This window comes from Mus caroli, unplaced genomic scaffold, assembly GCF_978045245.1.
Source record: "Mus caroli unplaced genomic scaffold, Mus_caroli_1 scaffold_6, whole genome shotgun sequence".
Taxonomy (NCBI): domain Eukaryota; kingdom Metazoa; phylum Chordata; class Mammalia; order Rodentia; family Muridae; genus Mus; species Mus caroli.
Genome location: NW_028227261.1, coordinates 34,787,582 through 34,917,075, shown reverse-complemented (window position 1 = coordinate 34,917,075; position 129,494 = coordinate 34,787,582). Strand labels below are relative to the sequence as shown.

General features: G+C 44.5%; 3 protein-coding genes and 1 long non-coding RNA gene across 8 annotated transcripts in view; 1 reads left to right on the top strand and 3 right to left on the bottom strand.

The window, feature by feature from the left end:
* Positions 1–8,988: 8,988 nt before the first annotated feature.
* Positions 8,989–31,847, top strand: LOC110293291 (palmitoyl-protein thioesterase 1). The gene is made up of 9 exons (XM_021161179.3): positions 8,989–9,260; positions 16,894–17,003; positions 17,318–17,445; positions 18,842–18,912; positions 21,126–21,228; positions 26,360–26,450; positions 27,149–27,247; positions 28,655–28,726; positions 30,379–31,847. Exons 1-9 carry the CDS (start codon positions 9,137–9,139, stop codon positions 30,499–30,501), a joined length of 921 nt encoding a protein of 306 aa, XP_021016838.1. The 5' UTR covers positions 8,989–9,136; the 3' UTR covers positions 30,502–31,847.
* A 63-nt stretch (positions 31,848–31,910) lies between these two features.
* On the bottom strand, positions 31,911–56,931 carry Cap1 (cyclase associated actin cytoskeleton regulatory protein 1). 4 transcript variants are annotated; one of them, XM_021160370.3, is made up of 13 exons: positions 56,746–56,931; positions 43,606–43,730; positions 42,624–42,724; positions 40,928–41,005; positions 39,069–39,212; positions 38,903–38,988; positions 36,827–36,932; positions 36,232–36,409; positions 34,539–34,723; positions 34,259–34,382; positions 34,041–34,123; positions 33,583–33,726; positions 31,911–33,058 (listed from the first exon to the last, which is right to left on the bottom strand). In XM_021160370.3, the coding sequence occupies exons 2-13, from the start codon at positions 43,715–43,717 to the stop codon at positions 32,975–32,977; spliced, it is 1,425 nt and encodes a 474-aa protein (XP_021016029.1). In that variant the 5' UTR covers positions 43,718–43,730; positions 56,746–56,931; the 3' UTR covers positions 31,911–32,974. The 4 variants fall into 4 exon arrangements, with proteins under 4 accessions (XP_021016029.1, XP_021016030.1, XP_021016027.1 ...); XM_021160371.3 differs by having other exon boundaries at positions 43,606–43,727; XM_021160368.3 differs by having other exon boundaries at positions 56,727–56,930.
* A 7,474-nt stretch (positions 56,932–64,405) lies between these two features.
* LOC115030890 (uncharacterized) lies at positions 64,406–75,876 on the bottom strand. The gene is made up of 4 exons (XR_003836483.2): positions 75,815–75,876; positions 70,892–71,009; positions 65,135–65,268; positions 64,406–64,503 (listed from the first exon to the last, which is right to left on the bottom strand). It is a non-coding gene; the product is annotated as an uncharacterized LOC115030890 (long non-coding RNA).
* Positions 75,877–115,528: 39,652 nt separating this feature from the next.
* Positions 115,529–129,494, bottom strand: part of Mfsd2a (MFSD2 lysolipid transporter A, lysophospholipid) — a 16,221-nt gene continuing 2,255 nt past the window's right edge. For both annotated transcript variants that reach the window (XM_021160044.2, XM_029476573.2), the window contains exons 3-14: positions 127,305–127,429; positions 122,572–122,710; positions 122,372–122,450; positions 121,747–121,904; positions 121,217–121,307; positions 120,970–121,091; positions 120,708–120,791; positions 120,021–120,104; positions 119,797–119,909; positions 119,331–119,474; positions 119,062–119,238; positions 115,529–117,798 (exon numbers count right to left, since the gene is read on the bottom strand). In XM_021160044.2, coding sequence (XP_021015703.1) covers positions 117,735–117,798; positions 119,062–119,238; positions 119,331–119,474; positions 119,797–119,909; positions 120,021–120,104; positions 120,708–120,791; positions 120,970–121,091; positions 121,217–121,307; positions 121,747–121,904; positions 122,372–122,450; positions 122,572–122,710; positions 127,305–127,429 — 1,380 coding nt within the window. In that variant the 3' untranslated portion in view covers positions 115,529–117,734. The remainder of the gene's footprint in view (positions 117,799–119,061; positions 119,239–119,330; positions 119,475–119,796; positions 119,910–120,020; positions 120,105–120,707; positions 120,792–120,969; positions 121,092–121,216; positions 121,308–121,746; positions 121,905–122,371; positions 122,451–122,571; positions 122,711–127,304; positions 127,430–129,494) is intronic.

Below are 129,494 nucleotides of genomic sequence, written 5' to 3'. Positions count from 1 at the left end.
CCTTCCTAAAGCTAAATTCACCACTGTTGATGACCACAGAAGCTACAACACAATTTATGACCTTGTGATAACAGCTCCCTCAGCTAAGGTCCTTGCCATTTTCCCCACATTATTAACCCTTTCCTGTCCTGGTGCTATCTTTAGCTTAAGTCTACCCATACAAACACTTATTATAAACTATTAAAAATAATTAAAACATGCAAGCTAATTATCAATTACCTCACACATAATCATGTTATTTAATATATTCATAGCTATACCTATAGTCATGATTATTTACTAAAATAACCTTTATTCAGTCTACTAAAGTTAAAAAGTAAATAAGAACAAACAGTGTTTGTCTATTTGGCTAGTCTTTAGATAGATATGTGGTCCTTAAACACTTCCTAGATCTACAGAATACGGCATTATAAATGTTTAATGTTAAAGCTCTGTACTCTGGTCTCAATACAACAGTAGTACAGAGCGATCTGAAGAATTTTCATTCCTCCCATATACCTTATATCACTTTCTTATCATCATTTATGTTTTTCATGTTCTCTAACTTTTATAACTTGTATTTACTGAAAGAAAGATGAAATTTCAAGACCTGTAAGTCATATAAAGTACTCAGAAATTGCTGGTTGTTTGTGAGCCTAGAGGCTGCCTGGGGCTGAGAAAAGAGAAAAACAAACCTGGGTATGCCCCTAGTTAAAACATTCCTGGGAACATTTTGACCATAAGATAAAGAGGAGTGTGAAGACATAACAGGGCTATCTGAACTGAGTCAACAACTCACAGAACTCTGACACCCTGCACGTACATGTAATTTTTCTGTTGATGTTTGAATAAGCCAATAGTGTGTCGCTATGCTGAATTCCACACCCCTAAGCCCCTTACCCCATAAAACCCCCTAGCTTTCGAACCTCATGGCCGACATCCATTATCTTCTGTGTGGGATGCATGTCAGTCCGGAGCTCCGTCATTAAACAACCTCATGTAGTTACATCAAGATGGTCCTTCGTGATTTTTTGGGTACCCGCCGAATCGGGAATTGAGTGGGGGTTTCGCCACTAGGTTCTATCATTTACCAACCTCAAAACACCTTCCTAGACCTCAGACATTTTCTTAGTTCCTTACTCTCTTAGAAGGTTTCATATCCTCAGACCTTACATAAACTTTAAACTTTACATCTTTTCCTATCCAATTACTCGCCATGAGACACAGGTGGCTGATCATTGTGGGGTTTAAAGACTAGATTAGTAAAAGGAGCAACTTTAACTATTCCTTTATGCAAAGGAACTCACTTTTCAATGACTGTTTTCACAGAGATCCTTTATTAAGTGAAGAAGAAGAAGATTCAAAGCGGCTGCTTTCTGGCTCAGGCAGAAAAACAGCAGCAAATGACCTTGCAGGTGTAATTTTAAAAAGTGAAAGGGGGCAGTGGTATATTTTGATTGGACATGTTAATTAGGTGAGCCAAAGGGGGCTTGTCTTAGTCAGGGTTTCTATTCCTGCACAAACATCATGACCAAGAAGCAAGTTGGGGAGGAAAGGGTTTATCTGGCTTACACTTCCATGCTGCTGTTCATCACCAAATAAGTTAGAACTGGAACTCAAGCAGGTCAGAAAGCAGGAGCTGATGCAGAGGCCATGGAGGGATGCTCTTTATTGGCTTGCCTCTCCTGGCTTGCTCAGCCTGCTCTCTTATTGAACCAAGACTACCAGCCCAGAGATGGTCCCACCCACAAGGGGCCTTTCCCCCTTGATCACTAATTGAGAAAATGCCTTACAGTTGGATCTCATGGAGGCATTTCCTCAACTGAAGCTCCTTTCTCTGTGGTAATTCCAGCTGTGTCAAGTTGACACAAAACTAGCCAGTACAGGGCTGGACTTCAATACTTTGATAGCTGTACCTCAGTAATCAGCCTCAGGAGAAGAAAGTAGCCAACTAATAGACCTTAAAGGCTAGTTTTAGGAATGCAATCTAATGGTTTTTAGCAGAGCAGAGGAAATGAAAGAGAAGTGCAAGGCTTGCCAGAACCATGTTTGCCATGATCGCTCGTCAAGCTGGCCAGAGTCTCTTCAACTCCTGCCCTCATGGAGCCCTGGGAGAAGGGCACAGTGGTTCATATCTGTAATCTCAGCACTTGGGAGGCTGAGATATGAGGATGAGTTTGAGGCAAACCTGGTTGACACAGTGAGACCCAATTTCTAAACACCAAGGGCTAAGGACCTAGCTCATTGTAACTCAGTAGTGGGGTTTGACTCATCAAACCAGCAAGAGTAAGAAGGGCAAGGTGTGGAGGGGAAGGACAAAGATGAGACAATAAAGAAGGCCTGGTTTGGATCAGAAGATCTTGCATAAGCTGATGGCTCATGGCAAACAAGTTTATTAAGAACTATAGCATCGTATATTTTATTTCCGGGGGGTGGGGAAAAGGGAATAGAGGCAGTAGAAAGCTAATTAAGCAATGTTAGCAAAGAGAACAAAGAATACCTCAGGCATAGCTACCTCAGGGCTGATAACCACAACCAAGGAGGAAGTGCACGGTTCCCAAAAACTATAATATTGATTCCTTCTGGGCTCTGGCTCAGCCCCAGACTGACCTTGCCAAGCCTGGCCCTAGGCAAAGACACAAATTAATGTTCCCTTTGTTCTTTCATCAGACCCTCAGAGAAAGCTTTGGATAGGCCTAGCTCCCAACACCTGACAGTCATGCCCAATACCTTATGTTCAAACCCCAGTGCTGACAAATAAGGGCAAAAAACTATCTGTTGCTTAACAGTTACCTCAAAATTTAAACATCCAGCCTTAAGCGGGAAGGTAAACAACTCAAACTAGCTTTAGGAAGTACCTGAAACTAACCAGATTTACAAGGCCCCTGCCTACCAGAGTAAACAATACTGGTTGAGGATCCTTCTCAGAGGAAGGGAAACTGAGCTGCAAAGAAGACTCTGAGACCAGACCAGCTGCTTGAAGAGAAATCATCTGAGCTGCCTGGAAGTTTAGACCAACTGAGGTACCTGGAAAGGACACTCTCCAATCTGCTGTACTGCCTGCAGGGTGTGTAGTAGATAAGCTCCCAGTTACCAGCTTTGTGAGCTGTCACCCATGATGGACTTTAGTGATGCAGCTGTTTGAGTCATTTTCATTCCTGTAATCAAGCCTTCCCCCATATTCCTGTAAGTAACCCCAATAAAACTCACCAAGTTGGACTTAAGTATACTTTGTTAGACTGTACTTTGGTCTGTTGTGGACTTACTATTTAGGTTAAGTAGACATGTGTTGTGTCTCTTCAGGAAAAGCTTTGTCACACAACACAATGCTATAGGATCATTCAAAAGACACAGAGCCATGCCAGGTGATGGTTGTGCGTGGCTTTAATCCCAGCTCTGGAGCAGCAAAAGCAGGCAGATCTACAGCCTGGTCTACAGATCAAGTTCCAGGATAGCCAGGACTACACAAAGAAACCCTGCTGTCTCAAACAAACAAACAAACAAAGCTAGGAAGACACCCTTGACTGTAGAGTGTCCTAGGATTTTCCCTGTCCAATTACATTAGAGCAACAGGAGGCCTGTGATTGGACAGGGAAAAGAGAGGCAGAGTGAAGAGGTGCAGAGACAGAGAGTGTCTCAAGAGAAGGAGAAGGCAAGATGGCAGCAGACATGAACCAGTATGGCTTTAACCAGCTACAAGTAGTTATCTTGTTATTACAAGTAAGGCAATCTCAATAACAAAATGGGGGTGGGGGGATTGGAGACTTGAAGATAGTTGAACTTAAAAGTTCTTGCAGAACAAGGACATAAGTTGAATCCCCAAGTCTAACGGTGCATGTTGTGAGCCCAGTGCTAGGGAGGCAGAGAGTGGAGGCTACCTGGGACTTACTGACCAGACAGTTTGGCCTAACCAATGAGTCCAGGTTCCAGGCAGATGGCTACTGAGGAATTACACTCAAGGTTGATCACCGGCCTCCACACATGTGCACACACACCTGCAGCCCCCAAACATGCTTACATACTTGCACATACTACACATCAAAAAAAGAAAGAAAGAGAAAGAGGAAAAAGGGAAATATATATTCAAACACAAAGGCAATAAAGACACATTTTATTCAGTATTACTTCAATAAGGGAGATGAATTCAAGAAAAGTTCAACTCTAAATATACCAAAAACATGGTGAGGGTGTGTGTGTGTGTGTGTGTGTGTGTGGTTTCATGTGTGCAAGGCTGGCCTTGAATTCATTATGTAGATAAAGATGACTTGAATTTCTAATTCTCCTGCCTCCATCTGTCTAATGCTGGTGTACAGGCATGCACCACCACGCCTGGTTTGGAAAATTACTAAGATCAGGCCTTTCTTCTTTCTTTGTCTATTTCTTTCCTTATTAATTTCCTCTGTGTGTGTGTGTGTGTGTGTGTGTATGTGTGTGTGTGTGTCTTGGTTATTTGCACTTTGAACTCCTCCCTCTATTCCCCTGGATGCTTTGAACACATGCCCATCACATTTCCATTACCACCACTGCCTTCTCTTCCTCCTCCTCCTCCTCCCTCCTCTCCTCTTTCCAACCTGAGTTGCCTATTCCCTGATCTGCCAAGCTGTAACAAGCTGAACTGCACACTCTGCTGTAGTGGACAAAAGCTGCCCTTTGGTACCTCCCATGAGTGCCACCACACCTTCCATCATCACACTGAATTACTCTTTCCCTCCTTCTCCCTCCTCCTTCTCCTGCCCCACCCCCATTCCTTTTCTTTTTCTTCCTTTTCTACAATCTATTGAGTCCAATTAGTGCTGCCTGTGTGAGCATGGGTAACCTAGCAACAATTACACCAGAAGAAAAGTGACTCCCTCTCACCCCTGCAGCCATCAATTGACAATAGTTCCTCAGCTAGGGGCAGAGCCTCATGAGCCTGTCCCTCAAAGAGCCTGGAATTTTTGACTAGCTCGATCATGTGCGGGTGAGCATAGCTGCTTGTGGACATGCTATATACAAAAGACAGCATGGCACAGCAGCCCTCCCCATCCTCCAGCTCTTACTCTTTCCATCCATCTTCTGAGTTACTCCCAGAGATTTATGGGTGAATACAGATGTCTCATTTAGGGCTGAGCATTCAATAGTCAATCTCAGGACCTTAAGAGTCATGAATTTCCACACTGTCTGCTGGCCAGGGTCCACAGCAGCACTAACTTATGAGCATGAACATAAGCATTTAGTTTGACAATGTTCGTGTCTGTTTTGCAAAACAAGAGTAGTGAGTTCCCCTTTTAGGGCCCATAAGCTCCTATGACCTTATAACAGTGGTTCTCAACCTTCCTATTGCTGCAACCCTTTAATACACTTCTTGTTGTGCTGACCCCCAACCATAAAATTATTTCATTGTTAACTTCATAACTGTAATTTTGGCACTTATGAATTGTAATGGAAATATCTGATATTCAGGATCCCTGATTTGTGACCCTGCAAAGGTCATGACCCACAGGCTGAGGACTTCTGCCTTAGACTTTTTTCAGTACTACTGATAGCATTCTGCCAAAAGTAGGCCAAAGACTTAGACATTGAGGGTAGGGAACATGGAACAGGATCAGATAGTGTCAAGGGAAGAGGGTGATTCTCATTAAACTGACTCAGTGGGATTCTTGCTCTAAAACTGGACAAGAGATTTAGAGGTTTATGTAAATGGTAACACTCTTGCCTAGCATGGAAAAGACCCTGGATTCAATCTCAGGTGGGAAAAATCGGCAAAATGAAACCGGATAGGAATGTAACTCAGTCTATACAGTGCTTGCTTAGCATGCATAAAGACCTGACTTCGGGTATCAATAAGTGACTTATTTATAAAAGCTCTAAAGTACTTTTATTTCTTGTGTACAAAAAAAAAAAAAAGAAATCTGAAATTGGAGAGCATTTGGGTGCTTCTCAGTTCCCATAGTTTCTTGCATGATACAAATTATTTGGGGAACTGTCAGGGAGTTCAGTACTCGCTTTCAGTTCTATTTGAAGTTAATATGGAAACTAAGACTTTGTAATATTGGGGGCTCCTTATTAAAATCACAACTTAAATTAAGAGAACTGTACTTATCTCCCACTAGACATTTCCTCCTAAAACCAAATTCAGAGGAAGTAATAACTCTTGTCAGTTCTCCTGTAGACAATTTTAACTATCTGATTAAAATATTTGAACATGGGACTGTCAAGAGAAGAGATGGGCCAAAGAGAGCAAAACGCACTATTATTATAACAAGAGGAGACTTTAGCATGTCTTCCCCAAACTCAAAAATGAAGAACACTAATGTTACGTGGGAAATCAGAGAAATAGAAACAACCTACCTCATGGGCATGTGTGGAAACTTCAATCCAACACACACACACACACACACACACACACACACACACATACACACACACACACTGTCTTCTTCCCCTTTCTCCATCCCTCTCTTCAACCCATGCCTTGGATCCAATTGCTCTGCCTCTGAGCCACACCACCAACCCAAGAACATACTTCTCATACATAGAATACAAACAAAATACTTGGGCCAGCAAGATGGCTCAGCAGGGAAAAGGCACCTGCCACCAGTGGGCAACCATCTCTGGGACCCAAGTGGTAGAAGGAGAAAACTGACTTCTGAAAGTAGTCCTCTAATCTCCATATGTGCAACATGAGATTTGTGCATTTACACACATAGCTACACACACACACACACACACACACAAATAAACCAAAATTCTACTTTAAAAAAAAAAAACTATCCCTGATTTAATATGCTTCTCAAATTATTCCATTTTCTAAACTAATAATTGTTTTTCCTTCTATTCCATAGGCCTTTGAAATATGGTGTGGTTGCAAACAGTAGGGAGAAAAAGGTTGCTTTCCCCACGTTTGCCACCAGAACACACCTCTCTTCTTGCTGCTGAAGCAGTTTATGTGCAATTTTCAATGTCTACATATATCATTATATTCTGGTTTTAGAAGTTATTTCCATAGATTGTATGGTGAAAAATAGCTGTAATTCTAGCAAGGAGGCAGAGGCAGGACAGCTGCCTCAAGTTGGAGAGAGAGAGAGAGATAGAGAGAGAGAGACAGAGAGAGACAGAGAGAGAGAGCAAACCAGCCTTGCTATGTATCCTTGATATAAAAACACAAATCGGGCTGGTGAGATGGCTCAGTGGTTAAGAGCTCCGACTGCTCTTCTGAAGGTCCCGAGTTCAAATCCCAGCAACCACATGGTGGCTCACAACCATCCGTAACGAAATATGATGCCCTCTTCTGGAGTATCTGAGGACAGCTACAGTGTACTTACATATAATAAATAAATCTAAAAAACACAAATCATACAGCAATGTATAAAGTAAAGAGTGAGCTGAGTATGGTGGCCCAAGCCTATAATCCCAACACTTTCGAGGCAGGGGCAGGAAAAGCAAGAGTTCAGTCATTCAAAGCTACATAGAAAATTCCAGGCCAACTTGGGCTACTGAGACCTATCTGGTTTCTTTCTCCATCCCTCTCACCTCATATCTGAGTCAGAGGCTCCCACTGAACCTGGAACCTGGTGATCTGATTAGACTGGCTGGCTGGCGGCCAGCAAACCCCAGGGATCCCCTTGTCTTTGCCTCCTCCACACTGGAATTACACTTCCCTACACCTGCGGGTGTGGCCATCCAACTCAGGTTCTATGCTGAAGCAGCAAGCACTTTAAAGACAGAGCTGTCTCCCTGGCCCTGGGCCTATTTTTGCTTTCCTTTGTTTTCACTCTGATTTATTTGTTTATGTTGTGTGTTTATGAGTCTCTATGGGGACATGTGACTGTCGGTGTGTAGAGCTCAGAAGACAGCTTGCACAACTTGGTTTTTTTTTTTTTTTTTTTTTTTTTACCTCAAGCTATCATAGTTCTCAAGAGGATAGGATCAGGAATGGCTTAGTGGCCATTGTTTTATCCAGCTGAGCAATCTTGCTGGCCCAACGCTTATCAGACTGTGCACTGTATAATGCATCCTAATCCTGTATTTTAATTGGCTTTCCAATTACTAAGTAACTGCTGGTTTCAGTGGGATGGTACAGAAGGGTTTCATGTGGGTGCACAACCGGTTATTCTTCTAGATTTTTCTTATGTCACTCTCTACAAGACTACTTCATCCTTTATAAAGCCGGTGTCAGAGAGTCCCACTGTACCGTGAATACACCCTATTTAACAGATTCCTTTAAACATTTTTAATGTTTTTTAGGGGAAAAATTTTTGACACTGTCATTGAGGTGCCGAGACCGCACTGAGGGAATCTAGAAAAGATGTGGGAGCATAGACAGGAGCCTCTGGGCTATAATAAACCAGAGTGGAGCTTGGATAGGACGTAGCTATGTTTCCCATCTTTCTAGTACATGAAACACCTGAGAGTCCATGACAGCCTGGAAGTCCTGATTACATCTTTAATAAGATACCTTTCCCCCCTTCAGGAGTTCAAACTTCCTCCTCCCTAATTACGTCTTTAGCTTTTGAAACCCCGTCTTAGCTTTACGATCCAAACCAAAACTCACCATGATATAACTTGCCCTGGATGAAAATCAAGTCTCCCTTCCCCAGTCCCAACACTGAGCCTTTTCTTCCAAGGGCTATAGTACTATGACACTGTGCTGAAGAGTTTTCTGCCTCCGAGGACCTTACCTAATTTCTCACACATGTGCTAAAATAAAAACAGTCTCCTAGGGGAAAAGCACCTGCTGCCAAGCCTGATGACCTCAGTTCAATCCCTCTGACGACGGAGTGGAAGGCCAGAAGCCGCTCCTGCAAGCGGCTCTCTGGCCTCCACACATGCGCTGTAGAACGCGAGCCGTACACATATGAAACGCCCACACATAGAATTAAAATTACGTGCAAATGACATAATTGTTAGCGAATAAACAGCTCTTTTCTGCTAATACACAGCTGAAAGAGAAGGCAAAGTTCCGTAGGGGGAAGGGGGAATTGTCACCTAGGCGTCCTTGGGTGTAAAATGAGAGCAGTGCATAAGATCAATTAAAAGATGGAAAGCCCTTATATAGTAGAGTCTGGTGGGTGTTAAGCAATGAATAAACGTCTCTGTCAGGACGCTGAGCCCGGCAGGGGGCGTGGCCACCGGAATTACTTTGGTCCACAGTCCCCGCGGTCATGTGATTGCTAAGATGGCGTCGTCCTGTTCTCGGAGGCTGCTAGCTGCCGCTCTGCTGCCTTGGTGCTGCGCCGCCTGGGCCCTGGGGCATCTGGACCCACCTCCACCACTACCGCTGGTGATCTGGCATGGGATGGGTGAGTGGGCGTGGACGGGGGCATCCTTTTCCCCCCTCGGTTCTTAAATCTGGAAAGGCGATAGAGATTCCACAGCACCCATCTAGTCCAAGGTTTTCGGATTTGGGGGTTGCTCTGCACGAAAGGGACGGCAGCCAGGTGTCTTTAGTGAGTGCTCAGTGAGTATTGTGCACGGCTGAGTTTATGCTTTGTTAAAATCCTGGCAGCAGTAGCATCAGCCTGCCCCTGCAAAGCTGGGCTGCACACTCAGGCTTTCATTCCTTCACATGTGAATAGAGATCTACCAGGGACCTTCATGTCCTTTATACAGTTACCTCGGAGCACCTGCTACATCTGAGCATGAAGCATTTTTCATCTTTCTGGAACTTGCTGTCCAGTGGGGGAAACGTATTATAACGAAATACGGGAAACTTGTCAAATGGCCATGAGTGCAGTGAAAACAGATAGAAGATAGAGCCTGAGGTGTGAGCTTGTGCTTCTACAGAGCAAGTTAGAACAGGAAACGGGATTCACCCAAGAGTGACAACTGAGTAGAGCTTAAGAGGATGCAGCCCCATGGAGGGAGCAACTGGCCAGACCCCCCCTCCCGCCCCCCCCCCCCCCGGAGCTCCCAGGGATTGGACCACCAACTAAAGAGTACACATGGAGGGACCCATGGCTCCAGCTGCTTATGTGGCAGAGGATGGACTTGGACACCAGTAGGAGGAGAGGCCCTTGGGCCTGAGGGTGTTCCATGCCCCAGTGTAGGGGAATGCCAGGGAGGGAAGAAAGGAGTGGGTGGGTGGGGGAGCACTCTCATAGAGGCAGGGGGAGGGGGAATTGGATGGGGGTTCCGAAGGGGAGACCTGGAAAGGGGAAAACATTTAAATGTAAATAAAGAAAATATCCAATAAAAAAATAAAAGAAGGAAAAAAAGAGAAGAAAAAAAAAGAGGACGAGGGAAGATGCCATATGGACATGGGGTCACAGGAGCAGCAGGTGTAAAGGCCCTGAGCTTGGCAGACCAGCATGCAGATCAGTGTAGCAGGAGCAGCGGGAGCAAGGGAATAAGAGGGTGAACAAGTATGTTGGGGCTTTTAAGATTAGTGTAAGGACTTGGAATTGGACTGGGAACTTGTGAGGTAGTAGAATTTACATTTGTAAAGAATTGTTCTAAGCCCATTGTGCTAGCTAGCTACTGTAAAGAGCTAGTTTAAGAAAGTAACTCCCCAGCACTCCGGAGGAGAAGCAGGAGGAACACCCCGAGTTTGAGGCCTGCATGATCTCCATGGAAAGTTCCACATCAGCCAGAGCTACGTGGGAAGACCCATATAATTAAAATTAAAAATGAAGTGAAAGGATCTTTCTATTTCTGACACTAGATTTTCATGCATACCCTAAGTGATCACTGAACAAAAGCTGTGGCTATGAGCTCTGGGGAGAAGTTGTTGTTAGAAAGAAGGGGATTGAGAACAGTCAGCTGAGAGATCACAGGGAATTCAGGTGCTTGTCAACAAAACCAACAACAGGCATTTTCTTTAGGAGCTCAGATTTAAAATCTTTTTTTTCTTGAGATATATATATATACACACACACACACACATACACACACACTGTAGTTGTCTTCACACACCAGAATAGGGAATCAGATTCCATTACAGATGGTTTGTGAGCCACCATGTGGCTTACTCAGGACCTCTGGAAGAGCAGTCAGTGCTCTTAACCGCTGAGCCATCTCTCCAGCCCCCAGGGAGCTCAGATTTATTAGCTGTGAAGATTGGTTTTCTTGAAGAGTCTTAGGGAGATTCCCTGTATAAGATTCAGCTCAATGGCCTCTTTGTCCTCAAGAGTTCCTGGCTTTATCCTGTAGCTAGTCAGTTGTTTCTTTTTCTCTCTGGGATAAGGTGACGAGGGATGGAGGAGGGAGACCTTACAGGATTGTGCTTTATGGATTAAAGGCACGAGTGCCTATCTGTCTTGTCCCACCAGTGTCCTCATTTCTGTTGTAGTTGCTGTGTTGAGAATAGATTGTAGATGTCACAGGAACTGCAAGGGGACACTGCAGACTTAAACCCAGAGATGCCTGTGACTCAGAGCTGTATAACAACAGCTGTGTGGTAACAGGAAGTGTGGTGGAAGTTTGGCATACTTCAGTGTGGCATCAAAGAATTAGATATGGCATGAGAGATGGAGGTGGCAGAGATGACTACACAGGCTTTGGCTTGGACAATTAGAAAGTGAAGTTGTTGGGCTGGTGAGATGGCTCAGTGGGTAAGAGCACCCGACTGCTCTTCCGAAGGTCCAGAGTTCAAATCCCAGCAACCACATGGTGGCTTACAACCATTCGTAATGAGATCTGACTCCCTCTTCTGGAGTGTCTGAAGACAGCTACAGTGTACTTACATATAATCAATAAATAAATCTTTAAAAAAAAAAGAAAGAAAGAAAGTGAAGTTGTTTAATGAAAATAGGGTTGCTTGGACGATGAGCACACTTGGGGGGGGGTCAGAATTTTTTTAAACCAAAGTAACGCACACTGTACTTGCTGCCCTCAAGAAGCTCAAAGAGTAGGATCCCAGTCCTCGGCCAGTTGAGGTTCATAGCCAGACCCTGTCTCAAAACAGAAGTAGAGGTTCTGCTTTTGGACTTAGTAACTTAAAGAGTATATTGTTATTGTTTTGGTGTGTTGCTAAGTTTAATTTTTGGGTCTTTTTTATTAAAGTTTTTGGTGGTGGTGGTGGTGGTGTTTTCTTTGTTTTGTTTTGTTTTCCAAACAGGGTTTCTCTGTATAGCCCTGGCTGTCCTGGAACTCACTTTGTAGACCAGGCTGGCCTCGAACTCAGAAATCTGCCCGCCTCTGCCCCCCAAGTGCTGGGATTAAAGTTGTGTGTCACCACCGCCCAGCTAAAGTATTTTTTATTAGTGTGTGTGTGTGTGTGTGTTGTAACCCTTGCACCATTACAGACCTAGTTTTTGGCTGAGACCAGGTCTCATTTGGTACAGGCTAGCTCAGAATTTATATGTGTTGTCTAGACAAGAGTGATTTTGAACTTTGATCTTATCCCTTCCCCCACAGTCCCCAAAGAGCTAGAATTATAGGCATGTGGAAATATGCAGGGATCATTTGATTGTTTTGTTTTGTTTGAGACAATAGCTTTTGTAGGCCACGGTATCATTGAACTGTGTAGCCAAGGCCTCTTTTGGTCTTTACTCATTACAACATGGTGGCTATTAAGAAAGAAGTAGAAGCTTCTCTAAGGCAGAGTGTTTTCCCCTTAACCTTCCCATCCAGTTGAAATGCTGGGATTCAAGTGCAAAGTGGGATACCACGTCAGCCCACGTTTCTACTCAGTGGTCCATTTGCTTCCTATTTTTAGCTCTGGTTGTTTCCGGAAAAGGAAACAATTCTAGGGCTAGGCTGAGGCTCTGAGCTCTGAGGCTCTCATTCCCTGGTTTATACAAGTTGGAAGTCAGCCATTTCCCAAAGCTCACAGCAACTGATTACATTCTGTGCCTCAGGCATTTCTTGGACCTTAATCCTAGTCCTAATGTTACAGATCTATGGCACTAGACTTTCATCCTGGTCCCTGACATCACAGATGTGTGGCATTAGACCTTCATCCTGGTCTCTGACATTGCAGATGTGTGTGGCACTAGGCCTGCCTCCTCTTTTTTTCTTTCTATTTCTTTCTTATGCAGCTCAGACCAGCCTCAAACTTCGCTAAGAAACCGAGGATGACCTTGAACTTCTAATTCTCTTCCCTCTGCCTTCAAAGTGCTGAGACCATATCTGTGCACCCTGTCTAGTTTATGCAGTCCTGGGTTCCTACCCAGGGCCTGGTACATGTTGGGCAAACACTCGCTCAGCAGGGCTACTTCTCCAGCCCCACGTGGCCTTCGGAAGCGTGTTAGCACCTGCTAGACAGAGCTTAAGCTTGTGGGGTTTTGTCTGTTATATTGAGGTGAAACTCATGTAACATCAGGTTCACAGTTTTCAGTGCAGAGGCTTCCTCGTGATTTCAGAACTTGTCAGCTCCCAGGAAACCCACCATATGGGTTAAGTCAAGGTTTCCTTCCCCCTCCTCTCATTCCTGATAACCTCCAGCCTATTTCCTATGCTTGTGGGGTGTCTTATTCTGAACATAACAGGTAAAATATATTGGATAATTAGTCTTTTGTGCAGGGTTATTTTACGATGCATGCTCTGAGGTTCATCCAAGTTGTAGCATGCGTCAGCACTTCATTTCTATTTATAAGTAAATAGTATTCCATTGTATGAATATACCACAGATTATTTATCCAGTAATGGGCATTTGGCTTATTTCTGCCTTTTAGCTATTACCAATAATACCACCTTAGACATTTGGGTAAGGTTTTACTGTATGTCTTCATTTTTCTTAGTTATCTAGTATGAGTAGAGTTGCTGGTCATGATAATTGCATGCTTAATTTTTTGTTTGTTTGTTTATTTGTTTTTTTTTAAGACAGAGTTTCTCATGTATCCCTGGTTGTCTTGGAACTTACTCTGTAAACCAGGCTGCACTTGCCAACGAATTCACAGAGATCTGCTTGCCCCTGCATCCCAAGTGCTGGGATTAAAGGCATGCACCACCACTACCCAGTGCTTAATTTTTTTTTAAGTCATTGCAATACTTTTCCACAGAGATTACATTGGTATAGTTCCATTAAGAGGATACCAGCATACCTCAATCCCCGTGTCCTTGCCATCACTTATTTACTAATTTTTAAAATGTTCTTTTTTGCCAGATATGGTGGTACACAGCCTTTCATCTCGGCACTGAGGAGACAGAGGTAGACAGATATCTCTGAGTTTGAAACCAACCTGATCTATATGGAGAGTTCTAGTCCAGCTAGGATTATGTAGCAATACCCTGCCTAAACAACAATGTTAGGTTGTTTTTAAGCAGTCTAGATGGGTATAGATTGACAGTTCATCATTTTAGCTTGCATTTTGTCAACAGTGATTCTATTGACCATTTTCTGTCAATAGAAATTTTCTTAGGCAAGTGTCTTTGCATCTTTTCTCAATTTATTTTTTAAGATTAAGGAAAATTGGTGAGACAGAGAGAGAGAGAGAGAGAGAGAGAGAGAGAGAGAGAGAGAGAGAGAGAGATTAGAAGAGGGCATCATTGGATCCCTGGAGCTATAGTTATAGGTGGTTGTGAGGCACCCAACATGGTTCTGAAACTGAATTTAGAAGCTCTGGAAGTGCTCTGAACTGCAGACCTTTTTCTCTAGCCTCTTCATTTCTTTTATTTTAAAATTATTTATTTTTATGTATATGTGTGTGCCTATGTGAGTATATGTCAAGTACACATAGAGGCCCTAGGTGACAGATGATGGTGACAGCATCAGATTTCCTGGAGCTGGAGTACATGTACTTGTGAGCCATCCAACATGAGTGTTGGGAATCAAACTTGGGTCCTGTGTAAGTGCAATCTCTTTGTCATTGTTCTGTTGCTATGAAGAGACACCATTACCAGGGCAACTCTTAGTAAATAGGGCACTTCATTGAGGGCTTGTTTACAGTTTCAACGATTGAGTCATCATGGTGGGGAGCTTGGTGAAACTCATGGTGCTGGAACAGTAGCTGAGGGCTGCATCCTGATCCAGAGACAGACAGATGGACAGGCAGACAGCACCTGGCCTGAGCCTTTAAAACTTTAGAGACCAACTCCAATGACACACTTCCTCCAACAAGGCCAAACCTCCTAATCCTTCTAATCCTTTCAAAGAGCTTCATTCCCTGACTAAGCATTCAAATATATGAGCCTATGGGGACTTTCTTATTCAACCTACCACAAGCAGCCAGCTCTCCAACACCCCTCCATTTCATAATTATATTATTTGCCTTGTTGAGTTGTAAGAATTACTTGTGTATCTGGACACTGAATTGAGGTACATGTTTCACAGGTAATTTTCTCTCCTTCTAGAGTCTGACTGTCTTGACTTTTGGTTTCCGGCTTCTTACATTTTGAGTCAGAACCCCACATGGGATTATGTTACTAGATATGAGTATCTAAAAAGACATGGCAACAGTGTTCTGAATGCTCAATGAGCAAAAATGTATTCAAAGTCAAGAGTGAAGTGAACTGCATGTTTCTGTCAGTGTGTGCATCTCCCACTCCCTGGGTTCTGAACACAGAACACTGTGCACTGTGCAGGCTGCCCTTCATGAACACCAACAAATGCTGCCTCCAAGCACTGTGCACACTGCCCTTCATGAACACCAACAAATGCTGCCTCCAACAGTCTGCTCAGTCTCCAGCCTGCTGGGCGTGGTGAATCCCGGTGCTCTTATTGTATATACAATGTCTTATGCTTTTCTAGTGGTTTTATTGCAAGAAACAAGGACTTAATATTTTCATCAGCATGTAAGTACCAAATTAGTTTCTCTATCATATTGTGTCCCAGTGATTACTTGTAAAGTTGCCATTTGGGAGGGCTGGAGACAAGGCATAGTGGTTAAGAGAACCTCTGACCTTCAGAGGACTTTAATTTTGTTTCCAGCACTTACATGATAGCTCAGTTGCCTGAAACTCTGCTTTCAAGGGCAGACACCCTCTTCTGTACTCCAGAGGCACCAGGCATGCATATGGTGCACATATACATACATGGAAGCAAACGTTCATACATATCAATTAAAAGAAATACAAATTTCAGAGTTGCTAACTTGAGTTTCATCTAAAATAAAAACAAATCAGTAAATGTTTGTTTTGTGATTAGGATAGAATGTCCAATCGTTTCTGAAATAACCCCAAGCATGCTTCTGACATTTGTACTATCTCTATTTCTGCAAGCAGTGTTTCAGTACTTATAAAACCGAAATCTTGATTGACTCTGAAAAACACCAAGATCTACTTATGTCTTCTATTATCAGCTATTCAGCTAGAATGAATTTTAGGGGGGGGCATTAGTTTGATTGATTGATTGATTGATTTCATTGTTTGTTTGTTTGTTTTTAAAGAGAGTCTGTGTTGTCATGGCTATCCTGGAACTCATCTGTAGACCAGACTGGCCTGGAACTCAGATATCCACCTGCCTCTGCCTCCTGAGTGCTGGGACTAACGGTGTGCGCCACCACTATCCCTCTGCCCTCAGTTCTTTCTAAATTTAAAGCTAGGGTCTCAATATGTAGGTCTAGCTAGACTGGAACTCAGTGTGTTGACCAGTCTGGTCTCTCAATTTTACAGAGATCTGCCTGCCTTTGCCTCCGGAGTGCTGGGTTTAGACAGTGACCTACTCTGCTGAGGTGAAAATATAATTCTTTATGTAAAAATAAACAAGTAGAATGTTTACCATTTTGTAAAATTAATTTTGCCCTTAATAAAATGGTAAAGTTTTGTGTATACCGAAGAATTACCTTATGATTCATTGTCAGTAACTGTTTGATTTGTATATATGCTGTATGCACCCCTATAACCAAGGTAGTGTTAAGAATTCCTAAAGTGAGAAGGGCGTTGTGTAGGAAAAGCTGGAGAATCCCCACATTAGACAATTGTTTACTAGTTCCCTCCATTCCGCATGCTGCCCTTTCTCGTTCATTTATGCCCTTTGGTTTGAGACATAAAAGATTTGTGTTTCTTAAATAATGTTTCAATTCACAAATTTCCACTGTTGTTTTTCTTGCCTAGGGGACAGCTGTTGTAACCCCATGAGCATGGGTGTCATTAAAAAGATGGTTGAAAAAGAAATACCTGGGATTTACGTCTTGTCTCTAGAGATTGGGAAGAACATGATGGAGGTAAGATCCCGCTCGCTCCCTGAGGGGTTTGAACAACTCAACCTTGCATTTTTAGCAGCAAACTATAGCCCTACTGGTTTGGTTTTATTTTATTTTGGGATGTAAGCTTTTGCTCTGTAGCCCAGGCTGGCCTAGAACTTGATCTTCCCACCTCATCCTCCCAAGTGCTTGAGCTACAGCATTGTTTCAGCATGCTCAGCTAACTAACAGTCTAGTGGCTATGTGAGGGTGCTGACCCATGCCAGCCCCCATCTTAGAGAAGATGCTATTTATGCGCAGTTCCTTCTTTTCACTCCTCGCTACTCCTCTTTTAGGATGTGGAGAACAGCTTCTTCTTGAATGTTAATGTCCAAGTCAACATGGTGTGTCAGATTCTGGGAAAGGACCCTAAGTTGCAGCAGGGATACAATGCTATTGGCTTCTCCCAGGGAGGCCAGTTCCTGTAAGTACCCCTCTGGGCCACGGTGCCTGTTACATGGAATTGATGTTTCTTCTATTCAGATGAGTGGACTTTAATTATTTTGGTATCTTCCCCGGTCATAGAAAGGAAGTTATTCTTAAAACGTGGCTGCATAAAAAGCTTTGTGGAACTTAATTTCTTTCTTTTTGATGTGTGCAGATGTGTGAGCATGTATGTGGAGGGCAAAGGTCAATGTTCAGTGTCTTCAACAACTCTCCACCCTACTTTTTTTAGAAAAATTTAAAGATTTTATATTATTTTTCATCAAGTATGTGTACATTGGGGGTATGTGCAGGTGTGAGTGCAGTGCCCACAGAGGCCAGAGCGGGGCATCATTCACCTTGAGCCTAAGTTACAAGCTGTGAGTGACCCATTGTAGGTGCTGGGAGCCAAACCTTTGTGAGCTGCCAACACTCTTAACCACTAAATCATCTCTCTCCACCTCTTATTTTCTTCTTCTTTCTTTCCTTCTTTCTTTTTTTCTTTCTTTCTTCCTTTCTTTCTTTCTTTTTTTCTTTTTTTCTTAGTTTTTTGAGACCAGTTTTCTCTGTGTAGCCCTGGCTGTCCTGGAACTCACTCTGTAGACCAGGCTGGCCTGGGACTCCAGAGATCCACCTGTCTCTGCCTCCTGAGTGCTGGGATTAAACATGTGGGCTGCCACCACATGACTTAACTTAAAAAAATTTAAACTATATTTGTTTCCTTCTCTCTCTCTCTCTTTCTCTCTCTCTCTCTCTCTCTCTCTCTCTCTCTCTGTGTGTGTGTGTGTGTGTGTGTGTGTGTGTGTGTGTACGCTCACGCCTTGGTGTATGCACATAGGTCAGAAGACAGACAGCTTTGAGGAATCAGTTCTCTTCTACCAGGCCTGGGAGTCAAAACCTGGTTTTGGTATCGAGTGCTTAACCCTCACTGGACAACATTTTATTATTATTGTCATCATCATTGTCATCATCATCATCATCATCGCCAGCACTGAGAAAAGATTTCTCCATGAACCTGGAGCTCAGTGTTAATAGACTGGCTGTTGGCAAGCCCCAGAGACCCTCTATCTCTACCTCTCCCCACCCCCCACATGCTGATATTACCAGATTACTGTTGTCTGAGCCTTTTCTTTTTTCTTATTAAGGGAGGGTATGCAATCCAATCCAGGCTCAGTTCCTCATGGTTGTATGACAAGCCCTTCATAGGCTGAGCCATCTCCCTAGCCTCTCTTGATTTATTTTCTATAAAATAAGATTTGAATTCAGCCTTAGGGAAGGAAGATCCTGTAACTCTGTGGTTTGGGGACCCATGGTGTATTAAACAACTTAATCTGTGAAGTGACTTGATAGATTCTAATCTGACCATCAGAGCTGACAACCATCCTTGATTTCTCCAGGAGGGCAGTGGCTCAGAGATGCCCAACACCTCCCATGATGACCCTGGTCTCAGTTGGGGGACAACATCAAGGTAATGGTCACCTCTTCTTTCCATGATTCTCTTCCCCTTTCCTAACCCATGTCCTTCTGATGTTTTGTATTTCCTTTTTCTTTCATTTTTCCTTCTTTCCTTTATTCTTTCCTTCCTACCCTTTGTTTGTTTCTTTCTTTGCTCTTCCTCCTCCTTTTTCGATAACGTGGGTGGGGGGGCACATGAGGAGGACAGAGGTATTACATTTTTCTGGACCTGGAGTCATGGGTAATTGTTGAGCCATCTTGCATGTGTCTTCTGTAAGAGTTGTTGCTGCTCCTAACTATTGCGAGATCTCCACAGCCTTGCCTACTTTTTTAAATTGTAGTATTGCCAGGTGGTAGTGACTCATGCCTTTAACCCTAGCACTCAGGAGGCTGAGGCAAGTAGATCTCTGTGAGTTTGAGGTCAGCCTGGTCTACAGATGAAGTTCCAGGACAGCCAGGGCTACACAGAGAAACCCTGTCTCGAAAAGAAATAAAGAAAGAGAGAAAAGAAGAAAAGATGTGGTAGTTGGATTTGTACCCTGCATCAGCCACTCTTGTCAAATCCCATTTCTACATAATGGGACAGAGTAACTATCACCAATGGAGGAGTAGGGATTGCGAAGCTCTGTAGCACAGGCAAGTCATTAGTAGCCATCTCTTCTACGTAGTTGATTAGATTTCATAGAGATAAGAGTCTCAGCGCAGGGGCTGGAGAGATGGCTCAGTGGTTAAGAACACTGACTGCTCTTCTGAAGGTCCTGAGTTCAAATCCCAACTACCACTTGGTGGCTCACAACCATCCATAATGAGATCTGGCACCCTTTTCTGGTGTGTCTGAAGACAGCTACAACGTACTTACATATAATAAATAAATCTTTAAAAAAAAAAAAAAAAGAGTCTCAGCCCAGTGACAGTTGATAGTTGAGGATTTGCAGAACTAAGTTGAGCTGTGTGTGTAGCCTGGTGGTGATAACAGTTGTCCAACATGTGCAAGGTCCTATGCTAGCACTACCAAAAAAAGGGAAATAAAACGGTGTTCCTGTTCTCTGACAGTTGTGCTGTACAACTAACATTAATTAGGGTGGAGGCTTTTTGTTCTAATTTGTGGTTCCACTTAGAAATGCCCATTTGAGGGGAAAGGCGCATCACTGGATTAGAACTCCTCTCATGCTGTGTGTTATTGTCAACATGATTGACAACAGAAATTAAAGCTTGGATGCAGGCTTTAATATTCTTTTCATTTTATGTATTTATTTTAGTTTTTCAAGACACAGTTTCTCTAGGTAGCCCTCCCTGACTGTCCTGGAACTCACTCTGTAGACCAGGCTGGCCTTGAATTCACAGGGATCCACCTGCCTCTGCCTCCCGCTTGCTGGAATTAAAGGCGTGTGCCACTGCCCAGCAATTTTTTATTTAATTTTTTTAAAGCTTTATTTTGTATTTATGTATTATATTCACATCATTTCCAGCTCTCTACCCTCTAACTCCTCCCACTCTCTCCCAAATTCATGGCCTCTTCTTTAATTATCATCAGTGTGTGTGTGCACGCATATTGTTGGGGATAAAACCCAGGGTCTCCACATGTGAAACAAGAACTCTGCCACAAAGCTGCACCCGAGCTCACATTTGGCTTTCTGAACCCAAGGTGCACCATATCTGTGGATTCAAAGATCTACGGCTAAGAACTATGGGAAAGGCATTTGTGTGTGCCTAGAATCCCAGAATTTAGGGGTTGGGGATAGGAGGATTGAGTTTGAGTTCAGCCTGGGCTTTATTAGCCCCTACCCTATCGTCATAAAAAGAGAAAGGGGAGGGGTGGCAAGGGAGGGCAGAGAAAAGTATTCAAGAGACCATTGAATCTGTACTGTTAATGTAGAGTCCTTTCTCTCTCCCTAAACAACACAGTGTAATAACAACCCGTGGAACATTTGCACTGCAGTAAGTGTCAAAAGTAATTCACACAGGAAGGGGAAGTGCACGGAGGAAAGTATGACTGGGGAGAGGAATGGCGATGCAGAACCAGATGAGTTTCCCAGAAAGAGGATGGGGTAACCATGTGCTGCAACAGCCACACATGGGAGGCTGGGGCAGAGGTCCCTGGCGGACTACCAGAGGGAAACTGGCAGTACTTGGATGTTTTTATTTTTCCTGTTTCACGGTGCCTGCTACAGTGGCACTCAACATGTGATTATTAGAGTAATAGATGGCTGTCGTTTTCCTACCCAGGTGTCTTTGGACTCCCCCGATGCCCAGGAGAGAGTTCTCACATCTGCGACTTCATCAGGAAGTCACTTAATGCTGGTGCTTACTCCAAAGTTGTGCAAGAACGGTGAGTGCAGCCAGCTGTCAGGTGCAGACTGTGGGAGTGCCCTGCTAGCATGCAGTGTGAGCGGCTGCTAGAGGTATCACCACAGTTCATAACTCTAGTCTCGGGATCCTCTGGCCGCCAGGAGCATTGCCTGCACATGGTGTGCAGACATACATGCAGGTAAAAAACCCATATACATAAAAATAAAAATAAATAAATGTGGGGCTGGAGAGAGCTCAGCAGGTAAGAGGCTGTTCTTCCAGAGGACCAGGGTTCAATTGCCAGCACCTACATAGAAGCTCACAACTGTCTGTACCTCCAGCTCCATAGAATCTGGCTCTCTCAGGTACACAGACAAACATGTAGTCAAAACACCAGTGCACAATTAAAAATAATTTTTTAAAAAATTTAAAAATAAACAAATAAACAAATCTTAAAAAAAAAAAAATTTGGCTCCATGTAGTGGTAGACTCGGGACATAGGGACAAAGGCAGGCAGATCTCTGTGAGTTTGAGGCCAGCTTGGTCTACAGAATGAGTTGAGTTCCAGGTCAGCCAGGGCTACACAGAGAAACCCTGTACAGAAAAAAAAAATTTTTAATTAATTAAAACTAAATAAAAAAAAAAAAAAAAAAGGACTTGAAGGAGGCACAGAGAACAAGAGAGGAGCGCAGAGCCAGCACAAGATCTCAGCATGTTTTTGAAAAAATACAAACAGAAGGCCGGCTGGGCTGTAAGAACTGTGTGGCTCAGCCGAAAGGTCTTACCTCCCTCCATAGAAGGCTCATTGCAGAAAACCATGCTCTAGAGCCCCAGGAAAGCCTAGAGACTGGGGGATGTACGGTAAGTGGGCAGGTCCAAACTAGGGCCTTTTGGAAACCTGAGGCAGGCACAGTCTGAATCCCCAGCTCCCTGGGGAGGGGACGCCCAGGTGACTGCTTTTCTCCACCCTGGACCCTGACAGGAGACACAATCCACTCTCTCAGCGATTTACCTGGACGACCCAGATTTAGAGCTAAAGTTATGTCCCAGGCAGGAAGTAACTAAGGGAGAATTCTCAGGGGGGTGGCAAGGGGGCGGGGGATGGCACCTTCCTTTATTTAATCCTAGCACTTTGGAGGCAGAGGCAGCTGGATCTCTGAGTTTGAGGCCACCCTGCTTTACATAACAAGTTCCAGGACAGCCAGGGCTACAGAGATTCTGTCTTGGAAAAAAAAAAAAGTAGCAATAAAAAAGACACCCAAACCATTACCATACTTGAGCTTCCAGACTGAAAGCTTGCTGAGTACTGTGTCAAGGACAGAAGAAAATGCATACTGCCGTGCATTCGTGTTACACGTGAAGAACAGATCCCAACCAGGAAGGATCTGCGAAGCATGCCCACCCAGAAGGCAGCGATGCCGAGCTTTGGGATCTGAGGGAAGCTGTTAGCTAACTGTAAATCTGTGTGCCTGCACCAAGGACCAATGGGGGATCAGGGTCAGGGGCCACCTTCAAACATGGAAAGTAAAGGAAGATGGCCTCTTGTGTTCTCCTGGGGGTTGTTGGAGAGCTCTCATTCTGTCATTAGCTAGCTGTGTGGCCCTAGGCACTCTGAGCCTCTGACGTGTGGTTAGAAGCATGCCTTACTGGAGAATCATTTTTCAGGTTAAGCAAGTTGAGTAAAGACTATCTAGTGTAGCCTGAATTCCTAGTAATTAAAAGGTTTGGACTGGACTTAAATCCAGTAGGGCTGTATTTAAAACATTGAGCTATTTCTTTTGTTGTTGTTGTTTTTTGTTTGTTTGTTTGTTTGTTTGTTTTTCGAGACAGAGTTTCTCTGTGTAACCCTGGCTGTCCTGGAACTCACTCTGTAGACCAGGCTGGCCTCGAACTCAGAAATCTGCCTGCCTCTGCCTCCCGAGTGCTGGGATTAAAGGCGTGCGCCACCACCGCCTGGCTGAGCTTTCTATTTCCTCTCCAGGTGTTGTCATTTGTTCTCTCTTCCAGTTGCAGCTTTGAAGTCTTTTATTCATAGTCTCATCAAATATGAAATACTATTTGCCACACCTGGTGGCACGCTCCCTAGATACCATGGCATAGAAGCCAGTTGGGCACACTGGTCTCTTGCTAGGAGGGGAGGGGAAGCGGGCACCTTAGGTGGAGGCTGCTAAGATGCAGGTGTGCACGTGATGGTGGTGTTTCCTACGTTATTGGTACTTTTATTCTGGGGTGTGAAGGGGGAGGTGGAAGGAACGTGGGAGAAGTCAAGAAAAGAATGGCCAGCACTAAGGCAGGGACAAGTTTGGCTTGTTCTGGGCTGGGGTGACTTTAGGGACAGATGGGAGAATTGAAAAGACAAGGTGGGGCCCTACCTTGGAAGGAATTGGCCAGGAACATGGAGTACTAAGAAATGCTGTTCTCTCTGTAACAGCATGTGAAGCAGAAGACTAGCGCGACGTGGTCGTGTTTTCAGAAGGCCTCCACTGCTTTGTAGAAAGTGGACTCCGAGAGGGCTCGAAGAAAAACAAGGAACTCTTTAGGGTCTGAGCAGTGGTCTAGGTGAGAAACAGTGGTGGCTGAGATGCTAAGGATGAGTTAGGCCTGTGAGCCAACAGCATAGCACTAACTCAGTCTCCCTGCATTGTGTGTTCAGAATTCTCAACAGCCGGTAGCACGGACTTAACTTTTAGGCCACCATTTAATTTTGGTCGGGTCGTTTGCTTTTTCTTTTTTAAATGTATATGAGCGGAGCCTCATCTGCACAGGTGGCCAATAGGACACAAAATGGTGGGAAAGCGTGGGAAGGGTAGACAGGGAAAGTTTCTTCTGCCTTCATGCAGGTTACCTTTTGTATAGGAGAGGATGTCCACAAGGAAACCAAATCTAACCAAACTTAAAACAGGCATTGCTGGGGCCCAAGAAGTGGCTGAATGTTTAAATGCTTGCTGTGCAAGCATCCAGACCAGGTTTAGGTTGCCAGCACCTACATGCAAAGCTGACAGCAGTATCTGTGACCCCAGCCCTAGGAGGCAGAAAGAAGGTGATTCTGGGAAGTTGCTGTCCAGCCAGCAGTGCTATCACACTGTCTCAAGGACCATGGTGCAGTGATAGAGGACACCTGGTGTCAGTCTCCACAAGAATAACAGGATCACCCACACATAGACCTACATGAACACATGCATATATATACCCACACATATACACTGAAGTAAATAAATGGAATTCCCTAACAGTCTGATTCCCAAAGCCTCAAAGAGCATGGTGGTTCACACCTGTAATGCCAGAAGAGCTCAGGAGGGCGGGGCAAGAGAATTGCTGCGAGTTTGAGGACCCCACTGGCTACAGATGGTGGACCAGGCCAGTCAGAGTTACATAGCAAGAGCTTTCCTGATAAAACAAACCAAAAAAGTCAAGTGTGGTGGTATATGCCTGTAATCCTAACACTGGGGACACAGAGGCAGGAAGAGCATCTATTTGAGTATATCCTGGGCTACATAGTGAAACTGTCTCAAAACACCAAAGTATAACTTAGATCAGTTAGCCTTTCCCAATCTACTTCTCAGCAGTACAAGTAGTGAGAGTGTACACTAGTTCTCCTTCTGTTTCACAAACCTCCTCCCCCCTTCCCCTCCCCTCCCCCTCCCCCTCCTCCTCCTCTTCCTCCCAGGCCCCTCTGCTTCTGCCCATCCTCAGGCCTCCTCTGGGCTGTACCACTTACATCAAGCTCCTTGCAGTGGGATGTCCCTGTATCTTCCTGTCTGCTCCTCTTAGCTGTCTCATTTTGATGGCAAAAGCTTAGGTGATGATCAGCCTCATGCTCATCCTTTGTCATCAGCCTCCTGAAATTCTAGGCCACTGAAATTCTGGGTCACAAATTTGGACCCAGCTTGACTGGGTCCAAAGACTTTCCTCACCATCACTTTGCATTATTGAGTGAGCCATGATCAATCACCCGGGGAAGTTGTGTGATGTTTCTACCCCCCGGCCCCCTGCAGTCTTCTCACCACTCCAGCCTCTAGCACAGCTTGTCTCACACCCTGTATGGGCTAGCAGACCCCTAGTATAGAGTATCTTACTGTCTTATCAAGGGCCTTAGGATCCTATGTGGGGAAAGTAGTGAGCAGCAGTACTGATGGTAGGTAGTATTATATATGTGTTCACAGTCTATCTGTGTTTGCAGAGCTTCTCTGGATCAAACCCAGAGTCATGTGCAGGTCAAACAAATACTATTATCTGGGAACTATACCTTTAACCCTGAATTTTATTTATTTATATACTAGATATTTTTCTTCTCTGTTTGGGTGTTTTATTAGCATGTATGTATGTATGCACACCATGTGCTGGCCTGGTGCCCAGGAAGCCAGAAGGTGGCACTGGATCCCCAGGAACTGGAGTTATAGATGGTTGTGAGCCACCATGTGAGTTAGGGAGAGATCAAACCCAGATCCTCTGGAAGAGCAGCCAGGACTCTTAACCACTGAGCCATTTCTTCTGCTCCTAGCCCTGAATTTTTAAGTATCAGTGAAGTTAAACATTTTAGGACTTCCAAATACTTTTTTTTCATGGCAGGGTCTCATATTAGCCCAGACTGACCTCAGACTTGCTCTGTAGCTGAAGATAACCTTGAACTTCTGAACCCTATGCCTCTACCTCCCATGTGCTGCTACTACAGGCGGGCACCACCACATCTGGCTCCAAACACATTTATCAACAGATTGGAAAGGGTCATTCTGATAACTGATAGTCACTCTGAGAAGGCTCAGTCTCCATTCCAGCCTGAGGAAGACGAGGAAAAGGATAACAATGGAGAGGAAGAGACAAAAGGCGGCAGAGTCTTATGGGATAAAGAGGAAGCAAAGGAGAGTGGGAGAGGTGGAACTGTGAGAAGGGACAGCCTAGACCACCATATTAGAAGGTCAAATATTGATGAATCTCTTCCCCAATTCTTTGGCCTTTCTGTATCTGCCAAATGGCCTGTCGTTCTCCCAGCGAGATGTTTTGTTGACAGGTCTAAGAAGTATTCCCTATTAGCCCTATTAGAAGGTTAGGCCTGGGACTTCAGGCTTTGGTTTTTCATCCTTTTGAAGTCTCTTGGTTGCCTAGACACTGGAGTATGTTCCAGGCATACTGACTGAAAGCACCCAGTCACCTTCATTCCTTCTCTTTCTCAGCCTGGTGCAAGCACAATACTGGCATGACCCTATCAAGGAGAGTGTGTACCGAAACTACAGCATCTTCTTGGCAGACATAAATCAAGAGAGGGTAAGAGCCCAAATAGGCTCCCATGGCTAGACATTCCTTTCTGGCCATCAGAAATCAGCAGTGGCTATTTAAAAAAAATACCCTGAGCAGAAGCCAGGAACCATGGGTTTTGTTTGTGTGTGGCAGTGCTCACTGAGTTTCAGTTCTTTCAGGGTGGCTGGGCTGGAACTCATCTGGCTCTCCTCCTCCCTGAAGTCCCCCCCCCCTTCCTTTATGTTGACATATTACAATAGGTGGCAAGCTGGGCAATGTGGAAATTTACAGCTGCTGTCTTCACAAACGACATTCTTCCAGGTGGGGCCCTTCCGAGCAGGTTTTCTCAGAAAAGACTTACTTGAGAGACTCAGGGAAGGGCATAGACTGTGCCCAGGCATGAGCATGGTTTGGGACATTCTGGTAAACTTAACGGTTCATTTTATATGATTGCCAACTTGAGGGTGTTTGTTTTAAGCAAAAAAAAAAAAAAAAAAAAAAAGTTGAAGCAGATAACAAACAGAACAAAGGTCAGAATCAAAAGCCAGCGCCACCCAGAATTCTTATTATTTTGTCATGTTTGAAGCCTGTGACCTAAATGAGTAAGGTATATATAGAGTGGACAGAACCCAGCCCATGGCTGATGACATGCCAGTCAGACAGGTTTTAAGGAAAGGCTGAACTTGACAATAGTGACCCTGTGTGACTGTCCCCTCTTCTTCCAGTGTGTCAATGAATCCTACAAGAAAAACCTGATGGCCCTCAAGAAGTTTGTGATGGTGAAATTCTTTAACGATTCCATTGTGGACCCTGTCGACTCTGAGGTAAGACGTGTCCACAGAGTGCCAAGAGATTGTAGGAGGTCAATGATTCTGACGATAGCTGCTTTGTGGGCAAAACCTGGTCTCATAGCCAGCCTTCACCTGTGAACAGGTGTCCCATAAATGAGATACCAAATCGGCTGCAACCCCCTAGTTGTACCCAGAAATTTATGAAAAAGTTATGTGGTTACCTTCTGTGGGGGAAGGGTTTATGGTTTTAATGAGCCTGTCAGAGATCTGTGACCCAGAAAGGCTCAGAACCACTAGCCCTATCTATAAACCCCGAGCTTGACATCCAGGCCTGCCTTGATTCAGAATGACCAATCTTTCCAGCTTCGTCACCTATATTTTAGTACTTGGAAAGTCCCAAGCCTCTCTCTCACATGCCTTGTCTTTTGAGAGCTTCTCCCTGGCTTCTCCATCCGACTACTCCCATTCTTTGTTCAGGCCACGTACATCATTCCTCTAGGACACCATCCCTACTCCCAGATTTTGGTTCCCTCCTTTTGGAAGAGTCCTCATAGTTTGGTCTAGCCTTGAACCCAAAGTGATCCTTCTCACCCTCTTGAGTGCCAGGATGACAGGTGTGATAAAACGCTGGCTGCTTCTGCATTTGAAGCCACAAACTGAAGCTCTGTTCACACTGTCGGATCACAGGGGAAGAGGGAAAGGCAGCCTAGGGGCCAAATTCCACTATATTTTTGAATGACCTGTGAGCTCAGAATTTCTACATATATAGAGAAAACAATTACAATATTTTACTGTGAATACTATCTGAAAGCCAAATTTCCATGTCTCTACAAGCCTTTCATTAGAAAATCCCTACTCTCTTCTCACACACTCTGTTGCTCCTTTTGTGTCATGGTGGCGAGTAGCCGCAACAAGGTTGATACAATCTGGCCTCAACAGAAGTCTACTGACCCAGTGCTATACAATGAATTGGTTCTGTGCCTTCTAGACTAGGAGGCTTCATGGGAAAGGGGCTGGTGTATTCACCCTTGAATGACTGGGGCAGCACAGGGGCTTTCAGGGCTGATACACTCAAGGAAGGAAACACAAGTTCCAGGGAAATGGAAAATTTCCGGATTAGCTCAGCCCTTGGGATTGACCTTTAAAATGAGCTCACTCAAGACACATCTTTACGTTATGCATGATGACACATGTCTATAGCTCTAGCATTCAAGAGGCTCAGACAGATAGCCTTCGAGATCAAAACCAACCTAGGCTACACAAGTGAGTTCCAGGTCACCCAAACCAAAAACCCCCTTCCCATTCTCCCTTCTTGCTTGCTGTCAGATATATTACAATGTTCATTTTGCTGGTAGTTTTAGGTACTAGCTAGCCTCAAATGATTTTTGAAAGTGTGCTGGGTGCATGATCTGACCTGGTTTTCTTCCTTCTCTCCTAAAGTGGTTTGGATTTTACAGAAGTGGCCAAGCTAAGGAAACCATTCCCCTCCAGGAGAGCACTCTATACACAGAGGTAACGGAGGGACAGATCTGCTGTGGGAGGTTCAAACTATTTCTCTCCACCCTGGTTCCTGGAGCTGCTGTTTCATGGAGCTAGACTCCTACCTTGTCTGTCCTAGAGCACTAAGAGCTTACAAGCCATCTAATTAAAAGGTCTAAGTAGGCTGTTTTCACACCAACTTCCTGGGTGCTGATTTCTAGATAGGTACTAGATCCTAAGACCTCTTGCTCATGGTTTTTAAACACACAAGAGAAACATCAACTCTGAGGTTTTACTTTTGAAGAAAAGGTTTGGAACTGGCTTCCCTTGCAGAGTTAAGTTTACTACAACTCCCCGAAGCCCCTAAGTAAATGCAGACATGGGCGAGGTGTTATGTCATGGCAGCCATGAGGCGTGGACTTTGGCAGTCTAAGGGTATGCCTCAGTGGTAGAAATGAGCTTAGCATACAGGATGACTTTCGGGTTTGTGCCCCAGCACCAAGAGTAAACCTGTCAATCTGGCATTGACAAGGGGGAACTCCTCGGCCAGTCTCTCAACTGGGGCTGTCAGGCATCCTGTCTAGCAGCAGGTCCTTTATCTCAAACAGAAGTTGCAGTGTCTCACCACATCCAGTTATTGCTTGCCATAAACTGGAGATAGACACACAAATGCCCAAGTACCATATTGAAACCACCTTTTATTATAGGCCCCTGCCCCAATTTCAGAGGTGCGCTTTCCTCCGCTTTTTTTGTTTTGGTTTGGTTTTTTGGTTTTTTTCATGTGTGTGGTGTCCTGGTTTGGATGAGGTAGAAATAAAGGGAAGCTAGGTTCTGGCAGCTTTGGAAATTACAGCCAAGATCTTCCTTATCATGAAATTCAAACCCAGGGTAGTCAAGAAGTGGCACTGTTCTAGCATGCTAGATCTTCTCTTCTCAGCAAGAGCCTGACACCTTGGCTATTGGGGGATGACACTGTAAGATTCTAACACGTCCCAAGTTCATTATCCTAAGAATCAGCTATGTTGGATATTAAACATTATTTTCACCTGACTTTGGCTGAGCTCTCCTTCACTATGATGTTGTGTGCCAGTTTTGCTTGCCCCGCTGCTTTTCAGGAAGCTGACTTATAGGCACTGGGGGATAGCTCAGGAGCAGGCCCTAGGTTGACTTCTAGCATCTTGCTGGAGTTGAGGGGGTGGGGTGGGGCAGAACATAAGTAGAACAATCTCAACAGTACTTTTCTTTTTTTTTTTTTTTTTTTAAGATAGCATGTAGCCCTGAATGTCCTGGCTAGCCTTGAACCCACAGAGATCCACCAGCCTCTGCCTCCCAAATGGTGGAATTAAAGGGACCTGACACAATGTTGGCCTTGCATATGTATATCTATTGCTTAGAAGCAAACTGAAGGAACCAGTTTAAAACATGCTTATAATCCTGGCACTCGAGAGTCTAAGGCAAGATTGCTACAAGTTTGAGGCCAGCTAGAGCTGCAAAGCAAGACCCTGTCTCAAAAAAACAAACAAAACGAAGATCTGAAAGGAGGTGTCATTTTTTTTTAACCGTGTACCTCTAGTTTAATACTGAAGGGAAAGTGTGTATCTTGAGAATAATTGTTAATATTCTACTGGGTTAGTCTAAAACCTTCAGTAAGCCTCTTGGATTCATTATGGCCTTTCTCTCTACAGGACCGCCTGGGGCTAAAGAAAATGGACAAAGCAGGAAAGCTAGTGTTTCTGGCTAAGGAAGGGGACCACCTTCAAATATCTAAAGAATGGTTTACTGCCCACATCATACCTTTTCTTAAGTGAAGCCCTGGCACTTTACAGCAGAGTTCATGAAACCACAGCTCTTCCAAGCCATGTACATAGTTCATGCTCAGCCCTGAACTCGAATCTAGCCTGCAACCAGCCCTTCTCCTCTTATCATCTAACACACCCTACTTGGAAAGATCTAAGATCTCAATCTTATCCTTTGCCGCCTGCTATCACCATATGGTGTTGAATTCAAGTTTAATTAGCTAATAAGCATGGAGATTGTTTTACAACTTTGTGATATGGTCAAGCTCCCGTTTAAGAAAGGGGAGTCTGTTGTTGCAGATCAGTAATTGTGCCTAAAAGAGACAGAAGTGAAAAAGAGACAAGCTCTGAGGGCAAAAACCCATACAAATTTGGAGCAAATAAAAGCCCAGGTCTGAGACGTTCACACAAGCAATTTCTCTGCACTGCTGTGTGGGCCGTGCATGTTTCCCCATCATTTCTTAAGGCTGTTTTCCTGTGTAAGTGTTGCCCTCTAGAGGTACCTAGCAGTCACTCCACAAGCCTACCATCACGCCCCCTTCAGAGCTCACCTTGTATCCTTAATCCTCAGTAACAGAATTCGTCACAAAGGGGGGAACCGCCAGCAGGGTTGCTTAGGAAAGGAAATGTACCTTTAATTCTCTTTTTTGAGACAGGGTTTCACTCACTTTGTAACCCTAGCTGGCCTGGAATTCACTATGTAGAGCAGACTGGTCTTGAACTCACAGTCTCAGAGATCACCTGCCCCCTCTGCCTTTCAAGTACAGGGATTAAAGGCATGCACCACCACAGCCTACAGCAGTGTGTGTCTTATATACTATGAGAGAGTGAGGGAGGATAGAAGTGAAAACCAGGTGTCTGTTCTTGCCACTGCACTCTTGGCTAACTGCCCTTAATATTATAAGTGGCATAAATATCACACCATTGCAAAGAATGGGAGAAATAGTCTAAAAAGGTGGGGCTTTGACATTCCTACCCTACATCCTATTTACCAGCATACATCAAACTGCGGCTGACTTGATTCCTCAAGAAAACGATTGAGGAATATTGTAGACTTTTCCCTCTGAAAATCAACTCCTATTAAACGGATTATAACTATCCCCCGTTTCCTACAGTTGAGCATGGACTCCCTAGCCCCCATGCTGAAAGATCTCAGCATGTTCTAGATGGGTCCTCTAGAGCACGGGTTTGGAGAAATGACTGTTTTCATGAAAGCACCATTAGCACCACAGAATTCACCCACTGCCTGTTTTTATCCTTTTCCTTTCTCAAACCTACTCAAATAAAAGGATGAAAGTGGGAGGATCTAAAAATAGTTTTGAGATTGTCTTAAAAAAATAATAAAGAGTAGTTTCGTATCCTTGGTGTCATTTTCGGTATTTTCACATCTCTGTACAGAAAACATCAGGTGAATAACTAAACAAGTTTGGTATTAACTTTATTCTATTTTCTGTATAATTTTAAGTACATAAAGGTTTATTTCCACAGGCCTCAGGTAATGGGCAGAAGTCACAGGACAATCTTTCTTCCTCTTTTCCCACCAAAAAAAAAAAAAAAGGAAAGGAAAGGTTGCATATTTTGGTCAGTGTGTCCTAGAGGGAGCACTGGGATTTTGCAATGCTGTGCAAGATTCTGATGTAAGTCAAGACCTAAACAGCCGCCGTGGAGGTCGTAGTCCTAGTCAGGTTCCTGCGCCGAGGCCCTAAGCTGCCGAGTGACAAGCAGAAGGGTGAGTGGAGGCGATGACAGTCATCTGGCAGGGAGGAGGAACGCCAGACTCCTTGGAATGCTGTGGTGGTTTTTTTAAAGTTGTTCCCCATGGGAATCAAGGCAGTCATCCCAGGGGGTGGGGGGAAAGGGTTTAAGACTTTCTTCCTCAGAAAAGGACACTGCTACTGTACTGCAGCTGCAAAGGGAACGCCTGCTTTGTTGTGGTTGATGCTGACCCAGGATGGAATGCAGATGAAGGATGCTTTTAGGAAACAAGTCTGCTTGGAATGCTGGATGGCAATCCTTAGCTTTTGGTCGAGTGTAAGCCTGGCCTCACTTGTCAACAATGAAAACTAGGTTGGTTAGAACCTAATAGACTCCCTGGCTCCTGCCCCCATGCTCACTGTTAGGAGAATAGTATGCATTCTGATGTTTGGTTCCAGGATGTTTTGAACCCTCAGGGACTGTTTGTTGGTAGGATGACCCCCAAAGCTGAAAGCTTCAGTGCCCCAGTCTGGGCCGGAAGCTCTGTAAGCTCAGCCTGTGGTGCAGCTGCGCTGATGCAGAAAAGCTGCACCTTCCGGTGAAGATCCACTGACCTGCTGTCCCGCCCGTCTCAGCCTGAGGTATATTTCAGTGAAGGCAGGTAGCTGGGCTTCTCAGAGCAGAGAAGCAGTTTAAGAGCAGAAAGGTAGAGGAAATCTAGAAAAGAACCGTCTCCATACAGATGTATCCCATGGTGTGAAGGGAAAGGGCACAGGACCCATGTATTCGCTTATCCAGCGATTTCTGTCACTGTAGTGACCAACTTCTGTCCGTTCCACAGGGTCTTGAACTGCTCGGGGACTGGGAACTCGTTCTGCAAAAAGGAAGTAACAGGTTGATGGGGCTGGAGAGATGACTCAGTGGTTAAGATCACTGACTGCTCTTCCTGAGTTCAATTTCCAGCAACCACATGGTGGCTCACAACCATCTGTAATGGGGTCTGATGCCCTCTTCTGGTATGTCTGAAGAGAGTGACAGTGTACTCACATATATAATATAAATAAATAAATCTTTAAAAAATTAAAAAAAAAAAAAAAAAGAGCACTTGCTCTTAACTTGTGCTACTCATGGAGTGGCTCAGAACCATTTGTAATTCCAGTCCCAGGTGACCGGGCACACACATGGAGTGAGACAAGCTTAACCTCCCCAGCCATGCTGCTTGCACTGTTCACTGTTGAGTGATCTGTGGTCCTGGACAGACTTAGCTCTAGACAACAGCCTGATCTGGGGGGTTAGTGCTGTATCTCAGCACTTAGGAGGCAGAGGCAGGAGAATCACCACCAGCCTGGGATACAAGAGACACTGTGCAAGGAAGGATAGGAAAGGAAGAAAACTTACAAAATCACCGCCTTCTGTAGGAATGAGGACATTCATCTCAGAAGATTTGGCACTGACTATCTCACAGTCCAGGGAGTTCTTGCTCAGGTAAGCATGGCAGCCATCTGTTTTGTTAATGGAAATGGTTGGCACTTTTCCCATTACCTGCAGAAAAAAAAAAAAAAAAACCTGAGTTCCAGCACGTATGAGCAGACTAAGCTGCAGAATATTCACTGTTTTAAGTGATTACACTACTTCACAAAAGCCCCCAGTGCACACCAGTATTACAAACTGGGGATGGGCTGGGCTAGGTCCTGGAAAGAGCTCCCTTAAAGAGCCAACTTCTGCCACATCCAAAGTAGCTCAGCTTACAGGCTTTGGAGAATCAGATTCCTGCCCAAGGAACATCTGCGAGTCTGCTGTGTCTCTCTCAATTAATTCTTCAGGGACCAAAAGGAGAAGCCAAGACATCAAGTTACCTGAACTTTGACATCCCTACTATTGATTATCTCCACAATGCCCACCACGTCATCAAACACCAGGCCAAGCTTCTTACAGTTATCTAGAAGAAAGGAAGCAGGTCAGCAGTGGAACTGAAAAGGCTAAGTGGTGTAAGAATTTACAGAGATGTGGAAAGAGGCTCTAACCCTCTCCGGCTGCAGGTCAGAACCTGCCTAAGGCAGCAAGGGGGACTCACCTACTGTAATGGAGTTAATTTTGCCCTTGATTTGCAATGTTGTGTTGACACACTTGTAGATGTAAGCCACCTGCTTCAGCTCAGTGTCATCAATCACCAGGTTGGAAACATTCTCCTGGTTTTCCTGATGAAGACACACCCCAGGATTCTTACCACAAAGGTCACGTCATCCCAAACCTTTGTTCTCCCACCAAGAGCCAGACCCCCACACTCTTCAGCTAAGCTCTGCTGAAAGCCTTCTTCCTAGTCCCTTCCCGGAGTCCAGGCTGCTTTAACTCACCACTCTCCATTTCTTGCCTTCCAGTTCCAGCAGAGCTGGTTCCTTCTTTGTGGCTGGTTTGGGGGAGGGGCTAGTTTGGGGTTTAGGTGCAGAGAATGGTTTGGGGCCACTCCGAACTGGACCACTCTGAGCTTTCAGGGCAGGGTTCTTGTGAGTCTTCATGTCATCAGATACATGTTTCAGGGCTGTAAGAACACACCACAGCTACCTCGTTCCTGCTCTTCATACCAGAGCTTCGGGCTGAGGCAATAAACAAGGTCTGCTATTACTAGTCCTTAGCAGAAACTTCAAAGCAAGAACTCAAGCTCTTGAGAGACCATCTTGCAAACCTTTGGAGAACTGCTTTTATGGTTTCACTTGTCCTCTAAGTTATATAGCTTTATTTTAAAAAAAAATGTGTGTGTTGAAGGTGAGGAAGGAGCAAGGATATGTAAATGCACAAAAATACATCTAGAAAGGTATGTAATATATACACACAGAATGTATGTGATAACAGAAAGGGGAAAGTACATCACAGTGAAAATTCAGTGGAAAGAAAGCTAGCCCTCCTAACCATGTGCTGGCACTTGCCGTTTCCTACCTTTCTCTTAGCATGTATTAATTACACACACCGCTGTGCTCCGCTGTCATTCTTCATACACGGATAGAATGTGTTTGTTCATCTTCACCCCATTACCTTCTCTTAATTCCCTTCCTCTCCTGCTGGCCCCTTCCTCTCCCCACAAGTCCCCTGCTACTTCATGTCTCTGTGTGAGACAGTGAGTTTCATCAGGCATGCTTACAGGAGCATGGGGAAGAGGTTATTTACTGGATCTCTTCTGTCACCTAGGCTCTACTCATACAGCTAACAGCCATTTCCCTTAATGCTGAATATTTCCCTAAGTACACCACTACTGGTTACTATAAATAACAGTGTACATTCTTAGTCAATAAGTCAAGTAGGAATTCCACTAGTGAGGTATAGAAGTGCCTACTTTTTCTGTAATGGTGGGTCCCTATTTGGCAAACTTCCCATGTGACAAGTATACATCCTGAGAAGTTAGCATCCCAACACAATGACTCAGAGACCATGTGGGACTGTGCCACGGGCTCCGGGAAAACGGCAGCACTGTGAGCTGACTAAGAAGGCGCCCTGTACATACTACTTAATGACTTCACTGTCATTACCCATGTGCAATGTCTACTTCTTAAAGTTACGTACTTAGTTATGAATTTATTGTAGGGCAGAGAGAGTAGTCAGGGGACAACTTGCAGGAGTTGGATCTCTCCTTCCACCAACTTGGTTTCAGGGGTCAAACTCAAATCATCAATCAGGCTTGGTGGTGTGCACCTTTACCCACTGAGCCAGCTGCCCTTTACTGAAAGTTATTATTGTAGATAGGAGGAACTCATGCTAGTGTGCATGTGTCTGTCCTGTGAGAGGACAGACAAAGCAGTAGTCAGTTTTTCTTCATTTTTTGTGGCTTCCAGGGCCTGAACTCAGAGACTACCAGGCTTGGCCTACAAACATCTTTTTATCTACTGAGCCATCTCACTGGCCTGTCAGTCACCAAACTTAAGTTTGATGTTCCTTTAGACACCCCCAAATGAATGTTGCCACATGCAAGCCAGGGTTCTGGTTTAGACTAGTGTCTGGTTGATGAAATCTAATGGAATCATTTGCTTTAACAACTGCCCATGCCAAAATACTCACCATGTGTGATGCTTTCCCCCTGATTAATCTGTGCAAACAGTGCTGAGCGTGATGCAGAGTCGTCAGAGCCAGAACTGGTAGGGATTGGGGGAGGAGGCGGGCCCGGTGGGGGAGGAGGTGGGCCTGATCCCACAGAGGGTCCAGATGGCAATCCACTCAGTTCTTTTGCCACAGGTCCCTGAACAGAAATGCAAGAATATAGTCATACCCTCCTTAACCTCTGTATTGTTCTTTATTTGCTGTGGGCTGTGTATTTATTATAGCATTTTAACTTGTTAATTTATAATTAACAAGGGATCTGTCTTTGTATTTTTTAAATTGACTTTATAACTTACTCTTATTTTAATGTGTATAAGTATTTTGCCTACATGCATGCCTGTGTCCCACAGGTGCACCTGGTAATTAAGGAGGACAGAAGAGAGTGTTGGAGTTATAGACAATTGTGAGCTGCCCTGTGGGCACAGGAATTGAACCAGGTCAACCAGAGCTCTTAAATGCTGGACCATCTATCTCCACAGCATTCCTTTTCTGGCCTTGGTGATTTAAGTCTCCTATCCTGGAGAGAGGAAGAGGGAGAGAAGTAAAACGCACTAACCGTCTTGCTCCAGGCCAGGCCAGTGGTATGAAACTCCTTGATGTAAGCCTGCAGCTCCGTCCATATACTCAAGTAAGCTCTGACCCAGTCCACATGCTTCTTATCCCTGCAAAAATTAAAAAAGAATTTGAGTATGGTACTAACTCCAGAACCCATCCTGCCCACTGGCTCACATCCTCCTGCTGTGGCACTTCTTAGGCTCATCAAAAATATTTTTTTAATTAGTTTATGTGTATGGGTGTTTTGCCTACAAGTATATCTATGTGCCATGTGTTTGTCTGATGTCTGAGGAGGCCAGGATAGGGTGTTGGATCCCCAAACTGGAGTTATAGATGCTTGTGGCTGTTGGGAATCAAAGCAGGGTCCTCCATAGGAGCAGTGAGACTCATAACTGCTTAGCCATCTCTCTATCTCATTAGTAATGTTTTTTTAAAAAAAAAGAACATGCTGGCCATGGTGGTGCACACCTTGATTCCAGTGCTTAGAGGTAGAGGAAGTGGATCTCTAAGTTAAAGGCCAGCCCAGCCTGATCTACAGAGGGAGTTCTAGGACAGCCAGGGCTATGAAGAGAGACCCTGTCTCAAAACAAGTAAACAAGCAAACAAACAAACAAACACCTTACCCTCTTACCCTAATTAGACCAAACTCCAGCAGAGCAGGGACATTGGGTTACATGTTTATCTTTGACAGCAGTGTTTATCAATGTTTTTGTTAGGACCAATTTTTTGTTTTTCCAAAATACACCATAAGCAGAACCTAACAGTAAAGTTGTTAAAAACATTTGTGTAGGAAGCCACAGTAAAACCAAGATTAGTGAAGCATTGCCATGGGATTGAGGGACTCCATGAGCCCAGTGCCTTGTGTCAAAATATGCTCCCAACTAAAGGTGTTTCTTTAAGAGAAAACCATCAGCTGTGCAATAGTGGCACATGCCTTATCCCAGCACTCAGGAGACAGAAGCAGGTAGACTGAAAGCCAGCCTGGTCTACAGATGGAGTTCCAAGACAGCCAGGGCTACACACAGAGAAACACTGTCTCAAAAAACAAATATAAACAAACAAAAAAGGAAAGAGAGAGAGAGAGATTGGGGGGTCAACAATCAGCATTTGTTATAGAAGATACATTGCATTGTATGTCTAAACCTTAGCTGGAAGGTTCTGTGATTACTTAGCCCAAGACCTAGTTTCTTCAGCTATAAAATGACAGGGTAAATTCCAAAGAGGGTCTGAGTAGGTCCAGGCATCTAGAAGGATTTTTAAAAGTGTGTGGTGTTGTGGGACACATTACACACAAATGAAGGCTTATTTCTTACACAGCTTCATCAAATGTCTGCTGACTAATGACGTCTGGAGAGTTATACAGCTAAGTAACTGTAGTCACTCCAATTCAAAATTAGCAGTAGAGAAGTCATTTAGGACTAGCATGGTTATGGGTAGAACACCAAGACCTCCTTTCTTCACACCAGTACTGGCTAGGCCGCCTGTCAACTTACCTAAACACAGGAATATACAAGTACTTTACTCGTTAAGTCTGACTGACCCCTTTGCCATAGCACCGTCAAGACACAGCAACAGAAGAACAAAATCGGATACAAACAAGCAACTTAAAAATCTGGAGAGATGGCTACATAGGTAAGAGCAGTAGCTGCTCTTTCAGAGGGACCCTGTGTCAATTCCTAGCACTCACATGGCATCTCACAAGATCTATAATTCCAGTTCCAGAGGAGTTACACAGTGCATAGATTTACACCCAAGCCAAAAAATAAAAAACCATACACATAATAATAATAATACAGTAATTTTTTTAAAAGAAACTTAAAAAGTATTCATCCATTTTACCTCTAACATAACCCCCTTAACCTGGGCAGGCAAGGACTAGGAAACTAAAGAGCATCTAACATTCAGAGTCAAAAAAGAAATGGAAGCAGAAATATTTCCTGCCTGCAAATACAGTTTCTATGAGATGAGATCTACCAAGTTTCCACGAAACAGCCTTGAAGTGAGAAGACCAACACAGAGGTCACTCCAGGAGGTGACATCTACATTTGTCCTCCACCTGGGGAAAGGCTAGACTCACACATCTCTGTACTCCTTGAGGACACGATTTGTGTAAAACATGGCCGCATCATTCATCTCTTTCACAAAGGGGCCAGGTTTCGCAGCCTGTAGAGGAAGAAGCAGCCAGTGACACAGTCTCTGCAGCCATACCTCCTTCCCTGCTTACATCCTCCCCTCCGTCTTACCAGAGCCACCCAGCCCAAGGCCTGGATGCTTTCACTGACAGCAGATAGATGATTAAAAAACTTGCTGCCTCGGTTCTTCTCCCGGAAGGTTATAACTTCCTGGATCTGCTCCGAGATAGGTGCCAACAAATCAGAAAGTTTATTCTAGGAGAGACGGGAAACAACTATGGTTAGCATTTCTACATATGCAGACCAACTGTTGACTCTGAAGGCAAGTGATTCCCCCTCTCCAGTTTATAGGGACAATATCCTATGTAGTCTAGAATCCAGAATACTCCTGCCTCGGCTCCCAAGTGTTGAAATTATAACCATGTACCCAAAGCATGGCAATGGGAGAATTTGTTATGACCTATAATGAACACTTAGGTAAACTTTGTATCCACCCCACCATGACTCACATGGCTAAGATACTGCTCACATCCTTCCTCTGCATAAAGTTTCAAGTCCTCAAGAGAGATTTTTGTGCTTGGAGCCTATATTCTATATCTGAAAAGCCCCTCCCTCCATTCAAGCCACTTGTCTCTTTTCTGACCCACCAATAGAAGACACAGCTTATTTTTGTTCCTTATACTCTCTTTCTCCACTTACCTAATTAACTTCATGAGCTTTGAGCTTTTAGCTTTTAGCTTCATGTGGCAGCTTTTTTACCCCAGCTGCCACAGCTTCTGTATCATATGTCAATATAACCCACCTCGATACCTTACCATACAACACTGCAAACTACCCCCGACCCACGTATGTCCTTCCTTTCCCTTGTTTCTCTGTAAGACAGGGTCTCTCTCATGCAGTCCAGGCTGCTGTGTATGTAGCCGAGGATGACTTTAACGCCTCCTGATTTCTCTCTCCACTTCCCAAATGCTAGGATTAAAGGTACACTACCAAGCCTGGTGCTTGTTTTTCTGTTAACTTTTCAAAGGCCAGGGCTTTGTCTCAGTTCTCCTTTGTCCTCAATGCACCCTGAGCCACACAGCAGCTGCTTAGTAGAGATCTGGTGATTCAAATGCAATCCGTGATGCTGCCATTCAAAGCCACTGAGCAAAATGGATGAGCCTTGTGTTCCAACGTTTTGATCCTCCCTTCAAAACTAGGTTTCCTAACCATGTCAGTTCTCAGGTCCTGTGTGCACAGTCTAACGAGAAGTGTGAAAACTTCTCTAAAGTACTAAACAGTGAATATTTGTTCCCAAAAAAAAACTTCATTTCCATACATTGGAGGAAATCAGCCTATAGTCTGTGGTTTTGCTAACCTTAGTCTAAAACATGACAGTGTCTCAGCCATTTTATTCATCTGGGAAAGTATGAACTTGGAGAGAAGACTTAGATACAACACTCTTGTCAATCAAGACAGATATTTAAATTATCTGCATTGTTTCCACAGACTTAGGCATGACAAGGATCAAGGATTTTATAGCAGGAACACTTGTTTTAGCATCTTCTGTGACCAAGAAAACCTAAGACAAGTTAATAATCTTTCCTTCTAAGAAAGCTCTCATTTCTCTAACTTAACTTTCCGTATCAGATTGCAGAAAATGTTGAAATAAGAGTCAAGCTAAAGGGAGGTAAGGGATGAAGGGTGTCCCAGTGTCAAAGGCTTAGGATCCCCACCACAGCTGTGCCACCTGTCAAACACCAAAGCTTCCTGACAGAAGCAGTGACGTCCCAGGGGCATCTAAAGTAATGGACAAAATGACAGAAAACAAAAAGTCATTGGGGACTGGTAACTACCCAAGGCACAGTCCCATGGGGCACTTGAGTGCTTTTATGCCTGTACACTGCTGTGTGTTATTGTAGCACGCTGTGACAGCCTCTTGGAAATTTCTGAGCATCAGAGCAAACTCGCGAACTATCTAGTAAACTTACACCAGCTGGCTGCTGACACTGAGAAGCTGTAACCAGGAGAGCTCGCTCCAACTTCAGGCCTGTGTGGACCATCTCCGCCTGCAGGAAAAAACAATCTGCTGTCCATGACACATGACATTAAGGATAACCTGAAACTTCACATCCACAAGCCCTCCATGTTGTCTGCCTCATGCATTCCAGAGTTCAGGGACTGATACCAGAATCACATTCACTATCGTTCCTGTTGGAACTGTCAAGGACAAATAGCCAGAACTGAAAATGAAGATAGCCCATCTTAGGTGAAGGCAAGGTAGTGAGTTCCTATGAAGTACTTTTGGGATCTATCTGTTTGGATTTTTGCTGCGGGTGAGGGGTTATTTGTTTGTTGAGGTACTAGGGATAGAATCCAAGGCTCTTGAATGGTACAAAAAAATATTCTACCACTGAGGTAATAATATAGCCCAGGCCCAAGTAAAATTTGCTTAAATTTACTTTTATTTTTATTCAAGTATCTCTGTGCAGATCCCACTGTAGGCCAGCAGAGGGTGTTGATCCCCTGAACTGGAGCCATGAAGCACCTGAAGTGGGTGCTGGGAAGAGAGCTCAAGACATCTGCAAGAGCATCTCTCCAGCTCCTTATTTTATTTTTAGATCTTTTGAGACAGGATCTTAAATGTGTGACATCCTCAGGCCATAGTCTCCTAAGACTAAAATGACAGGCAGGAGTTACCACACTGCAGCTAGACTTGTACTTTCAGAGATAAAAGTGACATGTTTAAAAAACTTTTTCAAGGGGCTGGAGAGGGCTCAGCAGTTAAGAACACAAGCTGTTCTTCCACGGGACTCAGAGTTGGTTCTCAGCACCCATCATGGCTCACACCATCTGTAACTCTACTTCTAGGGAATTCAATGTCCTCTTCTGGCCTCTCTGGGCACCATGCACACAACTGGTATATGGACATGCATGCAGGGAAAACACATGGTCATATAATAAAGAATTTTTTTTAAAGGTTGCTTAAATTCTTTTTAAAATGTTAAACAATTGACTGAAGTAAAAATTATACCACCATTCCCCTACCAATGGAAAGTCCCAGCACTGCTCCACAGAGTTCCCACCTCTCAGACACTGCCAACGGCTAGTGTATAAGGGGCTCAGGGTCAGTTAGAAAGATCCTAAATATGGTTACTGTTTATAAATGATCATTCCGTGCTGGGCTCCAGAAGAGATGCAGAGTGTCAGTGAGTGTGGGATGCAGGTGGTGGTGACAGTGTAGGAGGCAGAGCATGAAGGGAAGTGGGAGGACAGGCATCTGTCATTGCCTACCTCATTCTCACAGGGCTAAATGTGAAAGTAATCCATATTAGCATAACTAATAACTACCATCCTTGGTTTATAGTGCTAAGTCACGGGAGTGATTCTTTTGAATAAGCCACCCTCCACTCGGTTACATAACATTAAGACAGGACCTTCTCCACCACAAAGATGAACACAGTTGTATTTTATGACCAAACAAGCTTTGTCATAAAAGAAACACACAAAATATGTAGTAAAACAGGAGACCTAGAAAATTGAACCCCATTTCTGTTCCTGGACCAATAAAGGAAGAAGAAAAGGAGTCAGGAGGCTCCCGGAGGCCGCTATGCTGAGGGTGAAGAGATGTGAAGAAAAGTTCCCAGTCCTTAAATAGGAGGAGAAAGAAAGGCCCCGCGTCCTTACGTGTTTCTGCACATCTCCCCCGATCTCCTTACTCATCTTCAAGTACTCTGCCACGGGATTGGCAAGCAGCGAATCAAATGCTTGCACATATGGAACTGCTCCTGGGGAAGGCAAACACACGCAATAGGAGAATCAAAGAGATACTGAGTGATGTGTACTGGCACTTATGTGGTCATCAGAGGACAACTTCAGGTATCAGTCCTTTCTGCCTTCTACTTTGACAGCATCCCTTCCTGTTCACCACTACACACGCCTGGCTACATAGTCCACGAGGTTCCCAGAGTCTCCCGTCCTTTCCTCCCATCTCGACACAGGAGCACTGGGATTACAGACACATGCTACTGTGTTCAGCATTAAGAGGGTTCTGTGGATCTGAACTCAGGCAGGCCCTCAAGCTTGTACGGCAAGCACTTAACCCAATGAGCTGGGTCCCCAGACAGAAGATGTTTCTTGAAAGAGAAGAGCCAATAAGACCCAGTGCACAGAAAACTAAAGCAGGAGTCGGACAGCAGAGCTCTGTCTCTAAGCCCATCACTAACTGAATCCATGACATCCTTACTCTCTGGGCTTAATGTTCTTCATCTATAAATTGAAAATAAACATGAAAATCCTCCAAGATCCCTTTCATCTCTAACATTCTATGTTTGGCTAGTGTATAGGCAAAATGGATAATTGTCCAAATCACTTAGAGAGAAAAAACTAGTTTCACTTGTCATCTGACAGAATGACTAGTCATTCTGCTAAAGAAACGACAGGAAACATCACACAAGCAGGAAGTTCTTGTGTTAAAATTACTTAACCACAGGGAGGTCTGTACTAAGTCACTTCCTTCCTTATCTGTTCGCAGGAGATGAGCTACCTACATCAGTCAGGGAGGTGAGCTCCAAAGAAGAAAGTTCACCAGGACAGAAATACTAGGCCAGGATCACACAGAGCACCCCACTGGGGAATCACACAGAGTACCCCACTGGGTCTGGCTTACCTTTTGAAGGACTGTCTCCATATCCACAGTGCATGTCAGAAGTATGTGACACTGCCTCCAGGCGGCCCACTGCCCTCTCCAATCTTTCTACAAGATTTTGCATGTCAGCCATAATGTTCCACCTGCTGAAACAGATCAAATGTCTTATGTTAATATTATGCCTACATGAGGTGAGGAAGATGCCAATTCCATAGAACAGGGTAATTTAGTAATAAAATACAGGGGGAAAGTCATCTAGGACATTTGCAAAACCATGCAGACTTCATTAAGTAAGAAAACTACTCAGGAAAAGTGTTCGCTAATGCAAATCTTACTCAAATACTTGAGGACTTAGTATATACCAACAAATATTTGTGTAGGAGCTTAGAATGTACAAAGTAGGTAGGCCATACATGGTTTCTCAGGTTAAACCTCCCTACAACTATTTGGGATAATTACTATACTCCTTTTCGGGGAGGGGAGGTTTAGCCCAGGTCTTCATCAATGTTAGGTAAGCGTTCTACCACTGAGTCACACCCTCAACCAATTACAATACACTTAAAACAGAAATTTAATTTTTAGTAACATTTAATAACTTGTCTCTAGTCACCCACTAGTCACCACAGAAGCCAACACTCAAGCCTGCAAACTCTATGTTCAATATGGTTTCCACCCCACCCCCAACTCCCTGTCTACAGTGGGACATCACATACCAGGATCAATACCATCCTCACTAACTTCTTACTGAGGATGGGGAGAGGGTGTTTAACTTATATACTAATAGCCACCAGACAAGTAGGGAAAAAGCTGAAGGTGACAGAAGCTGCGGATAGAGAGGCATGGAGTTTCAGAGGCTGAATACATCAGCTGGGAGATCAGATAAGGGTATCATGAAGCTGCCATCTGAGCCAAGCTCATAAGGGAATGGGTGGGATCTGGCTATGCTGCCAAGAAAACCACAGGCCTGAAAGCTTGCTATACACTTTTCAGAGTACCTTACCTGAACCAGCCTCATTCACTGTCTAAGAGGCTAAAAGAGTAAGCTCCAAGAGAGGAGCAAAGAATGGTTATCTAAGTTGACCCTACTCTACTCGACCTTCTAGACCACTAACTACCAGGCTGGTTAGGTAGAAAGTGTGCAGGATTTCACATTATGAAACCACAGAAGAACAAGGATCCTGACAAGTGTGAAACATTACCTATCAGCACCTGTACAAGGTAACTGTGATTGCAGAATTTCAGTTAAAGCCTTGACTTATAGTCTGATTCATCAAAACATTAGGTAATTCAAGTAACTGAAGCTGATGGGATTCAGTGACTCCTACAACAATTAGAATCTTCCCCAAAACGATAGATAACATGCCAGAGTATCTCACTCTTCCACATTAGCTTCCCTGTGCGGGAGATAAGCAGCTCACCAGACAATGCAATCTCTGTTCATTCTTCTCTGTGTGCAGGTCCTATCTCTCTGAATCCAGTCACTTGTTACCAAGTGTTATTTACGAGTGCCAGTGGGGGAGCAGGGGGGAATAATAATAATAATCGTGAGAAACCACCTTTTCTGTTTCCTGAGCTGAAGCAGCAGCAGGAGCCTCTGGGTCTATTCCTACTCACATGGGAACAGGCCTGGGACAGCAAGACCATCAAACAATATACATTCTACTTCTTTGATCCAGTCTGGGTACTGGCCAGGGCAGACTCACATGTAATCCACACTATAAATCTAGGGGAACAAACTAAATCCCAAAGCTACCATCCATGCAAAGCACTCAGTTCTGCTATATAACATGTTCTGTCACACATAAAGGCAGGCAGTGAGGCCAGAGCTAACATAGAAAATTCAATACAAACTGTGTAGGACGGTACATGCTACCACAGCTGTGAAAACTAAAGTCATTTTATCTTAAGATTTACGTTTATTTTACATGAATGGGTTTTTGCATACAAGTATGTCTGTGTGTTTTATATATATGGGTGGCCCACAGAACCAGAAGAGGGGGTCAGATCTCCTGGAACTGAAGCTATAGACATCTGTGAGCTGCCTTATGGGTGGATAAATTGAACTCAGGTCTTCAGGTAGTACAGCCACTGCTCTTAACCACTGAGAGCAGTGCTGGGAAGAGGAGGAATGGTATTTCAGTTTGAGGTGCCTTGGGGACAGCCAGGTTTAGATGTCTAGATGGAAGCTGGATCTAAGATTCTGAATCCCACAAGAATGGCTTGACTTGAATATGCTGCTCTGAGGTCTCCATCTCTCCAGCCCTGACAACTAATTTTAAAATTTTAATAAGTTTTAGGGGCTGAAAAGAAGCATCTATGGTTTAAGAAATAAATAAATAAATGACCAACCCTCAGAGGACCTGAGCTCTGTTTCTAACATCCTCTTCAGGGAACTCACAACCACCTACAATTCCAACTCCAGGGGACTTAATGACTTCTGGCCTCTGGGGACACTTATATTTACATGCAGATACTCATACAAATACACAGAATTTTAAAAAATAAATCTTGTAACTCCCAAATTGCTAAAGATGATGCTGAACTCCAAATCCTCCTGCTTCTACCTCCCACATGCTAAAAATACAGGTATGAACACCTTACCTGGATAAAACTACCATTTATAGATAATTTCTTCCTACCACTAAACAAATCTAGAGCAGTAACCAGGGCTTTGGGGTTGTTCTTGTTTTGTTTTGTGGGAATAGAGTGGGATTTGATAGGTTATGGGAAAGAATGTCCAAAAACAAAGACAAGCCAAACGACACGCCTTTCTCCTCCCCAGTGCTCAGATTACAAGTGTGAGCCACCACTTCCAGCAAGACACACCCCTTCTTGCCCTACACACTCTCAGGGTGATCATGTCCACTTCTTCCTAACCCTCAACTGCCATTACTATGGAAACACATCCAACCTGCTTGCAAGCACCTATCCGTTAAGACCTCAGAGCAGCATATTCAAGTCAAGCCATTCTTCTAGGATTCAGAATCTTATAGATCTAGCTCCCATCTAAACATCTAAACCTGGCTGTCCCCAAGGCACCTCAAACTGAAATACCATTCCTCCTCTTCCCCAGCACTGCTTTCCCAAGCCCTCTCCACACTGTCTCAGTGGTCAGCACTGCTGACAGTCACATAAGTGCCCAAGCTGGAAACTGTCAGCTATAGACCCTGTCTGTACAAATAAGAGTGGTTCTTCTGTTGTTCTGTTTTGTACAGACAGGGTCTCACACAGGACAGGATGGTCTCAAAACTCCTGGTTCTCCTGTATACACCTCCCAAATGCTGCATGAAAAACTGTCTTAAATAAACACATCTACAGGCTATATTTTGCATTCCTCAAGAAGAGATGTCCCTTGCCTTCATCCTGACTTTAACAAACAAAAAATACCCATGGGGCGGGGGGGGGGGGGAATGGGGGATCACTTAAACTTTGCCTTGGTTAGTGCTATAACTTCCTAGCTAGTCTCCCCTAAATTCAGCAACATACCCTTTCTTCAGCCATGTCAAATGCAAATATAATTAGGATGTATATGTTGTTAAACCTTGTGTGAGTGGGTGTGGAGATGGGAGGGGTGCTGAGAACAACTTTCCGGTGTTTCTCTCCTTCTACCTTGTTTGGGGCAGGGTCTCTCAGTGTTTCTTGAGTTTGCACTGTGTATGTGCTCTTTGGTTGATTCTCTTGTCTCTGCCTCCCATCTTGCTGGAAGGATGCTTGGATTACAGATACTTGCTCCAGCATCCATCTGGGTTCTTTTTTCCAACATGAGTTCCATAATAAAAACTCAAGTCAATAGGTTTTGTACATCATGAGCTTTCCCTTACTGCATTATATCCTATTTAATACCATTCAGTATTGCCCATAGCAGTCAGGGTAAAGTCCAAATAAGCCTTCCCATCATCTGGCCCTGCGTTATCACCTATCCTCACCTAGTCCGACTTCTCATCCCATCTACCTTAACCACACTTCAGCAACCAACTTACTTGGACTTCCATAAAAAGCCATGTCTTCTTTCACTTATTAAGCTACCCACCCTGCATGGTGGCACTTTGCCCCATCTCAGGAATTCTTATTGTCCTTTAAGTCTCAGGTAAGATATCACCTACCTCCACTTATGTACTTCCATGATACTGTGCCACTTATCTCTACCACCACAGAGGGTTAAAACCACTTAATAACCAACAAGCAGGAGTGGGTGAGATAGCTCATCATATAAGGGTATGAGATAGCTTATCATATAAGGATACCTGCCACCGAGCCTAAGGACCCAAGTTAGATCCCGGAAACCCTCATAATGGGGAAAAAACTCCTGAAAGTTGTTCTTTCACCTCCATGCTTCCGCACAGATGTACAGGGACACAGATGAACAGATGGATGAACACACACAACAGATAGATAGATAGATAGATAGATAGATAGATAGATAGATAGATAGATAGATAGATAAACAGATAGATTGGTAGATAGGTGGGTGGATGGCTAGATGGATGGATGGAAGGAAAAGAAAGAACCAACAGGCAATTTGCCGCCTTACGGCAGGAATCTTGGCTTGTCTTTGTAAATCCAGCATTAGGAAATTAACAGGGGCTAAAACTATAGTGGTTATAGTGGATCTTTGGACAATGAATGAACAAATGTGAGTAGGACCTACCCACTGACATTTAAAACAGACCTAGCCTCTTTCCCTTCTGTCAACTCTGCGGGTATGTGTTTCTTCCCCCTCCTTAAAATTCTTTGCTTGTCTTTGTAAAAATATTACAAATAATGTTAACCTGAAAATAAATGCTGCTTTCTCAGGCACAAATCACATGGATATCTTTATAGATATCTTGAAACTAAGTAGCACAGGGAAATAGTTTTGCTTATTAGAATATGTCATTTTAGGACTGGCAAGATGGCACAGAGGTTAAAGTACATGCCACCCAAGCCTGACACCCTAAGTTCAATACCCAGGACCCACAAGACAAGAAGAGAACCAATTCCAGCAAGCCATCCTCATCATTAAAAAAAAAAAAAAAAAAAAATTTAGTTGGTGCACATCTTTGATCTCAGCACTTGGGAGGCAGAGGCAGGTAGATCTCTGAGTTCGAGGCCAGCCTGGTCTACAGAGTAAGTTCCCAAACAGCCAGGGCTACACAAAAAACTCTCTCTCAAAAAAAAAAAAAAAAAAAAAAAAAATTTGTGTGTGTGGGGGGGGGGGATAAACTGAGCCATTTCTCCAAGTCCACTTATAAGCCCCCCCACACACACACACATATATACATATTTGGGGGGAGAGGTAGGGTGGAATCTATGTGAGTTTGAAGCAACCTGGTCTATATAGTGAGCTCAAGGCCAGCAAGGGCTACAGAGTAAGATCTTTTCTCAAAAATAATAAAATTAAAAATAAATCCTTTTAAAAACTGATGGAAATAGACTATGCTTTAAAAAAAAAAAGTTTAGAATGATGCAGTATGGAGATAAGGCTGGCTAAACAAGCTGGGTCAGATATCCTAGAAAAGCCAGCTAATGTCTGGCTTGCTATAACGATGGAAATGAAAAAAGGACTACAGATGAAAGAAAGCAACACATTTACAAATACTATCTGGTAAACAGAATAAGGTTTGAACGAAAGGGAAAATATCAAGGTCTGTAAGGTTGCTCACCTATCTAGCTGCTCCAAAATGCTCAAGAAAAGATGAAGGCTACTACAAAAGACTAGGGACTTAATAAGTAGCATTGGCTGGCACAGAATTCACTGTGTAGACAGACCTGCTGGCCTCAAACTTATAGAGACCTACTTGCTTCTGCTTGGAGTGCTGAGATTAAAGACATGCGCTACCATGCCCCAATTCATCAAAATATTTCAAACAAAAAAACAAAAAACCTATAATAACTGGTAACTGAAAACCATCAATTGGTCTACAATCAGTCCTCTTTTGGCAACTAAGGAACTGGCACCTGAATTAACTGCTGGGTTTTTTGTTTTTGTTTTTGTTTTTTTTTAAAGGATGAAATAGTTTCCCTGCCCAAAAGGGGAGAGGCAAAGCTACCTCCCATAGAATCAGCTTCTCTGGATTAAAAGTAACTGTAGAAATCACCTTATCAAAACTCCATTTGATGCCAGAACAGTCCCTTCAACATTCTTAGCAATTAGTTGGGCAGCCTGTGATCAAGCACCTTCAGGCATAGAGAAAGAACCCTAGACTGAGACAGCCCATTTCTATGCAGACAGCTCGAAGTACTCCTTATATGGAGGCAAATTTGCCTCCCTGAAACTTCCACCCACTGCTCTCAGCTCTGCCCCTGGAGGGCACACACGAGTGTGAACCAGACAGAGAACAAGGGTAACTGGTCCTGGACTGAAAGCACTATAGCAATCAGAAGGCTCTGAGAGAAGGGCAATTCTAGAGTCACAAGAATGGGGGCCTTACAAGAATGATGGCATTAAGGCAGTAGCAGGTTCTAGTTACAGCAAAAAGATGGTGTCTGCTTTAGATTTACAGAATCTGAAGAAAAGATGAAGATTCTAAATAAAAATGTTCAATAAGTATTTAGAAAGAGAGCCTGAGAAAGAATCAAGACTGGAGATGATGTTTACAAGTCACTGGCAAGAAAAGCTTCATGACATCACCATGCAGGGTGGAAGGAAACTATGAGCCTGATTCTCCAGCAACTTCTTTTGCAGTCCAAAACCAAGAAAAACTAGAAATGGTTCCAGACCCTTGCAAAACTGCTTTGTTTTCATCCTTCTATATTTTGTGGTACTAGGGATAGAACCCACAGCCTGGCCTTGTACACACTACATAGACACTGTGCCACTGAGCTATGTCAGCAACTAGCAACCTCTCAATCTCCTCATTCCAACAACTTCTTACTATTCATTAACTCATGCAGAAGGCCAGGGGCTAGGTTACCACAGCAGCTCTGGTCACAACTCAAGAGGCCATAAGCCAGTAGTGAGAAATGGTTTCTACTTTATCCCATGGGAGTTCTAAGTCATCAATTCATATAAAACAAAAATGAAAACAATTGTCCAAGTCAGTCTATATTCTTAATAAACCAACTGACCTTAAAATTCTTCTCTTGTCTGGGCAGTGGTGGGACACGCCTTTAATCCCAGCACTTGGAAGGCAGAGGCAGGTAGGTTTCTGAGTTCAAGACCAGCCTGGTCTACAGAGTGAGATCCAGGACAGCCAGAGCTACACAAAGAAATCCTGTCCCAAAATTGACAAAACAAAACCTAAGAGAGAGAGAGAAAGAGAGAGAGAGAAAGAAAGAAAGAAAGAAAGAAAGAAAGAAAGAAAGAAAGAAAGAAAGAAAGAAAAAAAATGCTTCCTTAGGCTTGTCTTTGAAACCCTGTTGAGATTTTATCCTAAGAAAATATACTATCATAATGTCCTGAAAGTGATGATAACATGAAGATATTCACTGCAGTGTTACATATCCATGCACCCATCTATAGTGAAAGTACCTTGGGTTCCTAATTATGGGAAACAGCTTAAATGGACTGGGGGGGGGGGGGGGGTAAAGATAAGATTTACAATAGCTAGCACATTACAAAGTTGTCAGCAAATTCCCCTTTTTTCTAAACTTTGACATAGAAGTACAGTGAATGAAAGAATAGGAAAACACCTTTAATCCAGCCCCCAGGAAGCACAGGCCTACATAGTGAGGCCCTATTTCAAAAAGGGACTAGGGGGTGAGCGAGAACACTGCCTCCTGGGTTGCCTGTTTCAAGCTACCACAAAGCTACATATATTAGTTAATTCTATCCCTAATAATATAGATTCTTAGCCTCTAAACACGCTAATAGGAAATACCTACATGTAGACTTGTTCTGGTTGGTTTTATGTCAACTTGACACAAGCTACAACTATCAAAGAAAGGAGCCCCTCAATGGAGAAAAATGCCACCATAGGATCCAGCTGTACGACATCGTCTTAATTAGTGATCAATGGGGGACGCCCAGGCCATGTGGGTGGTGCCATTCCTGGGCAGGTGGTCCTGGGTTCTATAAAAAGGCAGGCTGAGGCAGGCGTGGGAAGCATTCGGGTAAGCAGCACTCCTCCTTAGCTTCTGTGTAAGCTCCAGCCCTGTTCCTGTTCTGACTTCCTTCAACCATCAACAGTGCTCTGGAAGCTCTGAGCAAATAAATAAATAAACTCTTTCCTCCCCAACTTGCTTTTTGGTCACAGTGTTGTTGCAACAACAGAAATTCTAAGACAGCTGGCTTAACCCAGAAACCAAAGAATCAACTCTGTAAAGATGTCATCTACATCTAACCCAAATCAGGAGCCACTGTTCTTCCCTAAGATTTTGGTTTCACTGATGAAACCAATGACATTTCGTGCCCAAGTCACTGCCGCTTGAGGATTAGATTAAAAGAGAAAAGAAAGGCCTATCTTCTAGGGAGGGAGAGGATCCAAGTCAACGTCAGGGCTTGGCTCCTATTCCCCTCTGCCACGGTCCTCTAGCTGAGACTCCAGGAGAGGGAGGTGAAACGAGTAATATCTCCCAGGCTGAAGTCAGACTTGGGAACTAGCTGTTTCAATGGTTCAGGGCTAACAGATAACTCTGTGTGGCTATGAATCCTCTCTCCCTGTAGACTGAAGAGTATTATGAACATTCAGCAGGCCCTTGTTATTTCCCTGTGTCTGTACTGTAGAACGAACAACTGCACTGCTGATTTCTGCCTGGATGGGTGCTTTAATAAAACAGCCTTTCCAACTCACAAACATAAAGATATTTTCAAAGATGATATCCATCCTTAGACATGATTCAGCTGCAACTATAGATATGAAAAGATCTGTGATTCTAAGTCTATAATTAATTTAAATATAGGAGTTGTAATGGCCTCTGGAGGAAGGAAAGAGCTAAAAACACTCTCCTCCACCCCACCCCCCCAAAAAAAAACCTCAAACAAAAATAGCAAGGCTACTTATTCCTTCCATTAAACATTTCAACTATTTCCCAGCCAAATGGAAAAGTTTGGCACATGTCTGGTAATAGAAGGCAAACAAAGCTGTACTGTAGCGGAGGAATATTTTTAGAGCTTTGACTTTTTTTTAATTGGGTTTACATAACGGTATATCAAGAAGAAAGTTTTATGGTGAATGCTAAAGTTATATTAATTTAAGGAAGAAACTACAAGACTATCAACTCTATAATCCCCAGCCACTAAACCCAAGCAAGCTAACTGCTAGCAATATGAACATGATCAAAAAGGAGTCTACATTTCCATAATATCAGGGACAGACAAATCTGCTAACCTGCCAGGTAACGAACACAAACTCTGCTGCCAGTTCCTGCCAACCATTGGCCTTTCTCTAGTAAAAGATTGCAAATCAGGCACTGGAGAGATGGCTCAGTGGTCATGAGCAGCTGCTGCTCTCAGAAGAGACCCTGAGGTCCTCAGCCCCATACCAGGCAGTTACAACCATCTGTAACTCCAGCTCCTTCGTCTGGCCTCCATGGTAACCAGCATGAACATGGTGGACATGCATGCACTTGGGATGTGCATATACAATCAAATAAAAAAAAATAGATGTTAAAAAAAAAGAACAATAACTGAAACAGGGGTCTTAGGAGGGTGGTAAGGACTTCCTCAAAAGCACAACTTCCCAGTACCTCAATGAAAACAAATGACTTACTCATTAGTGTACGATGCTTATAATGTGCCATACACTGTGCTAAGTGCAGCTCCAGAGCCTCCTCAGAGATGTTAGCTGAGGAAATAAGACTGAGTAGAACATAGCTATGTTTTCTATTACACTCATTTATTGTGTGTGGATGCCTACATGCTACAGGGCGTGGGTAGAGGTCAGAGGACAACTTGCAGGAGTCAGGCATGGGTAGAGGTCAGAAGACAACTTGTAGGAGTCAGTTCTCTCCTTCCACCATGTGAGTCCCAGGGATAGAACTCAAGGGCTGTGCTTAGCAGCAGGAGCCTTTATAGTATAAGCCATCTCCCCAGCCCACCTACGAAGTTTTTTTAAGCAGTTCTCCACCAGGAGAAATTCTTTCCTCCAGGAAACATTTAGCAATGTCTCAAGACATTTTTGGCTATCACGATTGAGGAAGTGCTACCAGCATCCAATGGATAGAGGCCAGGGATGCTGCCAAGCATCTTACAGGACAGCCCGGAATGTCAACTGTGCCAAAGCTGAAAAAAAACTGGTCTAATATAAGAAGCATAAGGGGAGAACAAATGACTCACATAAAATGCTAATCTAAATTAGAAAGTCGAGTCTGAAAATTAATTTAGGCAAGTGTCTGAGTGGGGCTGTGCCACAGCTCACTGGGAGACAAGGAAGCACAAGCCCTGGGTTCAAGAGCAAACACTTCCAAAATGAAACAATACAACACAACACAACACAGCACAACACAACATGTAAAAGTCTAATTGTAGAGGACTGGTAAGCTGGAAAAAAAATTTAGACTTGGTTCTTTGGGATTATGAAGTCTGTGAGAATAATAGGCAAAAGGGTGAAAAAATGATTTGTTTTCAAGACCTTTAAATGATTCACTATGGTACAGAGAAGCTGGAGTGTTAGGTCCAGAAGACAAGTTAATGCTAGATAAACTGATGATGATATTTAAAGAAATAATCGCAACCATTGGGAAGATACAGTGTATAGTCCTCAGGTTTCAAATCTCAGCATTAAATTTCAAGCCAAAGGGTTTTACTTCCAATAACACTTTGTATTTGCTTGTTTAAGCAAAATGAACCTTGTACTTATAGTTTCTCAGAAAACCAAAATGAAGAAGTCATTCTTTTAAACCAGTCAACCTATGATTAAAAACAACAACAAAAATTCATGCACTACCATGAACATGGTTGAAAACAGTTCTCAGAAGGGAAACACTGCCTCCTCAAGGCCTGCTGCACGCAGAGAAGTCACCAGTACCTACCACTTGGTCTGCAGAGTTAAGTTAGACTTTAAAGTACTTTCATTGCTACCAATTGTATTAACCTTCTCTGCATCATTAATTATGCTCCGCTGACCTACAGAATATTTCTGCAAAGTAGGAAGTGTCCAGAAAGTTATGCGTGCTGAGCTACAGCAACAACAGACAGTTACAAAATAAAATCCAAACACATTCAGACTAAGACATTCAAAGCCCCAAACAGCCAGCCAGACACGCCACCCCGCTCCCAGCTCCTACCAAACTCCAGGCCTGAGTATTTCTCATAGCAGTACAGACCAAACCCTCTTCTGCCACACCTTTGCAATTTGCCCAGGCTAGACCTGGGGGCACTAATACCCAGAAGGCTACAGATTTTTTTCTTTGTCACTTCACAATGTTATATCTCTTTCCAATGAACCTTTTATATTCCTTATCTGAATGGTACTGACAGTATCTTAGACCAGAACAGCAGCAATTTCCAGACTACAACTACTTCTTCACTCCGATAAATAACAAGCCTCCAGTTCCTTGGATTCCAGCCTTGATCTGCCCTAGGCTTCAGCTCGTGATTCTCCTGCCTCAAACTCCAGGTGCTGACATGGCAGACACACACTACCACATATGGCCAAGACTGCTCAAATGCAACCCCTCTTGGTCATTTCCACTTCCCCTCTCCAGCTCACGCCATGACACAGCAACAGCTTTTAAGTATTGGTCTACTCCAGTGTCTGGTCCCTTCCCACTCTGCCAAGTGGGAAAACCCTTCAAAGTATCCCCATAGCTTCCAGGCTAAAATCCAAATTCTTTAGCATGCTTCCAAGGGCCTCCCTATTTGACTCCACAACCTCTCATTTTCTCCACTTCTCCAAGTAATACTGGAACCACAACACAGCTGACTAGTCACTTGGGTCTTTCTCATGCCTAAGTCTCTGCGCCTTTCCATCTAGTTCTCTGCCTAGAAATGCGTTTCCTAGGCTCATTATATGCCTAAGGAAATCTTGAAACACTAAGTCCCTCACTGTTGCCTAGAACTATGGCTCAGATATTTCTCCTGTTCTCAGTAGCTCTGTGCTCACACAGTGCACACACTCAACCACCCTTGATTTGCCGATTCCTCCCATAGTGTACACATCACGAGAGAACAAGTGTATTCCTAGCCACAAGGGCTAAGTGCCTAAGCTAAAATGTTTTCACACATACTGAGGTCCAATAAATGCTTGGCAGATGATGAACGTGCTGTTCTAACCCTGGATTTTCACTTCAAGGGAAAGCAGTACAAAGAGCTACAGCCGACAGTTCTGATACTAACTAACCTCTATGTAATATTCTCTCTGTCTGTCTGTCTCTCTCTCTCTCTCTCTCTCACACACACCCTCTTGATCTTTCAAAACGCTTCTGACTCCCTTGCTGCATCCTTCCACAGCACCCTCACCACATTTGTAACTATTTCTTAACTGTCTTTCACTGCTAACTCGATGGGGGCAATGACTAGACTTTTCAAAGCTGTATTCGATGACATTTTCCATATTGCCAACACAGAATAAACACAGCGATCCTACGACCACAGGCACTTGGCAACTGTGCCAGACCCAACCTGAATCATCTGACTTCAGATCCAGAAGTGGACAGCACCTCCCATAAAGTTAGCTTGGACTGCGAGTGAACAGTGGCAGTCTAAGAGTAAGGGAAGCTCACTGAACGTAAACGCAGGGCTTACTAGCCTACCTTAAATTTAACAGGCATTCCAAATTTTTAACTTTTTTTTTTTTTTTTAGTTCTACTACCAGATAGCCTTTAACCTGCAGCTGCCCAGATCGAAAGTTAGAGAGGTTCCAAGGAAAGGAAGGATCTAGGACTGAAAACCTCTCTCTAAAACCAGATTCTTTTCTTCTCCGAGATCAAGTTACCCATCCGAGTAATGGGAACAAGACCCGGTCAAGAGGAAATTCTAAGGTCTCACAGGTTCCATTCAGTTGGTTAGGATGCCTTTAAGAATCAGGCCTCCGCGGAGGCTGATAGGCAGAGCTGCGAAATCAAGGAGAAAGTGGCTTCCCCAAGACCTCCTGGCTCAATCTGGTACCCCAGCCCCACCTCAAGAGACCGCACCCAGGAGCCCGGGATGGCCGAAGAGCCCCAACCCCGGCCTTTCAGCAGGACTCCTCAAATGCGCATAGGCTAGCACGGCCGTTACTAACGGCCAGGACCCGGTGGGCCCCAAAGACCACCCCAATCCTTAACCAACCACCAACCCTCACCTTAAGAGTTCCGCCTCACCTCCGGACTGCGATCAGCCGCTCTCCACTTCCGGCAAGAACCGCCCAGCGGTCTTCGCGCGACCCACTTCCGGGCCCTCACTGGGCGCGGCACCCCCACCGGAAATGAGCCACCGGCTGTAACGCTAGCCCCGGGGAGAGGAAGAAGTTTGGCCGCTCGGCTCGTGACTCCGCCCTCATTCCCCGCCACCGGAGAGAGAATCTGGTTTAGGAGCGTTTGGAAAAGGGCTCCGCCTCCAAGGGAGGTGGGGGAGGGAAACTCGGGGAAGGGGCGTGTCCACGGTGGTCACGCCCCGAGGCCCAGACCAATAAGGAGCTGGAGTTTCTAGCCAAGCCCCACCTCCGCAAAGGAGGACAGCTGAGTGGCTGCTTGTTTTGTCAATTTGTGCTCGGAGACTGAGGTCGGTCCGTTTTTAGCCTCAGTCCGGAAGAGGTTCAGGGAACAACAGTGGGGCTAGAAGGCTCTGAGACCCAGTGTCTGGTGGTTGGGGGGACCGGGACCAAATTTCGCCCCTGGCTGGGCGTGCAAGCCTTGGTTTCCCTGTCTTGTAGTACAGAAAAGCAATGGACTCGGTCGCGGAGGCTAATAGAGAAGGCTTTGAGCGTCTGGGCATGCTCGCCCTCGCTCGATTCTGAGGCTAGGGCTGGGAAGGTGGAGAAAATCTTCCACTCGCGCCCCACTTCCTGTTTGCTCTATGCGTTTTGTGACCATAGATGGTCAGGTCCGTGGCCGTGCTTAAGCTTCCGCCTCAGGCTTCGGAGTTCTTCCTCCCACCCAGTAGGGTGTGGTCCCTGAAATGAAATGAGCAAAATTAAAGGAGATCTTGTCCCATTCCTCAAAAATCTTGCTATTGAGGCTTCCTCGCCCCAGGCTATGTATGCCCAGCTGGCTGCTAATGAGCCCGTGTGGGATTCAGAGCTGTAACTGCAGCCTGCAGGGCAGTCTTCGCCTCCCTGCTTCTTAGACGGGGGATCGCGTCTTTGTTTCCTCCGGACTTAACACTTTCCAACCGGTCATTATCCTCCCACAAAGATTTATTTCTAGAAAAAAAATTGGCGAGTGCTGTGCTATGGTTCCTACCCCTTCGACTGAATGACTGACAACTCCGCGTTCAAGTTGAATGCAGGTGTTATATGCCAGAGTCAATCATTCAACAAATACAGTTCATGTAATAATAGCTACCATTTACTGTGCGCTGACTACATGCCAGGCTTGTGCTGAGCGCTCAAACCATTTTCATTTAATCCTAATAGCAACTCCCTGCGGTAGGTACCATTACATCCTCGGAGCTTCAAATGAGGAAGCTGAATAACTTGCCAAGGTCACAAAGTAGATGTTGAAACTTTAAACAGAGCACACATCTGACTGTCTTAGAACCAATGAATTTAATCATCCCCAGTGATAGATCGATCTGGGAACATTTGAAGCATTGGGTGCCTCTGGTTGTACACGTAAATTGTTCCATTCCTGACTAGAGGCTCTTTGGACAATTTACTGGCCTCCCCCAATTTATGACTCCCAGTTTGTTTAAAACAGAAATGACAACATACCAAATTATGACACAAAAATCATACATCTAAAATATGTTCATTTCAGGGGCAGGTGTGGTAATGCTCACCTTTAGTTCCAGCACCCAGGAAGCAGAGGCAGGTTGATCTTTGTGAATTCAAGGCCAGCCTGGTCTACATAATGAGTTCCAGACACAGTGAGACCCTGCCTCAAACAAACAAATACATTTGGGCTGGAAAGATGACTCAACTGGATAAAGACATCTGCTTCCAAATCCTGAGTTTGATTCCCCAAGACCTACATGACAGAAGGAGAGAAGACTTCAAAAAGTCATTCATGGTCCATGTGGGTTCAATCTCTCACACAACAAATAAAATTTTTGTTTTATTTTCTTTTGAGACAACTTCTCATACCCTTGGCTACCCTAGAGCCAAGACCAGACTAGCTTTGAACTCAGAGATCTCTGCCTGTCTTTGCCTCCTGAGTGTTAGATTTAAAAGTATAGGCCAACTTGCCTGGTCAATAAAATACGTTTAAAATCTAAAAGTTTAACCAATAAATACTGTCTTAACATCAAACAGAGAGTTGTGATGCACACCTTTGATCTTACCTCTTGGAAGATTGAGATAGGAGGACCCTGAGTCTGAGGCCAACCTGGACTACAAAGCAACAATTTGCCATAACAAAACAAAACAAAATCGAAAGGTTAAATATGAGTCTATATGCAGCTCAGAACAGACAGCCCCTCCCCCTAATCAATTTTACCCTCCTAAATCTCTTTTGTGAGTAGGGACAAGAAGCATACAGATCATCCACACGTCCAAGAGCAATAGAAGAAAGAGGGGACGAGAGGGGGCCAGCGAGATGGTTCCTGGGTTAAAAGTGCCAGCCATGTAAACCTGAAGAGCTCTGTAATACACATCAAGGTGGAAGGATCGCCACACGTTTGAAATGGCGTGCATGCCCACATTCATGCATACATAATACATACATAAATTAAAGACCATTTCCTTACCTGTAAAACTGGGATGATAATTTATAGGGTTGTGATGAGAAATAGAAGCAGCCTTTTTGAAGTCATCTTGTAAAACAATGAGGGAAAACATAACTTACAGCCAATATGCTGAGGAACTGCTTGTTTTGACTGAGTATATAGATGCATACACTTATGACTCCAGTGACGGATAGAATGAAAACATTACCTGTTGTATACTTGTCTATATATTGCAGGAAATATATTTGGCCTTTCCTATGTACCAAGCACTATACTACCTTATTCCAGTTCTACACCTGGGAAAAAACAATAGCTTGCTGCTGGGTTTTTTTGTTTGTTTGTTTTTTGTTTTTGTTTTTTTCTTTTTCCTTAGCTGATTCTGTTCTGTGCCCAGACCACAGTGCTTCATCTACAATTGGCTCATATCTAGCGCATATCCAGCAAATGCCTTGAATTCAGAATAATCATTTCCTGGGCTGAGATGGATGGGTAAAACGGTAGAGATAGGAATTTGGCCAAGATGAGGTGAGTAGAGCCTGTGGACAGCTTTGACATAGGTTGGACAAAGAGGCTAAACCAACCCCTCCAGAGGAGAAGTGGAGTCCGATGCCCTGCCCTAGGCTGTACCCCCACAGGAGGGGCAGACTGTAATGGAAGAGCTATTAGATTGCATTTTAGCAATGTTCTGTAGAGCATAGTCTTGAGTGGGCAAGACAGACCCATTAAAGGTCAGAAAGAGGGCTGGCACTACAGCTCAGTGAGTAAAGGCACTTGCTGAAAAGCCTAATGACCTGAGTTCTATCCCTGGAACCTACATAAAGGTAGAAGGAAAGAACCAACTCCACAAAGTTGTTCTTTGACTTCCACATGGTACTATGGTGCTCTCTCTCTCTCTCTCTCTCTCTCTCTCTCTCTCTCTCTCTCTCACACACACACACACACACACACACACACACACACCAGTAATAATAATTTGATAATAATCTGTATTTTTTTTAAAGAGAACAGGCACTAAAGACATGGTTCCACAGTTAAGAATTCGTACTGCTCTTGTGAAGAACCCAAGTTCAGTTCCCAGGGCCCATGTCGGGTGACTCACAATTGCCTGTAACTCCAGCTCCAGGGGGACCTGATGCCTCTGGCCTCCAAGAACATGTACACTCATATGCATGTACCTACAGAGCAACATACATACATGCACATACTTTTTAAAATACATAAATATATATTTGTTTAGGAGAGAGAAGGCTGAAATATATGGTCCAAGATAAGTGAAACCAGGCTGAAGAGATGGCTCAGTGGTCCTGAGTTCAATTCCCAGCAACCACATGGTGTCTCACAACCATCTGTAATGGGATCTCATGCCCTCTTCTGGTGTGTCTGAAGACAGCAACAGTGTACTCACATACATAAAATAAATAATTCTTTAAAAAAAAAAAAAGGTAAGAGAAACCATCCTTATGGCAGTAACAAAGTAACAAAGATGGTGAGGATAAAGGGAAACCAAATGCTGTGATCACTTAGAGCACATCTGGTCCCATGGAACTACAACTGTATACAACTGTGTTCTCCTAAAATTCATATAGAAACAGTTCTAATCAATAGCAAGTGTTGGGACTTTTAAAAAGAGGTGATTAAGCAGTGGGTGGAGATATGGCTCAGTGGTTAAGAGCACTGACTGCTCTTCCAGAGATCATGAGTTCAATTCCCAGAACCCACACAGTAGCTCAAAACCATCTGTGATGGGATCTGATGCCCTCTTCTAGTGTGTCTGAAGACAGCTACAGTGCACTCACATTCATAAAATAAGTAAATAAAACTTAAAGAAGAAGGAGAAGGAAGAAGAGGAGAAGGAGGAGAAAAGTAGAAGAAGGAGGAGGAGGAAGAGGAGGAGGAAGGAGAGGAGGAGGGAAAGGAGGAGGAGGAGGTGGTGATTAGGCTATGAGGACTCTACCCTTATAGATAGATAGCACTGATGCCTTTAAAAGACTTGAAAGCTATATGCCCTTTGCCCTCCTACCTTCTACCCTGTAAAAACTTTGCAACGAGAAACTATCTCAGAAACCCAGAGCAGAACCTTATCAGACACCTTGAGGACTTCCTACTTTCAGATCTGTGAGGAATAAACTTATATGCCTTACAAATTATCCAGTCTTAGGCATCTTGCTACAGTACAGGAAGAGCTGACAGCAGGTATATATTTCCAACACTGCTGCTTTTCCTCCTCAGTGAGTCCCATAATAATAATTGTTGGGGTGGGGGTTGCTTGCTTGCTTGTTTGTTTTGAGACAGAGTGTCGCTATGTAGCACTGTCTAACCTGGAAATCACTATGTTAACCAGGCTGGCCTCAAACTCATAGAGAGCCACCTGCCCTTGCCTCCCAAGTGCTGGGTGCAATTATCTTTTGATGTCTTTCTCCCCCTATTAGTTTCTTTCTCTCTATAGTTCCTTGTGTTCTGGCACAAAATTGATAATAAATATTTATGGGAGATTTTTGACTAAATGAAAAAGTTAAGAAGGTGGCTCTGAGACTTGGAGGTATGGGAGATGGGAAGTTGAGAAGGGGATAGGGTTGTGGTTTAGGGTCTCAGCCCCCAAACTGTAGCTGGTAAGAGAAAAAGAGGACAGACTTGAAGGTAATCAATTTGTAAGCAGGAGTTGCAGCAGTCTTTGCATATGTTATCACCTCTTTTTTTTTTTTTTTTTTGGAAGCAGGGAGGGGTTGGGGGAGGGTGATGGGGAGGCTGAGTTTCAGCACATTCCAGATCTACAGAATCGCTTTGTCTCTAAGAGTGCTACCCAAGTCTCCTCCCTTATCTCTCAGGGTTTCAGACACAGAATTCTGGCAGCTCATCTGGAGCACTTCCCAGCCTGGCTGGGAGGACAGCATGGATCCCTGCAGCCTGGCTCAGAGGACTGTGTGCATCTGTGCAGCCTGGCTCAGAGCCTTCGTGCATTCGGGCAGATCCTGTATCCTCTGCCAGGAGGGGCTGATGGCAGACAACGGCCTTTCGTATTACTCCCATGGATCCCTGCAGCCTGGCTCAGAGGACTGTGTGCATCTGTGCAGCCTGGCTCAGAGCCTTCGTGCATTCGGGCAGATCCTGTATCCTCTGCCAGGAGGGGCTGATGGCAGACAACGGCCTTTCGTATTACTCCCCCTCCTAAGGCAGGGCCCCAGGCTGCATCTTAAATCAGGGTCCCAGGTCACATTTAGGAGTTGCCAAAAGAAATAGCAAGGATGAGTTAAAATCTAACTTTGGGGTCACGCTGACCCAAAAATGAATCCCAAATCTGCCACTTACTATGTGATCTTAGAATTATCCTCACTTAACCTCCAAGAACAAAATTAGTACCCAACTGAAAGGGTTGATATAAATTAAGAAAAAAAAATATATAGCTTATAAAAACACTTGGCTCTTAGAAAACAATGGTTAACAGTTATTACTCAGAACAAAGAAGCCATTGTCTGTACCCCGATGAAGGCCATCAGGGAGCAAAATAAGATCTGAAGTGTCAGCACACTGGCTGGTGCCACCAGAACTGCCACTACTATCACGCCAGAAAGAGTCTCTACAGTCCCTGCTTACTTAGAGCTATCTTTTGATTCAGAGTCAGAGACTGTGTCCTTGGCTGCAAATGAGACTAAAGTAAGTCAGTTAGGAATCAGAATGCCTTCGCCTACAAATAACAGAAAACCTGGCTGCAATGACATTTTAAAAAAGTTTTAATGGCTCAATATCAAAGCCAGTATCTTTTGACACCTACACCAACCTCCTCCATCCCTGTTACTTCCTTTTGTTTTGTTTTGTTTTGTTTTTTCATTTATTACATGTATGTACACTGTAGCTGTCTTCAGACACACCAGAAGAGGGCGTCAGATCTCGTTACAGATGGTTTTGAGCCACCATGTGGTTGCTGGGATTTGAACTCCAGACCTTTGGAAGCGCAGTTGGGTGCTCTTTCCCACTGAGCCATCTCACCAGCCCTTGTTTTGTTTTTTGAGACAGGTTTTCTTTGTATAGCCCTGGCTGTCCTGAAACTCACTCTGTAGACCAGACTGGCCTCGAACTCAGAAATCCACCTGCCTCTGCCTCCCAAGTGTTGGGATTAAAGGCATGTGTCTCCTCCATGCCCCACTGACTCCTATCTTACCCTCACAGTTGTTAAGTTTAGAGCTGCAGCCGAAGCTGTCTCGTCATATTTAAGGAAAGAGGAAAGGGAAGAGGCAGTGTCTGAAACTGGAAAGTTTTCTCAACAACCCACAAAGCATACCCTGCTTCCTGTCACAAAGCCAGATCTCATGGTGAACTGAGTTCAGCTTCCCTGTCTCTTAGTTTCCTTTCTAAGTTTCCTTTCGCATTGTGTCTGAGATCCCCAGCAATCCTATGCCCACTTTCCCATAGCAGTAAACATTCACACATCGTCTTGGTTGGGGTTTCTATAGTTGCAACAAAACACCAGACCAAAAAGCAAGCTGGGAAGGAAAGGGTTTGTTTGGCTTACAATTCCACATTGCTGTTCATGATCGAAAGAAGTCAGGACAGGAATTCAAGCAGTTCAGAAACCTGAGGGCAGGAGCTGATGCAGAGGCCATGGAGGAACGCTACTTACTGGCTTGCTTCCCATGGCTTGCCCAGCCTGCTTTCTTATAGGACCCAGGACCACCAGCACAGGGATGGGACCATCCACAGTGGGCTGGACTATGCCCCATTGATAACTAATTAGGAGAGTGCCTTTCAGCTGGGTCTTATGGAAGTATTTTCTCAATTAAGTTTCCCTCCTATCAGATAACTCTAGTTTGTGTAAGTTGACACAGGCTCAACCAACACACTCACAAATTCTGTATTGGCTTTTCTCCCTTCATTTGTCAGGCTGGAGATATAGCCCAGTTGATAGAGTGTTTGCCTAACATGTATGTCTAAAGCCCTGGATTTGATTCTCAGTACTACATAAGCCAGATGCAGTGGCACATACTATAATCTTATCATAAGAGAGATGGGGGCAGGAGGACCAGACATTCAAGGTCATCCTGGGCTACTAAGTGAGTCCCATGCCAGCATGAGACACATGAAACTTTATCTGGAAGAGAGAGAGAGAGAGAGAGAGAGAGAGAGAGAGAGAGAGAGAGAGAGAACAAAACACACAAAATCACCTGATTTTACTTCTCTTTGGGAATTCAAAGAGATGGTTCCATGAATAAATGTAATTGCTGCAGACGCCTCGTTATCGATCTGAGTTTGATATCTGGAACCTGTGTAAGGAGGAAGAAGAAGAGAACTGACTCCACAACATTGTCTCCTGACCACCACGTGTATACTGTGGCATGCGCCGTGTCCCTCCAACCCCCAATTACACACACCACTACAATAACAGTCAGTATAATTAATCTTTTAAAGAGAAACAGGAGGAACTGAAGGGATGGCTCAGTGTTAAAAAGTATTTCCTGGTTCTTGCAGAGGACCTGGGTTTGGTTCCAAGCACCCACACTGGGTGTGTCACAGCCACCTATAATTAATCCCAAGGGATCCAACATCCTCTTCTAACCTTCATGGGCACCTGCACATGTAGTGTGCCCACAGGAAAACAGGCACACATAGATACCCATAAATTAATTTTAAAAGAGAATGGACTTGGTTGGGCCTAATACGCTAGGAAATTAACAATAAGAATTGTTAGCTTTGGTAGTAGACGGTGTACCCTCTCACATGTGGGATAATGCCTGCTACCATTTAAATCTGAAAAGTGGCCCCAAAAGGTACATGCTTTGAGCATGCTTGGTCCCCACTTGTGGCACTATTTGGAAGGCTGTGGAACCTTTCAGAAGTGGGTCCTGACTGGTGAAATCAGGTGACCAGAAGTGGGTCTTTGAAGGTTATACTCACTCATGATGCTAATTTCCCTCCTCTGTTTCCTGGATGACTGCCATGTGAACAGCTCTGCTATGTGCTCCCTCCTCTGCGACAGCCACAACATGCTCCTGCCCCTTTCTCTTTGAGGGGCTGAGATCCTTCGGAAACTGTGAGCCAAAATGAGTTGTTCTTCTCTCAAGCTGTTTCGGGCAAACAGTCTGCAACAGTAACACACACTGCCCAAGCATATGAAGGTGGCACTGGTGAGGACTGTCCAGAGATAATGACAGACGTACACTATGCCTAGCCTTTTTAAATGCTCAATATCAGCACATACCCTTCTCTCTATGCTTGCACTTCAAAAACTAAAGCAACCCCCAAGCCTCAAACAATTCTTTTATAACCTAAAGAGTAAGCCCCATATCCACCTTCTACCCTAAAAATGGAATCATTCCATCCAGCAAGGAGCCCAAGATCACCAGATAACATTCACTCTTCCTTCAGGCCTGTAGTGACTCCATCTCTGTGTTCTGTTGCTGTGGTAGTTGGAATAAAAAAATGACCCCATAAGCTCATGGGGACTGGCACTGTTGGGAAGGGTGGCTCTGTGTGATCTTGTTAGAGGACGTGTGGGCTTTGAGATTTCAAATACTCAAACCTGACCAGTGTGTCACTCTCTTTCTTCTGTCTGCTCCTCTCCGGCATCATGTCTGCCTGCATGCCACCATGCTTCCCTCCATGGTGATAATGGTCTAAACCTTTGAACTGTAAGCCAGTTCCAGTTAAATTTTTTCCTATACAAGAATTGCCATGGCCAGGCAGTGGGGGCAGGGTAGGGTATGAGGGCACACCTTTAATCCCAACACTTGGGAGACTGAAGCAGGTGGATCTCTGGGTTTGTAATCTACAGAATGAGTTCCAGGACAGCCAAGGCTACACAGGAAAATCCTGTCTCAAAAAAACAAAACAACAACAAAAACAAACAAACAAGCCAAAGGGTTGCCATGGACATGGTACCTCTTCACAGCAATAGAACACTAACTAAGACAGTCGTCTGTGGACTAAACTTTAAAGTTAGCCACTACAGTATGGCACGTCTGTTATATCAGAGTGGGAAGGGGAAGGAAAGGAGAAGAGAATTAGATGTAATGTATAAATTATAAGTATATATCAAGAAAGCTTCCTGCTGCCGATCCCTTTCTGTTGTTAGTCTTTTGTGTATCTATTCACACTTAGAACTTTATTCTACATTTTCTTCATCTTTAGTCAACATGTCTGTGCTCTGGAGCCATAGCAATGAAAAGAGGAAGAAGGCGTGAAATCGGCATGCCACTGTCTTAAAAGCCCCAGTCCTAGGGTAGCATGGAGCTCTCATGTTCATATTGCATCATGGAGAACTTGCTTACATAGCTTCTAACTAGGACAGTTAAGACAATAGCTGAGTTTTTTTTATATGTGGACCAGATCAATCTTTATCCATCCATGCCTTCTCTATCTCTCCCTCTTCCCTCCCCCCTCTCTCTTTCTCTCTCTCTCTCTCTCTCTCTCTCTCTCTCTCTCTCTCTTTCTCTCTGTGTGTGTATAGGAGGGAGAGGTCACAATTGCTCTTCATTTTATTATCTATCTCTCTATTAATTGATTTTTTATTGTACATGTATGGGCATTTTGCCTGCATGTATGTGAGTGTACTGACTCCATGCCAGGTGCCAGAAGAGGGCACTGGACCCCTGCCTTGTGGGTGCTGGGAACCAAACTCCAGTATTCTGCAAGAGTATTGGGGTTCAAATGCTTTCAACTGCTGGGCTACCTCCCAGCTCTTCCACCTTATGTTTTGTCTCCCATCGAACCTGGAGTGAGCCATCTCAGCTAGGCTGGCTGATCAGTGAGCGCTGAAACCTTCCTATATCCTATAGCCCAGGGATTCTAGATCCACAACACTGTGTGTAGCGTTTACCTAAGTGCTGAGGAGTCCAGGACTTTACCCACTAAAGCAGCTCCTCAGCCCTAAATCTTCTTTCTCCCGATATTGATTCTTAGTGGCCTATCCTATATATTATTCTTGTATTTTTCCATTCGCTTGTTTGAGACAAGGCCTCACTCTGTGGCCTAGACTAATTTCATACTTTCTATATAGCTCCTGGGTGGAATTCATGGCAGTTCCCAGGCCCAGCCATGTTGTTGGAATGACAGGTGTTAGCCAGCACACCCATTTATGATTCTCTTTGTTTGATAATAAGCCTGCCATTGTAACTAGAGATATGTATGCAAGAAAGGTTTAACAGCAGTTCCTCAGGACAGTAAACCCTGATGTGTGGCATTTTATAGCTTTTTGGTTTTCTAGTTTTTCTGGATTTTTTTTTTTTTGGTGTGTGTTTAAATACTCCCAACATAGCTAATTTTAACCCATCAAAGTTGCATCACTAAACATAAAGTCTAGAGAAATCCACTGTGGTAGAGCAGAATAATGGCTCTCCAAAAATGTGCACACCCTAACCTCTGGAAGTTGTGACCCTGTGACCTTTAGTGACAAAACAGACCTTGCAGACATGACCAGATTAAGAATGCCAGGTGGGAGAGCATCCTGGATTATCTGCACAATCAAACATCATCATATGGAGCCATAAAAGGGAAGGAGGGGAGAGTCAAAGAAACGGCAGATAGCACTAGAGGTACAGCTCTGGTTCCCAGCAGAAGGTTGGAGTGAATTAAACAACAATAAAGATCAAAAGAAGAAAAGGAACAGGTTCGATCAGGTGATAATGACAGTAGTCATCTTGGTGATGCCACTCGGAGTGTTGGGGGCTTCCGAGAGGCTGGGAAAGAAAGGGGGCCAAGCTGAGGCTGTAGACCAGTGGAATGCTAGCCTGGCCCACTCCAGGGGCTAAACTCAATCCTCATTGTTGGTGGGTGGGGAGAAGCACTTTTTAATGGCTAGTTAGGGAAAGGAATTGACACATAATTACCCCTCAGGAATTTGCTTTATTAGGAGAAAGGGCCTGGTCCATGATTTCAGGATGGGTGTGGAGGTGAGACAGCATTAGAAAGGAAAGTGCAAGGTATGGAAACAGGGTAACAGGAGTAAAGGAAAGAGGCTTCCCTTTAAAACCTGGAGCTTTATTAAGACAGACAGCTTAAAGGAAGCATAAAAGAGACAGCCATCATAACTGACTGGGGCTGGGAGCATCCCAGAGATGGTATGCATTCCAGAAATCCCCAGAACAGAGGAAACATTTGATTTATATATCTGTTCTGGGGGTAGCAGGAAGTTTTACCCAGGGATAGCCTATGTGACAAGGAGAATGGAGGAGTCTTTAATGGGTAGGACAGTAAATTAGGACTTGTAAAACCACAAGCTTAGGGCTGTGGAGATGAACCCTAACAGTTAAGAGCACTTGCTACTCTTCTAGAAGACCCTAGTTCAGTTCCCAACACCTGGGTGGCTTTAACCCCTGGAGCAGGAGATCTGACACCTCTAGTCTCTGTTAGCATTTGCACTTGTATGCAAACACATGAACACACACACACATTAAAAGGAAAATAAAATAAATTAAAACAAACCAACAAACATCCCAGGACAGACAACTTTCTTAACTCTCTGTCCCAAGGAGGGACCTGCAGGAGAGATCTGGCCAGTTCCTTAAGGGGACAGGTCCATAATCTAACACTAAGTAGGAGATGGGGGTGCGGGAGGGAAGAGGAACAGATTTCCCTATAGACCTTCAGAAAGAGCACAGTGGAAGCTGTGGTATTGTACTGACTGGTTTTGTGTGTCAACTTGACACAGGCTGGAGTTATCACAGAGAAAGGAGCTTCAGTTGGGGAAATGCCTCCATGAGATATGGCTGTAAGGCATTTTCTCAATTAGTGATCAAGGGGGGAGGTCCCCTTGTGGGTGGTACCATCTCTGGGCTGGTAGTCTTAGACTCTATAAGAAAGCAAGCTGAGCAAGCCAGTGGAGACAAGCCAGTAAAGAACATCCCTCCATGGCCTCTGCATCAGCTTCTGCTTCCTGACCTGTTTGAGTTCCAGTCCTGACTTCCTTTAATGATGAACAGCAATGTGGAAATGTAAGCTGAATAAACCCTTTCCTCCCCAACTTGCTTCTTGGTCGTGATGTTTGTGCAGGAATAGAAACCCTGACTAAGACAGGTATGGAGAAGGGGAAACACAGATCATCACAGTGGTCAGATTTGCTAACAAGTTTTTAAAGTCTTTAAAAAGGAAGGATAAGAGCCGGGCAGTGGTGGCGCATGCCTTCAATTCCAGCACTTGAGACGCAGAGGCAGGCGGATTTCTGAGTTCAAGGCCAGCCTGGTCCAAAGAGTGAGTTTTAGGACAGCAGGGCTACACAAAATAAACCCTGTCTCGAAAAAACAAAAACGGAAGAATAGGATCAACTTTAGCTACTATCTCAAATGCGTAATGCAGCCTCGCCTAACACCCTGGTATGGTTTTCCTTCACCGGTCCCTTCATTTTTCAGATTTTTATTTGATGTATAGGAGTATTTTCCTGGGATTTTGTGTGTGCACCACATGTGTGCATGGGACCCGTGGAGGCCAGAAGAGGACTCGGACTCCTCTGGAACTGGAGTTACAGGTGAAGTTGCTCTTCTGGAATGTATTATCATATATCGGCAATGTCTGTTTTCCCCAACCTCGTTAAAGTTGGAGAGGTTCCCATGTAACTGAATGTCCTAGGCATGCGTGCTTGCTCCTGGCAGAGGTCCTTTGCAGCATGTGAACTGCCATGTAGGTGCTGGGAGTCAAACCTAGGTCCTCCACAGGAGCAGAAAGAGTTCCTAAACATTAAGTCATCTCTCCAGCCCAAATCAACTGTTTCTTCCCCTTTTCAGAGATCCCTACTAGATGTAAGTGTATTGGTGGTGACGGCAGTAGGGTTTCATTTTGTTTGGATTTGGTTTGGGTTTTTTTTTTTTTGTGGCTGTTTTGTTTAGTTTTTAGGGTAGGCAGCAATCAAGGTTTATTCCAACTGGTGAGAAGGTAAAAGCAGATAAGGAGTACACTCTCCAGAGCAGACGGCAGAGCCAGTCAAGAAACTGGCTCTGCAGACCAGGAGACCTTCAGCTCACAGAGACTGGTCTGCCTCTGCCTCGACTGCAGGAATTAAAGGCGAGCGTCACCACCGCCTGGCTTGGAGTAATTCTTAAAGGTTCCTTCTTAGGCCCTTAGTTCTTGCTCTTTCCAGTAATGATGCAACTTTGTTGTTAACTATTATATTTACCCCAACGTCTTTCTGGAGTGTCTGACTTACTTTGATATAGCTTTACTTTTTTGAACATCTTTTAGTTGTTGGGAATGACACACATAGCCAGCACACATTTAAATCGCCACAAGATGGCAGCCTTGCCAGTTCTGGCTTCAGGAAGTCCTGTAACCGGTTTCTTCAGGCTAGAAGGGGAAAGTACCTGATTCAGATTTAAATCTTAAGACTTGTAGAGATCCTGTTCAAACCTGAGTCTTTTTATATAATAGAGGGTTGTTTTTGTTTTTTAATTTTTGAAAAAGTTGGCTTTCTCCCCTTTTCTTTTTTGTTTTTGGTTTTTTGTTTGTTTGTTTGTATGTTTTTGTTTTTCGAGACAGGATTTCACTGTATAGCCCTGGCTGTCCTGGAACTCACTCTGTAGACCAGGCTGGCCTCGAACTCAGAAATCCGCCGGCCTCACGCACTCCCAAGTGCGGGATTAAAGGCATGCGCCACCACCGCCTGGCTTCACACACCCCCCCCCCCATTTTGGATGAGGAAACTAAAATTGACTTTAGTTTACTTACTCAGTCAGGGTCTGAATTTGAGATGAGCTTTCTGCTGACTCCAAAGATGGGTGGTAATCCCCTCAGCAAGTGAGTAAATTTCGTTTGGAACTGCTGTTATTTAAATTTCATTTTAAAACTGCAAGTTAAAGAAAATTAATTTTGGCCAGTCTAACAGAGCAATGTAACTAGCCTAACAAGAATGAAGATGGGCTGAAGACTCACTTGTGGACCTAGAGAAATGGCTCAGGGTTTGAGAGCACTGGAGGCTCCTCCAGGGGACCTGGATTCAATTCTCAGCAAGAGGCTAGTACAGGAGGATCTCTGTAAGGATCACAGGAGCATCTCTGTGAGTGCTCAGCAAACCTAGGCTACATAGCAGATTCTAGGACAGCCAGGGCTATGTAGTGAGACTGAGTCTGAAAAAAGGGAGAAAGAAAAAGTAGAGAGAGAGAGAGAGGGAGAAAGAGAGAGAGAGAGAGAGAGAGAGAGAGAAGGAATGCCCCAAGTATGTACATTTTATGAAACAGGCTTTAGTGCAACCTCTGAAGTTAACTTCTAGACATTATTGGCTTTCTTTTCTCTGCTGATTAAAGAATTTTTAAAAAGGCAGGGGGGGGAATCTCAGACACTACAGACAGTAACAGGTAACAGTCTTTATTACGGCAAAGAAACAGAGAAAGGGAGAGGAGAGAGAGAGAGAGAAGGAGAAGGAGAAGGAGAAGGAGAAGGAGAAGGAGAAGGAGAAGGAGAAGGAGAAGGAGAAGGAGAAGAAGAAGAAGAAGAAGAAGAAGAAGAAGAAGAAGAAGAAGAAGAAGAAGAAAGAGAGAGAGAGAGAGAGAGAGAGAGAGAGAGAGAGAGAGAGAGAGAGAGGGAGAGAGAGAGAAAGAGAGAGAGAGAGAGAACCTAAAATCTATTTCCCTCTGTAGACATAGAAAGGGGAGCTGACAGGCCCACAGATTTGGGTAAACAAGTTAAGGACCTGTCTTGAAAGGTGTGACCATCCTGGACCCACCAGCCAGAAGCATGACTGCCTGGAGAAAAAGCCCTCAGTTTTGCTAGTAGATTGGAAATAGCATATGAGAGGAGAGGAAAGGATTACATATGACTCACAATCTTCTGTGACTCTTGTTTTGTTTTGGAGACAGGATTTCTCCATGCAGCCTTGGCTGTCCTGGAACTCACTCTGTAAATCAGGCTGGCCTTGAACTCACAGAGATCCCCCTGCCTTTGCATCCAGAGTGCTGGGATTAAAGGAGTACACCACCACCACCTGGCTCACTCTGTTAAATAAAACTGGCCAGTTCTCTTCTGCGTTGTGGGAGGCTGTAAGGGCACAGAGTACTCCCATTTCTCTTGGCCTTACCACTTCCCTTAGAGGAGCCAGAGGTGTAATCTCAGACAATTGGAGCCTAACCCTGAAGATCAGTGATTCTTAAGCCTTCTCTGTTTCTCCGATAGTACCGAAATGCTCAGGAAACAATACACCACACACTACTGAGCACTGTGGAAGAAACAAAGCTCAGTCCAAATGGGCAGAGTCTGCCAAAGAGCTAGCAAAGATCAGGACAGATGCAAAACAGACCACAAGGGGTGACTAGACTCTACGTGTTGTCAATCCGAAGTTCAGAAGATCAAGAAAAGACAACTGACTGAACTCTCTTCAGGGAGCTGATCCCTGAGGAAACCTTACTTACCAGAAGGCTTGAAAGGTGGGTGTGAGGTAGCAGGTGACTGGGTCAGAAAAGAGCTGCACAGAGCAGAAAAACAGCACCAAGGACAGAAAGTGACAGGATGCCGAAATCACAGTCAAGAATGCATGAAGAGATCAGAGTGGCTGAGCACAGGAATAATGGGAAATGACAGGAAATGACGAGGGAGCAGGAGCTGGACCTGGTGGTGAGGCCTTTAAACCTACCTGCAGGTGAGGCTGAGGCAGGAGGATTGTAAGTTGAAGGTTTGCCTTGGTTAAAGAGTGGGTTCAAGGTCAGCCTGAGCAGCTCTGTGAAAACTTCTCTTAAAAATTCAAAAAAGTAGTGCTGGAGAGATGGCTCAGTAGTTAAGAGCACTGATGTCTCTCCCAAAGGTCCTGAGTTCAATTCCCATCAACCACATGGTGGCTCACAACCATCTGTAGTGGGATCTGATCTGCTGTGTCTGAGGAGAGCGGCAGTGTGCTCATATACATAAAATAAATTAATAAATCTTTTCTTTAAAAAGATAGACTGAAGTCAAAGGACTAGAAGAAACCAGATAGTACAAAGTCTCACGTGCTAGATTAAAGATTTTGGACTATCTTGCAAGGAAGACCATTAATCTATCATGATGTGTCTTTATTTTTTCAAATAAAACATTTGTATAGAACCCTGGTATATAACAGGTATTAAAATGGGACTATTTTCATGAAATGGCAAATGAACAGAAGTTAATATCTTGGGCTTTCTTGTTTTCCCTTTCTGTCCCCCACTTTCCTGCCTCACCTTAGTCCTGAAGTGGGTTTAGCTCCTGGATCTATTTATTCTCCTTTCTAAAGCCATACCATGGCAAAGGGGAAAATAAACACAAGGAGACCAGAAAAGGAAGCTGATGCAGAAGTCAGGGGCAAGGGATGGCGATGGCTTGGCTTGTGGTATAATAGTAGGAACGAGAAGAAATGAAGAGATTTGCTGATGAGTAGAGTGGGTGGGAGCTGTGAGCGTGAGTGTGAGGAGGCTGTGCAATGGCGTATCACTACTTTTCTTGCTTACACTGCTAAACGGATATTTTCTTAGGCAGACTGCGTCCCCCGAACGGGGAGTAAGTGATGACCTTCGCGAATGTTCCATTGAGGTGATGTGGGGGTCTCCTGAATGTGTGAGTAAGGACTGGACCTCCGAAGACATCTGGTCAGCAGACATGGATTTAGGAGTTCTGGGCTTGAAAGAGTGAGATGAGGAAAGGATCATCCTGAACTAGTCAGCGGGGAGTTAGAAGAGAAGACTGAAAGAGAAGATTCAGAAGGAGTGACTAGTGAGAGAGAGAGAGAGAAGAAAACCAGAAAAGTTCCCGTTTCCCCAGAACGTTTCTACCCCCAAAATGCCCCGGGGGTGAAAGCAGGATGGGAAGGTGCTGGAGAGATGGCTCAATAGTTAAGAGCCCTGACTGCTCTTGCAAAGGACCCAGGTGCAGTTTTCAGCACCTACTTCTCAGCTCGCAACTGTCTGTAACTTCAGTTCCAGAGGAACCAACATCCTCTGCAGGCTCTTCCATGCACCTGGTGCCTTACAACTATGCACAAGCACGTAATCCTTTTCAGAATATTGCTAAGGGAAGAAACTTTTTTTTTTTTTTTTTTTTTTTTTTTTAAGGTATGGGAGGAGAGCTGCCATGCGCCATGCAGGGAAAGCTGCAGCAGGCAAGTGCGCTCCCTGGAGGAGGCCCGCCAGTTTGCACGCACTCTGGAAAGGCGTGGCCCCAGAGATTTTTTTGACCCGGGATTGCTTCTTGCTAATGATGTGGTTTCTCAGATTTGTCACTGTCATACTCCTCATTTATTTGGCTTGGTGTGAGTGGACACACAGAGACCCTCACTGCCTACAGCCTTGGTGTGATTACTTCCTGGTTAATAGCCCACTCTGTTGGGCAAATCTCTAGCAGATCAACATGAAGATGAAAGTTCTTAAGATAATGCTGTTTAGATGAATTAATCCTTTTATGGAATTCCTGATCTGTTTTTAAGTAGTTCTAGGAAGTTAGCTTGCTTTAAATAATTTTGGGAAGTCGGGGTAGTTGAAAGAAACTTTAAAATTATAATCAAGAATAAAACATGCTGGGCTGGAGAGATGGCTCAGCAGTTAAGAGCACTGACTGCTCTTCCCAAAGTCCTGAGTTCAAACCCCAGCAACCACATGGTGGCTCACAACCATCTGTAATGAGATCTGACGCCCTCTTCTGGAGTATCTGAAGACAGCTACAGTGTACTTACATAGAAGAGGTTTCAGTGTGCACGATGAAATAGAAAGGTTTTGAATAAAGAATAAACAATTCTGTTATGAGCATAAGAACAGAGAACAGATTAATCGTCTGCCAGTCTCGCTGATCAAGACATCAAAAATAAAACATAAGACAGACAACCTGTTCCTTAATAAATCCAAATTGTCTTCGGCCAGGTATGAGAGAAACTTGCTACTATAGACTTGGCTTGCTTAAACTTTATTAATCTATGACAAGAAAATTACTGCTTTGGGATTACGATAAACTTCTGGAAAGAAAGGATTGGCGAAAATTGTTTAGTTAGACATAAGTCTCAAAAAATGATATTCCTGTCATAATTTCCTCTTGTGTAATGATTTTAATCTGTTTTTGAAGAATATGTATTTGTGGTCATTGTTTAGTTTGTGGCTACAAGGTAACTTTCTAAATAGAAAAACTTTGTGTTAGGGATATAAAAAAGGGTTAAGAGAAAAAAATAAAAGGCTAGAACCTTATACTCCTTCTGTGTGTGTGTGTGTGTGTGTGATCCCCCCTTTCTCTAATAGCTGGCTGCCACCAGCAGCAGCCCCCATCAGCTGCTGTTAGCACTGGCCCCAGTCAGCTGCCATCAGCACTGACCGTGATCACCGCTGTCACACTTCACTGCCTGCCATGGTTTACCCTGTGGTGTCAAAGCTGGCCTTTGACAGAGAGCTAGAGAGATGGGCTCAACTGTTAAGGACACTTAACAGTTGATGCTCTTTCAGAGGACCTGAGTTCAGTTCCCAGTACCATGGTCACCCACAGTTCACAAGTGCCTGTCACTTCGGCTTTAGGAGATCCAGTGTCCTCTTCTGGCCTCCATGGGCACCTGTACACAACTACACATGCAAATAAACAAAGAATTCATCGTAGGGGGAAAAGGCACTGTAAATTTGTGTTGCATGCCACAGGATGATCATGTGAGAAGGAAAATGGGGGAGTGTAGCTTACCTTAGCTGCTTAGAATCACTCACTGTGGCTTTGACTCCAATATCTAGGCCCCTGGTTGTCCCTCTGAGTCATTCCTTCTCTTCCAAAAGAAAATTAAGTTTACCTATGTCTAGGCTGCTCGGTCTACTTCCTGCTTCTAGGGGGCAAAGGGGCAAAGGCCTCTTTTCATCTAATTTGCTTATGTCCTAGTTGGCTCTAGATGTAGAAGACTGTGCCAGAGTAATTCTCATTAAAGTTTGGTTATTAAATACCACTTCCCCATCCCTACCAACAGGTGCATATGTTTGAATTTTTGGTGCTTGGTCCCCAGATAGTGACACAGTTTTGAAAGGGTAAGAATTGTGTACATGGGACCTTGCCGGCAGATACCGAGATAAAGGTGTGGATTTTAATGGTTATAGACTGGCTCCATAAAACCTGTGCTGTCTATTTCCAGATTTGCCAAAAACGTGACAATCTAAACTACACACTCTGATGCCACAGACCAAAGCTGCTCTTGGGACCATGAGTGCCACCACACCATGTCCATCATGATGCACTGAGTTATCTACCCCCTGAACGGGGAATCTGAAATGGTAGTAATTAATGACGATGGTTGTGTAGCCTTACAAAAAAAAATTATTATTTTATTTATACAAAAAGGTTATTTTATTTTATTATATACTTGGAAAGGTGACTTTTATAGTGTGGGAATTATATGACAAATAAAGAATACCAAAAATGATAACAAGGTGATTTATGCCACTACCAAATTTAGTTTCTACATAGAGCAGTTCATGACAACCTGCAACTCTACCTTCAGAGAATATAACACTCTCTCAGACACTTGCACAACATACGCACACACACACACACACACACACACACACACAAAACAAAACAAAACAAAACAACTACAAGCTATTGAAACCCTGTTTTGGATTTCCAACTCTTAAAATATATAAGATGGCAAGGTGGCTCAGCAGGTAAAGGTGCTTGCCACCAAGGCTGACAACCTGAGTTCAATGCCCAGAACCCACGAGGTAGAAGAACCTGATGCCACAAATTGTCCTGTGACTGCCACATAGATGCTGTGGTATTCATGTGCCCATACGCATACATATTCACACATATAAATAAATAAATACAACAATGTAAAATAAAATATCTATCATGCACTCAACATATTAGGATTATATATTAAACTATGAATAATTCTTTAATTCTACAATAGAATTTAAAAAAACCTTAGACATCCCTTCCTCCTGACATTGTGGTGGAAAAGTCAAAGTTGGATGGTGTTACCAAAGTCTGGTGTCCAAAGTCTACCAGCATAGACATCACCTCACTATCGTATCTGGTGTTCTTTATTGGCACATAATTCACACACTATAAAAGTTCACCCTCCCGAGTGTAATATGTTCCTTCTCATAAGGTTGCGTAACCATCGTCACTACCAAATTCCAGAAAAGTTTTATCACCCCCAGGAGTAGCCACATGCTCATTAGCAGCCGTTCCCTGTTCCCCTCATTTGGCAAGCACTACTTCATGTTCCTACTCCACACTTCCCGTAAGTAGGACTGTGTGGTGTGTGGCCTTTGTTCCCTTCACAATGCCGTCGAGGTTCATCCACATCTCAGCGTCTATAATGTCACTCATTTGGGGACTCGTTATTTCATTTATGGGCAACTTTTTATCTCTTCATCATTTTTTATTTATTCATCAGCTAATGCACTTTAGGCTGTTTCTGCCCCTTTTGGGGGGGGGGGAGTTATTTGAACAGTCATGTTTTTGTATGAACACAGTTTTAATCTTGGTTTGTACCTAGGAATAGCAATAAGTCTATTCTTGATGTTTTCAGGAATGCCCTGACTGCCCTCTGCAGCAGCTGCAGCAGCTGCAGCACCAACCCCTCTCCCCAACCCCAGCAATGGATTCTGTTACAACTTTCTGCTTGTTTTTGTTAAGATTTATTTTATTTCTTTAGCACTTAGGAGGCAGAGGCAAGTGGACCTCTGAGTTCGAGGCCAGCCTGGTCTACAGAGAAAGAGAGAGAAAATTCTAGGACAGCCAGGGATACACACAGAAACCCCATCTTGGAAAAACAAACAGGTCACCTTCTAGTCACTCGCCTTGATGGACTAATTGAAGGTCAATCCCAATGCGCTGGAAAAATGAACCTCTTGCTTTTGCATCAGAAAAAGAAAAAAAAGAAAGATAAAAAAATAAACAAAAAAGATTTACTTTTTTCCATTTAATTATATGCATGTATGTATGTTTTCGCATGGATATGTGTATGCACATGAGTATAGGTACTTACAGGGGCCAAAAGATGGTGTCATATCTTGAAGCTATAGTTACAGGTGTTTGTGAACCACCTGATGTGGGAGTTGAGATTTGAACTCAGGTCCTCTGGGAAAATAATTCATGCTCTTAACCACTGAACCATCTCTCCAGTCCTGTTTTTTGTTGTTTGCTTTTTTTTTTTTTAAGGGAAGATTTATTTGGATTAGTCATTATGGCTTTGGTTTGCATTTTTCTAATGGCTAATAGGATTTGTACTTTGTACTATGTGTGTGTGTGTGTGTGTGTGAGAGAGAGAGAGAGAGAGAGAGAGAGAGAGAGAGAGAGAGAGAGATGGTATGACAATTACTTTGGTATATTGAGCAATGTATTTATAGATAATGTATTGAGGAAAACAATAAAATCCACGAAAAACTGGTTCTGTACTATACTCTCACATCTTTTATTGATTGGCACCCTCCACAAGAAACACTCGATTTTACTTCCTTATGAGCTTTTGAAGGATGAAATCGCCTTCTCTCCACATCCTTGTATCTATTTGAATCTGTCTTTCTCTGCCTGGACTCCAGTAACAGCATGTCATGGACTGAATGGCTTAGAGAATGAAAAGATACTTGCCCACAGTCCTGGGGGCTGGCAAGTTTAAAATCAAGGAATTGGATGATTTGGTTCCTGGTGAGCCATTGCCTCCTGGCTTGCAAACTGCAATCCTCTTTCTGGGTTTTCAGTGACCTTCCTTGGTGAGTACCTGTGTGGAGGTGGGAAGGTGTTCAGTTGCTGTCTCTCACAGAACACTGATCTGACCAGATTAAGGCTCCAACCTTAGAGTCCCTCGTCTCCAAGAGCAACCACATTGGGAGTGAGGGCTACGGCATCACATATGAATTTAAGCACCGGTGCCATTTTAACACGTTTCCTAGGACCTTTTTGTTGTATTTTTGGTTTGGCTTGCTTTTGTTCTTTGTTTTTATGCAGCCCTGGCTGGCCTGGAACTCTCTACATAGACCAGGCTGACCTCAAACTCACAGAGATACGTCTGACTCCAGAGTGCTGGGATTAAAGGCGGGTGCTGCTATATCCAGCTCTCCTAAAACCTTCTTAAGAAAGTCTTGGTGTTTTTGGTTTTGTTTTGTTTTGTTAGACAAAGTCTTTGTTACCCAGTCTGCCTGGCCTCCAACTTAATATGTAAGCCAAGGATGGCCTTGAATCCTGATCCTCCTGTCTCTGCCTGCCAAGCACTAGAATTACAGGCATGTGTCGCCAAGGCCCTGCTGTAAGAAACTCTCTCCACCATTTGATTCAGACCCAAAGAAATAAGCTTGGGGACTGGAGTGAGAACTGCCTTTGCAGAGGATGTGAGTCTGACTTGCAGCAGCACACATACTGTGTGGCTCAGTCGCTTGTAACTCCAGCTCCAGGTGATCTGATGCCATCTTCTGGCCCCCAAGGGCACCTGCACTCCTGTGCACATACCCACATACAGATATACATACACATAATTTAAAAAATAAAATGCAAGGCTGAAGAGATTGCTCGGGACTTCAGAGCATGTATTCATTCCTCTTGAAACCGGGAATCAGGCAGCTTTCACCATGTGTAACACCAGCTCCAGAGGATCTGATGCCCTCTTCTGGCCTCCATAGGCACCGACACACATACATACATAGACATACACAGATGCATAAGTAAAAGTAAATTAAAAAAAAAAAAACAACTCTTTAAAGATAATAAAATGAATCTTAAAAAAAAAAATTAGTCTGGGGCTGGAGAGATGGCTCAGGGGTTAAGAGCACTGATTGCTCTTCCGGAAGTCCTGAGTTCAATTCCCAGCAACCACATGGTGGCTCACAACCATCTGTAATGGGATCTGATTCTCTCTTCTGGTGTGTCTGAAGAGAGCAATGGTGTATTCATGTACATAAAATAAATAATAAATCTAAAAATATTCATCTGAATTGATATTTTCCTTTTTTTAAGAAATCAGTCTGACCAATGCGGTGGTGTATTCTTTTAATCCCAACACAAGGAGGCAGAGGTGAGTTTGAGGCCAGCCTGGACTACATATGGAGTTCTAGTTAGTCCAACCAGGGCTACATAACAAGACCTTGTCTCAAAAACAAAACAACAGCAACAACAAGCCCCCAAAACAAAACAGCAGCAGCAACAACAACAACAAATCGATCTGTATTTGATTAGGTTTTAACTGTTTATGTAGACGTTCAGTTGTATGCTTGAGAAAAAAAACTCCAAGGGTCGGAGGAGGCACCAAAGAACAAATTCATCAAAAGGACTGACTTGAAAAGGCAAGGAGAGAGAGGGGCACAGGGACCACACTACACAACAGGAAGACACTGTTCACATCGCAGTCTACACAAACCACAGTTCCTAGAGGTTTGTATACTGCATGCTATTGCTATTACGGTGTCTGTCTGTGTGTATGAAGTATGTTTGTGCCACTGTGCATGTGTGGAGACCAGAGGACAAGTTTCTGGAATCCACCACTGGTTAAGTCCAGGGATCAAACTCAGGCCCCTCTGGCTTCCAGAGCAAACGCTTTTACTTGAGCCCTCTTGCCTGCCTGTAGCACCCATCTTATAAAGCCACACCTTAGGGAGTAGTTCTGAGTTCAATGTGTCAGAAACTTCTGGCATCTTCCCAGAAAGCTTTTCTAACTTTGCACACTGTAAAGGCATGCTGGGGAGAAAATTGCCAGTGAAGGTGTATTGAAAAATCTTGATCATTGCAATTTCACTCACTTCTGCCCTCTCCTCTTTGCTTTGGTATTCTCCCAGCTGAGCTAATGTCAAAGGAGATCCCTGGCTAGCAATAACAGGAACCAGCTCTGACAAATTTAAGAAGGGGCATAAAGCTGATCGTGGTGGCTCATGCCCTCTAATCCCTTCATACTGAAGACAGGGGAGAGAAGACTGACTTACTAAGACGGGCTTGGGCTACCTAGCAAGATCTTATGTCAAAATTTAAAATATTTATTGAAAGAAAAAATGTGAAAGATTCATAGACTAGGTACAATCCGGAAAAACTTGCAACCAGAGCAGTCGAGTGTTGTGTTATATTAAAATATACAGGATCGTGGTGGTTCCAGATACGCAGGTTACAGACAAATCTCTTAATACCTCTGCCTACCCTGGCGTTAATCAGCTCCGCGTGGTTTTTGCCCTCTCGTCTCCCACTATTTCTTTTTCCAAGAGGAAGCACTCCCAATCGGCTTTGTTGTGATGGGATGTCATCCTCTGACAAGAGGGGCTTTGAACCGTGACTGACAGCCCCACCGAGCCAGTGTGCAGTGTGGGAAGGGCCTTCTCCAAAAGAAAGAGATAGAACGCTGATAGAGGAAAACAACAGATGTCCTCCGCATTCCAACTGCGGGTTGCCAAGCAACATCTTCCCACGTTTTAAAATACCATATACAAGTTTTAAAATGCTTCTGTCTAACATAATATGATTATTCCAAAGGCAAACAAAAGACACACTCAGCTCCTTCCAAAAAGACACAACCCGTGTCCAGCAATGGCATCCATCCCCGACCCCCACACACCCTGGGTCCCATCATGATCCTCCTCCATCCCCGACCCCCACATACCCTGGGTTCCATCATGATCCTCCTCCATAGAAATCTGTGGGCAGACAACAGATTTAACACATACACACAATATACACAACACACATAATTCTAAGATGAGAGAGGGATAATTACCTTTTTGGGGAGTGGTAGGGGACCTCGAGACAGGGTTTTTCTGTGTGGCCGTGACTGTTTTGGAGCTCGCTCCATAAACCAGGCTGGCCTCAAACTCAGAGATACAGCTGCCTCTGTCTCCCAAGTGCTGGGATTAATGATGTCCACCACCGAGCTAACTGCCTTATAAATATATATAGTATTATATGTAACTTACACTTCTACCAAAAAAAAATGATACATAAAAGAAACGGTATGCTCCCCACTTACAGTCAGTCTTACCCCTAATATGTGTAGGTTTCATATGATTGGTTGGTTGGTTGGTTGGTTGGTTGGTTGGTTGGTTGGTTGGTTGGTTCGGAGTTTGGATTTGTTTTGTTTTGTTTTGACTTGGGGAGGATGGGGGGGGGTCTTTTTGGTGGAGGTAGGGGGCTGGCCTGGAACTTTGTATGTAGACCAGACTGGCCTTGAACTCACAGAGATCCTCCTGTCTCTGTCTCCAGATTTCTGGAATTAAACACCTGTGCCACCACACCTGACTTTGTTTTTGTTTGCTTGTTTGTTTTGTTGTAATTATATGATACCAGGGAAGGGGAATTGTTATCATATGTGCAGTGCTTATACAGGCCAGAAGAGGGCAGCAGATCCCTTGGAGCTGGAGTTACAAGTGGTTGCAAAGCTCCCTTCTCCCCCTTATGTGGGTGCTAGGAACCTTACTCAGATCCTCTGGAAGAGCAACAAGCACTCTTGGCTATTGGGGTATCTCTCTAACCCCTCACCCTGGCATAATTCGGTCCTCCCATCCCCAGTCCATGCCATCTGGCCATTGGCTGGCCAGCACCTTATTTGGTTTAGTGTTTTGCCAGGTGGGCTGTGGAACTCAGCCATCAAGGTAGCTCATAACGATTCCCACCCGCCTGATATTCACACCCTTGTGTAGTGTCCTCCCACCTGAAGTATACGCCAGAATATTTCCAGATGTTGGAATAGCATTGCTATCTGTTCTCTCATACTTACCACCCTGGGTCAGTGCTGCATTCGCTCTGGACCTGGAGATTTCTGTGTTATGAATCAATTCTGTACCTCTTGGCTTTTTGACCCATTGTGGCTAAGCATTCAGAACAATGACGTTTTCGGGTTATCTAATCTACAGGGTCACTGACGTTGGAAGACTGTGTGGTCACTTTCCTACCTTCCGAGTAGGATGAAAACTCTGTGCGATCAGGGAAGACACTCTCACAACTGTGCTCGGGTGACCTGGGACCCAGAGGCATTCATTTCATGGTTAGTGAGTGAATAAGAGAAACCAAGGACAGAAGAAGCGATGTGACTGTCATGTGCTGTCTCTTGCTGGAAAAGGGTAGTGGGCACTTTTTGTTTTGTTTTGCTTACACAGGAGATCATTACATTAATTAGTTTATTTTAATTTAAATAATGGAAAGGCACATAGAAGACTGCTGTCTGCCGGACACGATTCTCTTTCAGAACTGCAGACACTTTATCCTTGAGACAAATATCATTGTTTAAACCACAAATAAAGAAATCTTGAGTTTACTTCTATTGATTGCTTTGTTTTGTTTGTTTTCTTAAGTCTGATAAAGCTTCCAGGGGAAGTGGAATTTGGCTAGGCTGACTTAGTTTTGGTACTGACAGGACATAGATATCTACTTATTAGCGGAAAAGGAACAAAATTTACCTGCCCACATGTTCTTTGCATTGGTAATTGTAGAGTCCACCCCTTGACTGAGTTGAAAATTTGAATTGTTTAGACTCACATCCCATACATTGGGGCATTTGAGCTGGTAAGTTTTGTAATCAAAAGAAATTCCTGGGGCTGGGGAGATGGCTCAGCAGGTAAGAGTGCTTGCTGATCTTGCAAAGTCTAGGAGTTCAGTTCCCAGCACCCATATCAGATCTCTGTAACTAAGGGAATCTGATGCTTCTGACCTCCACAGTTACCTGCAGACTTATGCACATACCCACACACAGACATCCATGCACATATCCACACATACACTCACAAACCCACATATAGACACACATGCACATACTCACATGTAGACACACAAGCACACATAATTGAAAAAGTCTTTTTAAGAAGAAAAGAAAAAGAGATTTTCTTTTAAAGTTGTAAGCAATGGCACAGCCTACAACCCTAACACTAAGAAGGCAGTGGCAGGATGATCGTAATTTGAAGGCCCAGGAAATGAGGGCTCTTATTTTTTAAAAGATTTATTTGGGGTGCTGGCAAGATGACTCAGTGGGGAAGAGCATTTGCTGGTCTTGCAGAGAATCGGGGTTCAGTTCCCAGCACTCACATGGTAGCTCCAATTCCAAGAGACCTATTGCCCAGGTATGGAAAATGTAAACAAAGTTGACTGTCTTTTCTACCAGAGGGCTAAATAAAACAAAACTTCATTTAAAAATATCAGAGAGGACACTTGGCAAAACTTCCAATTTCTCCAGGGGCAGGAGGTTTGGAGATCAAAATCTGTGCTCGTGGTTGCACACTGGTCTCAAAGGTTTTGTGTTGCTTGTCAGCTTTACCATTTTGAGTTCGCTTTACTTACGTTTATGAGTGTTTGCCAGCATGTTTGCTCTCCGTGTGCCTGGCTGATACCCATAGTGGCCAGAAGAGGGCAGCAGATCCCCTGGAAGTAGTTATAGGTGGTTGTGAGCTGCGATATGGGTACTGGGAACTGGACAGGGATTCTCTACAACAGCATCAAGTACTCTTTCTTAGCAGCTGAGACGTCTACACACACACACACATACACCACAGCTCCACTCTTAATAAAACAAATAAGCTCAGTGGTAGAGTGTTTGCTAAGAATACACAAGGCCCCAGCTATAGAATAATAAATAGCATGCAGGGAACTTCCTGCTCCCGTCTACCACTTACTACCTATTTGCAGGTTGGCCAATACATGATCTACATGGGACATGAGGGCTGGGGGTTAAAAGCCCTGTGAGTACTTATGTGAATAACCACAACGGGACCAGCTATCAGGAGGCAGATAAACTTAGGGTGATTCGAGTTTATAAGGTTTTGAGGGACTGAGGGTAGGAACATCCAGGATGGGCAAAGGTCACTGGCTGGGGGCTTGGGGTACCTGAAAAGCCTCATTAGCATGGGGAAGCAATTTGGGAATCTCAGGTGCTAGCTGAACAGGTTTTATCAGGAGACAGGAAGTTATTCCTGTGATCTAACTAAAGCTAGAGGTATTCCTCAAGTAGAGGCATGTGGGGGGGGGGCTTAGAATTTCACAGGCAGGGTCAGAGAAGGAGAAGCCCCACTAATGAAGGGAGTCTCCCATGTTGTGCCAAGCCCAGAGGCTGTCTAGTCATGAAGGACTTCAACCTTATTTAGCAGAGTTTTCCCACACTTGTTGGTCAAGTTTGTCTATCCTCAAAAGAGAGGTCTTTTCCAAATCTGCGCTTGGCTTTCTCTTTCTCTTTTCTGTAACTTCACTTAGTAGTTCAGGCAAAACCTGTAAGTATACCATAGCTGTCCTTAGACTCACCAGAAGAGGGCATCAGATCCCATTACAGATGGTTGTGAGCCATCATGTGGTCGCTGGGATTTGAACTCGGAACCTCCGGAAGAGCAGTCAGTGCTCTTAACGCTGAGCCATCTCTCCAGCCCCCAGGTAAAACGTAAAAACAGCTTTGAGCTCTCTTTCTCCTCCTGTTCCTCAGTCGCCACCCTGCATCTAACTCATCATCTGTTCTTTTGACTCTTCCTTCCAAACCCAATATCTGACTCTTAGAAGTCCACAGTGTCAAGACTAAAATCTCTGCCACCACTCGTGTAGCCCTCAACTCATCCACCCGCATCCACTCCGGTTCCACCAGGGGCCCTCCAAAGCACAGCCAAGATCAACTCAGATCTCATTAGATCTATGCATGGTCCAGGAAAGGTAACCGATAAACAGCTCTGTCGCTCCTGGCTACAGTACAAGAAGCCCAGAGGCTATGTCACGAGCAATCTATTTATGGATTTATTAGCTACTGGGGTCTGAAATCAAGGCCTCGTACATGCTGAGCACAATATGCTTATTTGACCACTGAACTATACTCTCAGGCCCCAGAAAATGAAAAAAAAAATTTTAAAAAGGTAGGGTGGGGCCATGTTCTTGCTATAGAAAGCTATAAATAGCTGTGCTTGGCTCTTCTCCACGCTGCATTGTCGTGAACAACGTCTGAGCAATCAGTGTGTGAATGCTGGGAAAGCACTCATAAGAACCCGGATGTTTTCCAGATAGGTTCCTGCCATGTCCAGTTGCTCCTCTCATTTCAAAGTTGGCCTTTGATGAGCCGGAGAGCCTGGATTGTGTGACCCAGGCAGCTCTGAAGTTCTGCCATCCATTCAGCAGAAATGAATACCATGGACTTTGGTTCTTTTCCATGCTGTCTTCCAAAAGAATAGATGGCCAGAAATATAGTGGGCTGGGAGAGGCTTTCTAAATCTCCACCAGGCTTGGAGGCACAATTACTGTGGAACTGGTAGGGCCTTATTGATGGCCTCTTCCTTGTATGACACCCTTTAATTTCATATTCATATTTTTAAACTTTTTGAGACATGCTCTTATGACTCCTAGGCTGGCCTCAACTTACTGTACAGTTGAGAATGACCTTAAACTCCTGGTCCTCCTGCCTGTATTTTCCAGGTTCCAGGATTATAGGTATGTAGCCAGGGCCTCGTGCATACCACACAAGCACTGGGTTAGCTGAGCTATGCCTTTATTCTCTGTGCTTATGCTTTGAAATCCTGTTTTATTGTATTATTAGTGTGTGTGTGTGTGTGTGCACGCACGTGTACATGATATGTATATAGAGGGAGTTTGTGAGCCACAGCATGCATGTGGAGGTCAGAGGACCACTTTGTGGAAATAGTTTCTCTGCTTCGTTTCTTCCCCCATCCTGGATCGATTGATCTATCTATCTATCTATCTATCTATCTATCTATCTATCTATCTATCTATCTATCTTATCTATCTATCTATCTATCTATCTATCTATCTATCTATCTATATCCCTATCTATCCTGGAACTTGCTATGTACACTAGGCTGGCCTTCTGGCCTTGAACTCACACAGTTCTGACTGCCTCTGCCTCCCCAGTGCTGCAATTAAAGTTATGTCCTGCCATAGCTGGCTCTGCTTCCACCTTTAAGTGGGTTCCAAAGGATCAAATGGGTCACTAGGCTTTTGCAGCAAGCATTTTTACCTGCTAAGCACCTCACTGGCCCCGGTATTCTTTTTCTTTAAAACGGAATGTCTCACTTGGTTGGAGGGATGGCTTTGTGACTAAGAGCACTTGTTGCTTTTTCAGAGAATCCGGGTTTGAGTCCCAGCATCCACATGGCAGTTCACAATTGTCTGTAACTCCGGTTCCAGAGGATCCAACACCTTCCTTGAGCCTCCATGGGTACTGCACACATGTGGTGCACCGATTACACATGCAGTCATAACACTGATGCCCATAAAATAAAACAAGAGCTTATTTTTTAAAAATGTATGTTCTTTCCAGGTTGTGTGGCTGCTCCCAGAAACAGGAAGTAAGGATCTCAGAAGCACCAGGACATAGTGGAAGAGAGCAGGGAGTGCAGAGGTCCCGTGGCTCTCCAAATGTTTCTTTATCATTCCCCTGGGGAGGCTTCTGTCTTAGCTATTCCAAGTGACTTAGCTTGAACCCACACCCTTAACTCAACAAACTGTAAAAGAGCTGGCTAAGAATCCCGAGGGACTAGTCCCTTCAGCAACATTGGTAGGGCTCCATTGAAAAAGATGTTTCTAGATATCTTTGTTCTTCTTTAATGTATGTGTTTTGCCTTGATGTATGCCTATGCACAGCATGCATGAAGAACCCATAGGGACCAGCAGAGGTTGTCAGATTTCCCCAAGACTGGAGTTATAGCCAGTTATTAGCTGCTGTGTAGGTTCTGAAAATCAAATCTAGATCCTCTGGAAAAGCAGTCAGTGATCTTAAGCACTGAGCCACCATCCCTCCTGCCCCATTTCTAGGTATCTTGATGATGAAACTTCATGTTAGCTTACTGGTCCCATCTGTACGGAACAGTGAGATCAGTGTACAAACAGTAGATGTACTCCGCCTTACCTCCTCCTCCTCCCACTTATCTGGGATTGTGATTCACTGATGTCTGGCATGATGCAGTCAAACATCTTGGTACACAAGGAGAGCTCTGCTTTATTTAACTTGCTTATGAGTGAGGCCTTTTGCTCCCAGTTCTACTCAATGCATGAATGGTCAAAGCATTGAGAAACTGTAGCTACAGCAGTAGCTTTACCCAATTTTTAGGTAAAATTGCCCTCAAGTAATTACACCGATGTGGTTTGAGTGTGTGTCTCAGAAAGGTCCATGGCTTGATCCCCACAGAATAGGATTAGTAGGGAGGTGGTAGAACCTTTCAGAGGTAGGGTCTCATGAGAGTTACTGAGAGTGTTCTTTTAAACCTTGGCTGCTCCTCTTTCTCTTATGCTTCCTGGCTCCTGGGGTAAGTGATGTTTGGTTCACTGCATACTTTTGCCATGTGCATTGCCCCTACCAGAGGCTCAAAGCAATGTGGTCACTCAGTCTCAGGGTGGCTCCTCCAGGGCTGTGAGCTCAATAAGTAGTTGAGTAATTACTCTATAAGCAATGTCATAGTTAGCTTCTGGTGTCTACTTGAACAAACTCAGAGTCACTTGAGTGAAAGGAATGTGAGTTGCAGAGTTACCTCCAACAAATTGGCCCAGGGGCAAGTCTGCAGGGCATTTTTATACAGTTGGATTTTGATTTTGATTTGATTTTGTAACCGTGCCCTGATTTTCCCCTCTTGAAATAAGAAATCATGTAACTTATTTTGTATTTTCTAATTTTGAGGTTCTAAAGAGAACTTTTAAAATGATTAGTTGGTGGTTTGTTTGTTTTTTTAAGATTGTGGTAGTTTTAAAAGCTGTACTGCATTTTAATGGAGAAGTCAAACTGATGCCTACACAGAGCCTTCACTCCTATGTGCTGGCATCTTTGGCATAGGAAGATCTGCAGCTACCAAAAGAAAAAACATAAACAGCAACCCAGCTTCAAACTCTAATCTACAATGGTGTTCTACCTGCGAGATATGTTAGTACAATGGTGGCACAAAGCCTGTGGGAGTGACCAGCCAATATCCGTGTGGTGGTTTGAATATGCTTGGCCCATGGGAAGTGCCACTGTTAGGAGGTGTGGCCTTGTTGGAATAGGTGTGGCCTTGTTGGAGGAACTGTGTCACTCTGTGGGAGGGCTTTGAGGTTTCCAAGTGCTTAGGCTCCACCCAGTGTAGAAGAGACCCTTCTTCTGACTTCCTACAGAAGAAAGTCCCCCTCCTGACTGTCTTCAGATCAAGATATAGAGTTCTCTGCTCCTCCAGCACTATGTCTGCCTGCATGCTGCTATGATTCCGGCTATGATGGTGATAAACCTCTGAACCTGTAGTAAGCCAGCCCCAAATAAATGCTTGCCTTTATAAGAGTTGTCTTGGTCATGGTGTCTCTTCCCAACAATGGAAACCCAAACTAAGACAATCTGATTTAACTCAATAAGATGGAGCCCATACCTGACTCTGCTTAGATGAGCAAGAACCTGAGATTAGATAGCCCAGGAACCTAGACTAAAACCTTAGTGTTTTTCTGAAAGAACATAGCAATAAAATGACTCCTAATGACATTCTGCTGTACTCACAGATCAATGCCTTGCTCAGCCATCATCAGGGAAGCTTCCTCCTGCAGCAGATGGGAACAAATACAGAGACCCACAAACAGATGATATACAGAGAGTGAGAGAGACCTGGGAACACTTAGCCCTAAATGAGATGTCTCCATCAAATCCTTCCCCTCAGGGCTCAAGGAACCCAGAAGAAGAGGAGGCAGAAAGAGTATAAGGGCCAGAGGGGATGGAGGTCACCAAGGAAACAAGGCTGTCTAAATCAACAGGACAGACACAGGAATGAACTAACAGAGACCAAGGCAGTTTGCACAGGTCTACGCCAGCTGGGGTCCTAGAGCTGAAAAAAGTGGACAGATACCTCCATCCCTAACCTAGAAGCAATCTCCAGTTAATAACCACTTGCAAATGAAAGTTGAGTTTTCTCCAAGGGAGTCTCACTGGAGAAACAAACTACTCTTAAGGATAAACTGCATGACCAGCAGTAGAGGGCCAGCAGAAATGGCATCTCTGGAGACTCCTTGGTTTCATAATGTCATGCCAGGGCTTTTTTTTTTTTTTCCAAGACAGGGTTTCTCTGTATACCCCTGGATGTCCTAGAACTCACTTTGTAGACCAGGCTGGCCTCAAACTCAGAAATCCGCCTGCCTCTGCCTCCTGAGTGCTGGGATTAAAGGTGTGCGCCACAACGCCCGGGATGCCAGGGCTTTTTATTTATTTAATTTTTTTTATAATGTTAGTTTTTACATTGTTCTTTTTTTCATTTAAGTTTTATTTATTTATTATATGTAAGTACACTGTAGCCATCTTCAGACACTCCAGAAGAGGACATCAGCTTTTGTTAAGGATGGTTGTGAGCCACCATGTGGTTGCTGGGATTTGAACTCCGGACCTTCGGAAGAGCAGTCGGCGCTCTTAACCACTGAGCCATCTCGCCAGCCCCTATTTATTTAATTTTTATATTTTTATTTTAATTATATATTTCTTTCTTTTCTCTTTTTCCACCCTACAGGTTCTTTGTATATAGATTATGGCTTCCAGTTTTGGTTTTTTATGGGATTCCTGAGGACTCAAAAAGTGGGTCTATCTGTCTAGATCTGTTTCTTGTGCCTTTTCATAGCCTCTTCTCCTTCTGATTTTTGGTCCTATTCTGCTTATTAGTTTTGTTTTATCTTATTATATTTTATTGTATTATTCCTTAGAAACCTGTTTGTTTTTGAAGGGGGGAAGGAAGGAAAGAACTAGGAGGAAGAAGGGGAAACGGCTCTCAGGATATATTATATAGAAAAACAAATCTATTTTCAATAAAAGGGGAAATTTGTACTGTTGTTATTATTATTATTATTTTACTTATTCACTTTATATCCCACTTAGTGCCCCTCTCCCGGTCACCCCTTTCTACAATCCCTCCCCTTTGTCCCCTCCCCTTCTCCTCAGAGAAGGTAGGGGGCCCTGGGTATCCCCCACCCTGGCACATCCTTTTCCACTGAGTTCAGACAAGAAGAGCTGAGCCCAGCTAGAAGAACGTATCTCACATACAAGCTACAGCTTTTGGGATAGCCCCCACTCCAGTTGTTCAGGACCCATATGAAGACCAAGCTGCACATCTGCCTCATATGTTGCACTGTGTTTTACACCATGATATTAGCATGAGATCTTGGGGAAGGGAAAGGAAAAGGATATTGCTTCAAGTGATGTGTTTGTGTGTAAACGTTGACTAGGGTTGGATGGTCATAGTTAGCGTCCATGTTAACCTGATACAGCCCAGAGTCGTAGGGAAGAGGGACCCTTAATTACACCATTCCTCAGTTACATGCCTCCATCAGATTGGTCTGTGGCATGTTTGTGGGGAATTTTTTAACTACTAATTGACGTAGGAGGACTCAGCCCACTGTGGTTGGCGCCATCCCCTAGGCAGGTGAGTCTGGGGTGTATAAGAAAGGTCGCTGAAAGAGCCAGAAGAAATGTTCCTCTGTAGTGTCTGCTTCAACTGCTGCTCCCAGGTCGCTGCCTCGAGCTCACATGCCCTGGCTTCCCTTAATCATGGGCTGCAACCTGTAAACTGAAATAAATCCTTTCCTTCCCATCATGGCTTTGGTCATAGTGTTTAATCACAGGAACAGAGAGAACTCCAGAACAGCTAAATTCTTCAGTTATTTGATTATAGCAACAGAAAGTTGCCTGCTACAGTGACTTTTTGCCCTCCCCCACATCTTCTCTGACAGCGAGCATTAGAGATGTAGGAAGCTGTTTAGTCAGTTATGTACTTGCTGCTCAAGCATGAAGACCTGAATTTGATTCATAGTACCCATGAAGGAGGAGGAGGAGGAGGAGGAGGAGGAGGAGGAGAAGGAAGGAAGGAAGGAAGGAAGGAAGGAAGGAAGGAAGGAAGGAAGGAAGGAAGGAAGGAAGGAAGGAAAGGAGGAAGGAAGGAAGGAAGGAAGGAAGGAAGGAAGGAAGGAAGGAAGGAAGGAAGGAAGGAAGGAAGCTGAGCTTGGTGTCCTGCACCAGAAATTCCAGTTCCAGTCCTGGGAGGCAGAGACAGGCAGATCCCTGGGGCTCATTAGTCAGCCAGCCTAGCCTTATCTGTGAATTCCAGAAAAAGACCCTGTCTCAAAAGAAATGGATGCTATTCCTAAGGATGGAGCGTACTCATACAGACCTACTGAAGTACATTTTCACTAACCTTTAATTTTTATATGTGAATGTGTACATTCATGTGTCTATACGTGCAGGCATGTGTGTGTAGAGGTGGAGGTCAGAGGGCAATCTCGGGTGTCCATCTTCACCTTCCGTATTATTTTGAGGCAAAGCTCTTGTTCACCTCTGTAGATGCTAGCTAGCCTGGGAACTTCCTGTGTCCAATCTCACTGTAGACATGCTGGGATTATAGATGGGTCTGGAGATCTGAATCTGGTCCTCATACTCGCATGGCAAACATTTTATCCACCGAGCCACCTCTCCAATTCCATATTTGCTAACTTTGTAAATGTTTAATTATCGCTAGTAAGAGCCTGGAGAGATGACTCAGTGGTTAAGAGCACTGACTGCTTTCCAGAAGTCCTGAGGTTCAATTCTGAGCAACCACATCATAGCTCACAACCATCTGTAATGGGATCTGATGCCCTCTTCTGGTGTGTCTGAGGAAGGACAGCTACAGAGTACTCATATATATGTGTGTGTGTGTGTGTGTGTGTGTGTGTGTGTGTGTGTGTGTGTATCTTTCAAAAAAAAGAACCAAAGAGACTTCAATTTCAATGTAAAGAAAAGTCAGTAAGGCCAATATACTTCTAATTAAACGAGATATGCAGAACATCTCTCTCCCAGCAGTATGGAAATCAATGCAACCACCTGAGCTTCTAGTATGGCTAAAATTTGCTCTCCTAAGTTTCTGTTTTGTGCTTCCTCTGGTAAGGATTGTACAACCCAGAGGTTCACCAGAAAACTGCAGTGTTGAAGGAGGCTCTGTTGTTGGTTAGGTTTTCGTTTGATTCTTTGTTGTTTTTGTTTTGTTTATGGTTCTTGGAGAATGGCTTCCACTGACTTCAGACTCCACTCAGTGGGTGTAGCTATCTGAGCTGAGGTCTAGAACTGGAGAATCTGAATTGCTCTGCATGCCAGAGCGAAACAAACCTGGAAGTTGTCTTAGTTAGGGTTTTACTGCTGTGAACAGACACCATGACCAAGGCAAGTCTTATAAAAACAACATTTAATTGGGGCTGGCTTACAGGTTCAGAGGTTCAGTCTGTTATCATCAAGGTGGGAGCTTGGCAGTATCCAGGCAGGCATGGTGCAGGCAGAGCTGAGAGTTCTATGTCTTCGTCCAAAGGCTGCTAGTGGAAGACTGACTTCCAGGCAACTAGGGTGAGGATCTTATGCCCACACCCACAGTGACACACCTACTCCAGCCAGGTCACACCTATTCCAACAAGGCCACACCTCCAAATGGTGCCACTCCCTGGTCCAAGAATATACAAACCATCAAAGCAGTCCCAGAAGGGACATGGGAGGGAAAGAAAGGAAATTGGAAAAATCTGAGAGATGTGGGAGTGTGCAGAGGGCTAGATGTCAGCAAGGACTCTAGGGTGCTTGGAAAACTAAGAGAAAATTTAAGATGGGATTTCCTCCTGGTGCAAAGTCTAAATATACCTCACCTAATATAGACATTTGTCTCAGACTGGAGACAGACCTGAGTGGTCGAGAGCTCATCTCACTTGCAAGAAGTCTTGGGTTCCACACAGACAGACAGATGTCATTTTTCTATCACTCATTCCTAAATATTTTATATATTAGGGTTTATTTAGTGTGTATGGCTGTTTTCTGTTTGTTTGTTTGTTTGTTTGTTTGTTTTGCTTTGTTGCCTGTATGAATGCATATGCATACAGTGCCCTTGAAAGTCTGAAGAGGGTGTTGGACCCCTTGGAACTGGAGTTATCGATGTTTGTGAACCACCATGTGGGTGCTGGGGATCAGACCCAAGTCCTGTGGAAGAGTAGATGATGTTCTTAACTTCTGAGCCAGTCCTCAGATGTCTTAGAATAAATACTAGAGGGATGAATCCAAAACCCAGAAGGGTGATCGGAGAATGCAGTCCCCAGGAATTCGCAGGATTCTTACAACAGTATAGAATCCCCCATAGGGTTTAGGACTGGAGGTTACAGCTGGTTTGAAGTGACCTCAGAGGACAGAGAGCTTTTCACATTCATAGGTATGTCTGCATATAAGTGTGTGTTTGTGTGTGTGTGTGTGTGTGTCCTGTCTCTCCCTTGTCCCTTGTTCTGTGCTCCATTTGTTCCCACTCCAGTTGGTAGATGTTCCTTGTGCTTGCCAACAATGAGGGCCACCACTCATTGTTTAGCATAGCCTTGAAGTCACACAGCCCACACTCTTTTCACCAGATGAGGAGAAACACTGCTTGGAGAACAGGCACGCAATTATAACTCTCACCAAGCAGCCTCAGTGGTATAGAGGTAGGCTCCCTGCCACTGTATCAGAGCAGGAAGGGGAAACCTACACCTCCCACCTCCCACCTCTGTCCTATATTATATACCTCCTTGCCTCCTTTCCCCTGGAGGTTTCTACAACTCCCCACTGGGGCTTCCTGTCTTAGCAACCTCACTCCCATAATTTGCAAAGCTGCCCCCTCTCACAAAGGACTCTGGACTTCTCTGTGCAAGGAAGAACAATTTTCTTTCTTTGATCCCCCGTCCTTTCAAATCTTGCTTTTAGGCCTGCTGGGAATACCAAGCAAGTCTATGGAAGGGTCAGCTACCTCTTAACGACTTCTCCCTTTTCTACACAATGGCACAAAGGCCCTGCCAAAGCTTTGAAACTAAACCCTGAGAATCCTGCAGGCTGTGCCTGTGCCATTATGTAACAAGGAGCTCAGAAATAGGGAAGGAAGGAGACAAAGCCTGTGGTTTTCTTGGTGTTACCATTGTTTGTCTTTTCTGGTTTTTCTGAAACCAGTATGCAGAGACTCAGGGAGGTTTTGTAGCTTGCCTGTGGTTACTCCGCTAGCTGACTGTGAGCTGTGAGCCCATCAAACTTGGAACCTCAAATGTGCAAGGCAGATTCTCTACCACTGAGTCAAAGCCCCAGCTGCTAAGGTCTAAACTGGGATCCATCCTTGTTCACGCCCTACAACCAATCACTTACCTGGGACCATTCCTGTCCGTGCCCTGCAACCTACTACCTACCTAGCATTTCCTGGGGAGTGGCTAGAACTGAAGCCCAGAGGCTTGTCTTGGTTTGTTTTGTGCAGCAGTAACAGATTGCCTGAGACTGGATAACTCATAATGAATCAAAATTGATCCAGCCCATGGGTCTGGAGCCTGGGAAACCCAGGACCCTGGGACCACATGTGATGTGGATTGATTGTGGTGAAAGGTACCACTCAGTAAGAAAGCCGGAGAAGACTGGTCATGCTTTGACAGTACACCTGATCCTGTAATAGTGTTAATCTTAATCCATCCATGACAGTCCTGTCCTGAAGTGTCTAGTTAAATGTTTACTTATTATTGCTGTGTATGGGGTGCATGTTATGTGTTGGGAGGGTACATGCACAGATTAGAGGTAACACAACGGAGCCAGTTTTTCTCCCTCCATCTTTACAAGAGCTCCTGGGAATCAAACTCGCGTCATCAGACTTATACAACTAGTGCCTTTACCCACTGAGACATCTTGCCAGTCCCTTAAAGGTCCCACATAAACGTGGACACATGAATTGTGTTTCTAAAACATGAACTTTCGAGACACATTCCAGCCGTGGTAAGGTACTACTAGGAGGTCTAGTGTAGCTCCACGCCTCTGCTGTAGACTGGAGAACCAGGCCAACCAGCCCTGGCCTGCTCAACTGGGTCTCTGTGCTTATGTAATTAAGGAAGAGGAAGAGCACTTGGTAATAGTTATAACAGATTTGAGAAGTCTTTTGAAGGAAAAAAAAAATCTCCCTCCAAGGGTATTTGTTAACATTTGGGAAACGAGGAAGTACAGAGCTTATGAGGTCCTACCACCAATGATCTCATCTGCCAGAGACACCAAAGGGGCTGATTCATGGTGAGGCCTGAAGGCTGCACCATAAAGTCCTGGCTGCTGGCTGCTGGCTGCTGGCTGCTGGCTGCTGGCTGCTGGCTGCTGGCTGCTGAAGGCCTTGGCCTCCTTAGCCAAGAATAAAGATGGCTTCTGTTTTCCTCCTGGCCTCCGAATCTGACAAGTACTTTTCCTTGGTAGAACGAAGGCAGAATCTTGCTGTCAGGGGAATCTGGAAGTGAAGTCTCAGGCTTGCAAGTGTAAGGGGCAAGCATGGGAGGAGATGAGGATGTTTCTGAAATGTCAGCAATGTGGGGGGATCTACACCTCAGGTTAGCTGGTGACACTCATACCTGCTCCTCTATCCACGCTTAACAACTGTTGTTTCTTTAAAAAAAAAAAAGTATTGGGGTTGGAGAGATGGCTCAGCAGTTATGAGCCATCACTGGTTGCTCTTCCAGAGGTCCTGACTTCAATTCCCAGAAACCACATGGAGGCTCACAACCACCTGTAATAGGATCCAATGCCCTCTTTTAGTGTGTCTGAAGAGAGCAACAGTGTACTCATATACATTAAATAAATAAATAAATCTTTAAAAATTATATTTATGATTTAAAATGTGTGTGTGTGTCTGTCTCCTGACTCTGTGTGTGTCTGTATCTGTATGTCTGTGTGTCTGTCTGTGTGTCTGTGTCTGTTTCCTCCCTTTCCCTCTTCCTCTTCCTCTCTCTGCCTCCCCCCCCACCTCTGTCTGTGTGTCTGTCTGTCTTTCTGTCTCTGTCAGTGTATGTCTGTGTGTAGGATGTGTGTGTGTGTGTGTGTGTGTGTGTGTGTGCGCGCGCATGTGTTTGCATGTGTAAATATATACAGATCATTTCTTTGGCTTCAGCAAGCAGAAGCAAGTTGATGATGGGGACATCATCAGAAGCACCTCAGTCACTGTGTCACTGTTGAGGCTCCAGGGTTCACTCCCTTCATAAGTCAATCTGAGGCAAATGTGGGTACCCTGCAAGGTACAAATGAAGATCATGTGGAAAACATATTTAAGAATAGCATCAATCAACTCACCTGTCCAGTGGCTTGCAGCTGAGTTCAGCCAAAAGCAGTTACTACTCCCTGTGCAAGATACAAATGAAGATCATGTGGAAAACATATTTAAAAATAGCATCAATCAACTCACCTGTCCAGTGGCTTGCAGCTGAGTTGAGCCAAAAGCAATTACTACTCCCTATCTTGTCCTTCAGGCCTGTGGGCAGCAGAGACGCTCTGGCGCTTCATTGTCCTTGCTGATTTCCATAACTTTGCCCATATTTTTGACAATATTCCTTTTATTACACAGGTCTCAATCAGACTGGGCTTGAGTGTACCATCTGTTTCCTGTCAGGCCCTAACTAACACAGTAGACATATTTATTATCTTTGCATTTCATTTCAGAACAGTACTAAACCAAATTACAAAAGATGGGTTATAAAAGGGGGAGTTGGTCCAGAATGTGGACCATTTTACAGGATACTTGCAGTGGTTCTAGTAAACCAATGTTTAAAAATAACAAGGGAAAAAGGACTGCAGATTAAACAGACTGAAGGGTTCAACGTAATATAATATGTAGATCTTTCCCACATTTAAATGTGAGCAAACCCAGCGGTATTGGTACCTAAGACATCCAGTAATAACTGACTGGCCATTCAGTGATACCAAATAACTGAAGTTCTGTTAAGTTTGACAGTGACACCAGAGATAGGCAAGAAAATTGTCCAAGTCTTTAAAAAATTCATACTGAGTTTTGCAGCCAGGAATAACAGAGCACCCAGGATTGTAACAATGAAACAGAAATAATGAAAATGGGTGGTATCTTTGTTACGTTCCTATTGCTGTAATTAAAACACCACAACCAAGGCAACTTATAAAAGAAAACAGTTTATTTGGGACTCACAGTTTCAGAGTATTAGAGTCTATGGCCATCATGGTGAGGAGCAAGGCAGCAGGCAAGCAGGCATGGTACTGAAGCAGTAGCTGGGAGCTTATATCTTGATCCACAAGTACAAGGCAGAGAGAGAGCTAACTGGAAATGGCATGGGATTTGGAACCTCAAAGCCCCGACCCCATCCCCAGTGACACACCTCCTCCAATAAGTCCAAACCTCCTAATTCTTCCCAAACAGTTCCTCCAACTGGAGACCAAACATTCAAATATATGAGCCACCTGGGAACCATTCTCCCTCAAACCATTACAGATGGAACTATTGAATTCATGTATCTGTATCTATGAATACATTGTATTATTTCATTTAGTTTTCTATATTTGCCATAAAAAAATGGTTTACAAACCAACTAGTCTCTGATTGGATCAGAGGTTATTCACATATGTGTCTACAAACCTAGTCAAAAGTCCATGGCTGGGGAGTCCCTGGGGTCCCACTGCTATTGTTTGCTAGACAGACATGTTATCAAACTGTTTGTTTATGTTTGTTCCCTGTGTTAGGTAGGGTTTCTATTGCTGTGAACTGACACCATGACCACAGCAACCCTTATAAGAAAAACATTTAATTGAGGCTGGCAGACAGACTCAGAGGTTTGGTCTATTATCACCATGGCAGGAAACAAGCAGCACACAGGCAGACATGGTACTCAAGAAGGAGCCGAGAATTCTACATCTGGATCTGCAGGCAGCAAGAAAAGAAGAGACACTGGACCTGGCTTGAGCATTTGAAACTTCAAAGCCCACCCCTAGTGACACACTCCTCCAACAAGGCCGCATTGGTGGCATTCAATCTCTGGGCCTATGGGGGCCATTCCTATTCAAACCATCACATTCCAGTAGCTTGGTGCTGCCAGAGAAGCATCACTGCAGTGGATGTCAATGCAGTGGAAAAAAATGGTTTACGAAATAAAAGACCATGAGTTAAAATGGTACTTTGGTGTGGTAGAGTTGAGAGTTACCAATAAACCAACAAAAGGAACATGGGCCAAAGTATGGAGAATAAGTGAACTTTGGATAGTCAGCCCTAAATGGAGCATCTTTGTCAACAGCTCTGCCAGGTTCTGGGAACATGGAGGAAGAGGTGGAAGCAGAAACCATGTAGGAGTCAAAGGGAGGGAAGGAGGGTTGTAGAAGGCTGTCTTCTGACCCTGACAGCCTGTGGCACTCAGTTACTCACAGCAGTTCCCTACACAACATCTGTATAAGCTCAAGCTCACAAGATCAGTCAATATTCCAGCAGGCAGCTCTATAGGACTTAGTGGATTATTTTAAAACAAAGGAGAAAACATGAGTGTGAAAGGGAGTGTTCTTGAGGGGGGGTCCCAGGAAAGTTGGAGGGGAAATCTGGATGTGGGGATGATCAGGAAACATTGTATACATGTTCTAAATTATTCGTGAATAATAAAAGATACTCTAAAAACAGGAGTTGCTCAAAAAAAAAAAAAAAAAAAAAAAAGGAGCTGGAGAGACGACCTAGTAGTTAAGAGCACTCGTTGCTCTTACAAAGGATCTGGATTTGTTTTCTAGAACCCACATGGTGACTCACTTCTATCTGTAACTACTGTTCCAAAGGCTCTGTTGCCTTCTTTTGAACTCTGGAAAATAACTGGCACACATGTGGTATATATACATACATACATACATACATACATACATGTATACTGGCAAATCCCTCATGTACAGAAAATAATTTTTAAAAAGGTATTCTAAAAACAAAAAGGAAAAAAATGGTTTACAAAATAAAAGACCATGAGTTAAAATGGTACTTTGGTGTGGTAGAGTTGAGAGTTACCAATAAACCAACAAAAGGAACATGGAGGAGAAAAGATAAAGACTGAGTCCAGAATACACTTAAGCACTGGGCCCTAGAAACTTCAGGTAGACCTGGGAAAGGTGGGAGGTGAAGCCAGGAGGTAGTGAGATTTTAGGGAGGTTATAAATGTGGGTCTCTATGATATAATCTGTGCTCTTACAGCAAGTAGAAGAGAGGTCAGATCTCTCTCTCTCTCTCTCTCTCTCTCTCTCTCTCTCTCTCTCTCTCTCTCTCTCTCTCTCTCTCCTTCCCCTTATGTGGACATGCAGGTCAGGCAGGGGTCCTCACCAGGCACCATGTTTTCTCCTTCTCAGGTTTTAGAACCTTGAGACATAAGTAGCTCTTAGCTGAGCCTCCATGCTTACGGGATTCTGCATATGGCCATCTCAGAGAACTACGAGCATCATGTTGACTCCAAGATTTGAATTTAAGCATTAGGGTATCAAAATACAGACTTCAGCTTTAAGACCAACAAGTGTTTTCTAACTTAAAAATGTGGAAGCTTTATAGAATCACAAAGTGAATTTTTAAAGTCTACTGGATATTCAACCAAGCAGATGTATTTCTACATAGTAACAATGAGTAGTTGGAAAACAAAACAATGGCATAGTGGGAATGGTGGTGCTTGTTGTGTTGGAATCACGCCTTCCCTGGACAGACCACACCAGGCCAATGCAGTTCCATGTGGCAGAGGTTGATTTGGTGTGAGGGGGAGGAATGGAGTCAAAGGGAGGAAAGAGAGAAAGAAGGGAAGAAAGGGATGAAGGTCAGGAAGGGTCTGCCTTTTATTTAGGCTGTGACAAAACTGCTCAAAGGTAAGCATGGGAAGTGGACTCTGGGAATGTATGCAATTGCCATGGCAACGGGTATGCTGGTCCCTGTCGCCTATGTGTGATGTTACTGGGTTCAGAGAAGAACATTTGAGAGGTTGAGGCAGGAGGAACATGATGAGTTCAAGGCACACGTGCAGTACATAAGTAGACATGTGTAATGGTTTTGATAAGATATGACCCCCATAGGCTCATAGATTAGAATGCTTGGTCACCAGGAAGTGGCACTATTTTTGAAAGGATTGGGAGATGTGGACTTGTCAAAGGAAGTGTGTCCCTGGGGGTACAATTTAAGGTTTCAAGCCCAAGACAGCCCAAATGTCTCAGTCTTCCTGCTGGTCTGTGAAGTAGAGCACTTAGGTACTTCTCCAGCACCACGTGTGTCTGTATGATGCAATGTTCCCCGCCATGATCACAATGGACTAAACCTCTGAAACTGTAAGCCAGCCCTAATTGAATGCTTTCCCTTTAAGAGTTTTCATGACCATGATGTCACATGATCTTCACAGCAATAGAACACTAAGATATGTTGTTTCAAAAACACCAAAAAAATTTTATGTATTTACATGTATGTATGTATGTATGTATGTATGCATTGCAATGTATCATTACAATCATATCAAAAACATCAAATGCTGGCCAGGTGCAAATTCATGGTCAAGTTCTTGTCTACCATGACCATGCATAAGCCCCTAGGTTTGCTCTCCAGCCCACCTATGGGGGGGGGGGGAGACAAATATTTAGGAATAAATACATTGAAAAGCATGTGAGATTTCAATGCTATGCAAAGTGACACACGGAAGGCCTGTGGTGTGGTATAAAGAGTTTACCACATCTGCAGAGATGGCACAGTGGTTAAGAGCACTGACTGCTCTTCCAGAGGTCCTGAGTTCAATTCTCAGTAACCACATGGTGGCTCACAACCATCTGTAATGGGAGCTGATGCCCTCTTCTGGTATTTCTGAAGACAATGATAGTGTACTCACATACATAAAATAAATAAATCTTTTTAAGAGAGAGAGTTAGTTTACCAAAGGCAAAAAAAAAAAAAAAAAAAAAAAGCAAAATTAACTGCAATACACTGCAGGAATGTATCAGATGAGCTCCCAGACAAGAGGTCTTGCCCCTGACAGAAGTGGAAGCTCATTTGTGACTGTTAAAGGGGAAGTGACTTGGTTTTATCAGTGTGAGGCACTTGTAGGGGGAATTAAGTGGGGAACACAACTGTATCTGGATGGACACATAATCTTATGAAATTATAAATCTAACAGCATAAATTTTTCTTGAGACTGGCCATCGAGTTACACTTCATATATCTATGTAAAATATCATAAAACAATATTATATTATAATTTATAAAACATCATAACATAAAATAAGCATTTAAAAACAGGAGCTGTTGCCTATTAAAGTGTGGGAAACTTGCCTTGTTTTTATCTCTACTTCAGTGCTGAATACAATGAAATATTCTTTCTCTTTCTTAAATATTTTTTATATGTATGAGTGTGTTCCATGTATGTATGTATCTGTGCACTAATTGCTTACTAGGTGCCCAAGGAAGTCAGAAGAAGGCACACAGATGCCCTAAAACTGGAGTTGGGAACATTGTGAGGCACCATGTAGATTCTGGGTACTCTGTGAGGACCAAGTGCTTCTAACTTCTGAGGCAGGTCTCCAGCTCTCAACAAAACATCTTGACTAAATTAAGCACGGCCTAAATAAAATGAATGGATTTTACATATTCATGAGTTTGAAGACTCAACAGTAGGTAGATATCAATTTGCTTTCAAAATGGTCTATGCATTCAATGCAATATTCAATCAAACTCCCAGCAGATTCTCTCTCTCTCTCTCTCTCTCTCTCTCTCTCTCTCTGTGTGTGTGTGTGTGTGTGTGTGTGTGTGTGTGTGTGTATCTGTGTCTGTGTAGTGTGTGTGTTAAATGTGTGTGGGCACCTGAAGAGGGTATTGAATGCCCTGGAGCAGGAGTTACAGCTGGCTGTGACTTATCTCATAGAGACAGAGAACTGAATTCACGTTCTCTTTGAGATCAACAAGTGCTCATCATCAAACCGCGCCATCTTCAGGAAGGCACTTTAATCAGTATAACTACACTAGGGAGACAGACATAGGCAATCAGCAGTTGCAGGCCTGCCTTCTTGAGGGACCAACATGATCTCTCAGGTTATATAGAAAGAGACACCAGGGGAGGGACAAAACCATGAATCATTATGTCAATCTTGTCTGCTTGACCATTTTCTCAGGACTGTCCAGGCAAGGGCCTTCTAATGATAGCAAACTCATTGCTGTGTGGAGCTTAACTTCAGCTAGTGACAGCTGTTCCTGAAGGTAAAGAGGACTCAGAACAAAAGGGATAAGTAAACTGGAACCGGTAACAGCAAGCTTTGTTCTTACTTTACTGTATGTGTTCTGGTATTCTTGTCTGCATATTTATCTGTGCACCACCTGCATGAGTTACAGGCAGTTTCAAGATGCAATCTGTTTGCCGAAATCAAACCTGGGTCCTCTGAAGGAGCAGTTGGTGCTCTTAACCACTAAGCCATCTGTTTTGGGTGCTGACCAGAGTCTAAGAATGGTTCCTCTAGTGTTTTGGGCTCCTCACTCTTCCTCTGAAGTCCCCTTCCTTGTCTGCCATGATGTAGTTGACATTCACGATGGCTTAACTCAAATGGCTTAGCTTTTTTCTTCTCTGTCTTCCTCCTCCTAGCAGTTGTCATGCTGTACAAGTTTTTCTTTCGAATAAAATTGTCCCTGGGCTTCCATTTGAGTCTGCTTTTAAATTCTCTTACTAATGAGACTAAAAAGCCCAAGAGGGGACTCTGATTTCCTGAGCATTAGTGACTCTGATGGGATTTCCCCAAATTTTCCAGTAACAGAGATATAACATTCAAGACAGGAAAGATCTTTTTAATACTACTCTAGAAACGAAAGTCAACCTCAGACTCTGATGAGCTGTCTGCCGACAGCATATGCAAACAGAGACACCCAGCTACCCGGAAGCAGCATTTGACCAGGTAAAGGTTGGGGCTCTTCCTTGGTCACTGGGTCAATTTAGGGAACTAAAGAGCAGGCTCAGATCCTCCCAAACGACCAAGCCCATTTGCTAGAAATCAGACTGCTGGGAAGAAGGAAGTGAAGGGGTGAAGAATAGGTTTTGGAAAGTGAGGTTGGGGCAGGACTCAAGATAACACTAAGATGGATTACTGGGGAATAAGGAGTGTATTAGAAGAGTTAGTAGTGCCATGAATAAATGGATGGGGGAGTGGTGAGTGGAGGGCCGGAGAAATGGCTCAGCGATTAAGAGCACTGGCTTCCTCTTCCAGAGGACTCAGGTTCTGTTCCCAGCACATAGTGGCTCACAGCTGTCTGTAGCTCCAGTTCCAGGGGATCCAAAGCCCTTCTCTGACCTTCATGGGTACCAGGCACACATATGGTACACAGACAGACAGACACGAAAGACAGAGGGCAAGACAAGACACCTATACACATAAAAATAAATAAATGAAAGTAGTTTTTAAAAGACCAGGCATAATGGCACACACCTGTAATCCCAGCATTCAGGAGGCAGAGGTAAGTAGATCTCTGTGTGTTTGAAGCCAGCCTAGTCTACGTGGTAAGTTCCAGTCCAGTCACGGCTATGTAAAGAAACCTGTCTCAAAAAAAAAAAAAAAAAAAGTACAGGACTTACAACAGAGGAAGAAGACACACAGAGAGACAGGAAATGCCCTCAGCTTTTACTCTAAAGCAGGTGGTAACTGCATCTTGTCTGCTGTGGCGGGGCTGGGGCCTGACCTCACAGTCTTTCATGATTGACTAGTTTTAAAAGAATCCGGGGGGGGGGGGGGGCAGGGAACATGCAGAACTTGAGTTCTGAGAATGCAGCAGGAACTCTGTGTAATGTAAGTTTTATAAGGTGGGGGAGATAAAAAGATTGGAGGTTTACAGTGTTTGACAGAAAGGGCTAATATTTAATGTTTCTTACAACGCAAACTCACTCCCCAGGTGAGAAATCTGGTACCAGGATCCTCTCATGGACAGTCAGTAGAGTGCCTTGTAGGCATCTCTGAAAGGGGTCCAGGAAGCTGCTGCATCTTGTGGTCTAATCTATGGACTACAGACTGTTGGGTTGGAAGGAAATTCCAGTTCCCCAAACTCCAAACCCATAGTCCAAATATCCAGAAATGAGCTCAACCTGGGCCGTAGGAGGATTTCTCGTGGTCAGATAAAAGCCACTGTAGCTCAGCAATTTGAGAAGCTGGTTCCTGTCTACCTCTGGTAGAAGGGATGTGTGTGTGGCTAACTATTAGCATAGCAAAGCTCATGCTGGCCTCCAGGCTCCCCCATATCACAAGCACCTGCTATATATTTCAGAGTCCATGCCAGCATCCCAGCCCTTCTTACTGCCTCCCCGACTCTAAACTCCCCCTGCCCCCGCCCCAACAACTACTCATTCTCTTTATAGTCTTGCTATTCTCTATAGTCTATGCATTCTCTATGCTCTGTGCCTGCTTCTCTTGTCATGGTTTTTCTATTCTCTAACTCCGCCCCCCACCCCCCACCCCCCACCCCCACCCCCACACACACTACTCTCTGTTCTCTCACAGGTAGCCCTGGCCAAGCCCAGTCTATCAGTCATGTTCAGTCTATTTATTTTCTCTCTGCTCAGGAGTCTTCCAGATGCCTCTGGCTGTTGTTGCTCTCATGGGTACAATAAAAACCTTCCCCCCACACCGCACCATGGCTTGGTCATGTCATCAGTTTACATACAGACTAGATTGCAATACCACATTCTTACAAGTAGATACGGGATAAGTGTCTTGCTTGGTCCTTGGGAAAATAACAGATTTAATGAGGAAACACAAATTTCTGGTGAAAAATAAGTATGTTAATTTTGAACAGAAATCCCCACCCCCCACCCCGCCCCACTGGCATTCTATTCCGCTTCTGTCCACATCCCCTCTCAGAACCTGGAGGCTAAGACAGGTTGTCCCTGTCTTTCAAGCTGCGTGGAAGTTCCTGAAGGGAAGGTACAGTGGTTGTGGTGACGGTCCAAGATGGGAGTCACAGAGGATCTGAGTTTTGTATCTCTTAGGAAACCACTAGAAAGTGGTGCTTCTCTCCCCGTCTACTTCTCTGATCTCAGGTTACTTTACAATACCTAAGACTCTTCTCAAGCCACTTGGCCACAGCAGATCACCTCAATGGAGAGGACCTGGCACACCTACCCCGAGCTAGTTTCAGAAGGATTTATGTCAGAGGAAGAGCAACTTCCCCAACGGTGAGCAATCAGGGCTTGCCCAAGGCTAGGCTCTGTAGAGTCCAGGCCTCTCCCAGGAAACAGTCTTAGGCAACAGCAATGAGGGACTTCTCTGATTGCTCTGGAGATATGGCCCTATCCTGTCTGCCCTGGAGGGAAAAGGTGCTGGACTCTAGAATCTGGAATCTAGATATGATCCAAACACAGAGCCCTAACTTCCTACCTCTTCTTCCAGATCGCTGCTTATCTGTTTCTTTTTCCTGAACCCTATTGCCCAGCACTGATTTATATCCTAAGGACACAAATCCTAGACCTTGTCCTAAGGACCACACACTCCAGCAGAGGAAACAGACCTGTACAACTGGTTTTTATTACTCCTCCTAGCTATATTCTAAAGTCTCCACAAATAATAATTAGCTAATACTAGACTATTGATCTCTGGGAAAACATGAGGTTAGATTCCTAAAAGCCTCTGATTACAGCATCATTGTCAACTGATCAATACATAACTTCTATTTAAAGACACTTTATTGAACATGTATTGTTGACCCATTCACATTGATTTCAGGCCTAAAAGAAGCTCACTTGACACGTGTTCTCTCTGTAAGGCGTCATCACAAGCTTCTTGTTGTTGATATTAGACTTGGGAGCCATTCTGAAGAGTGAGATCACCAAGAAGGGCATGAAGATGCAAATCACACCACGGCACTAAATAGACCACACATAGGACATTTGTTAACTTGATGAATGAGAAGAAAAGAAGCAGAGATTGTGGCCTTTTTCTATTGTAGCTTACTACTAAGGTCAGGTCTGTCTAGTTGCCACTCAAAAGCCAGTACACAGAAATGTCATATTCTTTCTCATATGTGCATATAAAGTGACAACATAACCACTCCAAGTTATGGCTGAGGGGAAGGGTTTTGTTTTGTTTTTTTTTTTTTTTTTAGATGTGAAAGACTACATCCAGAGGCATCCAGAAAAGCAGGAACCAAACAAGGCAAGCAGGATGGACTGGACCATAGGGAGGTGGGGTAGAGGGCAAAAGAGGAAGAGAGGAGAGAAAGATAAAAGAGAGAGGAAAACAAGTGGCAGGAGACCAAGAGGGTGCAGGTTACGTAAGTATGAGAAGCAAGGGGGCGGGTGGAGAAGTTTAGGGCAGGGGACAGGTGGACAGACGAGAGGAGCTGAGAAGACCCACAGGTAGCTGTGATACTGAGAAAGCCTGGGGCCAGCGTGTGCTTTAGGATGCCAACAGGTACCACAGGGAGTCGTTTGTCCAGTGTTCCTAATAATGCAGATCCTGGCTTACAAAGGCATGTATGTATGTATAGAAATGAGGGTGAGGGAGGGTCAGACTATGAAACTAGCAAGGAAGAAGGGGGCGTGGCAGTTCACTTTACTGTCAAACTAGCCCAAACTAGAGTCACCTGAGAAGAGACTCAATGTGGGGTGATCTACTTTGGGATGGCCCATGGGCATGTCTGTACAGGATTATCTTAATTAAATGAAGTGATGTGGGACAACATAGCCCACTGTGGTTGGCACTATTCCCTAGGCAGGTGGTCCTGAGCCATTTAAAAGTGGAGAAATCAAACTGAGCTCAAGCAAGCAAACAAACATTCATTCAGTCCTTCCTTTTTGCTCGTAACTGTGGATGTGATGTGACTGTTTGAAGCTCCTCACTTGACTTCCTCACAACAGATGGTAACCTGGAATTGTAAGCCAGTGAACCCCTTTCTTCCCTAAGTTGCACTTTGTTGGGGTATTTTATCATAGCAACAGGAAAGAAACAAGGATGGAAAAGGCAAAGGACAGATGTAACATGAAAACAGAAAGGGGGCTATGGAGGGATAGAAGTGGGCTAGGGGAGTTGGGGATGGGAAGGAGAATCAGCAAAAAAAAAAAAGTTTTTATTCTATACATATCAGTGTGTGTGCGCGTACACACACATTGCACACACACAAACTCACAGACCACATGTGTGCCTAGTCCTCAGGAAAATTAGAAGAGGGAATTGGCTCTCCCAGGACTGGAGTTAAGGATTGTTGGTTGTGAGCCAACCCCTGTTCTCTGGTAAAGCAGCACGTGCTCTTAGTCACTGAGTCATCTTCCCAGCCCAACAAAACAATTTTTGCTTGACAATATCAGAAAGAGAGTTGATACAATATATGCTAATTTTTAAAAATGTTTTAAAAGCCAACGCTAGAGAAGCAAGAGCTTCACAGGAAAGCAGTTTTATTCAAGAGTCAGAATTCTGCAAGTGGGAGGATGTGCTGGCTAGTTTTGTGTTAACTTGACAAAAGCTAGAGTCATTGGAAAGGAGGGAGTCTCAGTTGAGAAGATGCCTCCATAAAATCAGGCTGTAGGCATGCCTATGGGACGTTTTCTTAATTAGTTATTGATGGTGGAGGGCCCAGCCCATTGTGGATGGTGTGTCATCCCTGGCTGGTGGTCACAGGTTATATAAAAAGGAGACTGAGCAAGCCAGTAAGCAGCACCCCCTCCATGGCCTCTGCAACCGCTTCTGCCTCCAGGTTCCTGCCCTGTTTGAGTTCCTGTACTGACTTCCTTTGATGATGAACACTGATGTGGAAGTGTAAGCTGAATAAACTTTCTTTCCCATATTGCTTTTGGTTATGGTGTTTCATCACAGCAATAGTGTCTAAGACAAGGGAGTATCATTCCCACCACTCCATCTTGAAGAACAGTGGTGGGAAAAGGAAAGAGAGAAAGGAAGAAAGGAAGAAAGGAAGAAAGAGAGAGAGAGAGAGAGAGAGAGAGAGAGAGAGAGAGAGAGAGAGAAGGAAAGGAAAGGAAAGGAAAGGAAAGGAAAGGAAAGGAAAGGAAAGGAAAGGAAAGGAAAGGAAAGGAAAGGAAAGGAAAGGAAAGGAAAGGAAAAAAGAAACAAAGAGAGAAAGAAAGAAAGGGAACCAGGAACAGAAGACTAAATGTTTAGTAAGATACTTATTTGGGACTTGTCTGGTTAGAGCAGCGGTTCTCAACCTTCCTAATGCTGTGACCCTTTAATACAGTTCCTCATGTTGTGGTGACCCCAATCATAAAATTACTTTGTTGCTACTTCATAACTTTAATCTTGTTATTATTATTAACCATAATGTAAATATCTGATATGCAAGTTATCTGATATGTGACCCCAAAGGGGGTCGAGATCCACAGGTTGAGAACTAGGGGGCTAAAACGCTTCAATCGCCCTTGGCCTTTTTGTGCTGATTCCTGTAACAAGCACATTCATTTTCTTCATGTTAACTCTCACAGCATTTTAAATCCTTTCTCTCGGATAGTGTACAGAATTGAAGTATAAGGAGAGCTGTTATGCATTTCGGTGCTGGCTGAAGTCTTTCGTCTAGAGTCTGCAGAGATGAAAAAAGATCACAAAGTAGTGAACGTTCTAATCTCTTGAGTGCAGCTTCTCTTTGGAAGTTACAACTCCAGGCAAAAGGAGTAGATACAACCTTGCAAAAGACACCTCAGAAAGGAATGGCCATTGTTGCTGCTGAGATGTACTCATCTGGCATGCAAAAGGTTTGTGACTCTGTGTCTGTTCATGAGTGACCATCAGTTTTGATTTTGTCTACACAGAGAAACCCTGTCTTGAACCCCACCCCCCAAAAAACCCCAAATATTAGAATTTTGTTTTGGAGTTGCTGTTCATTTTTGGAAGTAGGCAATTTCACAAAGATGCGGTCTGTGAGTAGTGAAGATCGCTGTGTATCTCCCCAGAGGGGTGTCATGACTCAAATGTGGAATCATGTGTTGACTATATGATGCTATTTGGGAGGCTGTGGAAACTTTCTGAGGTGTGCTTAGTTGGAGGAAGTAGGTGAATTTGGGTATATGCCTTTGTCAAAAGGTGTACCCAGTTCTTTCCTGCTGCTTCCTGTTCACTAAGAGGTAATTAGTCTCCCACATGGTTTCCCGCCTTTGTGTTCGGCCACATCACAGGGCCAGCATAAACAGAGGCAAGCAGCCATCATGGACCAAAACCATGAGCTGTAGAGAAAATCTCCTGTAAAAAAAAAAAAAAAAAAAAAAAAAAGCCTATGGCCAATGAGCTGAGATAGGAATCGGAGGTGGGACACTGGCAGGAAGAGAGAAGATTCTGGGAAATAGTGATAATATAAAAGAGAGATTCAAGCAAGCCACAGGGAGATGGACATAAACCAGCAGGTGCCTGAACTCAGAATAGAATAGAGAGATTCAAGTGAGCCATTTAGGAAGACAGGAAGGAAGAAGCAGGCAGGGCTGAAGGAGAGATAACTTACCAAGTGGTAGACAGAATAGTTTGAAGGGAGCTGGGGCTGGAAAGGAAAACCAGATAGATAGAGAGAGAGAGAGAGAGAGAGAGAGAGAGAGAGAGAGAAACTTTACAATGAGCCAAAACAAAGCCTTTCTCTCACAAGTTGTTTGTGTCCGGTATTTTGTGTCAATGATAACAAGACAAATACAGGCCTGGAGGAAGCTCTCTCCTAGGTTGAAGGAATCAGAGAAGATTCTCAAAAGGGTGGTACTTTGTCTGCTTCCTAACACTCAAAGAGGTCCATGACCAAAACCTAAGTTATATGGTTCATCAAAGAACTGTTTCTTTGCTGTTCCTAGGAGATGCCTTTGTTTACTTTTTTCCCCCCAGAAACAAAGTCTTCTGTTTTACCATTCCTTCTCACTTGACTCAGAACAATAAAACCTTCTGCAATGATAGCAATGTTCTCTGACAACACAGTCCACAGCCTCACTGATGTCAACTCGGAAGGCAAGTATGGTGTGACTGAAGAAATGAATTCTAATTTTTAATCTTGTTGAATATATTTTAATCATAATAAATTTAATAGCCACATGTGGTAATGGTTATTATAATCCACAATGTAGTTGCAACTTATTGTATTTTATATATGGAAAGAGTATGGCTTTGTACGTTTGTTTGTTTGTTTGTTTGTTTGTTTGTTTCAAGACAGGGTTTCTCTGTATAGCCCTGGCTGACCTGGAACTCACTTTGTAGACCAGGCTGGCCTTGAACTCAGAAATCCGCCTGCCTCTGCCTCCCAAGTACTGGGATTAAAGGCATGCGCCACCACTGCCCTGCTACATTATTTTTTTAAAATCTATTTGCTTTTGCAGTGGTAATGATGGAGCTCAGGAACCCAAGTATATTCATCTTATACACACACACACATACACACACACACACACACTTTTTTTTTAAACTGAGTTTTCTTGTTTCCCAGTTGATTTACTTGGGTTCTCTTGGAATAAACATGTCTTTGACAAACAAAAGTAATTTTACCTATTCTAGTTCACTTTTATTTTACTTTATTATCCAATCACATTGGCCAGTGCATTTATTTACTTGCTTGTTTTTGTGGTTCTGAAGATCAAGCCCATAGCTTTGTCTATGCTAAGAACTCTAATGAGCTCCATCCATCTCTAGGGTCTTACTGCGTAGCCCAAGCTGGATTTTACCTTATGATCGTCGAGCCTCAGCTTCCTCTGTCCTGGGGATGCTTGTCGTTCACCAAGCTTTATCTAATGTAACTCACACATCTACATGGTAATAGAGAGTACTGATTATAATATTTATCCTGTTCTCACCAGTGAGTTCCTTCCTTCCCTCTCAACCCCACCTTCAGTGCTAGGAATTGAACCCAGAGCCACATGCACTGTAGCTATAGACAGTAGAGTACCTAAGTGTGATTTCTTTCTCAGGTATATGAAAGTGATAGAAAGAAACAGTGGATGAATTCTTCCTTCCATGCTATGACTTCTGCGCTGCCGAATAGCAGCTTTTCCCTATCCTTAACCACTCAATCCTTAATCACGCTCCCCACTCTCCTGGTCTGTTCCAGGTTAACTTGCTGCCAACCCATCATCCACTCAGTTCTCTATTGCCAGCACCCAGGCGCCACGTCGAGAACTTCATTCGTTCTAGGACCATTACACAAACAGCATCTTCGTTTGAAGAAGGAAAAGAAAGAAGAAGAAGGAGGAGGTGGGGAGGAGGAGAAGAAGGAGGACGGGGAGGAAGAAGAGGAGGAGGAGGAAGAAGAAGAGGAGGAGGAGGAGGGAGGGAGGGAAGGAGAGAGAGAAGAAGAAGAAGAAGAAGAAGAAGAAGAAGAAGAAGAAGAAGAAGAAGAAGAAGAAGAAGAAGAAGAAGAAGAAGAAGAAGAAGAAGAAGAGGAGGAGGAGGAGGAAGAGGAGGAGGAGGAGGAGGAGGAGGAAGAAGAAGAAAAGGCTTCCTACTAGACTGTTGAGATGGATGAGCAGGTAAAGGTACTTGCTGGCTTGGATAAAGGCAGAAGGAAAGAATAGACAACACCAAGTTGTCCTCTGACCTTCACACACATGCTATGCTTTCTCACGTCATACACATGCATGTACATCATCATCATTATAATCATCGCCATTTTTTAAAAATAATTTTTATTTTTTAATTTAATTTAGTTTAGTTTAGTTTAGGTTTTTGTTTTTTGTTGTTTATTTGGTTGGTTGGTTTTGTTTTCCTGCTTTCTATTCTACTCCTGCTTTCTTGAGATTTTTGTTAGCCATAAGTTTGGGGTCGAAATGAAAAAGACCACAACTCCTACTGAAGGGTCTGAACAAGACAAACTCAGAAAAGCACTGGGTGTTTAGTCTGACTCAGGTGGGAACCGTATCTTTTCCCCATTGGCTGTCATCCACCTCGCAGTCTTATGCAATTGGCTAGTCTGAAAAGAACCAGAAATGAAGGAGGAAGGAAAAAGGTTTAGTGCTCTGAAGAGAAAGCAGTCACTGAGGCAGGCCCTCAAATTCCCGGAATGCAGTAGACGCCTTAGGGGTGAGAGAGATTAAAACATTTGCATCCAAGTCTTACAAGGTGGAGAAAATGAAGATTCTCATTACTTGTCCTAAACACAAGTTTTATAGTATTCAATATTAGACTTATATTTGATATCTCTTATATCATCCCCTCATAGCAGTTGGTGTGGTTCTTCTAAGTCCTTAATCTGCCATATGACTCACCTGCTTAAAATGAATGCTTCTGTGCTCTTCTTCGAATAGGATGGGCGCCAATCCTCCTCCATCTTCATCCTCAGCCTCATCTTTCGGCTCCTCCTCCATCTTGGTGTTTCAATTACACCCAGCTCATTCTGGCTCCTTCCAGCTTCTTCCGGCTCATTCCTTCATGCGATGTCTCTGCCCTCCGAGCTTCAACATGTTGTTCTCCCCTCTTCTCTTCACTTTTCTTCTACCTAATCTCCTTCTGTCACTTCCATAGCTCTTTCCTCTTCCTGGTAACACTCATGGCACACATGTCCACTCAATATCAGTTTTTCCAAGCATAGGAAAAGCCCACAAAGGCCCGGGGGATTCAGCTGCAGTCCCTCCTCGTAAAACAGGGCCCTGCAAAAGGAGGCTCACGCAACACTGAGTCCAATAAACAGCATGTCATCCCTTGTAGTCCTGGGGTGCAAACAGCTTTTATCATGTTTTCATCTGATTTGATGATTTTGTACCGCCCTTCCTTAGGAAGTTCCGGTTGATGATCCGGGATATATGTTACATATCCACAGCCATCCATGTGTCCTCTCCCCTCAAGGTTTCTTCCTTTTTTTCTTTTCTTTTCTTTCTTTCTCTCTTTCTTTCTTTCTCTCTTTCTTTCTTTCTTTCTTTGGGGGTGTGGAAGGGATGGGGGGTGGTGTCAGAGTTTCTCTACATAACCTAGCTGTCTTGGGCTCACCATATAGATGAGGCTGGCTTCAAACTCAGCGTCCTGAAAGCAAGTACATGCAGAGCAACCTTGCCTAGCAAAGTTTGCTCTTTTATAATGCAATAGTCAGGGCCCAACAGACTTTATTTTCAAACGTAAATTGTTCTCCAGACTTAAATGTTTTCAATGGTATTTTGATTGCTCTCAAAATTAAATTCAAAGTCTCAAGAATCTGGGGGTTCTGGGCCCTTGACACCCTCTAGCTTAGGCTACCCCTCTTCTGGATCCTTCCACACTGAAGCATTGAGTTTTCTGTCCTTCAAATTCATCAGGCTTTTTGTAAAAACAGGGCCTGCAGTAGCTGTTTCTTGTCCCCACACTATGTCACTCCAAGAAAGATCTTTGACCATCTGGTCATTTCTTCTTCCTGAGTTAAATGTGAATGAATGATTTTAGGACATTCTATACTGATCTCCCTCCATCAAATCACTCCATTTTTTATGTGCTTATCACAATCTAAAATTCTTTTTTTTTGTTTTGTTTTAAGATATTTGTTGACACAAGGTCCCCTGACTGGCCTTGAACTAGCTGTGTTGACCAGCCTAGCCTTAAGCTCACAGATCTACCTGCCACTGACCCCTGAGTGCTGAGATTAAAGGTGTGCACCACCACACCCAGCTGAAGATGTATTTTTATTAACCCGTGTGTGTGTGTGTGTGTATGACTATGAGTGAATGCCACATGTGTGCATGCAGGCACCTGAAGGGTCCAGAAGATGGAAGTAACTGTGGGGATGGGAAACAAACTTGTGTCCTCTGGAAGAGCAGCAAGTGCTCTTAACTGCTGAGCTATCTCTCTAGGCCTCAAACATAGTTTTTTTTTTTAATTTTATACTTAATTGCTTTATTTGTTTGCTAATGTGTATTGTGAAGGACACATACCATGGCCACATGTGGAAGTCAGAGGACGCCTTGTGGCCATTAGGTCTCTCCGCCCATCGAGTGGGTCCCGAGGATCAAACTCCAGACCTCAGGCTTGGAAGCAAGAGTCTTTACCCAATGAGCCATCTTGCAGGCCTTACATTCTGAGATTTTTGTTTGTTTTTGTTTTTGAGACAAGGTTTCTCTGTGTAGTCATGGCTGTCCTGAAAATCATTCTGTATATATGGCTGGCCTCAAACTCAGAGATCTGCCTGCCTCTGCCTCCAAAGTGCTGAGATTAAAGGCAGGCACCAAAGCTGCCCGACATATTCTGAAATTCTTTTTATTACATCCTATCTATTCACCGTGGGTCTCCACCAAAATTTCAAGCTCTGTGTTGTCCACCAATGTTCTTAGAGCCTAGCAGGTGCATGGCATATGATAGAATCATTGTAACTATGGAATAATATTTCAGATCAATGACTGATCTGGACTTTTTTTTTTTTAACAATGTGGATGTCTTGTCCTTACTTCCAGTAGGTGGCGCTAAAAGCACACCTGGTCCTCTGCTGTGGTGGGCGTTGAGGGGAGATATGTACTTAGTTGAGGACCAGGGCCAGGTCCTGTCAAACCAGTTGGCTGCAGTATTGCCAGATCTGGATCCAGATGAGTGGAAGTAGCACTTCTTCCAATGGATCGGGAAGTGTGAGGGAGGGAAAGGAAATGCGTAGCCACAGGTTATATGCAAGAGACCAGGATAAGAGGGGCAAGGCTCTGGAACTAGCCTAAGGAGCAGAGGGGCCAGAACTACCTCCCAGACGCTTTCTGGGTGAGCACTTGTAGGTAGCACTGAAGCAAGAGATCAAGAGGTGGGCTAAAGAAAATGCTGTACCTGGATCTCAAGCCTGGAAGGTTGTAGGGCCATAGAGACCCCCGAGAGCATTTGCATGAAGACCCAGGTGTGAAATAATTGTAACCATAGAAAACGAGCAAACTTGCAAATCTAATTTTTGTGGGTTTTGTTTTTGCGGTGCTGGGGATTAAACACAGTGCTTCATATGTGGTAGGCAAGCGCTCCACCATTCAACTACATGCACAGCCATAATAACAACACTGCTACTACTAACAACAACAACAACTATTATTGTTATGATTTTAAAGATCATAGACTTAGATAGACTAGGGGTGTGGTTCAGTGGTAAATCATTTGCTTAGCTTAAACAAAGTTCCGGGTTTGATCCCTATGGCTGCCAAAGGAAGAAAACAAAAATGGAAAATAAAGACAAGTCTTGGTGGCTACCACTTAGAACTGAAGGACCGTAAAACAGGAGTGGACCTCTATAAACATTATCAAAATCCCTAAGTACTCTAGATGCAGGAGCCAGCCTAGGCTGCGGCTCCTGTCTTGTCAGGCGACCTCTGACTGAAGATGGCAGTTATAAAGGCCATGGAACTGGCCTGGTAGGATCTAACTATTCATCATTAAAGTAGTGATTAGAGGGTCTGGGCCTATAGCCAAACAGCTTAGACTTACATCAACCCATCCACTTACTAATGACCTTTGTCTAGTCATTTAACTTCCCCATGCCTTGGTTTCCTTATCTGTAGAGCCGGAATAATAACAGTACCTTCCTTGTAGGGAGCTCAGGACGAAATGTGTTAGTATTTATGAATACATGTAACAGTGCCTGTTAGAAACACTTGGTGAAAATTACCAAAAGAAGTTTATCCATAACAATCAGGCCCAAATTCAAGGGCAAAGTAATCCCAAATAGTCTCAGCCCTTCTCTTGGGCTCTTGTTTTTCTGTACACAAACCTAGATAGTTGGACTAGTCACTCCTGGTCCTTCCTGCTTTCCTTCCCTGTGGTTTTGGAGCCTGACTTGGGTGTGTGCGATGCAGTGGTTTGGTAGGGTGACCCTTCTGAACTTCTAAGAGCCAACTATAAAGTTCTCAGGGGCATGTAAGATGATATAAGCAAGAGTGATTTGAATTGGCCACAGTGGAAACATTTACACTGTGGTAATGGGACAAGTACTTTAACTGGGCTTTCTCCCACCAGAGCTGGGACTTGCCACTACCTGACACCCACCCCTAGACAGAAACCATCTCTGCCTTCAACATTAATGACAACAGTTGTGGAAAGAGAATGACGGGGCTCCAGGGACACTACAGACCCCCAACCAGCACACCCAGCCCCACAGACTCAGGTATACATGCAGTGACTGGCAGAACCACTGTGGCTCTCGCTGTTTTCTTAGCCTTTCTCACTCACAGGGCCATGGAGAGCAGTGGTTAAAGAGCTATCATCTCACGGGGATGATGGCGTTTCACATACATCATTCTTCGCCATGTAACTTTAGCCACATCCTCTTTAGCTTGGGTTTTCTTTTCCTTTTCTTTTTTCTTTTTTTAGTTTTCAGAGATAGGGTTTCTATGTGTAGCCTTGGCTGCCTATCCTGGAGCTCACTCTGTAGACCAGGCTGGCCGTGAACTTAGAAATCTGTCTGCCTCTACCTTCTAAGGGCTGGAATTAAAGGCAGCTGCTAGCCTGGGTTTGCATTTTTTATCTTTAAGACAGGGCCAGTCCTGCCATGACACAGGGGTTCTACAGGTTCAATAAGAACATCATGAAATGTGTGCCACGCCAGCAAAAGGCACTTGGTACAGAGTAGATGTTAGCCAAAGCTAACACTGTCCCACTCACTGGCACCTGTGGCTTTGTGTGCCCACTGACTATCTGGGTCTTATCACAAAGTGCTCAATGGATGGCTGAGAACACAAATAGAAGCAGGCAGCTTTGTGTTTCCAGTTTTTATGAAAATTAATAACATTAATACCTCATAGACATATACATACACACATCACTATATACATAGTCATTAAGTTATTAATTAGTCTCTGTATAAAACGTTTCTACATTAGTGTTCCGAGCTAGGCCCAGTCAGTCCTTGGCATATTCACAGTAGCAGCCCTGAGGCTTGGCCCAGTGGGCAGGCAGTGAGGAGGTGACAGAGCGGTCAGCCTTGCAGTGAGCACAGATGTCCTGGTCCGCTCACCCTCCACTCCTTGGTCCCTGTCTTGACATAGGAAGAACAGCTGCTCAGTGCAAGGGCAAAGAGATCCCGTGCTTAATGCTACCTGGTGCCCCAGGTCCTTTGTGTGGTGGCTTCAGGCACCCTGGCAAGTCCTAGAGAATACTGGCCAGCTCTGTGGAGTCTGTATCCGAGCAACCTGAGCTGCTGGCTTCTTCTCTGCAAGAGTAAGAGAAGATGGGTCAGAAGAAGCATCTTCGTCCCCCTCTGCTGCCACCTGCCTGAGGAATCTTGGCCCTGGAGTCCAAGGCAGCTGTCAGTCTTGTCTAAACCACAGGACAGTTTACTCACTCCCACTGTCTGCCCAGAAACTGTTGGTTGCTGTTCCCGCTGAACAAAGGGTATCACAAACCTCAGAGAGCCACTGGCTCTGGATGGCTGACATAGTGGCATGAGTCATTCTACCCTGCCCTATCATCTCTGGCCATGCCAGAGGGCCTGTATGCCAGCAGGGCATCAGAATACAGGTTGTGGCTAGAACACAGGGTAGGACTCTAACTAAGCCATACCACTGGCTAAAGTTTGGCTTTCTTCATCTGTAGGATAGGAATCATAAGAATCTTGCCATGTGAGTGGCTGTCATCCCCACACTCAGGAAGCAGAGCCAAGTCCATTGTGTTGGTATCAAACAGCTAGCCTGATACCAGCCTGAGCTAAATGAGACCCTGCCTCAAAAAAACCAAAACAACAGAACAGCTCAGCTGCCGTAGGATGGATTGTTGGAATACTAAGGGGATCCGGAATCATACTTCTAAACACAAGCTCCTTCAGGACAGAGAGTTTGGCTTTGCTTTTAGAGACAGGGTCTTTCTACATAACCCTGGCTGTCCTGGAACTCACTGTGTATGTAGACCAGGCTGGCCTCAAACTCACAAAGACCCACCTGCCTCTACCTCTTTGAGTGCAGAGATTAAAGGTACGTTCCATCATGCCCAGCCATTTTTTTGTTTGCTTGCTTGCTTTTTCCTACCACAATGCTGGTACCCAGAAAGTGTTTCTTTGGCAGGGCAGTGGTGGCTCACGCCTTTAATCCCAGCACTTGGGAGGCAGAGGCAGCCAGATTTCTGTGAGTTTGAGGCCAGCCTGGTCTACAGAGTTCCAGGACAGTCAAGACTACACAGAGAGATACTCAGTCTGGAAAACCCAAAAACCAATCAAACAAAACAAAACAAACAAACAAGAAAACCAGCCTGTTTTGTTGCCTGTTGAGTAAATACATATAAAGACAAAGGCAGTATGGTACCCAGCATGTAGCTAAGAGTTATCTAGCTCGGTCCAGCAGCAGCAATAGTTGAGAGTTTAGACTGACTGACCACACACACACACACACACACACACACACACACACACACACACACAGAGAACACACACACAGAGAGAGAGAGAGAGAGAGAGAGAGAGAGAGAGAGAGAGAGCTCTCACCGTAGAGCCTGCAGAGCTTTCTTATTCTGTCGCCGCTTCTCCTCATCAATGGGGTAGAGCTTGAAGAGCAGCAGGCCCAGCAGGATGAGGATGATAGGAGCCATGGTCACCAGCATCTTCAGTGTAAACTTGACCTGTTCTGGCTGGGAGCATCCCTGCCTCTGGTACTTGGCAAAGCTGTAGAACCAAGTGGGCAAGGAGTGGTGAGGATGGGATACCCGAACCCTACCCCTGGTCCCCACCTTGCCCAAGACTCACAGGCCACTCACTCGAGACTGAGGGTAGAGACACCCAGTGAGACTCCAGAGGCAAACTTGGTGAAGAAGACATAGAAGGAGAAGAATATGGGCTCGGTGCCAGGGGAGTGAGGGTGTTTCAGGTGGAAGTCATCGATAACGTCAGGCAGCATGGACCTACGCAGAGTGGGTGGCAGCAGCCATGAATGACCCTCGCCTAGCTACCAGCCCATATGGTATCCATGTCAATGAGCAGCAACTGTCCCATGGGAGCTTGTAAGGGGAAGGCTCTACAGGCCCCATCTATCAAGACGGGTCCCATCTTAGACATTCTGCTTGGCAAAGAGAGGGCAGGCTAGGTGTTTCATAGTTCACAACCTCTATCACCGTATCAGGCAGACCCACCTCATCCCAGGCCCATAGAAAAGCAGGAGGAGAAGCCACCAAAGCGTTGCATGTTGGCTGGGGAATGCACTTGGTGAGCCTCTGTGTAACCTACCATGGTAGTAGGAAGGCAGCTGCTACACTGACGCCAGCTGCTACGGCCACCACGTAAGTGACGATTAGATTACGCTCCATGAGAGCCACCAAGATGAGAAAGGGAACTGCAGACTGGAACAGAGAGTACAAGAAGATAGGTCAGTCACCCAGGAGGCTCCTGTCTGCAACCCCCCCACATACACCCCAACTCAACTCCAACTCTACCCTTTGAGCCACACTCACAGAGATCCCAATGTATACAGCTGTCTTCTTGCCAAACCGGGTTAGGAACCACTGCCAGATAGGGATGGTGAATGTGGCCGAGAGCTGTGGGCAACAAGAAAGGTGAAGGGGGGCCGGGCGTGGTGGCGCATGCCTTTAATCCCAGCACTCAGAGGCAGGCAGATTTCTGAGCTCAAGGCCAGCCTGGTCTACAAAGTGAGTTCCAGGACAGCCAGGGCTATAAAGAGAAACCCTGTCTCTAAAAACTTAACAAAAAGCAAAAAACAAGAAAAAGAAGAAAGGTGAAGTGTGTGTGTGTGGGGGGGTGTTATTTGTTATTGCAGAGAGCTTCCTGCCAATTTCAGGCCCCAAGAGATGCTCCTGGGCCAGCCACTGGCCTTGAGAAGCCGCCAGGCATGTCTGATGGCTTCCCAGGGGAGCGTAGAGTAAGTAGTCCTCCCACCTTTTCATAACTCTGAATGCAAGGCTGATCGCAGTTGTTGGCATCCTTGTTTTTAATGGTCTGTGCTTTCTAACCATCCAGCCTCAAATCTTCTTCTATCCTAGCCCTCCCTAAGCAATCATAGGTTAGATCCAGGGAAACCTCCCTTATCCCTTCATGACTAAGGAGCACCCTGAACATATCCTCTGATGCTCAAGGAACCATCCAGAGATACATCATCAGCTAACCTTACGCCCCGTACTCACCATGATGGCCAGGAGGAGGTTCTGGAACTCATTTCGGAAGTCCAACGTATAGGTGCAGAACAAGGCAAAGTTACCCTCCACCAGCTGAGGCATGGGACAGGTGAAGGGAATGAAGAAAACAGGTGACTTGGAGAGCCCAGAGACCTCTACTTGCCCCCCACTCCATCCTGCCCGCCCCTCAGCTTCACCACAGTGCAAATCTTCTCTCATCCCACCCCTATAGGAAGTACTCTTGGGATGCACATCTCAGGCCCTCACTCACCATGAAAGCCAGGGAGGTAAAAAGGAAGCCAGCAATGAGCTTGACATAGGGGCCATGACCCATGACCAGCCGGAGGCCCTGAAAGAAGGGCATTGACTCAGCCTGCTGGGACTCGTAGAGTTCTAGGGATCAGAGAGGATAATGAGGAGGCAGCAGAAGTCCCTTCCAAAGCCTGGTGAGCAGGCAGAAAGGGACAACTGCTCCCCAGAGCTGTGGGCAGAACCCTTCCCAGAACGCTTCTTCTCACCTCTCTGCTCCCGCACGCCTAGGATCAGAATGACGGCACAGAGGACGTAGATGGAGGCAATGATCCCTGCTGCCAGCAGGTAAGCATGTTGCTATGACACACAGAGACAGGGTCAGTCTGATCTCATCCCAGCAGCCCCATGCCACGATCTCAGGCCAGGCCTTTCTCCCGTGGGGGCCTCACTGTCTCCATCTGTGAACCAGGAGGGTCATCCTGGACCTGCTGCTGCTTCCCAAGGCTGGGCCAAGCCCAAGTATACAAAATGTTACACAGCCAGACTACATAGTGTGTGACCCCACAGCCCAAGTCTTCCAGAATCGCTGCAACTCACTGGGACCCTGGGCAAATGACTTGGCCTCCCAGGTTTCACTTTGCTTATCTGTGAAGTGGGTATATGTACATCCTTATATTTACATTTACCAAATGCCCACTAACTGATAAACTTACCAGCTACTATTACTGCTTGTAGAATAAACACAAGGTACCCCATTTGTTTTCTTCCCAAACCCCTGCCCTACCAGGGCCCTCACCGTGTCTTTGAGGGAGGCGGTACTCTGGGTGCGATTGGCAACTTCTGAGACCACCACAGAGCCATTCTGGTCCTGGAGACAAGGTGCCTTGGCTTGGCCCACAATTTGTCCTTGAATCGCTGTGCCTATCACTGTGCCCAGCACCTCCACAGTCATTCCTAGGCAGGGAAGAGGTCTTTTCAGATGGGCCCTCATGGCCCAGAGGCCCAGGGAGGAAGGTCAGATGACTGGAAGGCACTCTTAGCTCCAGGTTAGTTGGGCTAGGGGGTGGGGCAGATGACATTTCAGCCTACTTTCATGGCCTTTCTCTGTGTGACCTTCAGGTTAGTCACCGTACCTCTCTGGGTCTCACTTGAGTGATAAAGGAAGTGAGTTCTTTGTAATGTGCTTTCATGAGCTAGGGATATAACTCAATGGTTAAGTGACTGCTTGACAGACACAAGGCTCTAGGAAGAGGGGTTCACCCCAGTCTCTCTCTCTCTCTCTCTCTCTCTCTCTCTCTCTCTCTCTCTCTCAATAGAGCCAAGAACTAGACCCCACAGAGTATAAGAGGGATTGGGAAAACAGGACCAGAAAGGTCCAGGGTCCCCTGCAGGCGTGGCCAGGATGCTGGGGAGGGACTTACTGTATGCTGTGGCCGAGTCACGCTCACTCTGCTCCGTGCTGATGAACATGGTGAGCGCTGAGTAGGGAACGTGAAAGCACTGTTGTGGAAGAGAAAAAGCTCTCAGCTGGTTAGATGGATGAGGCACGCAAAGGACCCCCCAGGGCCCACCCTTGCCCCTGCCCCTCACCAAGGTACCAAGGGGAGGGGCCCACACTCACCGTGACCAGTGTCTCAAAGAGGCAATAGAAAAGCAGGTACCAAAGGAAGCCGTGCGAACTTTCCGTCCCTGATGGGAAGTCAGGCACATACCAGATGAGGAAGTAAGCAATGATGGCCAGGGGAGTGGAGAAGATGATCCTAAGGAAAGGAGAAGGGTCTGAGTGGAGGCTAGAGAGGTCTAAGAGCCCAGATCTGTTCCACAAGTGCCCATCAACAGGGGAAGAAGTATGAGCCCTCCCAACCCAGAGCCTCGGAGAAAGATTGATGCCCATGCCCGAAGGACCTGGACCAAAATCTTGAGCAAGGAGCTTGAAGGGAACATAGAGCAAGGAGCATGAGGTCAGACTCTGAGTCTCAAGCATATCTTTCCTGGAACAAGAATCCCAGTGAAGGGGGTGGTCCCAGCATCATCCTTAACTTTCCATGCATCTCTTATACACATACACAAGGAAGCTGGAGTGGATAGAAGAGGCCAACTCCAGATAATGGAGAAAGGGGTCACAGAAGAGGACCGGGCTCAGTCACAGAAGTCTAAGGAAGGTAGGGGACAAATATCTGGCCAAACCATCATGAGAAATATGGATCCCTCCGGGAGGGCGGATCAACTTCCCAGCATTTGCATAGGAAGCAGAGTGCAAAGGTTAAAAGGAAGGCCCCAGGCCAGCAAGATGGCCCAGTGGGAAAATCGTTTGCGGCGAGGCCGCTGATAACCTGAGATTTATCCCTGGAACACACCTGAAGGAAGAAGGGAACCAACTCCCACCAGCTGTCCTCTGGCCTCCACACACTGTGCTGCGGCATGCCCACATGTAGGCATGCATGTGTGTGCATACACACATAAAACAAATATTCAAAAAAGAAAGAAGCTTTGAGTTACACTTTCTGAGTCTGTCACTAAATGTAAAAACTTAGTCTTGGGTAAGTTATTTAACTTCTCTGAGACTCATTTCCTCACATGTAAAATGAAAATAAAAAAGCGTGCACTGCCTACATTCAACATTTACCTAAATATTTATGAGGTGCAATTATGTGCGAGGAACTATTCTAACTGTTGCAGATGTAACAGTGAAGAAGACACCATCGCTCTTGTAAAACTTGCATTCTAGTTGGTAAGCAACAAAAATTGCATGTTATTCAGCCCCCCAAATAAAAATCTCGACACATGCAACAACACAGAACTTTAAGGAATGACCACGTGGAATATAACTGTTCCTGGGAGAGAAATATTGTACAGCTTAATTTACAGGGGGTAACCAAATCCAGTTTTAGACATGACCCACAAGATTTGTCAAGCCCTAAACCCGATGACATGAGTTCAAATTCAGACCGGTAAGAGAAAAAGAATCAACTTCTACAAGTTGTCCCCTGACCTACACATACACACCACAATCTATCCTCCCAGAATCCCACCCTCAGTCCCAAGAAATAGTGGTTGACAGGGAAGAAGGAGTAGGGATTATCTTTTAATGAACTCAAAGTTTGGGTTGGAAAAGATAAAAAAAAAAAAATTATTGGGATGAGCTAGACAATAGAAGCTCATGCTTTTAATCTCCTGCATTCAGCAGGCCAATCCAGGCAGATCTCTGAGTTCAAGTCCAGCCTGGTCTACAGAGCAAGTTTCAGGGCTACACAGAGACACTCTGTCTCAAAACAACAGCAACAACAAAAAGGTTTGGGATAGAAGATAGTGATGGTCACACAAGGATGTGACTATACTTAATGCTACTTTATTGGACACCTTAAAAGTTTATAATGAGCTGGGCCTGGTGGTGTGCCCTGTAACCCCACATTCAAGAAACAAAGGCAAAAAGACCTGAGTTCAAAGTCAACCTGGGCTACATATTGAGATCTGATTTTGTTTTGTAAACGAAGAGCACAGGGGCTGGAGGGATGGTTCAGCAGTTAAGAGCACTTGTTCTTGCATAAGACCTAGGGTTCAATTCTCAGTACCCACATGGCATGTCACAACTATTCATAACTCCAGTTTCAAAAGATCTAACGCCCTCTTCTAACCTCCCCAGGCACAGATATACATGCAAGCAAAACATTTACACACTAGATTCTCTATTGGTTTGTTTTAGTTTTTGTTTGTTTGTGTGTTTTGTTTTGTTTTGTTTTGTTTTGTTTTGTTTTGTTTTAGACAGTATCTTTCTACATAGCCCAGGCTGGCCTCCAACTCAGGGATCCCCCTGCCTCTACTTAAGAGGCAGATACAGGTTGATTTCTGTGAGCTTAAGGCCACACTGCTCTACATAAGAAATTGCAGGGTAGCCAGGGCTGCATAGTGAGACCCTGACCAAATAATAAAACAAACAAGGGTTTCGCTGGAGGTGCATGACTCTAATCTGGGCACTTAAGAAATGGAGAATCAGGAGGGGGAGGCTAGCCTGGGCTGCATGAAACCTTGCCTTCAAAGAACAAAACCGAACAAAAATCAAGGCTATAGAACACGTGCTTGGCATGTGCAAGGCCCTGGGTTTGAGTTCTACCACAAATATGAATAAGGCAAATGCTACGCTAATAGATATTTTGTCACAGTCTTTGCAACAGTCATATAGCATATTAAAAGGTGACACATGCTATGGAGAAAAGAAGAGAGTAAGTAGACAGGAGACTGAGGGCGCAGTTCTCAGCTGGCTGAGAGGACGATGGGGTCAGGGAGTCAAGCCTGCAGATCTCTGAGAGCATCGCCCCAGTCAGGGGGAGAGTCGGCACAAAGGTCCTGAGGCAGGAGGATGGAACAGCAGGGCCCGTGGGCCGGAGGACAGTGAGCAAGGGAGATGGAATTAGGAGATAAGGTGTGGAGAAAATGGCACACCTCACAGGCAAGTGTAAGGACTTCCACTTTGTGTGTTGAAGTAGGCTTGAGTCTTAAATAAGTTGACAGAAAAATGTTGAACAGTACTCGGGACATTAAGTGTTTGCTGTGATCACAGCAGAAGGGCTCAACTGGAAAAGTGGCCTTCGGGAACTACTACAGGCCAGGGCCACAAGTGGACAGTGCCTGGTAATCCACCAACCTCAGGCCCCCCTGCATCTCAATCTCTCTGTGTGACCCTGCTGACAGGGTCTCACAGTTGGCCTTAGGAGTTCCCGGGAGAGAGAATGTCACTATCTTTGTAGTTTGTAGGAGGGGCTCGAAGTAGGAACTCTCCTAACACCTGAAAGGAGAGGAGAGCAAGGCTAACACTAGCCAACCCTGACAGACCCAACCTCTTTTTGGTCTCCAAGCCTAGAAGTGCAACCTGGGATGTCATGAACACAATGGCCCCTCTGCCTATGAGTCATCCCATGTGTATTCTGACGCATACCCAGGCACTTGCCATCCAGAAAGCAACCTAAGGGGACCTAACAACTTTCCTGGAATAGCAGTCACACTGACCTAGCAAGAGTCTTCAGATCTCCCTCCCACAAGGAGGCCTTGCTGGCCCTCCTCCTCCTCCTTCCACCCCTCCACGTTGTCGCCTCAGAGAACAGGGCTCCTCCTTAGCCTTCCTCAAACACTCCATCCTCAGAGACAAGCAGCTTGAACAGTGAACAGGAACCCGATGTGACTGGGAGTAACCCTGTGCCGGCAGCGCGTCAGGCAGCGGCCTCCCATTGGCTGGGCCTCATGAGGCGATGTGGGAGCGGGGCCCCGCCCTCCACCAGCTGCCAAGAGGCCGGCACAGGGCCAAGTCTCGCAGGCTGGCTCTCAGGACTCCCTGAGCAGCTTGCCCAGGTAAAGGAGGCTCTCTTACCCTCTCCTTCACCCCCTTTGGCCATGAAGCCTGGATCAAAGGCCTCAAGCTGGGTTTCTGCCAGGGGCTGGCAGGACTGGGGTGGGTGGGGGGCCTCGTGGGAAAGGAAACTGCAGAGGTGCAGAGGCTGCTGGAAGAGCTTTGAAGGCCGGAGACCAGGTATGGGCGCCCCTGGGGCAGGAAGGCGCCCACTTAAGCTTGGATGGGCGGGAGATGAAAGGGGTACACCCCCCCACCTCCTGAAGCAGGATGTCCTGGAGGGAACCAGAGCCCCGCTTGGCCTGTCTTGTATGTCTCCATCGCTGTCTGATCTATGGCAACTGCCTTCCCCCAACCTTGCCCCACAAGCCTAAGCTGAATAACACCAAGGGAAAAAATAGTCCCTTCACTCAGTGCTTTGGGATGGGTACACAAGGCTATTCTTGGTATTTCTTAGTATCACCCCTACCCATATCCTACCATTAACTACCTTGAACGAATGTCAGATTGTGTATCACTACCTGCCAGGAGCTGTTCTGAAGGTTTTACATATTAACGTCCTCACCGTACCTCCGCTTTACCTAAGGATCAGAGATGTTTAATAACTTGCTTGAGGCTGCACAGCTGTAAGTAGTGAAGCTGCCATTCAAACCCAGGTAACCTCTCAATTGTTCTGAAGACCTATCTACCTCTGCTGCTATAGAATGGCAGAAGTAGGGATTCCAGTCTCACCAAGGTGAGTGAGCGGGCCTTGGGGAGCCTTGAGGCCTGAGCTGGGGGAGGAAACTAACTCAGCACTCTGGCCAGCCCCGAAATGAACTGTCTAGGTGTCCCAATGCCTGTGCCTGGGGCAGCTGAAGCCACAGGTTAAGGTTTCGACACCTTTGAGCTATTGTGTCATGCTTTCCCATCAACCTCCAACCTGTGACAAGAGATGGAGGAGGACTGGGGGGGGGGGGGGAGAAACACCAGAAATCTGCCTTTCTGCACTTCGAAGGAGGGTCTCTACTTACCAGGGCATGAGGCGGCCCAAGCGGGTCCAGGAGGACTTGCTGATGCAGAAGCCCACCAGAGGGTCAGTGAAGGCATCCCACGCTCGGCCCACAAAAAGGATAACGGAAGCAGGAAGTGGTTCCACCTGCCATGGGGAAGAAGCAAAAGGCGTCCTTCATTCATTGCCTTAGTGGAGCATCCCTCCCTGGCACAGCTGAGCCACCAAGACCTTACACCACTCCCACCCGGATCTTAAACATTTTCATGAAGTTCTTTTTCCGAGTCAAGGTTTCTCTGTGTAGCCCTGGCTGTCCTGGAAGTCACTCTGTAAACCAGGCTGGCCTCGAACTCAGAAATCCGCCTGCCTCTGCCTCCTGAGTGCTGGGATTAAAGGTGTGTGCCACCACTTGGTTTCACTCACTGTCTTAATAGTGACAATAGCAGGTTCCGGGGTTTATTGCAGTAGTACCATGCTTGTCTAGAATGGATGAGCTGTTGGGTTTAGTTCTCCCACATTGTGATAAACAATTATGACAACAGTGGCTTGATGTGGTGGTGCATGCCTTTAATCCAACACCCTGGAAGTAGAAGCAAGATCTCTGAGTTCAAGGCCAGCCTGGTCTACATAGTGAATTCCAGGACAGTCGAGACTACATAGAAAGGCCCAGTCTCAAAACAAAAACAAAAACACCCCAACAACATAGCAGTGATGATGGTGGCGACAACATCGTATCTCCGATAATGGCATTTTTGGAGTAGGGCTGTGTTTGAAGCTTCTCTAGATCTTTCCTTCCCTCTGCTGCACTTAGAAACATCTCATCAAACACTGAGCATACGGTCACTTCCTTCCTTCCCTCTGACAGTTCCCAGCCCCTGGCCACCTGGTAAGAGAGCTCGTGTTTGTTCCCTGTACCCCTCAGTGAGCCTCAGTTTCCCTATCTGTAAAAGATGTATCAGTTACAGTGTGTTTTTATGAGGTCAAGCTTTAGCCTGCATATGGAAAGGGGAATGCGGAGAGGTTTTCTTTTATCTTTTTTTTTTCTTAGAATTCATGTTACTTTTAAATTACGTGATTGTGTGTTGGGATTTGTTTGAACAAGTATAGGAGCCTTGGAAGCTAGAGATATTGGATCCTTTAGAGCTGGAGTTATAGGCAGTTGTGATTGTGAGTGGCCTGGCCTGGGTACTCACAACTCAGGTCCTCTAAGAAAGCAGTGAGCTCCTAACCATGGAACAATCTCTCTAGTGACAACGCCCCACACACGTGTGTGTGTGTGTGTGTGTGTGTGTGTGTGTGTGTGTAGAGGGAGACTCATCTGTAGTCCTGACTGGCCTAGAACTTGGCAAGTAGACCCAGCTGGTCTAACTTGCAAGTGCTGGGATTACAGATGTGTGACTTTATGCCTGCTCTATAGATGATTTTTAGAGAATGTCCTATTACTATATACTCAAACCGTCTCATACTTCCCAAACACTTTAAGGTCTAGCTTCAATATCATCCATAAAACTTTGATTTCTTTTTAACTTTGTTTTTGAGACAGAGTCTCAGGCTGGTTTTGAATCTTAATCCTGTCTTGGCCTCTTTAAGTGCTGGGATAACTGGCGTGTGCCCCCATATCCAGTTGTCACAACCCTGCTCTGGAAAGCTGGCAGCCTTCCCCACACTGTATCCCCACTCTGTACTCTCCCCACTTATTGTAACCCAATTTTATAGTCAACTGCAGGTTCCTCTTATTTATAACCCGCTTGGGACCCAGCCATGGGAACTGTTGGAAACCTAGCTACTGAATGAGTCTTCTGTCTTTTCTGGGGCTTAGTGTTCCACACCTGCAAATGGAAACTAATATGCCTCGCTTGCCCAGAGATGCTACACAGAAAAGAGCCAGTGAGGGCACCCCGGAGCCATGGTTACCCAGTCTCCCACTCTCTCATCCAGACAGGGCGAATTCTTTGGATGCCAGGCTGCCAGCCAAGGCTTCTCAAAGTACACACAGTAGCCCTGCTTCACCCAAACTAGCCCTTTCCGTCAGAGACCCCCTAGTCCCGGGACACTAACATCTGCCTGAACCTTCAGGTTTCTCCTACCCATCAGCAGCAAGCTGCTGCTCCTCAGGTGAAGGTGAGATACAGTTCTTCCATCAACCTAGCAACAGCAACACCCACTAAACCCTGAGCCAAGCCAGCTGACTGTCTTCCAGCCAGGGACATGG

Excerpts from the sequence above, each read along its gene's own strand:
- LOC110293291 (XM_021161179.3), top strand. The coding sequence starts at position 9,137 with ATGGCGTCGTCCTGTTCTCGGAGGCTGCTAGCTGCCGCTCTGCTGCCT. Across the intron at positions 27,248-28,654 it reads TGGACCCTGTCGACTCTGAG|TGGTTTGGATTTTACAGAAG; the intron begins GTAAGACGTGTC and ends TCTCTCCTAAAG. Across the intron at positions 28,727-30,378 it reads AGAGCACTCTATACACAGAG|GACCGCCTGGGGCTAAAGAA; the intron begins GTAACGGAGGGA and ends TTCTCTCTACAG.
- Cap1 (XM_021160370.3), bottom strand. The coding sequence starts at position 43,717 with ATGGCTGACATGCAAAATCTTGTAGAAAGATTGGAGAGGGCAGTGGGC. Across the intron at positions 41,006-42,623 it reads GGGGAGATGTGCAGAAACAC|GCGGAGATGGTCCACACAGG; the intron begins GTAAGGACGCGG and ends TTTTTCCTGCAG. Across the intron at positions 38,989-39,068 it reads CCTTGGGCTGGGTGGCTCTG|GCTGCGAAACCTGGCCCCTT; the intron begins GTAAGACGGAGG and ends CTTCCTCTACAG.